At 37.9% G+C, this 144,179-nt stretch overlaps 9 protein-coding genes across 10 annotated transcripts in view; 4 read left to right on the top strand and 5 right to left on the bottom strand.

Moving 5' to 3' along the window:
- Positions 1 to 7,947, bottom strand: part of LOC128507861 (tripartite motif-containing protein 16-like protein) — a 20,045-nt gene extending 12,098 nt beyond the window's left edge. The window contains exons 1-2 of the mRNA XM_053478998.1: positions 7,748 to 7,947; positions 4,279 to 4,356 (exon numbers count right to left, since the gene is read on the bottom strand). The gene's annotated coding sequence lies outside the window, so the exon portion shown is untranslated. The remainder of the gene's footprint in view (positions 1 to 4,278; positions 4,357 to 7,747) is intronic.
- Positions 7,948 to 25,573: 17,626 nt separating this feature from the next.
- On the bottom strand, positions 25,574 to 32,215 carry LOC128518101 (tripartite motif-containing protein 16-like). The gene is made up of 7 exons (XM_053491245.1): positions 32,054 to 32,215; positions 30,658 to 30,742; positions 30,392 to 30,530; positions 29,998 to 30,054; positions 29,756 to 29,836; positions 29,058 to 29,114; positions 25,574 to 28,904 (listed from the first exon to the last, which is right to left on the bottom strand). The coding sequence occupies exons 2-7, from the start codon at positions 30,736 to 30,738 to the stop codon at positions 28,315 to 28,317; spliced, it is 1,005 nt and encodes a 334-aa protein (XP_053347220.1). The 5' UTR covers positions 30,739 to 30,742; positions 32,054 to 32,215; the 3' UTR covers positions 25,574 to 28,314.
- Positions 32,216 to 38,987: 6,772 nt separating this feature from the next.
- LOC128506349 (E3 ubiquitin-protein ligase TRIM16-like) lies at positions 38,988 to 43,168 on the bottom strand. Its single transcript, XM_053476771.1, has 5 exons — positions 42,512 to 43,168; positions 41,982 to 42,062; positions 40,729 to 40,867; positions 40,457 to 40,513; positions 38,988 to 40,306 (listed from the first exon to the last, which is right to left on the bottom strand). The coding sequence occupies exons 1-5, from the start codon at positions 43,097 to 43,099 to the stop codon at positions 39,756 to 39,758; spliced, it is 1,416 nt and encodes a 471-aa protein (XP_053332746.1). The 5' UTR covers positions 43,100 to 43,168; the 3' UTR covers positions 38,988 to 39,755.
- Positions 43,169 to 45,903: 2,735 nt separating this feature from the next.
- LOC128506358 (E3 ubiquitin/ISG15 ligase TRIM25-like) lies at positions 45,904 to 52,847 on the bottom strand. Its single transcript, XM_053476782.1, has 5 exons — positions 52,199 to 52,847; positions 48,432 to 48,512; positions 48,156 to 48,294; positions 47,850 to 47,906; positions 45,904 to 47,680 (listed from the first exon to the last, which is right to left on the bottom strand). Exons 1-5 carry the CDS (start codon positions 52,784 to 52,786, stop codon positions 47,130 to 47,132), a joined length of 1,416 nt encoding a protein of 471 aa, XP_053332757.1. The 5' UTR covers positions 52,787 to 52,847; the 3' UTR covers positions 45,904 to 47,129.
- A 2,966-nt stretch (positions 52,848 to 55,813) lies between these two features.
- LOC128506341 (tripartite motif-containing protein 16-like) lies at positions 55,814 to 60,447 on the bottom strand. Its single transcript, XM_053476765.1, has 5 exons — positions 59,797 to 60,447; positions 59,406 to 59,486; positions 57,465 to 57,603; positions 57,153 to 57,209; positions 55,814 to 56,987 (listed from the first exon to the last, which is right to left on the bottom strand). Exons 1-5 carry the CDS (start codon positions 60,382 to 60,384, stop codon positions 56,428 to 56,430), a joined length of 1,425 nt encoding a protein of 474 aa, XP_053332740.1. The 5' UTR covers positions 60,385 to 60,447; the 3' UTR covers positions 55,814 to 56,427.
- Positions 60,448 to 68,209: 7,762 nt separating this feature from the next.
- arhgap18 (Rho GTPase activating protein 18) lies at positions 68,210 to 89,104 on the top strand. Its single transcript, XM_053476506.1, has 15 exons — positions 68,210 to 68,436; positions 77,268 to 77,461; positions 78,783 to 78,997; positions 79,294 to 79,357; positions 81,129 to 81,277; positions 82,518 to 82,683; positions 82,840 to 82,931; positions 83,542 to 83,619; positions 84,733 to 84,892; positions 85,332 to 85,414; positions 85,504 to 85,710; positions 85,801 to 85,941; positions 86,593 to 86,711; positions 87,882 to 87,937; positions 88,727 to 89,104. Exons 1-15 carry the CDS (start codon positions 68,333 to 68,335, stop codon positions 88,816 to 88,818), a joined length of 1,920 nt encoding a protein of 639 aa, XP_053332481.1. The 5' UTR covers positions 68,210 to 68,332; the 3' UTR covers positions 88,819 to 89,104.
- Positions 89,105 to 95,257: 6,153 nt separating this feature from the next.
- On the top strand, positions 95,258 to 100,048 carry LOC128506294 (tripartite motif-containing protein 16-like). 2 transcript variants are annotated; one of them, XM_053476684.1, is made up of 6 exons: positions 95,258 to 95,843; positions 96,636 to 96,731; positions 96,846 to 97,067; positions 98,488 to 98,659; positions 98,956 to 99,000; positions 99,194 to 100,048. In XM_053476684.1, exons 1-6 carry the CDS (start codon positions 95,262 to 95,264, stop codon positions 99,745 to 99,747), a joined length of 1,671 nt encoding a protein of 556 aa, XP_053332659.1. In that variant the 5' UTR covers positions 95,258 to 95,261; the 3' UTR covers positions 99,748 to 100,048. The 2 variants fall into 2 exon arrangements, with proteins under 2 accessions (XP_053332659.1, XP_053332651.1); XM_053476676.1 differs by having other exon boundaries at positions 96,834 to 97,067.
- Positions 100,049 to 104,279: 4,231 nt separating this feature from the next.
- On the top strand, positions 104,280 to 110,461 carry LOC128506331 (tripartite motif-containing protein 16-like). Its single transcript, XM_053476757.1, has 6 exons — positions 104,280 to 104,884; positions 105,509 to 105,604; positions 105,763 to 105,996; positions 109,354 to 109,519; positions 109,745 to 109,789; positions 109,917 to 110,461. The coding sequence occupies exons 1-6, from the start codon at positions 104,309 to 104,311 to the stop codon at positions 110,444 to 110,446; spliced, it is 1,647 nt and encodes a 548-aa protein (XP_053332732.1). The 5' UTR covers positions 104,280 to 104,308; the 3' UTR covers positions 110,447 to 110,461.
- Positions 110,462 to 112,779: 2,318 nt separating this feature from the next.
- LOC128506305 (E3 ubiquitin/ISG15 ligase TRIM25-like) lies at positions 112,780 to 127,308 on the top strand. The gene is made up of 6 exons (XM_053476695.1): positions 112,780 to 113,413; positions 123,139 to 123,234; positions 123,600 to 123,833; positions 125,871 to 126,042; positions 126,245 to 126,307; positions 126,414 to 127,308. Exons 1-6 carry the CDS (start codon positions 112,820 to 112,822, stop codon positions 126,935 to 126,937), a joined length of 1,683 nt encoding a protein of 560 aa, XP_053332670.1. The 5' UTR covers positions 112,780 to 112,819; the 3' UTR covers positions 126,938 to 127,308.
- The last annotated feature ends 16,871 nt before the right edge of the window (positions 127,309 to 144,179 follow it).

Below are 144,179 nucleotides of genomic sequence, written 5' to 3'. Positions count from 1 at the left end.
TTGTAATAAAAACTTTGAGTTGGCTATTTAAAAAGTTTTATTTTTATGTTAAATTATGTAAAGGATAATGTATAGCGAGGTGGTTGTAACGTTAGCTAATACAACACCAACAGGCTGATTAGGACCCCGACGCGAAGCAACGGTGTGTTATAGTTAGCAGCGGTCTGTTATCAAGAAATAAAATAGTGTGTGCGTAGAAAGAATTCGTCCACACGCCGCGCAAGTCCACCGTCTAGGCAGGCTTTTTGTGTTAAATTATATTTCCTGTCGCTGCGCAGGCTCTTTTATTGTACATGACGTCCCGATGACAGGTCCGTTGCATTACGATTAAAAGCAGTAAAAGCAGTATCAATAAAGTAAAAAATGTGATGAGCACTACAGTCAAGCTCCAGTGCGCTGTTTAAACGATGTTCTCACTGATACTTTTGTGATTTGCGGAGTTTTGACAAGTTTTCTAGCCTTGATATTGTTTCTTATTCAAAAGTGGTGACAGAAAACACTCAGCACCCCCAACCTGAAACCTCTTCCCACGCCCTGTCACAATCACATCATAATCAAAATTAATGTAATTAGGCTTAGGAGCAAATGTATATGTATATGCATTCAGTTGGTAATTTACATACATATATATATATATATATATATATATATATATATATATATATATATATATATACACCTACAGTTTCGATCTTAGGCTTTTCATTAAGTTATTTTTTTCATTAAGTTACTTATTTCCACTATAACACTTGTGTTCCTGATATTATTTCATTTAATGAGGCCTCATTGTATTTACTCTTACAATAGATTCCAGATGTGGTCAAGCAACCAGCCAGGCAAGAGGAGAGGCCATCTATGTCAGGTGCATTCTTTTCTCACATCAAGTACAAGCCAGACTCCCAGGAACAACGCATTAAAGAGGAGGCTATAGCTAAATGGGTAGCTCGGACAGCCCACCCTCCACGGACAGTAGAAGATGAGGAATTCATCAACATGATGGAGAAAATAGATAAAAGACTGACTGTGCCAAAAAAGACCAAAATTACAAATCTAGTGGACCAAATGTACCTAGCTGAAAAGGTAAAATTCAAAAACAGACTGGCTATGGCCCGCAAAGTTACCATCGGCATTGACATATGGACTAAAAAGGGGCTTACCGCCTCCTTCCTGGCTGTCAGTGCTTGCTATTTCAATGTTCAGGACAGTAAAGCTGAACACATACTACTGAACCTAAAGCAAATGGTTCACCCACACACTGCTAATTCTATTGTCACTCTTGTGGAGGAATGCACAGAAGAATGGGGGATCCCAAAGGAAAAGATTATCATGATAATAACTGATAATAGAAGCAACATGGTTTCTGCATTTCGCGTTGAAGAAGAGGACACCAGTTCTGATGAGAACGATTCCAAGGATAGCGATGAAGAGGAAGAGGCAGACGAAAGGACAGTCTGTGAATGTTGTTTGTTATTACAGAGAGCTTGTTCACTGTAATAGATATTTGATATTGAATCTAAAAAGAATATGAAATAAATATGTTTAATTAACTTTTTGTAGTGATAAAGTGCTATTATATAGATTAATAGTTATTGTAGGATTTAATGAAAATAATTGTTGTTTTGTGTTAAACTTTCTATCAGATATGGAACCTTGGAGAGGACCCCATGTGTGGTCCATACCCTTCAGCTTGTCGTCAACATGGTCAAAAAGGAACAAGCAATCAAACGTCTACTGGACAAGGTCCGGCATCTGGTGAGACAGTTTCGCAAATCATCTGTTGCCACAGAACGGTTGCTGGAACAATGTGGACTCATTCTCATCAAAGACTGTGAAACCAGATGGTCCAGTTCTTTTTTGATGTTGTCTCGTTTACTTAAAGTAAAGGACCACGTGACATCGGTGGCTGACACCATGGGCTGGGACTGCCTGCTGCCTAGTGAATGGCAGAAGGTGGCCATCCTCAAAGATTTGCTCCTTCCATTTGCAGAACACACAAAGGTGCTTGAAAGTGACACGTGTTGTTTCTCCCTGGTTGTCCCTGCAATACTGGATTTGAGGATCCACCTTTCAGACTTCTCCCTTGCTCATGCCAGGAGCTACAGGAATGTAGCTGTACTGGCACAGAAGATGTCTGCAAACATGGATTTACGCTTCAGCTGTTTTCTGGATGTGTCGGCAAGCAACTTTTCTCCTCTTGCTGCAGCTGCTTGTTTTGTTGACGCTAGTGTGTCAGCAGAGACCCTGATTGACAATGATAATGAAGACATACAGAATCTCCTCAGTAAAGCTGAAGAGTACATCACTCGCAGTGTACCATACCAGGAAGAGGTGACAGATGATGAGGACATTAGAACTGCAGAGGTCTCAGAGGTGCCTCTGCAAAAGAGGCCTAGATTCAGGTTTTTTAGTGCCCATCGGCCATCATCAAAGCCAAAGACCTCCAAGGCCTTCGTCAGACAAGAGGTCCAAAAATTCAAAGAATCTCTGTCCCATGCAAACCCAGAAGAATCCGGCATGGATTTCTGGTCTTCTCAAAGCTCCACCATGTATCCACTGCTGAAACCCCTGGCATTAGACCTTCTGGCAATGCCAGCTTCCGAAGCGTTTGCAGAGCGGGTCTTTAGTTTAACTGGAGACCTTTCAAGTGGCCGCCGCAACAGAGCAAGAATTACATTAGAAAGAAGTGCTTTTCTAAAACTTAAAGTCTAGAGTGATAACTGCAATTCTGCTCTGGTTAAAGTTTGGTTAGAGTTATTTTTTTATTTATTTTTTTTACTTTAAATAACCCTCAATGGTTTGGATTTTGCATTCTGTTGCAAATCTTGCCTTTGAACTTGATTGTTTCATTCATTCCTAAAGTGGAAGTTTCAGCAGCTGTAGTAACAACAGCACTGTTAATTGTTGATCGTTGTTAAAGCCTTGTTAAATCTTATTTGTTATTTCCCAAGATCAACCTAGACTGTAAATAGGTTGTATTTTAGGCCCACAGTAAAGTAGGCCTATTCTTTTCAGTTTTTCAGAGTATGTTTATTTTATTTCTGATTTGAACATAAGACACAAGGCAACCAAAACAGTTTTAAAAACCTTTGTAACTTAAGTTTTCAGTCGGAGTCTGTTGGGACCCAGCTTTTGAATTGTGTTGGTTAAAATAAAATGCTCTTCAGAACAGGTTAATCATGTGAGAATGTGTCTCCTAAATCAGAAATTGAAAACCAGACCCGTTTAACATTTGCATTCAACAAAAATCATTCAACAAGTGTATTTTGTCAGGTAATTATGACATTTAACCAATGTTTGAGATATGTGAAACACTTTTTTTACTGAAATGTGTATCAGTAATAATGTTATTTTAAAAAAAAAGACTACAATTTTTTGACTAAAACTAGACTAAAATTAAAAGACTTTTACCCCCGGTTTCACAGACAAGGCTTAAGCTAGTCCCAGACTAAATTGCATGTTTGAGCTGTCTCAGATGAAAATATCTTGCTCTGACGATTTTTAAAACGTGTCAGTGTCAATGTTCTGTGTTAAGATGCACACCTGTAATATTTTCTTATAAGGCATTTTTGCAAAAGTTGCTTAAATATCTTAATTTAATTAATGCCTAGTCCTGGCTTAAGCTAAGCTCCGTCTGTGAAACTGGGCCTTAGTCGACTAAAACTTGACTAAGATACCTTGAGTTTTCTTTTGACTAAAACTAGACTTAAATGACGAGACTTTTAGTCGACTAAAACTTGACTAACAAAAAAAGATATGTGAATGACTAAATATGACTAAAACTAACAAGGACATTTGGCACAAGACTAAGACTAAGACTAAATTAAAAATAGGTGACGAAATTAACACTAAGTGGTACGAAAAACTGCTGCACTCTGTATTGTTTGCTGGTGATATAAACCATTTTGTTTGTACAAATCATTCTTTAAATAAAAAAAAAACATATTATAGCCTTCTTGACTTTGCTCAGTGTTTCAGCATTGTAAAGTTAGTTCGTTCATATAATTAAAGTAGCTAGTGGAAGGGGAAACTAGCCAGCTAGCAAGCTGAAGGCCTAATATGAGCTTCCCCGTTTCAAAAGCTAGCAACCGCCACTGAGATATAGATATATAGATTATCATATATATATATATATATATATATAGGACACTGAAATGTAATTCTTCCAGTTCTCCATACACACACACCGCATTTCTGTTTGAGTTTAATGTTTTCCTGTGTTTTGTAAAGGGTGTGCCTGTGAAGAAGTGTGTGTGTAAGAGAGTGTTAAATCGGTCTTACCAGCACTACGAAGTAAAAATCTACACAATCCTGTGAAACTGTAATGAAGGAGAATATAATCCACAGTCGGAACACCCGCTAAGAGAAGAGAGATTACACAGTGATTACCAACAGCGCAAAGAAAGTTGAAGCAAAATGGCGATGGAACTCTTCCCATGAGAGTAGGCGTCTTTCTTTCTTTTCCTTAAGCTCCGCCCTAGGTGAACTTATAAACGTGACTTTGGGCTTCCAATACTTTGGGAAAATTTTGTGATGAGACGTATTGTGCCGATGCTTCGAAGCGTGTGTCGAGAAATCCAGGAACTATTTAGTGAAGCGCGTTTCGAGGCTTGTATAAGTGATGGGTCGTTCATGAACGATTCGTTGTTTTTGAACGAATCTTTAACATGACTCAGATGAATGAGTTGTCTCGGAGAGTGATTCGTTCATTTTCTATTGGGCGCGCATGCGCAAAGCATCGCAAAACCTCCGTATGGTATATAATATAATATAATATAATATAATATATACAGGAAACAGAATTGAGTAATTACCTTTGAGTCTTTTCGGTCCTGAGTCGTTCGTTCTTTTGTCACGTGACTCCCATAGACGCTATGCAGTTATATTTACGTATATAAAATAAACATCAAAGAAAGTATTATACTGTTGCCTTTATTTTTTGTAAAATTTAATAATTTAAATAAAAAATAAAAATAAATAGTAAAGTTTAAATAAACAAGTGAGAGTTTTCACCCTATACACTACAGTATGAGCCGCAACAATAACATATAGTTATCAATATATTACAATATAAAGCCTAACATCAATATTGTTTAAAAAAAATAAACACACAAAACACACAGACACACTGTGATCTGGTTCAGAGCAAGTTTGCATTGAGAAAAACAAGCTCCTGGACTTTGGATGGGCTCAGTCTGTTTCTTCTGTCAGAGATAATCTGCCCTGTCTTAGAAAAAACTCTCTCAGATGGCACAGATGTAGCCACAATACAAAGTCTAGCCTTCATTTCTTCAAAGAGGCTTTTGTAAACAGGGGAACTCTTCCTCCACCATGCCAGAGGGTCTGATGTGCGGGGTAAAAGTGGGTCTGCAAGATAGGCCCGCATCTCCATCATTGTATCTGCAGTATGGGACGTGGTGGCAGAAATTGGCCTCATGCTTGCTACCCTTTCGTCAAAGTCCTCCCAAAACATGGCTGTTGCAGTGACGATTGCAGCACAATCTGGAGCAGTCTCCTCTTCACCCTGAGTTGGGTTAACATGTGCTGCAGCTGTAGTGATCCTCTTTACTGTCTCATCTGCAGCCTGCTGGTTGACAAAGGCTTGCTTTTTAAACCTTGGGTCCAAGCAAGTAGCATCAGCAAGTTTCTCAATAAATTCAACTTTGCCAAACCTTCTGTTCATTTCAGCCATGAGGGTGTCCACTAATTTGTTAACAGGTTCTAGACAGGATGGATTTCTCTGAAACCTGACAACAATCTTCTGAAGACCTCTTGTCATCAAAATGACTTCGAAGACAAAGACAAACCTATAAAGATGAACAATTATATAAAATATAATTTCTTATAACTTGTAATAATTATTTTATATAAAAAAAGAGTTATTTCTACTCTCCTGCTCATAAATCTGATATAACGTAGAAAATCTTCCCTGCTGCTATCTTCTTGTCTCCTCTTTCATCTGTTCTTAAACCTTCTCCTCACCTCACCTTCTCATTCTCTGTTCATGTCTCTCTCTCTCTCTCTCTCTCTCTATCTCTCTCTGTCCCCCCCCCCCCCCCAACTCAAGCCATCATCTTGTGATTCGTCTCTGGATGGACACCTCTCTATCTTCCTCTCTTTTAATTCTACAGGATCTCACCAGAACATTTACAATGGTTCATGTTCTTTGCAGTAACATAAGTCGATGGCACAGGCGTTTGTTCAAACATATAAAAACCCCATCTTTTGCTATTAATAAACATAGACCTTTCTGACAGACAACGTGTGTGTGTGTGTGTTTGACTGAGTCTCTCCTTGCACCAGAAAAGCTTACCGAAGCACAGCAGACAGACCGAGCAATTGGCTTTTTCTACTACGCAACTTTACATAACTAAATCAACATCTATATTATACATAGGATTAGCTTAATGTAAGTATAAAAATATATATCATCTTGTATAAAAATAGAGAGTTTAAAATTTTGTTTTTTTTTAAATGATAAGCAAAAAATGTTAAACTACTTACTTTTCTCCGCTCACTTCAGTGCTGACCTCCTAAAATGGCTTAATGATATCAGCAATTTCTTTGCCAATTTCCCATTCCTCTGGTCTTAATGTTGGCAAAGAAGCATTGGTGAGTGCCAGGGTGGAGATGATTGGATCTTTCAGATCAGTGAACCTTTTCAACATGTAATAAGTTGAATTCCACCTTGTGGAAACTTCCTGTTTTAGACGCAGCAGCTCCTGTCCCATCTGTTTCTGTGTGGCCTTGAGTCTGTCTGAAGCAGCTGTGCTTCTGTGGAAGTATTCAACAATAGATTCCACCTTTTGCAGTACATTTTGGACCTCCTTCAGTGCAACTTTGACAATGAGGTTTAACATATGAGCAAAGCATGGAATGTGGTCCCAGTGGAGGTGTTCTCTCAGAGCTGAAACAATATCGCGGGCATTGTCAGTTATACAAGCTACAATTTTGTTATCCACATCCCATTCATTAGTAACTCTGGACAGCTCTCTTGCCAGGTGAGAGGCAGTGTGTCTTTCTGTCAAAACAAAGCAGTCTAAAAGATAGGATGTCATCTGATGAATCCTCTATGAAATGACAAGTCACAGCCATATAACTTGTGGCATTCACAGAAGTCCAGCAGTCTGTTGTGAGACATACAGCAGAGGCACCCTTGATTTTATCCTTTATTTCTGCCTTTAGCTTGTCATACAACCTAGGCAGTATGTTTTTCTACTTGGTAGAATGTAAGATGGGTCCAGGAGATTTGAAAATTCTTTAAAGCCCTTATCCTCAACAACTGAAAATGGTTGAACGTCACGAGCAATCATTTTGACCAAGGCCTCATCAAGTTTGCTCTGTTTTAATGGGTCCATCAGTCTTGTTATGAAACTGCCCATTGCGGTTTGATGATGTGGTAATTACTGTTTGCACCTAATATTAAAACCAAGCACATGTTTACACATTTTCCAAAATAAATAAATAAATAATAAATACACAAAAAATTTCTAAGTACATTATATTTGTATAATATTTTTTATTAAATGCAAAAGTATACATCATTGACAAGAACATACACTCGATACATTTACTGTCAATTTTTTTTGCATGCTTTTATTAGATCATGATAAACAATAATATCAATATTCGGACAAAACCTGAGGTCCGTTCTTCGTACGTCGCTTGACACATCCGAGATGAATTGACACATCTAAGATGAGATCATCGTGCTAATTACGATCCGGCTAAGTCGGTTCTTCGAGCTCACCTGTTGTTGATGATTAGTATATCTGGATTGAGTTGTCTAGGATTATTGCGCGCTCGTGCGTTGGTTTAAAAGGCGATATGCATCGACAGTAGAAACACTGATCACAAGCCCTCCGATTGGTTGACGAAATGGAAAAAGACCGGCTCAACTTTTTTTTGTAACACGTGTTATGCGCTGAAATGCCCCCCTGCCATGGATTGCCCCCCCCTACATAATCGCTATCAAATATTATATTAGAACATAAATTCATAGGTTAATGGTTTGCAAATTACAAATTACATGAGACAATAAAATAAAATAAGCAATATGAAAATAAATATGTTGTATATGAAAAAATAGAAATATTATGTATACTTTTATATTGTTTATTTTATAATGAAATTTGTTTCGTCCAATTTATCATTATAAAATATTAATTTTTAATATATATAAATATTTATTAGCATATTTTTATGACAAACCCCTGAAAAATAAATGTTACAAAATAAACATTATACAAGAGTTTGTAATAATGGTCTCGGCTGTCTCATGCCTAGGGTTTATTATAAAAGTAATATCATATTTGATAATACTAAACCTATGAATTTATGTTCATATATAATATTTGATAGCGATTGTGTGTGTGTGTGTGTGTGTGTGTGTGTGTGTGTGTGTGTGTGAGTGGGGGGGAGTCCATGGCAGGGGGCATATACTTTTCTTTTTCCACGTGAGTCAGTCATGCTCTTTAACCAATCAGATGTGACCTCGCCATTTCAACCAATCATAACCTGGCAGGAGCGCAGGCTAAATCCTGTTTACATGAAATAAATCCAGGTTCAAGCTTACGGATATGTTGCTATGACAACAAATGCTAGAAGCGCATCGAAGAACGAAACAATCCAAGATCAGGACAAATCCACAACAATTAAATCCAGCTAACTGAGTTAGCGACGTACGAAGAACGGACCCCTGGGGTCCGTTCTTCGTACGTCGCTTGACACATCCGAGATGAATTGACACATCTAAGATGAGATCATCGTGCTAATTACGATCTGGCTAAGTTGGTTCTTCGAGCTCACCTGTTGTTGATGATTAGTATAGCTGGATTGAGTTGTCTATGATTATTGTTCGTGCGTTGGTTTAAAAGGCGATCGATATGCATCGACAGTAGAAACACTGATCACAAGCCCTGCGATTGGTTGACGAAATGGAAAAAATGCAGCTAATTTTTTTTGTAACACGTGTTATGTGCTAAAATGCCCCCCTGCCATGGATTGCACCCCGTACATAATCGCTATTAAATATTATATTAGAACATAAATGTATAGGTTAATGGTTTACAAATTACATGAGACAATAAAATAAAATAAGCAATATGAAAATAAATATGTTGTACATGGAAAAAATTTAAATATTAATATTTTTTCAAATACATGTATACTTTTATATTGTTTGTTATAATAAAATTAGTTTCATTTATATAATTTATCATTATAAAAATATTTATTTTTTATTATATATAATTATTTATTTGCATATTCATGACAAACCCCTGAAAAATAATTGTGTCACAAAATAAACATTATACAAGAATTTGTATTAATGGTCTTGACGACTGTCTCGTGCCTAGGGTTTATTATAATAATAATATAATATTTGATAATAAACCTATGAATTTATCTTCTAATATAATATTTGATAGCGATTATATATATATATATATATATATATATATATATATATATATATAGCAAGATATATGCAAGATACTTTTCTTTTCCCACGTGAGTCAGTCCGCGTCAGTCGTGCTCTTTAACCAATCAGATGTGACCTCACCATTTCAACCAATCATAACCCAGCAGGAGCCTAAATCCTGTTTACATGAAATAAACCTGCTCCCGAGCAGGTTCAAGCTTACGGATATGTTGCTATGACAACAAATGCTAGAAGCGCATCGAAGAACGAAACAATCCAAAATCAGGACAAATCCACAACAATCAAATCCAGCTAACTGAGTTAGCGACGTACGAAGAACGGACCCCAGGAAACAGTATTGAACGATTCTCAGCAATGAGTCTTCAAGTCTCGAGTCGTTCATTCTTTTAACACGTGACTCCCATAGACGCTATGAAGTGCAATAGATTCAAAAGAACGAATGACTCAGATAAAAAGATATGATGGTGAGCTACTCATTCTGTTTATTATAATATGTCATTAGCTGCATTGAAATATTTTCATTACTAGAACTAAATTTGTGTATGTAGACGTGTTGAGGGTCTGTTTATTGATAATCTAACATTCTATTTTATTTCTGATCAAAAGAATGAAATGAACTAAATAACTCAAAAAAGATTCGTTCATTTTGATGAACAAGATTCAAAGAACCGAATCACTAAAATGATTTAAACTTTTCATCACTAGCTTGTATTGTTTACGACGAATGACGTCATGAATGACGTTTAAAGCCTCGCTAGTATTGGTAGTTCAGTTCTTAGTACGTGTGTGAATGGTTGTGCATGAAAATCCCAGTAACTGAGCAGATTGTGAAATACTCAGACCGGCCCGTCTGGCACCAACTACCATGCCACGCTCAAAATTGCTTAAATCACCTTTCTTTCCCATTCTGACATTCAGTTTGGAGTTCAGGAGATTGTCTTGATCAGGACCACACCCCTAAATACATTAAAGCAACTGCCATGTGATTGGTTGATTACAGTAGATAATTGTAATAATGAGAAATTGAACAGGTGTTTCTAATAATTTTTTAGGTATATATATATATATATATATATATCTTTCAATTGTCTTTCAATTAAAGTATGGGAAACTTATTTTCCTGGGCATCAGGAAAATCGGCTTCCCTCCTCCTACCTGATGTGGAAGTATCTGAGATGTCTGAAATTGCCTCAGAGACATGTGTGCTTAGGTAATACAGTGAGGTGATGTTTTTTTTAAAAAACACTATTTTTAACAAGAGACTCAATTCACCCAGTTAACATTTGTAATAAACTTCAAGCTTTCATACTTTGTGAAATTAAAGAAAAAGAACCAATTCAGATACATTATTTAATGTAAAAATGCTATTATAATAAGTGCTGTGCCAATTCTGTATGTCTGTTTTATCATGGACATCCAAACAGTATATCATGGACTTCAGGATATCATGTTTCCCCATCATATGTGGGTGCTAAGGTAGGCAGGTAGGTAGGTAGGTAGGTGTGAATAAAATGAATAACTATGTGGTGTCCTATAATTCCTGTACCTGTGTGTTTGATATGTAACCAGATGGTTTGATATGTAACCAGATGGTTTAATAAAACTGGATGTTTGAGTGGGTAAAAAAGAGTATCCGAGTATGCACTCTACCCTTGAGTTACATGCTATGATAAAATACAAAGTATAACCTTAAATATATGTAAAATAAATCAGTATCACATCTATCATCACACAGCTAATGTACGTGTAATAAAAGTAATCGTGATGTCAGTACTCGCCCAGCAAACCAGTCTTTCGCAGCGGCCTAAAACATCTGAATCATCTTCAAATATACAAAAAAAGCGAAAAGACACTCGACTATTTTGCATAGGTTATTTGTTTAATTCACAAAGTTCGTAAAAACACTTAAAAACGGGAGAACAACTGTTTAAATCCTCGTTCGCCTTCTCAGCGTTAGGTAGCGAGTGACGTTATGATTTGAATCTGCACACGCACTGCGCGTGACCGGGGAAACATAGGGAAACTGAATTTCCCGAAACACAGATGCTCGGAATGTTGTCATAATTATTTGTGAATGGTGTGTGTGTTATGCTAATCTCTCTATGTGTATTGTTTCGTCCCAACTGCACCCTGCAAGAGTAGCTGGACGTTTCTCCATTTGCTGTGTCATGTCCGGGTTAGTATACCCTAGGGTGTACATTAACAGCATGTACAGTAGAGTTAAAATTTATTTAGACACACTAGATAGGAGCGAGAGCTACTTGTTGTACTTATGTAGGCTAGTTAGTGTAGTTAGTGGGCATCCCACGCCCTGATTTTGTTTTCATTTTGTTTATAGGTTAGATTGACTGCAGCGCATAAGTTAGAAGGTGTTTTGTTTTATTTATTTATTTGATTTAAGCTCTGCTCGTGGCTCCCACCGTTGAATGTGTATTTAATATTTTGTATGTATTTTCTATAAATATTATTTCTTTCACTACTTATACTATTGGTTTCCACTGTGTGTTTTGGTGCTTTAAAATTACTAAAGTTTGCTAAAACTCAGCGCTACTCTTGAGTTGGTCTCATTCTTGTTCATAAGTGACTTCTCAAATAGTAATCAGTGACGGTCTTCAATATTTTAACCTTCTTTTTTTTTTTTTATGTCGGCTTCCTATCTCCCTTAGACAAAAGCAAACATAACAACTAAATAGGAAACCGTAACAATAGTATGACTACATATTAAATATGCGTAATATATTTTACTGTTCAAACATGTGTAAAAAGTGTTTAAGTGCCAGACATACAGTACGAACAGCTCTACACACAGTTGCCTTGCCCACATGCTCTGCATCGCCCACATTGTACAGAAAATGCCCTGACACAAAAAACCGAAGTGCTATGCACAGAATGTTTTCTGTGCTAAGAGCAGACCCGCAAGATCAAAAGATGTGTTAAGTAAATTAACGTTTCCCCTGAAAACTAATAACGCTCTTTCAAATAATCATTAGGAAATGAAAAGACATCAATACGCAAGCTTATAACTCTCTCCCGTAAAAAAAAAACTCATATAATTTGTGACTCCACGTCCACAGCATCATCATCAAAAGGGCGCGCTATGCTCAATAACCTTCTGAAACAAACTGAGCCTGAAACATAACTTGCTACCGAGCAGGTTGTCTTCAGAGAGTAGGTTGATATGGTTACATAAATACCCAGACAGTTACCTCCGTTTTTGGAAACGAAAGTTGAGATTATCCACTATGTAGTGAATAACAGGGCTTCCATAGAGAGAACAGTCAATGGATCACATTCCTGAACCCCCTCTCCCAGCATGCATGGCACCATCCTGATAACCTTATCTGGTTCGCTATCTTAAGGGGGACGTCTTTAAAACTAGGAAACTCCACAGGGCCAGATGCTTTGAAGTAGACCCCAAAACCGAGGGTGTAAATCTGCGATAAACAAAGAAGACAGTTTTACAGATTCAGCCTGAGCTGGGGGAAGAAACCTATCACAACTGGACACTCTCTTGACCTTTGGAGGACATGCCTTTCCATGAACAAAAAGCAATGGCATGGACACTATTTTAAACATCTTTAAAGTGTGCCAGTAGGGCAAAACATTCACATATATTAACTCAGTTCTTTTTATTCCTGTGTATATGTTTGATTATTCTGCATAACTTTAAAGGTGTAATCAGAATTTACAAACCCTTTTATTAGATAAAGGAAGGAATGAGAGGGTAAGATATGTAATGTTTGGTGTCAATCTCAAGCTGGCTTTATTCCAAGGATGTTGGTGAACACGGGAAATTGGTAGCATGAACCGAGCTCATAAAAAATACTTTTTAAAAGGTATTAAAAACTCCAACTGGATGGGCCGCACAGGGCAGGCGAAACACCGGGCTAATGTATGCACAAAGGGGGAACCACGTAAGGTGTGACTAAGCCCCGCAACCACATCTAATTGGACCAATCACCTGTGAGACGGACTGACTTCGAAGGGTCAAAACCAGCAAGCTTAAGCAGAATTGACCAACAACCTCTTTCAAGCAGCTTGGGCTTCTGCCCTTGCGGGCGCTACACCGCCTCTGCTGGCGTTATCTGCTCTTTAAGAACGCTTAATGAGACTTCGTGCCAGAACTCCAAGGTCCCACTATGAAGAAACTCTCAGGAGGAGTTCCAGAGCACCACCATTGGTAACCAAGCAACCAATGCCTCATTGAATGGCTTTTCTGAAAGATGTCATCTCTACAAAAGTGCACCAACCAATTAGCAACGCTGTGATTTCCATTGCTGGAGGCAAACCACTGGATGAGAATGAAACATAACGCAAGTAAACAAACAAAGCTTCATACCTTGCTGAAATTGGTGCTCGTTTCATAACTAAACCGGAAGAATTAACCCAAGACTCTGCTCTTGTGACTTTCTTTTATCTAGTAAATAGTACTAGAAAAATTTCCTTAACTTTCACCCTCCAAACTGTTTGCATGTGTGCATGCATGTGTTTAAGTAGCGTAGTTTCATGTAGCATAGATTATTCAAATAAATTCTTGTTTCTTTATAAAGAACTGTTGTCTTGGTCATGTATTTTAAAGTCTAAACATTTGCCCAGATCTTACGTTACCTTGCTCATAATTGATAAATACCAGATTTTGTATTATCCTCGTTGGCCACGTGATCAACAGAACTGGTAAGATACGCTCAATTGTGCTATACAGTGGACAGATAGTATATAAAGTGTATGCTATAAATTGTAAATCAGTTAGTAAAATTAGCCTGAATTGTCAAAGAGTCGATTCACCTCTGACCCAGTGCTAAAACACTACATATTAATGGTGAAAAATTGCGACATTAGTATTATGAAACCCTACACGATAGGTCCGCCATTTAAGTACCCAGTTATTTAGCTATATTTTCAATAATGTAATCTGTTATTCAGACAATTTATGTAATCCGTGAGCCAGACAGCAGTAATTCAGTTAGTGTGTGTGTGTGTGTGTGTGTGAGAAAGTCGTCCTACAAGCCCCGTCCCCACCCCCAATAACTCGCCCCCCTCTGTTATTCCTGCTGTAGTTAACAGATTATGGGCCAAACTTCGCTGAGTGATGATGGTAGAATAATTATAAAAGTCTTGACTAAAACAACATGCATGAAGAATCACAAAGGAGTTTTCAGTTTCTGCATTTTCTACAGTAGTTACTTCTAACAGAAAGTAACGCTGTAATGTAACTGATTACTTTTTAATGACAGTAATTTTGTAATGTAATTAGTTACTTTAAAAATTAACGGCCCCCCAACACTGGTACTAATGTACATACCTGACAGTAATTAATGAAGGTAAAGTATATAGTTAATGTATTATAAGTACATTACAGCATTTTTTTTTACTGTTACAAAAACATGATTAATATACCATCTATCCATCCATATTCAACCGCTTATTCAAAGTCGGGTTGTGGGGGAAGAAGTTCCAGCAAAGAACCCCAAACTTCCCTTTCCCCAACTACCTCAGCTAACTCTGACTGGGGAATCCCAAGGCGTTTCCTGGCCAGTGTGGAGATATAATCTCTCCATCCAGTCTTTGGTCTGCCCCGTGGTCTCCTTCCAGCTGGACGTGCCAAGAACACCTCTCTAGGGAGGCGTCCTGGTGACATCTTTACTAGATGCCCGAACCACCTCAACTGACTTCTTTCCACGTAAAGAAGTAGCAGCTCTACTGAGTTTCTCATGGATGACTGAGCTTCTCATCTTATGTCTAAGCGAAAAGCCAGCTACCCTTCTGAGAAAACTAATTTCAGCTGCTTGTATTCACAATCTTGTCCTTTCGGGCATGACCCAACGCTCATGACTATAGGTGTGGGTTGGAACAAAGATCGACCGGTAGATTGAGAGCTTTGCCTTTTGGCTCAACTCTCTTTTCGTCACAACAGTGGGGTAAAGCGACTGCAATACCGCCCCCGCTGCTCCAATTCTCTGGCCAACCACACATTCCAATATTCCATCACTCGTAAACAAGACCCCGAGATACTTAAACTCCTTCACTTGGGGTAACAACTCGCTCCCTACATGGAGTACACAATCCATCGATTTCCTGCTGAGAACCATGGCCGGAGATTTCAAGGTTCTGATCCTCATCCCTGCCATTTCACACTCAGCTGCAAACTGATCCAGCAAGCGCTGCAGGTCACAGACTGATGATGACATCAGGACCACATCATCTGCAAAAAGCAGCGATGCAATCCTTAGCCCACCAAACTGGAAACCCTCTCCTCCATGGCTGCGCCTTGATATCCTGTCCATGAAAATCACAAACAGGATTGGTGACAGGGCACAGCCCTGGCAGAGGCCAACACCCAATGGAAACAAGTCTGACTTACTGCTAAGAATCTGAACACAGCTCTCACTTTGGGCATAAAGGGATGATTGGATGGCCCTGAGAAGTGACCCCCTCACCCCATCCTCCCACAGTACCTCCCACAAAAAATCCAGAGAGACCCGATCGTATGCCTTCTCCAAATCTACAAAACACATGTAGACTGGATGTAGACATGTAGACAGCATTTCCGGACGGATCTCGTCAATTCAGTCAGACAGCTTCCGTAACCACAGGTGTTCACCACGCTGTTTGAGGGTTGCCGCCCCTCGAGGCACCCAGTACCTCAAGACCACAGCTCACAGCTGCAGCTTCAGCAATAGAAGCTTTGAACATTGACCACTCTGATTCAATGTCCCCAGCTCCTACAAGGATGCTGGAAAAACGCTGCTGGATGTGGGAGTTGAAGGCCTCTTGGACAGGGGCCTCCCCTAGACGTTCCCAATTTACACACACTACACGTTTGGGCTTACCAGATCTGTCCAGTGGCCTCCCCTGCCACCTGACCCAACTCCCCACCAGATGGTGATTAGTTGTCAGCTCTGCCGCTCTCTTTACCTAAGTGTCCAAGACATATGGCCTCAGGTCAGATGATACGATCACGAAATCGATCAATGACCTTCGCCCTAAGGTGCTCTGGTACCAAGTACACTTATGAGCATCCCTATGTTCGAACATGGTATTTGTTATGGACAATCCATGACTAGCACAGAAATCCAATAACAAAACACCGCTCGGGTTTAGACCAGGGAGGCCGTTCCTCCCAATCACGACCCTCCAATAAGAATATACTATTAGTATATTCTTATTGCAGCAGTAGCATGCTGTTATATTTCTGGCCAATTCCAAATACTTAAAAAGTCACTTTTTGTTTAATAAAAACATACTTTTATTATATCATACAGTACACACGGTCTTGGGATAATTTAAAAATATTGAATCCATTTTTTACGTTATAACATGTTTTTGGTAATACATCAGTTGTTATGAGGCTGATTTGCACAAGGTTACGAAAAAAACAGTACTATATTTTATTTGTGTGCAACAAAACATCAGATTGTCTCAGTAACACAAACAAAAATATAAACCATTGTCTGAACAAAGACAGACATTAGTCTTAGAATATACAGGAAGATTATTAAAACTTTAAACCTGGTTTGTTGATTCTAGCTGTTACACAGAGACTAAAAACAGGCCAAGGGCTACAGTACGGAGCATTATACTAGAACAAAGTACATAAGCTTTAGCAACAACACATTAGACAATACAGTCTATAGTTTACATTATGTACTTAATTACAAACTACATAAAAAAAACATGAAATTTATCTTATGCAGATGAACATAAAATAATAATGATATGAAATAACGCACTGATGCAGCTTTAAGCCGTGTATTCAAACTAGGAGAGGAGGACTGGGCAGTGTTGCCAACTTCTCAGTAAGGAAAGTAAGCCATTGGCTGTCCTAGAAGTCGCTAAATGACGTCATCGCGTAATTAACATAATGTTATGACAAAAAGTATGCATGAACACCTTTTATACGTTTAGAACTATACAAATAACATGTCAAATATCCAGCCTATATATATATATATATATATATATATATATATATATATATATATACACAGTACAGGCCAAAAGTTTGGACACACCTTCTCATCTATCTGTCTATATTTTCATGACCATTTACATTGGTAGATTCTCACTAAGGGCATCGAAACTATGAATGAACACATGTGGAGTTATGTACCATGAGATTACGTGAGATTGTGCCAGCTTCAGTAGAGGACAACCCTGCGAGGATCCTGAGGCATCCAGAGAAGGACCAGCTCCAGCTGGATTCTGCTTCATGATGGTTTGGAGCTACACATACTGCTCCTGAGCTCCCAGTAATCCAGACCCCATCTGCCCTCTGCATCCTTCTGACTCATCCCTGTGCTTGCTCAACAGGGACATCTACTGTAATTATTATTTAGACACATTTTTCTCACACATACACATTTCAATAAAATTTTCTTTTCCTTTTTTTAAAGCTGCTTTGAAACATTGACCATTGTTAAAAGCACTATATAAATAAAATTAAAAATAAATTGAATTTTATTTATCTATTTATTTATTCTTAATTAGGGCACTCAAAAAAAAGAGCAATGATATGCAAGTGCTATAACAAGTCTTAGTTAGCTTAACACAGTGAATGTAGCAAGGTTTATTATTATTATTATTATTATTATTATTAATAATAATAATATTATAATATTAAGAAAAAGAATAGAACAAGCTAGTGTTAGAGGCCTATTTTGCTTTTGTTAATTGTATTATAAAGAAAAAGAAAATAAAATACACTCAACAAAGGTATAAAAGCAATACCTTTGTTTCTGCTCCGATTTTTCATGAGATGGACTTAAACAAAGGTGTTGCGTTTATATTTTTGTTGAGTGTAGATAGAATACAAAAGGAACATAGAAGCTAGTGTTAATTAGTTAATTTTTATTTTTTAAAAGCTCTGTGACTGCAGCTGGGAGGGACTGCTGGGAGAGGACTGGGCCGCCTGGGAAAGCCTTGGGACAGGGAGGGGGCCAGGGGCAGCAGCTGCTGTGACAAGTTAATAAGTCTAAGAACGGTATGGTACGGACACATCAAAGTCTCCAAAAGTCTATAGTAACACCAGAAAAAGTCGCTAGATTTGTCGCTAGTTGCTAAGTTGGGAACGCTGGGGAGCCAATCAGAAAACAGACAGTCTGAATCTTCCCGCCTCCAGTTATTGATTGGCTGGTATTGCCCCTCCTTTAGTCTCTGGTTGGCTGGAATAGTTGCAGATTTATAACGCTGCTGCAGGTCTTCCAAGTGTACAGCAGCATTATAATATTAGAGTTTAAACACACAAATTATCTTGAACAAGCAAAAGTGAGTTTTAGAAAGTAAAAATAAGTTTTGCACAAACAAGAAAGAAGTGCACTAAATATAATCATAAATAAGTACATATAAATAAGTACATTCAAATTTTACTAAAAATATACTGAAACTACATTGTATTCTAACACATACGTCCTGTACATTGCTACAAAGATTATTTCAAGCATATTTAAAAAAAAAAAAAATATGCCAAAAATAAATTTAAAAACAAAGTGTACATTGATCTTTTACTTCAAGTATATTTTCCTATAATACATTTTTGAAAAGTGTACTATAATACAATTATTTTAAAATATGATTAAAGTTTAATTCCAAAAATTAATAAAAGCATAATGTTAGTATACTTTTTACAGTAGAGCTGCACGAACAATCATCAATATCGAGTAATTCGAATGTATGGTTCATGTCGATGTAGAAAAATGAAAATCGATTTTACAGTTTCACTTTGGTAAGGCACCGCGAGCTTCTGTAGTTCTGCGACGCCCCCTCTGTGACTCACACGTGGGAAATACGAGATACATGGCAGCACGCTCTGATGATACCAAAGAGCTTGTTTCTAACAGAGGCGCAGTTTTTTCAGTCCTATGGAAATTGTTCGGGTTCGCAATTTTACACATTGAACAAGCCAAAGCCAGGTGTAAGATTTGTCTGAAGTTTGTGGCAACCATAGGAAACAGCACGACTAATTTACTCGAGCACCTTCGAACAGAGACACACTGATGAATCAGCGTCGTATCGTAATCGCCAAGCTAAACAAGACAAGCGGCACCGCGGAAACAGCGACCACATTTCCCCACTGTATAAGAGAGGCCTCGATGGAAAGACATTAATGATGTTGTGTCGTGTTATATCGCTAAAAACATAACGCTCATATACATAGTTAAAAAAACATGTAAAGTCCTGTCAGGCACCTGTTTGATTTTATTCAGCATGTAAGTTGCATGTGGTTTACAAAATTGTTTAAGTGATTTTATATATATACTGTATATATATATATATATATATATATATATATATATATATATATAATTTTTAAATTATTTATTTTATAAAAAGTAATTTACAGTAGGTCTTTAGCTTATACTTTACTAAAATCCCTCATATTTTGTTAGAATAACCAGAACATAAAGACTGTTCAAAGTTTACACTTAATTAACCCCAAAAAAGAGGTATGTATGTTATACTGATTCCTGTTGTCCTAAAATAACAAGAAAACCTGTTCGTGAAAGCAAGTTTGCACTTTTAGTCCAAATAAGCAGTTCATGTTCGGTTATATCGTTTTGCTTAAATAATAATAATAAAAAAAACTATACTCTGTTTTTTTCCCCATTTTTATTCATTTTAGGGAAAATAATCGTTTTAAAATTGAAAATCGAATTTGGTCAAAAAAATTTGAGGTTCAACTTATAGGGCATATCGCCCAGGTCTGTTTTATATTTTAACTGATGGTACCTTTTTTATTAAAATATTTGCAATGTAGAAGATTTTAATATATTTGTAATACATTAAAGTGTATTTTCCCCCCCCACTAGGGTTTATTTGTGTCTTCAACAAAACTTTAGGTTGTCTGACAAACACTCACACATACACACACAGAACAAAAATATAAACTTTGAAGTACACAAGATTTAGCAATAACAACATTATAGAATGTATTGTCTAGTCTTAAATATTTACTTAATTTTAAACTACCTAACAAAAACCATGAATTTTACTCGATAAAATAATAATAATAATATTATAACCGTTTATATATATAATATTATAACCGTTTAATAATATAATATAAAACCGGAGGACAATTGAGCCAATCAGAAACAGGCAATAGGAATGTACCTCATTGGTAGGTATTGACTCTGCTACTCAGCTTTCTGGTTGGCTGGAATTCTGGCAGACTTTTACCGCTGCCATAATTTGAGAAAGTGTAACTTAGCGACATTAAGTCCATGCAAGAGACAGAGTTCAAACACACAAATAATGAGCATAAATGGACGCGAGTGTCAAAAAAAAACAAAAAAACTTTAGATTCAGCATTTAAAAACTAAGCATGGGTAAGATAGTAGTAAACTAAGATATAAGCATGAATAAGTTTATCCAAATTTTACTGAAAATATACTAAGACTACCATATATTAAAATTTACATTCTCTCCTATATTTTCTGTACATTGGGTATTTCACTGTGGCGACCCCCTGCCGGGAGCAGCCGAAAGATCAACATTGTTACAATGATTATTTAAAAAAAATAATAATAATATATATATATATATATATATATATATATATATATACACAACAAAAATAGATTGAAAAGGTCAAATCAGTGTTCTTTAAAAATTATACTGAACTTTCACTTGAAGAATTTTTTTCTATAACTTATTTTTGTAAAGTGTTTTATAATATAATAATTTTAAAGTTATATTTAAAGTTTAAATCCAAAAATTGGTAAAAGCATGATGTTGATACAGTTATTATATATTAACTGATAGTATAACTTTTTTCTTTAGTATACTGTATTTGCAATGTACTATAGAAGATTTAAATATAGTGTTAATCTGGAAACGTGCTTGTAATCCAAAACACCTGTATATCAAAGCTAATTTCCCCATAAGTAATAACAGAAACATATGTACCACAACCCAAAAATATCCATATAAAAATTATTAATGCAAAACAAAACATAAAAATAAAACATGTTAACCTGCACTTTTAATATATAGTGTACGGGGTATTGTATAGGACGATCCCACTTTAAAGCTCAGGTGTTGTCTCATACACAAATTAGATTCATCAAGAGTACCTGATTTAGAACATATCAAATACATGGACTTTCTAGAGCAGGGGTCGCCAACTGGCGAGACTGGCGCCAGCGAGATGCGTCTATCCGGACCACAAAGCCTTTTGACTTAATGAAAAAAAATATAATAATATATATATATATATATATATATATATATATATATATATATATATATATATATATATATACACACTCACCTAAAGGATTATTAGGAACACCATTACTAATACGGTGTTTGACCCCCTTTCGCCTTCAGAACTGCCTTAATTCTACGTGATTCAACAAGGTGCTGAAAGCATTCTTTAGAAATGTTGGCCCATATTGATAGAATAGCATCTTGCAGTTGCTCAAAGATGCTCAATTGGGTTGAGATCTGGTGACTGTGGGGGCCATTTTAGTACAGTGAACTTATTGTCATGTTCAAGAAACCAATTTGAAATGATTGGAGCTTTGTGACATGGTGCATTATCCTGCTGGAAGTAGCCATCAGAGGATGGGTACATGGTGGTCATACAGGGATGGACATGGTCAGAAACAATGCTCAGGTAGCCCATGGCATTTAAACGATGCCCAATTGGCTCTAAGGGGCTTAAAGTTTGCCAAGAAAACATCCCTCACACCATTACACCACCACCACCAGCCTGCACAGTGGTAACAAGGCATGATGGATCCATGTTCTCATTCTGTTTACGCCAAATTCTGACTCTACCATTTGAATGTCTCAACAGAAATCGGGCTCATCAGACCAGGCAACATTTTTCCAGTCTTCAACTGTCCAATTTTGATGAGCTCGTGCAAATTGCAGCCTCTTTTTATTATTTGTAGTGGAGATGAGTGGTACCCGTCATGCGTGCATTAAAGAGAGCAGAAAGCGAGAGCAGCGCACAGACAGATTAGCGCAAAAAAAAAAATAAATAAATAAATGTCACGTTCAAAAATGAGAAAAATTGATTCGGAAAACCAAGTTTTGCGAGATGAATGGGTGGAAAAATATGCATTTATTCTTCCTGCATCAAGCTCTACGAGGCCTGTGTGTCTTATTTGCTCGGACTCTGTTGCGGTTGTCAAAAGTGGAAACATTAAACGCCATTACGTATGGAACTCCAAAGTGTTCAAAATTAAATAAATAAATAGGACATGATGAAATAAATAACTCTATGAATAAATAAGACACATACATGTAATATGAGAATGATATTGTGAAATAATGGAACATATTCTGAAAAAAACCTTATTATTGTGAAATATATTGCACTCTGCAAATTATTTTTCCCAATAACAGAGGCATTTTATTTCATGCTGTTTTTATTTCAAAATGTCATTTTTTCAAAATCCCGTTTTAAAAATGACGGAAACTATAATATTGCATTTCTTTTTTATGCAGATAGATAAGTGCGTTAATCGTACGGGGGCCGCCGATAAAGAGCGTGTGTTTTGTAACGGCCACCACTATGTTGTATATCACATCATGTATGTACAGTATGTTGCCCTTTATGAGCTGTGCTGCTCCCCACGGAAACGCTCTATTGTTTTACCCTTTTCTTTACTTTTACTGTATGTTTTGTATTGTACCTTTGTGACGCTGATGATGATGACCAACACCTCTCCCCTTCTGTACCCGAGCCAAGTGAAAATCAACTGAACAGATAAACTGGAATAAAATCAGAGGCAGCATTAGCTCTGGCTTGTAAACTTACTCATTTTAATTAATATTTTAAAATAATATTGACTACAATAATAGTAACTGGCATGAGCTGATGCTGCTACTGATTTTATTCCAGCTTACCTGTTCAGTTTGATTGGCATCATTTTCACTCTGGTAGATTGGGGGAGAGGTGTTGGTCATCATCAGCAGGCACTGGTTCATCATCACTGACCTGCTGCACTTGCAGCTTACACTGATTGGTGTATAATTGCTTGCTGATACACTGAGTGGTGTATCTTACACTGACTGCATCAAGATGATCCTCCCTGACCTGCTAAAATATTGTCTTTATAGTTTTATATGTTGTTTGTCTTAATGTTCTTTCCTTTGTTTTATAAATATGACCCAATATACACTACCGTTCAAAAGTTTGGGGTCACTTGCAGATTTCTTTGTTTTTGTTTAGTGATTTATTTTCTACATTCTGCAACAATACTGGGGATTTCAAAACTATAAAATAACACATATGGGATTAGGTAATTACGTAACAACAAGAAAAAAATCAGTTAGTTGTTATTTTAAGACACAGAGGTCGGCCTTTCTGTATTAGTTCTTACAAGAACAGTATTGTCAAGTGCATTTGCAAAATCCGTCAAGCACCATAATGAAACTGGCTCTCATGAAGGCCGTCCCAGGAGGGCGAGACCAAAACCTACCTCTACCGCAGACGAGACGTTCATTTAGAGTTATCAGCCTGAAAAATGACCAATTAACAGCTCCTCAGATTAGAGGCGTTATGAAGTCTTTACAGAGCAGAAGTAGCAGAAACATCTCACTATTAACTGTTCAAAAGATCATGGATTTAGAAAGAGACCCCCTAACTTTTGAACAGTAGTGTATGTTCAGTGATACTTTAAATAATATACTTAAAAAGCATTTATTTCTGTATTGAGTTATATTTTTATACTAGTAAGTTGTTTGCTAAGTCAAAGGTCAGGTCAGATGGCGGACTGGTGTGAACTTCAGCCAGTTCTGCTCATTTTAGCTGATCAGATAGAGATAGATAATTTACCAGTAGACACTGTACTGCCACCTACTGCATAGAATACGAATTGCACCAATAGACCTAACCTGATACTTCATGCGCTATCACTTACGCCTGAATAAAGGAGCAACCAATCACACAGCTGGCTCCGCCCTATCGCTATTGATTGACAGAACGACTCATTCTACTGAAAAGTCGCATTATGAAATAAATAGGCCATCGTGAAAAACGAGACTTTAAAATAAAAACTAACTTTGAAAAAATGACAGTTTGAAATAAAAACAGCATGAGTTAAATAAAATGCCTCTGCAATAATCTCTGTTATTGGGAAAAATAATTTGCAGAGTGCAATATATTTCACAATAATAAGCTTTTTTTTTCAAAATATGTTCACATGATTCACAATATCATTCTCATATTACATGTATGTGTCTTATTTATTCATAGAGTTATTTATTTCATCATGTCCTATTTATTTATTTAATTTTGAACACTTTGGAGTTCCATAATTACGAAGCTAAACATAGACACTTTGAAGAAACTTACCCCCAACAGTCTGAGGTAAGGGCGAGGAAAATAAATGAGCTTAAAGTGCAGAATGAGCGATCTACACAGGTCCTCTTTCACTCACTAACCCCTCAACATTTTATGAATATAAAATGCAATATAAGATTTATGATTTTTTTTTAACAAGGTAAATAAGGTGATAATTTGTAATCTCAGTTCAGCAGGAAAAAAGCACTTTAGTTTCCCTTTTAAATTGTTAATGTTGAAATTAATTTATGTTCTGTGCAGATTTAGAGATAAAGGCATTTTGCACTGTTTCCTTCATCATATTTTTGTCAGACATTGTTACTGGTTTAGTTAAATTATTTTGTACCAAAGCAACATAAAGGACAGAACCGAACAGCATTAAAATGAGATCCAATTTGTGAAGGATGTAAATTTATGTCTGTTTATACATACGAAAAGACATGTTTATCCATATGAGAACATATTATATTTTGTTTAATAAAAAATGTTATCTACACCTAAACCATCAGTGCCTGTTTTGGGTTGTCCGGACCTTAGCTGGTGAGGAGTGTTCATTTACCTGACCTTAAGCAATTTTAGTTGATGACCCCTGTTCTAGAGAATTGTTGATGGAGAGCCAAGTGGAAAAAAAAGTATGCTAAGTATATTAAATCCAAGCATATTTAAGTATGCTTGTAGCAGACTAATTGTTAGGTTTTAAATGAATATGAAGTGTGTCCGAGCTAAGTTTTAAGCTAAGAGAAGAAGAGTTTTAGCTTGTTGTGTCCGCTGCACCTTGATACACTTACCGGTCCAGGCCCGATCGACCGGGAGAGACAAACACACACACGCAGGCATGATGTCTGAAGATCTCTGTTTATTCTCAGCAAAGAGAGCACATTTAAACGGTGCTACGTCCCGAACATCAAAAGAACCATCATTAACATGTCAGTCATAGAGGAACCCGGAGACAGACAGGTGAGAGGAGATACATTTGCATTCTCCTGATTAAACAAAAGGATTCTAGCAGACACGAGCCATTTGGATGTATCCTCGTCTGGATACAGGATATAGAAGGTGTTACCACAGAAGACATGAGGAAACACAGTGAGGGGTCTGTTCTCAGAGCACAGGAATCTTACTACATTATAAAACCTTACACTAATACTTGAAGTTTGCTATTTTGGAACAACTAATTTTGTTCTAAGTGTATTTAAGTTGTAATTAAATTTGTACTGTATGTGTATTACGTATACTTTTGTGTGCTAAAGTGGAACAACTTTAAGTATACTTAGTACACTTAAAGTATATGGCTGTGTGTGTACCAACGTACATACCTGATATTAATTAATACAATTTAAATATATATTCAATGTATTATAAGTACATTACAGCTGTTACAAATACATGATTAATATACTATGAGTATATATTTTTATTGCAGCAGTAGCTGTTATACTTCTGGTCAACCTTCTATATTACAGTATTGCAAATGTATTACCAGTACACTAAAGGTGTTTAGGATAATTTACAAATGCTAAATGCATTTTCTACACTATGACATGTTTTTGAAACACATTACATCAGTAATTATGAGGCAGATTTTATTCATGAGTTCAACAGATTTAATTTGCACAAGGTTACAAAAAAGCCAATCAAGAAACAGACAGTCCGAATCAATCTGCCTTCAGTTTCTGATTGGCTGGTGTCGCACCGATTCTAGTCTCTGGTTGGCTGGAATAGTTGCAGAGATCTAACACCGCTGCAGTTTGTGCAAGTGTCGCTTTATGACATTGAGCGAACAGAAGAGTGAGAGGGTGCAGACATACATTATCTTAAACGGGCAAAAGTGATTTTCAGCGCACAACAACGAGTTTGAGAGCACACGCGCGGGAGAGAGGGATTCAGCAGGTAAAAACGAGTCTAAAAGCGTGCACGCACGAGAGAGTAGTAAATATAAATACTAAATATAAGTACATTTAAATTTAACTGATAATATACTGAGACTACAGAATTTTAAAAAAAATTTTATTCTAATGTATACTTTCTGTACATTTGTACAATGATTATTTTGAGCATATTTTTTTTAAATATACCAAAAATACACTGAAAAACAAGTTTAAATAATTATACTTTCGAAATTAAACCAACCTTTCACTTAAGGTATGTTTTCAAATAATATATTTTTGGAAAGTGTACCATAATACAATTATTTTGAAGTATATTTAAAGTTTAATTCCAAAAAATGGTAGAAGCATGATGTTGGTATACTTTTATATATTAACTGATTGTACATTGCAAATATACTTACAAAAAAATGTACTATCAAAGACTTCAATATATTTGTAATACACTAAAGTGTATTTTTTGGCTGCATGTCAGAAATGTCTAATTCAAGAGAGCTGTCTATAAAGTTAAGAGAACATATCAAACTTCAGTGTGGTTGGACATTCCAACAGGACAATGATCTCAAGCATACTTTGAAATATATAAAGGCTTGTTTTCAGATGAAGTCCTAAAGGGTTCTAAAGAGGCCATCACAGTTACCTGACTTGAATCCAATAGAAAATTTTGATAAAAGCAGTTGCAGCATGCAAAATCAAAGAATCTTAATGAACTACAGGTGATTGCACATGAGGAATGAGACAAGTTCTCTGAGAAACACCAGGTCATAATAGCTAAAGGTGGCTCTATTAACCTACAATATAGGAAAAAAAAAGTATGCTAAGTACATTAAATCCGAGCATGCAAAAGCATACTTAAGTGTACTTGCTCCAGACTAATGACTAGTATACTTAAAGTTTGCTATTTTGGATTAACTAATTTAGTACTTAGCACATTTAGGTTGCATTAAAATTATTGAAAAATACAATTATACATGTATTAAGGGTACCTTCATGTGAAAGCACTATAAGTATATTTAGTATTAGGCTGTGTATGAACATTTGTACATACCTGACACAGCGATTAATGAAATTAAAATATATTTAATGCATTACAAGTCCATTACAGGAATTTTTACTGTATAACAAAGGCATGAGTAATATACCAAAAATAAAAAAGAGAGTAAATTTTGTGGTTAATTAAAAAATATATATATATATAAATAAATTACTTTGGCTGCTCTGACCAAGTGGTCCATCCAATCGTGGTACAGGTTTTATACCGGATGCTCTTCCTGACGCAACCCTCTCATCTGTCTATCGGGTGTAGGGGTACTGTAGCAAGTACTCAAACCCAGATACTCAGTCCCCCAAATACACAACCTAGAGCATTTTCACTAGGAAAGTACTGAAGAGGGGTTGAATAATTTAGTAATCATTTAAAATTGTCTTAAAGTTGTCACTTGTTATATTAGTTGTGTTGAGCTGTTTAAATTGCTCTCATTTCACTTTCAATATATTACAAACAGCTTCAAGTTAGTAATTTTGGGCAAAAAAAAAAAACTTTTTTTTTTTATGTGGGTTGAATAATTTGAGTGCAATTGTATGTTGTCTTAATACTTAACAACCTCTGTACAATTTTCTAACTGAGACACGCATAAAACAATTTTGCTGTGCTGTAAGCTACATGTGACAAATAATTGAATATTAAAGGTTTAACAATGTAAGTTTACCAAAGAATAACAACGAATTATATTACGGTCATCAGGCAGCCTCATAATTCGTCCTGACTTAGACCCACCACACCTATAGAACCCAAACCCAGCGTACAGGGGCTGAGTGAATGTGGTGCGGACTCTGTGGAGGAGCTCCATCGTGTCAGAGACGCTGTAGAAGGACAGAGTTCCTGCACTGTGATCCACATACACTCCTATTCTGGAGGATGATGGAGCTCTGAGATCAGTCTTATTGTTGTTGTGATAGAAACAGCAAGAAGACGCAGAGGGAAACTCCAGACTCCAGGACTGATTGGTACGTGCAAACATACACTCCTCACCCTCTCCTTTCCTTCTGATCTTCTTATATACAACTGCTATGGCCACACCTATGTCACTTTCCCACTCCACCTCCCAGTAACAGCGTCCACACACACTCTCCTTACACAACACCTGAGGCCAGTAATCAAATCTCTCTGGATGATCAGAGTACTGCTGCTCTCTCTCACTGTATCTCACCGCTCTGTTCTCCTCAGACAGAATGAATTCTTGATGTGCCGTGTTGGGATCCAAAGTCAGATGACAGAAATCTAAAATAAAATCAACAAATCAAAAATGTATTAATGTTTTAATTCACAGCAATAATGTGAATGTTCATTGATTTCATGTTTTAGATGGAGTTATTTTCTGTTCTGCTCTATTTAACAAATGGTTACTAGAATAAAACCAGATGTGTGACGTACATTTCAGAAACTCTTCTCTGGTCTGCGGCTCTGAGTGTAAACTCTGAACACCCATTACTATGGAAAAAGAAATAAAAAGGTCAGATGATAAACCCGTTAGAAACATACAGTCTTTACCCCATCCTTTCCTGCCGATCCCCCTATATACGACTGCTATGGCTACACCTATGTCACTTGTCCACTCCACCTCCCAGTAACAGCGTCCCTACACACTTTCCTTACTCAAGGCATGAATATAGGAGTCAAATCTCTCCTGATGATCAAGTTCAAGTAGGCTTTATTGTCACTTCAACCATATACAGTTAGTACACAGTGAAACGAAACAACGATCCTCCAGGACCAAGGTCCTACATGCAACATAAACTTACAACAAAAATTAACAGAGAAGCTAAACTAGCTAACTACTGTAAGAGGTCTAGTTAGCTGGCTAGCAGAGACAAGACAGATAGTCCTAACATAAATTACAACATAAATTAACTAAAACTAACTAACTAAGGAAGACTATTTACAGGTTTTACAGACAACAAAGTGCACGTGCAAATGTGCAAACGAGCAACAACAAGTGACAGTGCAACAACAACGACATAACAGAACATAAAACACAACTTAAAATATGGTGTTGAGGTAGTAAACACAGCAGCAAGAATTGAGGAATTAGTGCAAAAAGTAATGATCAGGGTACCCCTGATCTCTCTCACTGTATCTCATCACTCTGTTGTTCTTAGACAGAACGAGTTCTCGATGTGCCGTGTTGGGATCCAGAGTCAGATGATGGAAATCTAAAATGAAATCAATAAATAAAAAAATTATGATGATATTGATAGTTTAATTCACAGCAATAATGTGAATGTTCATTGATTTCATGTTTTAGATGGTGTTATTTTCTGTTTTGCTTTATTTAACAAATAGTTACTCAAATAAAACCAGTTGTGTGACGTACATTTCAGAAACTCTTCTCTGGTCTGCGGCTCTGTGGGGAAACTCTGAACGCCCTCCACTGTGGAAACAGAAATAAAAAGGTCAGATGGTAAAACCCTTAAAAACAGACATTTATGTAAATCATCAGAAATGTTTTAGGTCACATGACTTCAGTCCTGAAGCACCAGAGTGAAGAGTTTCTCATCTCTAACATAAACTCATTTACATCAGCAGTTCATCATCATGACTCGACTCAGAAGTGTTAAAACTCTAAACTGTGCAGAGCTTTAAAGTTCAGCAATGAAGACTGACACCTCGACCTGATACAGAGCGAGTAAAGACGTCCATCATTGTGTTTCTCCAGCAGGAACAGCTCCTCTTACCATGTGGAGGGATTTTGTTTAATTCATACTTACAGCATTCTCCGAATTTCTTCTTCAGATCTGAGAAAGAATTCCTCACTTCATTTAATGGGGGATGTAGATTTACATTAGTGGCACCTCTCCTAAAATCTGGTCTTACAAATGGAGGAGATCGATACCGAAAAGCTAAAGCCTATAAAAAGCAGATGACATTTAGGACACATTTGTCACAGGGACATTTATTGTTGTCTTAATGAAAGGTTTTTTTTAGTGTGTGTGTGATGGACAGCTGTATGTGTAGATCAGACAGTGAGTGTTACCCTATCAAGTTTAGTAAGCTCCTCCCCCAGAAGGTCCATGAGTACTTCAGCTCGTTGTGTTGAAACACTGCCCTCAGCCATGTTCCTGATTTCACAGAGAGAGAGATAGAGTTCAAGTTTTTAACCATTTACATTTTCACATATACACATATATATATATATATATATATATATATATATATATTACACACACACATATACACACACACACATTTTTTTTTAAATAAGAAAACCCTTGTGACCGTCCACCCCATCAATTTCCCCAACATCTTTTCAAGTCCTAGTTAATTCATCCTATTCCAGTTCGCAGTCCTGTTCAGAGTCTCACACTCTGTGGTCATGAGTTTGTACAGTAGGTGTGTTTATAGCGTTGCTCTGATCCAGGCTACTGTTCGTCTCCATGGCTTGTGTTCTCCTTAGAAGGAGCAGGTTTCAGTTTTTTGCTACCAGATGCGAGGGTTGTGTTTTGTATTTACTTATATTTATGTATCCTTTAAATTTGTAATAAATTATTGTTATTATTACTTTTAATAAAAAAAACACCAATTCAGGCATTGTTTAGGTAACGTTACTGTTTTAAAAGTACAGATTTGGCACCGGTCTCGTAAAAAAAAAAAAAAAAAAATCAATGTCCTGATGTTTGTTGAATTAAAAAAAAAACTATTAAAGCCATTAGAGTCTCAAAAGTGAAACAAAATAAAAATATACAGCTGTTTCCTTGTTATATTATTATGTACTTGTTAGGATAACATGTGACTCTAACTTGGCCTTGGTGTATCATTAGCTTACAGAACACTGGGTATAATTTTACACCCAGTCATTCGTGCCATAATGTTAACAAAGTCAAGGCAACTTATTATTATTATTATTATTATTTAAAAAAAAAATACATTTATAGTTCTACATACACACTACAGCGCTTGCCTGAGGGGTAGGATCAGGTGGCACAGTGCCAGAGCAAACATTACAGCAGAAGACAAAACAGATCAGAACTTATACACTGCGTAATCAGAGAGAGATCACTCTGTAATAAGTACACTAAATATAAACTAACATTATTTTTACTACTAAACTTAATGTAAAACAACTGATTAGCAAATAATATCTATATAACTTATATCTAATTATTATTGCATACAGAGAGAATAATATATAAGGGGTGTTCAAGTCTAACTGCTAATTGTGGTGAACTTTCTCAAGAATAAAGGCATTAACACCGTGATCGTCCCTATCCCCGCACCCCCAACATCACACACACACACACACACACACACACCGCATTTCTGTTTGAGTTCAATGTTTTCCTGTGTTTTGTAAAGGGTGTGCCTGTGAAGAAGTGTGTGTGTGAGAGAGAGGGAGAGAGAGAGAGATAAAAAGATTGTTAAATAGGTCTTACCAGCAGTACGAAGTAAAAATCTACACAATCCTGTGAAACTGTAATGAAGGAGAATATAATCCACAGTCGGAACACCCGCTAAGAGAAGAGAGATTACACAGTGTTTACCAACAGCGCAAAGAAAGTTGAAGCGAAATGGCGATGGAACTCTTTCCATGAGAGTAGGCGTCTTTCTTTCTTTTCCTTAAGCTCCGCCCTCTTCAGCCTATTCCACCTCCTCACAAATGCGGTTGCCAGTTCCACTTATAAAACGTGACTTTGTTTGTTTGGGTTTTTTTTTGCTTTGAAGCCGCTTGAAAATATTACTGGTTGTGAGTCACGTTTTTTGGGCTTGTTTCTAAAAATATGATTGCTTTGATAGAAAAATCTGACAAACAACCGTTTTTTTTTTTTTTTTAATTCATCTTTACATGTGCTTTCCACCAAATTTATTGTTTGTTGCTGTCTACACAGGTTGTGCAAAACTCATTAAGCGCCATGATGAAACTGGTTCTCATGAAGACCTACCAAGGAAAGCAAGACCAAAAAGGTTTGGATTTTTTTTCTCCCTAAATAATAAAAAACCATCATTTAAAAACTGCATTTTGTGTTTACTTGTGTTATCTTTGACTAATAGTTAAATGTGTTTGATGATCAGAAACATTTTGTGTGACAAACATGCAAAAGAATAAGAAATCAGGAAGGGGGCAAATAGTTTTTCACACCACTGTATATATATATATATTTATATATATATATATACTGAACAAAAATATAAATGCAACACTTTTGTTTTTGCTCCCATTTTTAATGAGATGAACTCAAAGATCTGAAACATTTTCTACATAAACAAAATAACCATATCTCTCAAATATTGTTCACAAATCTGTCAAAATCCGTTACGATGAAGAACTGGAGTCAAGTCGAGACCCCAATAAGGACGACGAGCATGCAGTTGAGCTTCCCTGAGACTGTTTGTGCAGAAATCCTTTGGTTATGCACTCCGATTGTTTCAGCAGCTGTCCGAGTGGCTGGTCTCAGACGATCATGGAGGTGAACATGCTGGATGTGGAGGTCCTGGGCTGGTGTGGTTACACGTCGTTTGCGGTTGTGAGGCTGGTTGGATGTACTGCCAAATCCTCTGAAACACCTTTGGAGACGGCTTATAGTAGAAAAATGAACATTCAATGCACGAGCAACAGCTCTGGTGGACATTCCTGCTGTCAGCATGCCAATTGCACGCTCCCTCAAAACCTGCGGCATCTGTGGCATTGTGCTGTGTGATTCAACTGAACCTTTCAAAGTGGCATTTTACAGGTGGCCAGTCTAAGGCACACCTGTGCAATAATCATGCTGTCTAATCAGCATCTTGATATGGCACACCTGTGAGGTGGGATGGATTATCTCGGCAAAGGAGAAGTGCTCACTATCACAGATTTTGACAGATTTGTGAACAATATTTGAAAGATATGGTTATTTTGTGTATGTAGAAAATGTTTCAGATCTTTGAGTTCATCTCATAAAAAATGGGAGCAAAAACAAAAATGTTGCGTTTATATTATTGTTCAGTATATATATATATATATATATATATATATATATAACTTTACAGCAGTGATTCCATTGGTATGTGCTCACACGATTGTCATTAGTGATGTTCCTAATAACGTTCCGTTAATGTGTGTGTGTGTGCACGGACATTACACACACACATACACAGCGCCTGCACACATAAACGTAAACACCTATCTGTCGGGATTTATTTTTCTTTTTTTAAGGATAAAGTGCAGGTTAATTTGTATTATTTTTACTTTATATATTGTATTAATTATTTTTATGTATAAATTTTTTTGGCCTGTTGAATGAATAATTTAAGTTTCCATTATTTCTTATGGGAAATTATTGATTTGATTTAGGAGTGTTTTGGAATACAAGCCCACTTCCAGAACGAATTATGCTCGTAATCCAAGATTCCACTGTGTATATGTATATATATATATATATATATATATATATATATATATATATGGAGCTGAAGATGTTGAATGTTGAGGTTCTCTTTGAGAGTGACAAGGATGGATAGGATCAAGAATGAGTCCAACAGAGGGACAACTCATGTTAGATGTTTTGGAGATAAAGTGCTGGTTTGGACATGTTCAGAGAAAAAATTGTTAATATATCGGTAGAAGGATGCTGAGGTTGGAACTGGCTGGCAGGAGGTCTAGAGAAAGACCAAAGACGAGATTTATGGATGCAGTAAGACATGAAGGTAGTTGGTGTGAGAGATAAAAATACAGAGGATTGGTTTAGATGGAGACAGATGTTTCACTGTGGTGACCCCTAAAAGGGAACAGCCAAAATACAAAAAAAAAAAGATTGTCCTGACTCTAGTGTGTGACAATGCAGGAAACTGACTAAGAACCTTTCTCACTAAGGGGCATGAGATGGGGAGGAAGGGGGTAGTGGAAATTTCCTCAGGTCACCTGCAGGGGAGCTGGATAAAAAGCACACATCAGTATAATGTCCTGATACTCGTTAAATTAAAAAGAAAAGAAAACAAAAGAGTCAAAGCAATAAAAAAAGAATGGAGGAAAAAAAGGTATGTAGCTGTTATCACTCACTCACTCACTCATAGCCTATACCACTTTATCCTGTATTTAGAGTCACGGCAGGCTTGGAGCCTACATCAGGAGACTTACAGTAGGACACGAGGGGGGTATACCTTGGATTAGGAGCCAGTCTATCACTGGGCACACACACACTACAGGCAATTTGGAAATGACAATTAGCCTAATCTGCTTGTCTTTGGACTGTGGGAGGAAACTGGAGTACCTAGAGGAAACCCACCAAGAATGGGGAAAACATGCAAACTCCATGCACACAGACCTCAAATTCAAATTCAAATGTTATTTGTCACATACAGAGTACTACACAGTACGAAATGTAGTGAAATGCTTACACGACCGCCAGTGACCTTAAAAAGAGAATTAAAGCTTATAATAAGTAATAAATATGAATAAAAGAAATACGATAAAATTTAAATAAAAAAATAAAAATAAAATTTAACTAGGAAAAATAGAACTAAAAATAGAAATATACTGTACAAATAGAAATATAATGGTGTGCAAATATGCATAGAAAAAGTGACTTTGTGCAATGGTTATTAAAGTGTCTTTGTGCAATGGTCCAGAATGTAAACATAAACATGTAGTGTAGATGTGATGTGCGTGAGACTTAAATCAAATCCAGACCCTGAAGATGCAAGGCGACAGTGCTAACCACTACACCACCGTGCTCCTTAGTAGCTGTTATGTCTTTATAATATTAAGTACTGGTTAAAATAGGTAATTAACACTTATTTTTGTTAACACTGCTTATTTTATGTTTGTTAGCCTTCAAATTTACTGTTTTATGTCATTACGCAAAGTTTTGTCTTTTTTTTGCTGGACACTGAAGTGGAGTTCTCCCAGTGCACCATATACACTACAGCCCCTGCTCAAGGAGTAAGATCAGGTGGCAGAGCACCGTAGCACAAGTTACAGCAAAAGACAAAACACAAACAGAAGTTACCGCTGTGTAATCAGGTAAATCAGCCTGTAATAAATGTGAGGTACATTGTGATTATTTTTACTACAAAACTTAATGTAAACTAACTGAGCAGTAACTAATATTACTATACTATAATAGTACTATTGTACTTAAAATAATACATACATGACATATACAACTGTTACACATAACTCACTTGTTTACATGTTCAAACAGCTTACAGTATATACTATAGGTATACTATAGAATGAGAAATTATCCAAGTACTGTTCAGGTCAAACCACTACATGTAGTGAAATTTCTCATGAATAAAGTCCAATTATCACTCAAGAACACCCTTATTGTCACCCCACCCCATTGCCTGCCATATTTCTACATGTTTCACAGAGTTGGCTGCCCGAACTGGGACAAACCATAAAATACAAATCCTATTAATAAAATCTTCCTTAATGTTAGAAAATTGGGAACAATTTTACAGTAGAACAGTACAGTAGTAACAGTAGTAAAGTACAGTAGTGATTGTGTATTTCTAATGAAATTATACACAAATACACAATCATGGGAACAATTTACTAAAAAAATGTATACATACAGTGACAGCACATACGACAGGCAGAAGTGAATGCTGTCAAAATATTGGAGCAGCAGGAGGTGCAGTTTTACACATACAAAAGATACATTTTATTATAAACATGTATGCAGCACTGAACACTTTGGAATAAATTTTCACATCTTCAAAACAATTGAATGTAAAGCTTTAGCACTGAACTCTTTTTGATTAGCATTGTCATCTTGCACCTCTAGTGTTCGTGTTCGATCACCACCTTGGGTCTGTGTGCATGGAGTTTGCAAGTGCTTCCCGTTCTTCCTTAGTTTCCTCTGGGTAGTCCCACTATCTAAAGACATGCAGATGTGGCATTCCTAAATTGCCCGTAGTGTGTGTGTGTGTGTGTGTGTGTGTGTGTGTGTGTTTGTGTGCATGTGTCCTGCGATGGATTGGCACCTCATCCAGGGTGTACCCCGCCTCAAGCCCTAAGCCTTGAGATGGCCTTAAGATAAAGCAGCATAGTGTGTGTATGAGTGGATGGTGATTTAAGACCTTCATGCAGAATCAAAATAGAACCACTGAATTTCATGCATACTTTGTAAAACCCATGATGTAAATGATTGCTTCAACATTACAACGCAATGTACTCCTGTAACTGTTAATTTTAAGGGGAAAAATTACTAAAAAAAAGAGGCCAAAATCAATCAAAATCAATAAACAAGGATAACACAATAGAACATAGTGGTTGTAAGGTCCATTACATTTGCCTTTAATTACCATGTTATTCCATCTATTCCTCTTCTTTCTCAAGAATACATTCCTCTTTTCAGGGTCTCTATAAATCTTCCCACTTCTTTTTCTTTGATACTCCATATTCCTTCACTTTCAATCTTCCACCATAATTGCCCGTAATTAATTTGATGATTCCTACAGTATATATATATATATATATATATATATATATATATATATATATATATATACTGTAGGAATCATCAAATTAATTACGGGCAATTATGGTGGAAGATTGAAAGTGAAGGAATATTTGCCTCAAACATCCTCAATAAGCTTTTCATTAAACACCATCTAACTTTATTGTAATTCTTTTTAAATAATATCCTACAGGTGATAAATAACTGAACAGTTTTAAGTAATGCAAAATAAAAACTCATTTATGACAAATAAATAAATACAGTTTGCACAATAATGAGATATAGGTTACCTATAAACATCAGTAGTAAACATTAGCAGGTTGTGTACTACTGAGAAATAAACAATAATAAATGGTAAGGGCATATCTAAAATAGGACTTTTTTGATCAAACGTGAGCAGTTTAAAGAAAGTGGAATCTATGTATACGAATACTATGTTCATTACGGCACACCAGTTCTCCCAGTAGGCACCAGTGTTATGCAAATTAGTATGTGGTGTTTCTGTGTATGTTTCAAATCTTTTATGCTTTTATTTATACTGTTGTTTTGTATTTATTATTGTTTTCAACAACTTGTCATGTGTTATGGCGGGTGATTTTTTTGCCTCACTATCATTGTGAATTGTATCATGTTTAATAGGTCCATGTGTTGCGAGCATAACAATATGTTTATGTGTTCACATTCTATTGTGTAGAAAATAAATACTTTTAATAACATGGGCGGGGCCCTAGGCAATCTCCCGTATTGCCCGTTGGACGGGCCAACACTAGTTCTTGTTGAAGTAGGTGAAGGATAGTGATACATGTGAGGACATCTATGAAGAGGATGAAGAGTTTAAAGGCAGTTGGTCCAGATATCCCAGTGGAGGGATGGAGGTGTTTAGGTGAGATGGCAATGGAGTTGCTTACAATGATGCCTTATAAGTGGAGAAGAAGTGTTTTAGTTCCAAGGGAGGAGTGCAGAGCTGAGCAACTACAGAGGCATAAAACTGATGAGCGCATTAAGTTATGGGCAAGAGTAGGGTTACATTTACAGCAATTGGCAGATGCCCTTAAAACATTATATTTTTATATATATTTTATATTCCTGAGAATGTGTATGACAGGGTCCCCAGAGATTAACTGTGGTATTGCATAAGGACATTAAGACTGGCAGAGAAGTATGTAAGGTGGTGCAAAATATGTACATGAACAGTGTTAAAGTGGTGAGGTGTGCTGTAGGTACGACCGACTGGTTTGAGATGGAGGTGAAACTACACCAAGGATCAGCTCTTAGCCCCTTACTGTTTTCCTTGGAGATGGACTATTTGACGGATGAGGTTAGACAATAGTCCTCATGGACTATTTATGTTTGAGGATGATATTGTGAACAGCAGCAATGTAAAGAGCGGGTGGAGATGAGTACAGAGAGGTGGAAAGATGCACTGGAGAGAAGAGGCATAAAGATGAGAGCCAAACGAAGCACATGCGTGTACAGTGGAACCTTGGTATATATATGGAATTATGTTTTTGCAAAAAGGACAAATTTTGTATCAGTGTGATTTTTAAAAAAATAAACTGTAGTTTATTACTGTAGTACTGTAGAACCAAACACAAGTACTGGCAGCAGGTTAGATCAGTGAAATCAGGTGTTACAAATTACAAAGATCGTAAGAGATCATAACACTATTATAAACAAAAAAAAAATTATGTTTAAATGTAAAGTTACTTTATGAGAAGGCAAAATCCAAAGTTTATGATCATAAAGGCTGTGAGGGTAATTGGGAATGTGTGCATGATTGGCATTCGGTGAAGTGCTGCTCTGGGGATTTTAATCCATGGCAGTCAAGTTTGTATAATTATAGTGTGTTACAGTAGATACAATGACAGTCAATTGATCAGTAAGAATAATTTGTTATTTTATGAAATTAGTATGCTGTACAAAAATCAATATTTAATATATAGACCTTTATTCTTCAAAAATGGCTGGGCATAATGTCTAAAAGCCATCTACAGTACAGTACTCTGGGGTCACTTTCTCCATCCATGCATGCTTAAATTCTTCCTGAAATCATGTACAGAAAGTAATTTCTTTTTCACTACTGTCTTCTTCACCATTTTCAAACAGTTCTCTATTGGGTTTAGATCTGGAGATTTGCCTCCAGAACCTGAATACCAGTTTTTCACAGATTTTATTATGTGGCAAGAAGTCATAAATCATGGTAAATTTGTGAGAACTAAAACATGGTATATGCTGTATTAATATTATGGCAACCACTGTACATTTTCAGAAGATCACAATTTAAACATTATATAATAATATAATTAGTATTAATTGATAAAGAAAAACATATGATTATTTTATGTTCTGCTGAACCATGTAAGTGTAAGCCCAACAGACATATAATGATCTTTTTAGATTTGACTCAGATTCTATGTGGAAATAAAAGATAATAAATAAAGACAGTTTCATATTAAGACATCCTTCATACATACTGCATATACATCAGTTTCCTAAATGGAACATGCAAAAAAATAATAATAATAATAATAATTTATATGCTTTGAGCAATGTAAATGATCGGCCAAACCTAAGTCTAAACTCATGATGTAGTGTTTTAATGATTTAACTTTAAAAATTTGTCACAGTTGGGATCGATAAGGAAATGTGCTTTCATTTATCAGTACACTACAGATTATAAAACAGCACAGCTTAATTACTTTGGATCACACATCCTGATAACTGCTTCAGATTCAGACCAACCACCCCTGTAGAACCCGAACCCAGCGCACAGAGGCTGAGTGAATGTGGTGTGGACTCTGTGGAGGAGCTTCATCGTGTCAGAGACGCTGTAGAAGGACAGAGTTCCTGCACTGTGATCTACATACACTCCTATTCTGGAGGACAATGGAGCTCTGAGATCAGTCTGAATGTTGTTGTGATAGAAACAGCCAGAAGTTTCAGAGGGAAACTCCAGACTCCAGGCCTGATTGGTAAGTGCAAAAGCACACTCCTCACCCTCTCCTTTCCTGTCGATCGCCTTACATACGACTGCTATGGCCACACCTATGTCACTTTCCCACTCCACCTCCCAGTAACAGCGTCCACTTATGCTCTCCTTACTCAACACTTGATACCAGGACTCAAATCTCTCTGGATGATCAGGGTACTGCTGCTCGTTCTCACTGTATTTCACGGCTCTGTTGTTCTCAGACAGAATGACTTTACAATGTGCCGTGTTGGGATCCAGAGTCAGAGAAGAGAAATCTGGAATAAAATCATTAAATTCAAAGTGAATATAATATATTCATGTAAACATTTCATGTTTAAGATCAAGTTATTTTCTGTACTTGCGAGAGTGTGTGAGAAAAAATCACTATTATTAAAACAAAACAGTACAGCAGGCGTGTGACATACGTTTTAGAAACTCATCTCTGCTCTGAGGCTCTGTGAGTAAACTCTGAGCGTCCTCCACTGTGGAGACAGAAATAAAAACGGTCAGATGGTGAAATCTTAAAATTCAGACATGAAGACTAGACTGAAGTTTCTCAGGTCTAACACAAACTCATTCACATCAGCAGTTCATCATTAAGAGTGTTCAGAGCTTTGATGCTTTGGGATGAAGACTAACCTCGAAATCGGTCTGTTACAGAGAGAAAAGACCCCCAACATGGATTAGCTCGTCTTACCATATTCCTTAAGTCTCTTCTTTAGATCTGAGAAAGAATTCATCACTCCATCAAACGAGAGATATTGTTGGACACTGATGCTGGATATTCGAGAATCTGGTCTTTCAGGTGTGAGCGATTGATGTCCAGAAGCCAAAGCCTACGGAAAACAAATTAAAGTTAGGACCCATTTATGATGTCAGACATGGACATTAAATGTTGTTCTAATGAGTACAGACTCAGCGAGCACTGTCTGGCCCTAGAGACGGGGTAACAGACAGACCTGGCTGCTCCGAGAGAAAAGACTTTGCCAGTGGACAGAGCTACACTTCCTCACTGAATGCCCTGAATATCATCACATTCACACTAAATTCTTCAACAAATTCATCCCCAACTTCAACTGCCTCCCTGATCCCGACAAACTGAAACACATTAGCAGCACAAAACACACACACCTGCCAAAAAGTGAGGGGGCACACCATACTATATCACACACACACACATACACAATTACGCACTGGGGTCGGTTCTTCGTACGTTGCTAACTCAGTTAGCTGGATTTGATTGTTGTGGATTTGTCCTGATCTTGGATTGTTTCGTTCTTTGATGCGCTTCTCGCATTTGTTGTCATAGCAACATATCCGTAAGCTTGAACCTGCTCGGGAGGTTCAAGCATGATTGGTTGAAATGGCGAGGTCACATCTGATTGGTTAAAGAGCACGACTGACTCACGTGGAAAAAAAAAAATTATATGCCTCCCTGCCACTGGATTAATGTTCTAATATTGTATTTGATAGCGATTATGTGTGTGTGGGGGGGCGCATTTCAGCGCATAACACGTGTTACAAAAAAAGTTGAGCCACTCTTTTTCCATTTCGTCAACCAATCGGAGGGCTTGTGATCAGTGTTTCTACTGTCGATGCATATCGCCTTTTAAACCAACTTAGCCAGATCACAATTAGCACGATGATCTCATCTTAGATGTGTCAGTTTATCTCGGATGTGTCAAGCGACGTACGAAGAACGGACCCCTGATCACTATTATTATTATTATTATTATTATTTACTATTATTATATTTGACTAAATATCTGTACTCTGTATATATTTTTTAATTGTTGCTCCTTTTATACTGTTTTTTATCTCTAAGCTTTGGCAATACAAATGTAAATATTTGTCATGCCAATGAAGCACTTTTTAGTCTTAAATCTTGGGAGGTGTTTCAGAGAGTGAGGGAGAAACAGCTGTGTCTGTAGATCAGACAGTGAGATCTACCTTCGGAAGATTAAAGAGCTCATCTTCCAGTTGCTCCATGAGTCGTTCAGCTCGAATTTCCACTGCTGTCTGTGCACTCAACTGTTAGAACACACACACACACACACACACACACACACACACACAGGATTTAAAGCTCATCTATCATTCCCTTACTGCGACTCTAAATGACTCCATGTTGTCCATGTTGTGTGTGTTTCTAGGAGCAGCTCTGTCTCTGCTCACTGCTCACCTTTATAGTGTTCACAGTCTGTTTCAGCAATTATAAATTATAAAAGGATGAATATTAATGCCAGATAAGGAGTTAAAAGTTCAGGTTTTCTCTTTTGCATGGACTAGTTAAGTTTAAGTCGTAAAATGGGCGTTGGCAGAGTAAACATTAACTCAACTGATCTGATTATAAAGGGAATAAAGCAGGAATACAGGTACTTAAAACATGATAAATTTTACTTTTTAATCATCATTTAAACCTTATAACTGACTAAAATTGCTTCTTAGAAATGAAAAATATCATTAGGACAAGTTCTCACCTGCTTTTTAGCTCTTTCCGCTACAACAGCGTCATGGCCTTTATGTTTATCCAACATGCACAATGAGCAAATCCCACTTTGATCAGTACGGCAGTAGATCTCAATCAGCTTGTGATGTTCAGAGCAGATCTCCTCTTCGAGTTTTTTTGAGGCTTCAACTAATCTGTGTTTTTTCAAAGCAGGAACTTCTAGATGAGGTTTCAGATGAGTTTCACAAAGAGAAGCCAGACACGTCAGACAGGACTTGGGGGCTTTCCGTTTTCTCCCTACGCAGAAATCACACTCCACATCTCCAGGTTCAGCGTAACAGTGAGCAGGAGAAGCAACTTGGACTTCAGTCTTCTTCTTCAGTTTCTCCACCACTTCAGCCAGCATGTTGTTTCTGCGTAGAACAGGCCTTGTAGTGAAAATGTCTCTGCACTGAGGACATCTGGAAGCACTAATATGATCCTCCTGATCCCAGCAGCCATTAATACACACCTTACAGAAACTGTGACCACAGTGGAGAGTCACTGGATCCTTCAGGAGATCCAGACACACTGGACAGACGAACTGCCTCTGATCCACAGAAATAATGGTTTCAGCCATTTTCTTAAACTCTTAAACACACTGAGAGAGAGAGATTTGTTTTGTTTTCCCTGTAATGACGGTTACTTCCTGGTTCTTTATGTGAGTAAGTGAGAGAGGCGGGAGCACAATGACGGAGAGGTTATGAACACTCCTTTGTTAACTGTTTCATCTCCCTCCAGCACATAACTATAACTCATGTAGATAACTGTAGGGACTAGCACTACTGTGAAACGCAGGCACCTTTTACCTTCCAGCAAACGGTGCTATGCTGACAACATTATCTCTCTCTGTGGTACAAAGCAGCTGGAAACGTGGCCTGCTGGTCAAAAGAGAAAACCCAGGGCCTCCGAGTGCTCGCCCTATCATCCGGAGATCGCTGGTTTGATCCCCGGGTGATGCTGTAACCTCTCACAGCCGGAGGTCTAGAGAGAGCTGATTGGCCGAGCTCTCTCAGGGTGGAGGGATGAGAGGTACTTAGCGCTCCCACATTAACCACGGCTCTACAGCCAATCAGGGGCGTCTGTGAGCTCGCGCACGCGAAAGGAGCGGCTAATTTTAATTTATTCATAGTGACATTTTTTAAATGCTCTTCATTCCGAAAGAATGTTGGGAAGTGAAGAGGATCCATCAGTCCAAAGTTAATTCACACCCCCGCTCTGAAACCCCATGTCACACCCGTACCACCACAGTCCTGGGGAATAAGATCTGGTTCTCCGGACTACTGAGCCGCCGCTTTGTCTCCCCTAAGTGTGTCTACGTTGGTATGTCTCCCAATAACAGACTGCTTTCACCCGTGTCTCTCCCCTGTGTGTCTCTACTTAAATCAGCCGAACCCGTAGTGTTTTGTCCGTTCACTGTTGTCATCACGTTTGTCTATGTGTCTCCTTGTCTCCTCCTCAGGACTGAGCAGAGTCTGCAGGGTCGGGGTAAGGCCTGTTAGGACAGGCTCACTTAGGTCAAGGTCGATGCTGAGACGCCAGCCGCGTTCAGTGTGAAACTCTCGTGACGTCTGTTGTGTTCTGCGACTCATCTCCTGTGTTTGTTTTGTGCCTGCCTGCAGACCCAGCCTGAGGAGGACACGTTAGGTGGTTGTTTGTTTTCCTGTTTCTTTTATTTCAGTTTTTTGTTGTCTGGATTCCTGCTGGAGTGACTTAAAATTAAGAAAGAAAACTAAATAAAGAAAAGGAAGAGTGTTTCACAAAATACCTGCGTTTACGTCTGCTTACTCCACCATGAGCATAACACCCCAATACCTTGCAAAGACAAAACCTAATTTTCTAACTTTTTTTTTTTTGCATGCATGTTGTGCTGATCTCAGGCATGATTGATTAGGAGTCTTTTCCAGTAGAATTGGTTAAATATTTATCTAAGGTTAGATCACTAAGACAGGGTAATGTGTACGAGATGCAAGCAATCAGTCGATAAAAGAAAAAACCCTCCTCTCCCTCAGCCTGTCTGTCATGGTCTCTACCAACACAGAGAACAGAGACTGGTCTTCTTATTGGTCTTCTCATTGGTGGACTCATGACTGAATGTACTGGGAAAATTAAAGTAAAGTTGAGAGTGATGATAACATCTGCATGATTAGTTTACTTGTCAGTTTTACAGTTACCACGTGGGGTAATTAACCTCATTATTGCCCTGATTCTACTGTCAGAGGGAACAGCACTGAACAAACCACAGATCATTCATAACACAATAAATATACACTGTACCGTACAGGAATATCTCATTCTTCTGTTCTGGATGAAATCATTAAGAATAACATCTATAGCATTTAAAATATATTTATTTCCTTGACAACATAGGTTTTTTTCTAATAACCATACAGTAAGTTTTGTTGTAACTGTCCTATAATTATTAAAAAATTTAATGCAACGGCTTTTTTTTTATTTAATTATAATAAAAACTGGCTTCCTTAAAGTTATTATGAAGAAAAAATCCTTGCTTGTTACCTAAAAACAGTAAAGTAGTATTGCTATTAATAAAATTCTCCTTAATCTTAAGAAATGTTATATTTAATTAGAAATACACTATTACCATTAGAAATAGAGAACAAATCACTAAAAATAAATACGTAAAAACACTAAAAATACCTAACTGATGGTGTTGACATTTATATATAAAACAGAAATTGTTTGTTTGGGCACCGGACGGCGGGCAGTACATAGCCGGTGGGTGGTGTACTAAATGTACCAGTAGGAAGTGTCATCTGCAGCGAATGTGGATATGTCAGGCTGAGCTCAGGGCTACTAAAACCCAAGATCAGACTGAAGAGCGTCTAGAGTGACAGCAAATACGACAGGCAGAAGTAAATGCTGTGGAAACACTGGAGCAGCGTGAGGAGCAGTTTTACAGATACAAAACCATTTAATTGTATTGTAAACATTAACGCAGCACTTAACTTTAGAATAACACTTTACATGTAAACACATTTTTAATTTTTTATGTAAACAAGTTTAAAATTTTTAATGTAAGCAAGTTTTAGCAGGAAACTATTTTTGAATTCTGCTTTCACCTTTTTAAATCCACTGAATTGGGATTTAGTTGTTCAGAACTTGTTGTGTTAAAAGTGCCTGCATGTAATGTGCCAACAGTAGCTCTGGCATCAGAATTCAACAAAAATTGGCTTATTTCTTGGAGAGCTGAGCTGGGATGCCATTTATTCAAATTTTCACATTAAAGAAGTCAAATGGGTGTAGGCACTGTAATTTCTTTAAAATAGTCAGTCATACTACTTACCAGAAAAAAAAAAACATACTAAATTATTATTAATGTATACATTTTTAATAATGTAATATAAATTTTATTGTATAATAGTGTACAGCACATTGAGTTTACTTTTATGTAGCATGCTATATCAAGTAAATGGATTTCCCTATCTATTTCAACGTCTCCTGCTGAACACGAGCAAAGACTAACCCCTCCTAAGTTCTCTCTGAGTGCGGCCACAGGGGAGAGTCTCTTCTGGACATCCGTCGGTGGCGGCTGTCCTCTCGTGGAGATCAAAAGGCGGCATTCTAGTCTCCTGTTTAAAGTCTCTGGGGTGTGTAACATCTCCCCACTTGCATGCCACTCTCTTTAATAAATCCACCGCGAGGCTCTTGGCCCTGCTGCTGGACCCCGGACTACCCTATGTGCTTCGCTTTTATAATTCCTCTATCCATGAATGCTTTAATTCTTCCTGAAATCAAGTACAGGTGGCGATTTTTTCTTTGGCTACTGTCTTCTTCACCACTTTTAAATAGTTTCCTATTGGGTTTAGGTCTGAAGATCATCCCAGGTCATGTCTCCAGAACCTGAATACCAGTTTTACACAGATTTTACTTTGTGGCTCAGAGTTTAATTTTGGTCAAAAATATTAGCTCAATTGAAATTTCATGTTTTGTACACAGAGAACAGACATTGTACAATTTCAAAAATATTACAATTTAAACATTATGAATATAATAAGAATGAACTGATCCCCCCCAAAATATGGTTATGTTATGTCTCTCAGGTCGTTCTGCTGAACCAGTACATGTGAGTGAGGATCAATAGAAATCTAATATTCTTTATAGATTTGACTCAATTTCTATGTGAAAATAAAAGATAGAATATGAAGACAGTTCCATATTCTTAAGAAGACATCCTTCATACATACATACATACAGTACATATGTTTCCTAACTGGAATATGCAAAGAATTATGACTGTGCTGTAAGGTACATTTGACAAATAACTGAATCTTAGTCATAAAGGTTTAATAATGTATGATTTCCACAAAGAACCATATTACAGTCAGTTTATTAAAACAGATTTTAAAGATATCATTGCAATAAAAATTGTATAATTCAATAACACGTATTAAAGGCACACCTGGAGTAAACTTGCTAAGATGTTCATTTGATTTCTTTTTTATAAATTTAATTAATATGTTTATACCGCAATGTAAATGATCGGCCGAACCTATGTCTAAACTCGATAACTTTTTGTCACAGTTGGGATCAATAAAAAAATGTGCTTTAACTGATCTGTATACTTCAGATTATAAAACAGCACATCTTCATTAATTTGGATCACACAGCCTGATAATTCGCCCTGACTCAGACCCACCATCCCTGTAGAACCCAAACGCAGCATACAGAGGCTGAGTGAATGTGGTGCGAACTCTGTGGAGGAGCTTCATCGTGTCAGAGACGCTGTAGAAGGACAGAGTTCCTGCACTGTGATCCACATACACTCCTATTTTGGAGGATGATGGAACTCCGAGATTAGTACCAATGTAGTTGTGATAGAAAGAGACAGAATACGTAGAGAAACACTCCAGACTCCAGGACTGACTGGTACATGCAAACTTACACTCGTCACCCGCTCCTTGTCTTCCGATTCCCTTATATACGACTGCTATGGCCACACCTATGTCACTTTCCCACTCCACCTCCCAGTAACAGCGTCCACACACACTCTCCTTACTCAACACCTGAGGCCAGTAATCAAATCTCTCTGGATGATCAGGGTACTGCTGCTCTCTCTCACTGTATTTCACCGCTCTGTTGTTCTCAGACAGAATGAGGTCACGATGTGCCGTGTTGGGATCCAGAGTCAGAGAACAGAAATCTAAAATAAAATCAACAAATTCAAAAATCTTTACTTTTATTTTGCAGAATATAATATAAATATACTGTAATTTCATGTTTTAGATGGTGATATTTCCTGTACTTGCGCGGATGTGTAAGAGAAAATCACAATTATTAAAACAAAACATTACAGCAGGTGTGTGACGTACATTTTAGAAACTCGTCTCTGCTCTGTGGCTCTGAGAGTAAACTCTGAGCGTCCTCCACTGTGGAGACAGAAAGAAAAAGGTCAGTTCTTTAATCTTTAAAGTTAGACATTTATGTAAATTATCAAAAATGTGTGTAGGTCGTCAGTCCTGAACCACCAGAGTGAAGAGTTTCTCAACTCATTCACATCAGCAGTTCATCATCAAGACTCGAACAAGACGAGTATTAAAAACTCAAGGAACGAAGACACCTCGACATCACTCTGATACAGAGAGTAAAGACCTCTAACATGGAGCAGCATCTCTCACCATATTTCTCGAGTCTCTTCTTCAAATCTGAGAACGAATTCATCACTCCATCAAATGAGAGATATTGATGGACACTGATGCTGGATATACGAGAATCTGGTCTTTCAGATGTGAAAGAACGTTGTCCAGAAGCAAAAGCCTACAGAAAGCAGATTAAAGTTAGGACCCACTTGTGATGTCAGACATTACACTCGATGTTGGTGTTTTCTTAATGAGAGGTGTTTGAGAGAGTGAGTGAGAAACGTCTGTGTCTGTAGATCAGACAGTGAGATTTACCTTCGGAAGATTAAAGAGCTCATCCTCCAGTTCCTCCACGAGTCGTCCAGCTCGACTCGCCACTGCTGTCTGTGCACTCAGCTGTTAGGACACACACACACACACACACACACACACACACACAGGATTTAAAGCTCATCTATCATTCCCTCTCTTACTGCGACTCTAAATGTCTCCATGTTGTCCATGTTGTGTGTGTTTCTAGGAGCAGCTCTGTCAGGTTCAGGTATTCTCTGTGGCATGGACTAGTTTAGTTTAGGTTGTTGGCCGAATAAACATTAACTCAACTAAAATGACATTGTGATTTTTAAAAATATGTTTCACATAAATAGCACTATTAAGAAATCAAAATCACTTTACACTAAATTCATTCTTGATTGACTCCACCTTTACACATCCGTTGTGTTAATAAGCAGTGTAGAATGTATTAGAATATTTTACAGTGTATTAGAACATCTTTGCAACTGCGCATCACGGCATCATCGTTTACACCAAGTTTTTTTTTCTCTTGGATTTAACCTCAATCACAGGTCGTCTTCAGTTACTTCGGTGAGAAAATTTTCTAAATTGGTTTATTTATGAACAGTATTGTGTTGCAGACAGCGGAGGCGCAAAGTTATGTTAGCTTTAGCTCCAGGTCTAGCACTAACGTTAGCCATTTCAGACTAAAAACAGCCTTCTAAGGCTAGTAGTGGATGTTTTAGAGACCTGTGGATTAATGTAGGCATTAGTTAACCTTACACCTGTGTTCTATGGAATATGTATTCTTGCTGCATATGTGGAGAATCAGTTCATTCCATGAAAGCATTGCTGGAGACAACCTGGGCTCTCGTTGTATTGGGGAATTTCAGTTCATCAGTGTATTTATGCAGATATTGTCTGTTAACTCAAACTGAATTTCAGGGTGCTGATCCAGCAGTCTGTGGACCTTAGAGGACTCCAGAAGCCTATAGATCTGCCACAAACCGATTGAAATGAGAAGACATGGGGATAAAGTTTAGGCCTGTGTTTAATTCTTTACAAAACTTGTTTTGTTGATGTTTGATGTTTCATGACATTTTTAAAGGTGTCCTCTCATATGACCTTGCTCTTTACCTCAAATATTTTGTCTGCACAAATAAATGGTTCACTTACACAGTTCTGAACAGGCGCCTCAAGCAATTTAAATACAATGGAACAGATACATTATCCAAGCCTTGTGAGGTCAGCCCAAAAACATTGAAACTTAGTGGACAAGCTGTTCCAAATTAAAACTTCTTGAGACTTTAACCTCACGCAGTTAACGTTATCGTTGACTTTAGTTTGTGCTCAGGTTACTTATCTGGATGCTCTCATTTAAGAATATTTGGAAACCAGAAAGGCATTGTTTCCTAATACCAACTTAAAACCTAAACACCACTACTTACAACATTGTCCAGGGCTAATCAGCTTATCAGGCTTTGGACTATGCGCTTTGAGAGCAAACACAGTTTCTTCAAAAGATGCACAAGGCATCTGAAAATTTTTAAAAACCTGTGCTTGACTTTTTCAGAAAGACATCAAATGTTCCAGGCCTTCCTTTCCTCCTGGGTCAGTCAGTCCTCCAGCATTGCAAATAAAAGATGGCTCACCATTTTACTTTACAGTGAGCAAGTTAAAGACGCAGTCCGACATTTTGGTTTTACTGAAAGGAATACAAAGATTCCAATTGATGTTCAGTACAATGGCCTTGCTTACAGGAAGGGCCAGTTTTTTGTCATAAAGTATGATGAGTCAGTGGAGTTTGGTGAACTTCTGCTGATTTTTCTTAAGGATAATTCCGCGCTTAATTTTCTCATGAGAGTTATGCTGAATTTATTTCTTACTACCACATGCCCTTAGTAAAAAAAAAGACACCGGCAGATTAGAGTGCAGACTTATTGTATCAGTGAACTGATTGACTTGTGGCCATTGTCATCTTATGTGAAAAACGGTTACCAGATTATTCCACTGAAGCACAGCATCTTGGCAGACTGAATGCCTTAATTTCATTGGACCAGAGACCAAACTCTTTGTTTTATTTGTGATATGCTGCAAAATTAGCACTATTGTTTAATTTTTCCTTTTATTTCCAATCTTATTGTTTAATAATTACTTTCCTTTTTATGCAATATTTTCATTTGGCACATTAATTACTCTATCAAGCCATTTTTTATTTGTTTACTACCAATATTGGCAGGGTCCATCCTCCAATTTGTTTCAAGTATCTGCCATACAGTATATATTTGACATTAAAGCCTCTGTTATGAAACGTTTTAAATAATAAATCCTTTTTTAAATTATCATTCCCAGGTTCCTCCTGCTTCCCTGCTGAGACATTCGACAAGAAGATTGTCAACGACCACATCACAACCTTCACCTCCGCCATTTGCCTGATGTTTGACAGTTATTACTGCTTTAACACACACTACCCAGTGGAACTACGGTCAACACTGGTGTTCCTCTAACTGTAAAATTTGTTTTTATGGACACTTTTTGAGATTTATCAAACATATCAATTTGATCTCCCATCTCAGGTTGTTAATTTTCTTAATCTTTCTCTTACTCTTTTTTTTCCGCATAGGTGTTTCTTTTCCATGAATTCTGAGAGAGGCACCAAGGTTGAATCCAAGAAGAAAAAAGTGTTCTCCCAGAGTCCTCACTCTCATTTCAGACATTGCTGACCATGAGTGGATCTAGTACTACCCCTCTTGTTGTGGACAGTGTGATAAAGGTGTGTTACAGATGTTTTTGTTGTTGAAACAGTTGTTACACTTCTGAATGTCAGTGAAAAGTTTTTAACATTTTGGAGTTTTACTAAACAAGATTTGTTAAAGTACCTGTGAATTTTTTTTTTGCTTGTTCGATTCAGGAGTTTCTTACATTATATTTTTTTCTACAGTAATTGTCCGTTCTAATAATGTAAAAAGGTGGCTGCATGTACATCACTAGCTAACATTTTGTAAATCAAAAACTTGTGTAAAGTTTTTTTTCCTTTTTTTTATTACATAATGCAGTTTGAAGATGTACCGTTTCAGATTTATTGCACAGTTCTGTGTGTAAAATAAGTCAAAGTTATTTATTTTCCAGTAATTTCATGAATTCAGATGTTATTGAAATAGAAAAATAGTTTATTTTCCTATAACTGCATTTGCATACTTTAAAATAATGAACATTTAACAGCACCAATAACACTTAAAGTGCTCAAAGATATGATGTGAAATGTTTAATATTTGATCTTCACAAATTCATAGATGGTAAATAAAACACTTTATTTGAAATATAAGGGGGACATTTATGTTGCATTTATAAATTTTAATATATTAATGTATTGTGTGTTAAGCTTACAGAATAGATCGATTAAAAGAACTCCTTCTGAAAAAGGTAACTACTAAGCAGGCTTAATAATTTAATTGGAATTTTTACAGAATAAAATTTTATTGTATTTTATCATTTTTAAAAGGAATAGATGTTTTTTTTGTGGCACAAACGTAATTTTATAGGTTGTTTTCTTGTTTATTTTGAGGGAAAAAATTAGTTTTTTTTTTTTTTACAGTGTGATTTGATTATAAAGAACACAGAGTAGGAATACAGGTACTTGAAATGTGATCAATTTTATTCTTTAATCATAATTAAACCTTGTAATTATTACAAGTAATTATTATAATTATGTAAAATAATAATAATAATAATAATTATTATTATTATTATTATTATTATTAACTGACTAAACCTACTATTTAAAAAATATCATTAGGACAAGTTCTCACCTGCTTCTTAGCTCTTTTCGCTACAACAGCGTCATGGCCTTTATGTTTTTCCAACAGGCACAATGAGCAAATCCCACTTTGATCAGTACGGCAGTAGATCTCAATCGGGTTGTGATGTTCAGAGCAGATCTCCTCTTCGAGTTTTTCTGAGGCTTCAACTAATCTGTGTTTTTTTAAAGCAGGAACTTCTAGATGAGGTTTCAGATGAGTTTCACAAAGAGAAGCCAGACACGTCAGACAGGACTTGGGGGCTTTACGTTTTCTTCCTACACAGAAATCACACTCCACATCTCCAGGTCCAGCGTAACAGTGAGCAGGAGAAGCAGCTTGGACTTCAGTCTTCTCCTTCAGTTTCTCCACCACTTCAGCCAGCATGTTGTTTCTGCGTAGAACAGGCCTTGGAGTGAAAATGTCTCTGCACTGAGGACATCTGGAAGCACTAATATGATCCTCCTGATCCCAGCAGCCATTAATACACACCTTACAGAAACTGTGACCACAGGGGATAGTCACCGGATCCTTCAGGAGATCCAGACACACTGGACAGTTGAACTGGCTGTAATCTACAGAAATACTCGCTTCAGCCATTTTCCTGAACTCACACACTGAGAGAGAGTGAGAGAGAGAGAGAGAGAGAGAGAGATCAGTTTAGTTTCCTCTGTAATGACAGTTACTTCCTGGTCCTTTATGTGAGTGAGTAAGGGAGGCGGGACCAGAATGACAGAAAGGTCATAAACACTCCTCTGTTAACTGTTTCCTCTCCCTTCAGTGCAGAACTATAACCCATACAGTTACACTTACAAGGATTAAGATTGGGTCTTGATGTTTTTTGTTTTATTTTCCCACTGACACATCAATCAAAACTTTCAGCCCTGTTGATTACAATAGTTACAGTTATTTATAATTTATTAATGTATTAATTTATAACTAATGTACACTAAATGATCTTCATCCCAAAAGAATGTTTGCAGATATTTAGAAGTGAATGGTAGGCAGCGGTCAGGAGTTAAATCACCTTCCTGGCACTGACACCTCACTGCCGCCAGAGACACACTCACACCTCTACACTAACTCTTACAGGGATCACACTTACACCAGGGTGTTTTTATATTCAGACATTTGTGCTTGTCCATCACAGGCACTGCTCATGTGGTCATTGTAGATTTACATTTTTGTCTCTGTGACTGTGTCCACTAAACATTTGAAGTGTAAATTGGATGTCCCAAAAGTAATAACTAATACATTTTTATGTATGCATCGTGTCCTAATATTGGCCATGGTAAATCTGGAGTCTTTTCCAGCAGAACTGGGCACAAGGTGAGAGAATTAACCATGCATGGAGCACCAGCCAAGCTCAGGGCTCCGTTTACACACATTTACTCACACATTCACACTCACTGTAGGGACTATCTCATCGGCCTATCTGCATGTTTTTAGACAGGGGGAGTGACAGAGAAGCTGATACAAAGCTACACGAATACAACATGTGAAACACCACACAGATGTAAGCTCAGGACCAAAGTCAGGAGCCTGATGCTGCAAGACAGGGACCGATTTTATGAAGGTTGAAAAGTGAAGCATCGGCTCAAACCCTGAGTCCTGGAACTGTGAAACACCAACACAGTGCTGCTCGATATATAAAAATGATATATTTCACATAATAGTCACTCTTAATATGCTTAGCATTTGATGGGTTTTAAAGTAAAATGAGATAAATCCATTTTGGCAGTGTTTGAAAAGGATTTATTACAAACTGATAGAGAATATAAAACTCAAACTGAATATCATGTGAATTTTGTATGATTTTAATTTTGACTGATCCTATGATGGGTGCGATAAATGAAAGTTTTGTGCTTTCATTTAATGAATTCATTTCTTGCATGATGGTGAACCTTCTGTAAGCTACTGTATGTTGCCACCGCTACCTAACCACTTCTCCCGGTGCCCCTCAGGGCCTTGTTAACTTCACATGCCTCTATAGAGCATCTCCTAGAACCAGAGCTCTTTTAGGCTTTTCAGCGGGTGCTCCACTAGGGACAGCAAACCTATTGGATACATAAAATGCAGAGGAGGTGTCCAGCGGTGGGCTAGCCTTAGCATTAGCTTTCTCTGAGCTAGAATGCCACCCGTTATCACCTTCTCGCCCTGCTGTGAGGGCTCAAATGAGCCCAAGTGAGGGCTATCTCTCTAGTTAGTGTAGACTGGCTACGCTCCTCTAATGCTACATTGTTACATTTTGTTTACTATACATGGCTTGTTGCATTGGATGAAACTGGAAGTATTCCCAAGACTAGTTTATGCTAATTTCTTCCTCAATAGTCATACACAAATTGTGAGTGCATAACATTTTTGACAAAAAAGACAAACCAAATCAATGACAAAATCAACTCTCAAAATTATTTTTAAACCTGCTGTTCTGTTTGAACCCAACATCGAACCCAATTTGTAATTAAAGTTTCCAGTTGCTCCATAAAAATACAGGATAGTCCTATTGATAAATAATGGAAATAAATGTAGCATCAAAAAGCTCATTATGTGCAGTACACCCCCAAATAGTTTTCGAATAGGCCTAGCAGAAGTCAAAGTGCAGAGCATGTGCTGTCTTGCAGTATGACTATTTTAATGAGCTGCTCGAGTATGTCAGTGTTGTGAAGTGCAGGTCTGTCTGAAAAACCAAAAAGGCTTTCAGAGTATAGGGTAGAACAGAATAAAGAATGGGTCAATGCTGTCTGGATCAAGACAATCAAGAACAAACATGCAGTGTACATCCTAAAGTCAAATGGCCTAGTTTCTAATAACACAAAGTTCACCCGACACGCATATGATAGGTGATGTTATATTTTTATGCTGTGAATAGTTTGAGTGATCTCACCTGATTAAGTATTCCATTTAGGGCGGACCTTAACACAATCATTGCACCATGGTCAGGATTAATAGGATGGCTATTTTTAAATGTGAGATGGTACTGCCATCTGGTGGAAGTATGATGGAGAAGCATAAGCTATTCAACAAGGGTCTACTACATGGTGCATTTTGTTTACGTTGCTTTTTCATTTTTTATTTTCATCAATATGACAATTCACAATATAGTTTTAATTTGTAATTAATTAGCCTTTAAAAAAATTCTATAAAGCATACTACAATCTCATTTAGTCTACACTATACACCAACGACTGCACCTATAAAAGCTTCTGAATGTCTATGTCAAGCTACTGAAATTTGCAGAGGACACTACAGTCATTGGCCTCATCCAGGACGGTGACGAGTCTGCATACAGAAGCAGTGACAACAACCAGAAGCTGAACACGCTCAAAACAGTGGAGATGATTGTAGACTTCAGGAGAAACCCCCTGCACTTCCCCCACTCACCAGCATGAACAGCGCTGTGACAGTAGTGGAGTCAGTCCAGTTTCTGGGCATCAATATCTCTCACTGTCTTCAGCTGCTCTCAACAAGGGGTCGTCAAAAGGGGACCATCCAATCCACACACAACTTGGCACAGGTTTTACACCAGATGCCCTTCCTGACACAACCCTCCCATTAATCTAACCAGGCTTGGGACTGGCACTACTTGCAGTGGCTGGGTAGTATAGGCTGGGTAGTGTGGCAACTACTGATGGTGGGGCTTAAACCCGGATACTCATTTCCTCAAATCCACAAACTGGAGCCTTAGCCACCTGAGCCACCACTCCCTTTCTTTGTGGTTAATAAAAACTACTTGGTTATATAATGTAGTACACACAGAATTATATACCACTGTATTGCAAATGTATATATTTATAATACATGAAACTTTTTTCACTAGAAAAGTACTGGAGTTGTTTTTTATCAGGGGGTTGAATAATTTCATACTGTCGTAATTATTTAAAGTAGCATTTTTGTGTTGAATTTGAAGAAAACACTTGTTATATTAGTTGTGTTGTAGTATTTAAATTGCTCTCAATTCACTTATTTATTACAACCAGCTGCAAGTCAAAAAACAAATTTTTAATGGAAGTTGAATAATTTTGATTGCAACTGTATGTTGTCTTAACACTTTTGGTAACCATTGTACAATTTAAAAACAATAACAATTTAAATATAGTATCGTATCATATCATATCATATCATATCATATCATATCATATCATAATAACTGAATCTTAAAGGTTTTACAATGTATGTACGATGTATATAGTTATCATCTTAATGAGGCAGATTTTAAAGCATTGCCATATAAACATTATAAATCAGGTTGACCATTGTTGATCACATAGCCTTATAATTCGTCCTGACTCAGACCCACCACAATTGTAGAATGCAAACCCAGCGTACAGAGGCTGAGTGAATGTGGTGCGGACTCTGTGGAGGAGCGTCATCGTGTCAGAGACGCTGTAGAAGGACAGAGTTCCTGCACTGTGATCCACATACACTCCTATTCTGGAGGATGATGGAGCGCTGAGATCAGTCTTAATGCTGTTGTGATAGAAACAGGAAGAAGACGCAGAGGGAAACTCCAGACTCCAGGACTGATTGTTACTTGAAAACTTATACTCCTCAGCCGGTCCTTTTCTGCCGATCCCCTTATATACAACTGCTATTGCCACACCTATGTCACTTTCCCACTCCACCTCCCAGTAACAGCGTCCACTCACACTTTCCTTACTCAACACATGAGGCCAGAAATCGAATCTATCTGGATGATCAGGGTACTGCTGCTCTCTCTCACTGTATTTCACCACTCTGTTGTTCTCAGAAAGAATGAATTCTTGATGTGTCGTGTTGGGATCCAGAGTCAGATAACAGAAATCTAAAATAGAATCAATAAATTAAAAAAATATTACTTTTAATTTGCAGAATTTAATGTGAATATTCAGTAATTTTATGTTTTAGATGGTGATTTTTTTGGTACTTGTGTGCGCGAGAGAAAATCAAAGTTATTTAAACAAAACAGTACAGTAGGTGTGTGTCGTACATTTCAGAAACTCATCTCTGCTCCGTGGCTCTGAGAGAAAAATCTGAACTTCTTCCACTGTCGAGACAGAAATAAAAAGATCAGATGGTACAGTCGTCAAATCATCCGAAATGTGTGTAGGTCACATGACTTTAGATTTTCTCAGCTCTAACACAAACTCATTCACATCAGCAGTTCATCATCAAGACTCAAACAAGTCGAGTGTTAAAAAACTCTAAAATGTTCAGAGCTTTGGTGCTCAGGAACGAAGACACCTCGACATCACTCTGATACAGAGAGTAAAGACCTCCAACATGAAGCAGCATCTCTCACCATATTTCTCGAGTCTCTTCTTCAGATCTGAGAATGAATTCACCACTCCATCAAATGAGAGATATTGATGGACACTGATGCTGGATATACGAGAATCTGGTCTTTCAGATGTGAGAGAACGTTGCTCAGAAGCAAAAGCCTACAGAAAGCAGATTAAAGTTAGGACCCACTTGTGATGTCAGACATGGACATTTAGTGTTTTCATAATGAGAGGTGTTTTAGAGAGTGAGTGAGAAACATCCCGGGTTACTTTGCTGTAACCCATGTTCCCTAAAAAAAGCGGAATGAGATGCTACGTGAAAACGCTATTGTTAAAGCATGTGTTTTAAACACGCCAAAAATTTTGGCATATATATAACCTCGGTCAGGTGATGTCATTTGATGAGGTGCACCTGGAGGTTATAAATATGCATGAACCTAAAACATCCTCAGGTCAATTTCGTCTGAAAGAACGTCCAGTCACGTCAAGTGCAGCATTGGAGCACAGCATCTTGTTCTCGCTTTTTCAGGGAACAGGGTTACAGCAAAATAACCCGAGACATTCCCTTTAAAAAGCTACACTCGATGCTGCGTGAAAACGCTATGGGAATGGGAATACCAACGCTATCGCACTGCAAGTGTCTGGACTCCAAGGGTTGTGTAGTGTGCGCACAATCCCCCAAAGGGGTCTCAGACATCATTCCTTGATGCTGGAATTGACAATGGACATCCAACTATAAAATCTGACAAATGTGTGAAGAAGACCAACCTGCTGCATCACACTCTTGCTGCAAGGGGACGCTTCTTGCCAGAGCAATTGATGAGGCAAGTTCCCTGGTCGAATGGGCCCTAATGGCGAAGTCTGCCGAAAGGCGAGATGGGGGCATCAAGGAGGAAATACCTGTCCTTGATGTATGTGTTGTTAAGCCACAGCTGTCTCTTCGTGGCGACCATGGCAGCAAAAGAACGGCCGATAGCACGGGCCGTCTGCTTGGTGGCATGGAAAAATAAATCTGTGGTTCGGCGTAGGTCCGCCAACACCGCCTCATCAATAGACCCGCCAGTGCTCAGATCTCTTAGTAGGTCAGCCTGGTATGCCTAAAAAAAAAACAGCCATGGTGTGCAGGACAGCACCAGCCTGACCCACTGCCTGGAAGGCTTTTCCCACCAACGAAGACGTTAGTCTACACGGCTTGGTGGGAAGTGTGGGTTTTTCAGGGAGAATGAGCTCCCAGGAGAGAGATAGCCCGCAAGCGTTTCTTCAATCTGGGGCATCATCATATAAAACCGCGCTTTCACATCAACGACATTCGAATTTTAATCAATGTTAATACAAAAACACGGGATGAATACGGCTTATTTCATGAATTAATGAACTCGTCATGGAGGTCGCCACAGAAGGGGAGGGACCATCTTTGAGGCCCCTTCTCCGGCCACCCGACAGAAACCTGTCGTCCAACTTTGAGCGCTTGGGGGATTTCATTTATTTTTTGTTGCCACTTCTAATAACTCCTGATACGTTCGCTCATCACTAGAGGAGCACTCTACAGTGATAGTATCCATCACCAGCGTGGAGATCGCCGTCAGCGAGATATCTTTTACACGGAGGCACAGCACTCCTGTTTACCTCTGCCATCTTTCTGGTAAGTAATAAGACACTTTCTATTTTCGCTTTCTTTTTGCTTTAAAAAAGTGCTTGCACACACGCATATACACAATACGGTCCTTGAAGACAAAAAGACCTGAGGATGTTTCCGGTTCATGCTTAATTATAACCTCCAGGTGCACCTAATCAAATGACGTCACCTGACTGAGTTTATATATGCCAAAATTTTTGGCGTGTTTGACACACATGCTTTAACAACCGGTCGTGCAAAGAGTGTTCCCATAGCGTTTTCACGCAGCATCGAATGTAGCTTTTGAAAGGGAACAGCTGTCTTTAGATCAGACAGTGAGATTTACCTGCGGAAGATGAAAAAGTTCATCCTCTAGTTGTTCCATGAGTCGTCCAGCTCGACTTGCCACTGCTGTCTGTGCACTCAGCTGTTAGGGAACACACACACACACACACACACACACACACACACACACTTTTAAAAGGATGAATATTAATGGCATATAAATAGTTAAAAGTTCACTCATGTTATTTTCTCTTGTGTGGATGATTTTAGTTTTTGGTGGAAAATGGGCATTGTTCTCAACAATTACCTCATCTGATCTTATGAACACAGAGCAGAAATACAGTTGATCAAGATGTGATAAATTTTACTCTTTAATCATAATTAAAACTTGACTTGTAACTGACTAAACTTGCTACTTAGAAATGAGAAATATCATTAGGACAAGTTTTTACCTGCTTCTTAGCTCTTTCCGCTACAACAGCGTCATGGCCTTTATGTTTATCCAACATGCACAATGAGCAAATCCCACTTTGATCAGTACGGCAGTATATCTCAATAAGCTTGTGATGTTCAGAGCAGATCTCCTCTTCGAGTTTTTCTGAGGCTTCAACTAATCTGTGTTTTTTTAAAGCAGGAACTTCTAGGTGAGGTTTCAGATGAGTTTCACAAAGAGAAGCCAGACACGTCAGACAGGACTTGGGGGCTTTCCGTTTTCTCCCTACGCAGAAATCACACTCCACATCTCCAGGTTCAGCGTAACAGTGAGCAGGAGAAGCAGCTTGGACTTTAGTCTTCTTCTTCAGTTTCTCCACCACTTCAGCCAGCATGTTGTTTCTGCGTAGATCAGGCCTTGTAGTGAAAATGTCTCTGCACTGAGGACATCTGGAAGCACTAATATGATCCTCCTGATCCCAGCAGCCATTAATACACACCTTACAGAAACTGTGACCACAGGGGAGAGTCACCGGATCCTTCAGGAGATCCAGACACACAGCACAGATGAACTGATCCTGATCTACTGAAATACTGGCCTCAGCCATTTTCCTGCACTCACACACTGAGAGAGACGGATTTGTTTAGTTTTTTTCTCTGAAATGACGACTACTTCCTGGTTCTTTAGGAGAGTGAGTGAGAGAGGCGGGACCAGAATACTCCCGGTTATAAACGCTTCTCAGTTAACTGTTTCATCTCCCTTCAGTGCATAACTATAACCCATATATAAGGATAAAGGTTATGAAACAAACATGGGTGTTAATGTTTTTGTTTTATTTTCCCACTGACACATCAATCAAAACTTTCAGCCTTGTTGATTACAATAGTTACACGGTAATTATTTATTAAATGTATGTACATTAAATGATCTTCATCCCAAAAGAATGTTTGAGGCATTTCAGAAGTGAATAGTAGGCAGCAGGCAGTGGGGTGTCAGTGCCTGGAGTGTGATTTAACTCCTGACTGCTGCCTACTATTCACTGACACCCCACTGCCTGCAGAGACACACTTACACCTCTACACTACGTTAAGTTTAAGTTAAGTTAAGCCTTTATTTGTCACATATACCTTAAAGCACAGCGAAATTCCTTTTTCGCATAACTGGGGTCAGAGCACAGAGTCCGTTAGGGTTAAGGGCCTTGCTCAAGGGCCCAACAGTGGCAACCTGGTGGAGCTGGGGATCAAACCGCCGATCTTCCGATCAGTAACTCAGTGACTTAGCCCTCTGAGCCACCACTGCCCCACTACACTAACTCTTACAGGGATCACACTTACACCAGGGTGTTTTTATATTCAGACATTTGTGCTTGTCCATCACAGGCACTGCCCATGTGCTTATTGTAAATTTAAACCTTTCTCTCTGTGACTGTGTCCACTAAACATTTGAAGTGTAAACTGGAAGCCCCAAATGCTTATATTATATATTATACAGTGGTGTGAAAAACTATTTGCCCCCTTCCTGATTTCTTATTCTTTTGCCTGTTTGTCACACAAAATGTTTCTGATCATCAAACACATTTAACTATTAGTCAAAGATAACACAAGTAAACACAAAATGCAGTTTTTAGATGATGCTTTTTATTATTTAGGGAGAAAAAAAATCCAAACCTACATGGCCCTGTGTGAAAAAGTAATTGCCCCTGAACCTAATAACTGGTTGGGCCACCCTTAGCAGCAATAACTGCAATCAAGCGTTTGCGATAACTTGCAACGAGTCTTTTACAGCGCTCTGGAGGAATTTTGGCCCACTCATCTTTGCAGAATTGTTGTAATTCAGCTTTATTTGAGGGTTTTCTAGCATGAACCGCCTTTTTAAGGTCATGCCACAACATCTCAATAGGATTCAGGTCAGGACTTTGACTAGGCCACTTCAAAGTCTTCATTTTGTTTTTCTTCAGCCATTCAGAGGTGGATTTGCTGGTGTGTTTTGGCTCATTGTCCTGCTGCAGCACCCAAGATCGCTTCAGCTTGAGTTGACGAACAGATGGCCGGACATTCTCCTTCAGGATTTTTTGGTAGACAGTAGAATTCATGGTTCCATCCATCACAGCAAGCCTTCCAGGTCCTGAAGCAGCAAAACAACCCCAGACCATCACACTACCACCACCATATTTTACTGTTGGTATGATGTTCTTTTTCTGAAATGCTGTGTTACTTTTACGCCAGATGTAACGGGACACGCACCTTCCAAAAAGTTAAACTTTTGTCTCGTCGGTCCACAAGGTATTTTCCCAAAAGTCTTGGCAATCATTGAGATGTTTTTTAGCAAAATTGAGATGGGCCTTAATGTTCTTTTTGCTTAAAAGTGGTTTGCGCCTTGGAAATCTGCCATGCATGCTTTTTTTGCCCAGTCTCTTTCTTATGGTCGAGTCGTGAACACTAACTTTAATTGAGGCAAGTGAGGCCCTCAGTTCTTTAGATGTTGTCCTGGGGTCTTTTGTGGCCTCTCGGATGAGTTGTCTCTGCGCTCTTGGGGTAAATTTTTGTCGGCCGGCCACTCCTGGGAAGGTTCACCACTGTTCCATGTTTTTGCCATTTGTGGTTAATGGGTCTTACTGTGGTTCGCTGGAGTCCCAAAGCTTAAGAAATGGCTTTATAACCTTTACCAGACTGATGGATCTCAATTACTTTTGTTCTCATTTGTTTCTGAATTTCTTTGGATCTTGGCATGATGTCTAGTTTTTGAGGTGCTTTTGGTCTACTTCTCTGTGTCAGGTAGCTCCTATTTAAGTGATTTCTTGATTGAAACAGGTGTGGCAGTAATCAGGCCTGGGGGTGACTACAGAAATTGAACTCAGGTGTGATAAACCACAGTTAAGTTATTTTTTAACAAGGGGGCAATCACTTTTTCACACAGGGCTATGTAGATTTGGAGTTTTTTTTTTCTCCCTTAATAATGTAACCTTCATTTAAAAACTGCATTTTGTGTTCAATTATGTTATCTTTGACTAATAGTTAACGGTTTTTGATGAGCAGAAACATTTAAGTGTGACAAACATGCAAAAGAATAAGCTATCAGGTAGGGGCAGATAGTTTTTCACACCACTGTATATACAAACTAATAATTTCTTTTTTTTTACGTAATCATCTTGTACTGATCTCGGGCATGGTAAAATCTGAAGACTTTTCCAGCAGAACTGGGCACAAGGTCAGAGAATTCACCCTGGATGAATTCCGAGAAAACAGAGAAGGCGACACAAACACAAGGAGAACGTGTGAAACACCACACAGGGATGCAAGCTCAGGACCGAACTCAGGACCCTGAGAAGGCTGAAATGTTAGGCATGCGCTTGATCCCTAAGTCCTGGAACTGTGAACCACTAACAGAGCTTAAAAATAAAATAAAAAAACAAATCACATAATAGTTACACCTCTTAGCATTCGATGGGTTTCAAAGTAAAATGAGCTCTTTCAGGTTTCTCAGAGGGGGCTTCACTGGGGACAGCAAACCTGTTGGACACATGAACTGCAGAGGAGGTGTCCTCAGGTGGGCTAGCCTTAGCATTAGCTTTGGCTGAGCAAATATGCCACCAAGTTGTCAACCAGTCGGGCTACACTCCTCTAATGCTACGATGTTACGTTTTGTTCATGAACTATAAATGGCTTCTTGCATTGGCTGAAATTGGGCATATTGCCTAAGAATAATTTATGCTTATTTCTTCCTCAAATATTTTAAAGAGCCGTAGTCATACGCAAATGGGAAGTGCATAAAAAGTGTTGACAAAAAATGCAAACCAAATCAATGACAAAATTAACTCTCAAAATTAATGTTCAATCTGCTGTTCTGTTTGAACCCATTATTGATTAAAAAAATATTGTGCTCCATTTTATATACTTTTTTTTTCCTTTTTATTGCTTTGTTTAGTCTTCCTCAAATATTATGATAAACCTTAGTTAATGTATGTATACGTACACCTTCCATGATAGGTCTAGAAATGCTTGGGAATATTTTTCATAGTAAAATACTTAATTTGGAAAGTATTTGTAATTAAAGTTTCCAGTTGTTCCATGTAATACAGGGTATTTAGTAAATAAATGTAGCATCAAAAAGCTCATTATGTACAGTAATTATTTTGGATGGATTAATAAGATGGCCATTTTTAATGTAAGATGGTACTACCATCTAGTGGAAGTATGGCAGAGGAGCATGATCTGTAACACAGGTGCACCTTGTTTATGTAGCCTATAAATTTGTATACTTACTCACAGTCTATACCGCTTTATCCTGTATACAGGGTCGCCAGGGTCCTGGACCCTATCCCAGGTGAATTAGGGCACTAGGACAGGGTGCACACTATGGGCAATTTGGGAACATCACTCACTCACTCACTCACTCACTCACTCATCGTCTATACCACTTTCTCCTTTATTCACGGTCACGGGAGGCCTGGAGCCTATCCCAGGAGACTTAGGGCATGAGGCAGGGTACACCCTGGACAGGGTGCCAATCCATCGCAGGGCACACACACACATACACACACGCACACAATCATTTACACACATATGATGAGATGATTGTGGACTTCAGGAGAAACCCACCAGCACTTCCCCCACTCACCATCATGGACAGCACTCTGGTAGCAGCGGAGTCATTCTGGTTCCTGGGCACCAGCATCTCTTAGGACCTGAAGTGGGACATTCACATTGACTCCATTGTTAAAAATGCCCAGCATAGGCTGTATTTCCTTCAGCAGCTGAAGAAGTTCAACCTGCCACAGGAGCTGCTCACACAGTTCTACTTGGCCATCATTCAATCTGTCCTGTGCACTTCAATAACTGTCAGTTAAAAAATCAGACATCAGAGGACTACAAAGGAGGATTTGGAATTCTGAAAGGTTTATTAGGTCTATTATCTATGCTGCAAGAACTGTGAAGAAAAGGCTTTAGAAAATCACTTTGGACCCATCACATCCAAGCCATGTTCTCTTTGACTTTTTGCCATCTGGCTGGTGCTACAGAGCACCGAACACGAGGGCAATGAGTCATAAGAATAGTTTTGTCTCCGCAGGCAATTCACTGCATGAACAGTTAATGTTCTCCTCCTCTGTGCAATAACAATATGTTAATAGTGCAATACTGTTCAGCACTGTCGCCTTGCATCTCTAGGGTCCGGGTTCGATTCCCGGCCAGTCTTGATTGCTGTCCCTGTGTGCATGGAGGTTGCATGTTCTCCCCGTGCTTGGTGGGTTTCCTCCCACAGTCCAAAGACCTGCATATTGGGCTAATTGGTGGTCCCAAATTGCCCGTAGTGTGTGTGCATGTGTATGTGAGTGTGCCCTGCAATGGATTGGCACCCTGTTCAGTGCGTACACAACCTCGTGCCCTAAGCTACCTGGGATAGGCTCCAGGTCTCCGGCGACACTGAATACAGAATAAATTGGTAAAGATGACAATAAGTAAGTGAGAGAGTTTCGTTTTGTGATGTTGACGTCTTTGGAAGCTTCTGTCAGCAAAAAAGAAAAGAAAAAAAACCTGTATGTGCAAACTTACTTGGCAATAATTTTTTGGCATATGTACATTACAACTTCTTTTAAAAGACCCAAACATACACAACATAAAATGATAATATTAAATAATATTAAATATTAATGTATCACTGTGCTTCAGGAAACAGCTGCAGAGCTGGCATGTGTGCCACACTTAGGCTCAGTCTGAGTCATAACAATGCTGATAGTGCAAAGGATCATTTTAACCTTAGCAAACATCCTTGCCATGTCTCCGCGATGTCTCCTGCCATATCTCATGTGATGCAGGTGAGGCAGTAGGAGATTTCACAGCCTTCATCATTTCCATCTGAAAACTGGTTTGGCTTTTCCACCCGTAACTGGCTGTACTGGATTCAGCCCCTGTTATGTAAATATGCCAAGGTTGCTTTTGGTCTCATTAACAGGCTGGATATGGATCACCTGTATGAGTGCACCACAAATGCCAGCCTTCTAGAGAAGATGAACAAAAATGTAGATTAGGTGGTAGAGACTTATCTCTCAAATATGCCACAGATCATCTCATAAATCTGTCATCTTTAAATCTCCTCTATAAAGATGTATATCTCTAATATAATGATTGATAAGGGATGGACTCTTGATGTGACTCGAGTTGGATTCAGTGATGTTCTCACAAGTGCTTTACAGAATATCTGTCTAGCATGTCTATGTGCAGCACAGGATGACAAGACAGATGAAAGAGATCTGAAGGAGGGAAATATTTCTGTTTTCTCGCTTAGACAAAAGCTACATTATACCTTAAGATTTTCTTTCAAATCAGAAATCAGAAGACAAGGAGTAATAGAATAATTTGCCTGTAAGTGCTGTATTTATGTTTCAATATTTATATGTATTTAATTTTGCTTTTAATCATCTTGTGACACTGTTACGAGACATGATCTTTGAGTTAAGGAACTAAAGCATATTATATTGTATTTCTATTGTATGTGTGTTATTTTCCCTTTAAAGTTTATTTATACACTTCTTACTTTTTTACATTCTTATATTTTTATATATTTTACATATTTCTACTTTATTTCATTGTAACAAAATTGTAGATTTAATATGTTATTCTGTCCTATTAGCATTTTGTCTCCTTATTTCCTTTTTCCTTTTCAACATCACAAACAGTCATGTAAGCATTTCTCTTCATGTCATACTGTGTATGTGTATGTGACAAATAAAAATTGGATTTTAGTTTTTTGGACTGGAGGTACAATGGACTTAGTCATTGATGGTTGGGGTGGAGGGTTAGACAAATGATGGCAGCAGTCTTATTTAATAAATTTATATTCTATTAACCTATTAAACATTCAGCCATTAAAATAATTTGAACCTTTATTGTAATTCTTTAAACCAAGCTCCAGGTCTGAGTCGAAGCTTGCGGTACTCGATTCACTTCAAGGCGTAGTTCAAAGGAGTCGGCTCAGTGAAATGAATCATAAGTTGTCTCAGCAACCAGAGCCGACTCCTTACGGATCTCCATTGAGTTAGTCCTACTTCTGCACTCATTCAGCCAAACTTAGAAATGTTTTGACCTACAGTATGATTGCAGTGTGTGTGTGTGTGTGTGTGCACTTACAGTATATTACTTAAATTATTTAGTGTGATTATACTAAAGCTTATTTAACAATTTTATATTATGTTAATGTAACCCTAACCCTAGGTAGAAAATTATTTATTTACAAACATGCAACACTATTATACAGATGTAATGAATGGCTCGTTTATATACTGAATTTTGTAATTTAGTGTTTTGTTTCAAAACAAACAGATATCTAAGGCACAAAAAAATAAATAAAATCAAAGTGAAAATAACACCCAGAACAAAACACAGTGTGGCTTATACTAAAACAATAATAATAATAATAATAATAATAATAATAATAATAATACACCACCATCACCACCACCAACAACAACAACATAATAATAATGATAATAATATAAATAATAATAATAATAATACACCACCATCACCACCAACAACAACAACATAATAATAATAATAATAATAATAATAATAATACACCATTACCACCACTACCACCACCACCAACAACAACATAATAATAATAATAATAATACACCATCACCACCACCACCACCACCACCAACAACAACAACATAATAATAATAATAATAATAATAATAATAATAATAATAATAATAATAATAATACACCATTACCACCACTACCACCACCACCACCACCAACAACAACAACAACAACATAATAATAATAATAATAATACACCATCACCACCACCACCACCAACAACAACAACAAAATAATAATAATAATATTAATAATAATTATCTACAAAAACAACAACATTACCAACAATAATAAGGCTAACAACAGCCAACAACAATTAAAATGAAAATACTGACAACAATAACTACAACAATAATTATAACAACAACAACAAATAACAACACCAACCACCAATACACAACAATGACTGTAACACTTTTACACCTTTATGGTGTAAAACTTGTTTTATTTATTTATTTATTTTAAACAAGTAAAATAGAAATGTAGTTTTAAAGTTCTTAAAAAAGTAATTTTAAGCATATTATCTCGCCATGAACGCAGCCACAGAGGATGTCAGGGCGGTAAAGACAATAACGATAATATTAACTACAAGCTCAACAATAACAACAATAACAACAATAATAATAACAACGTGTTGTTGACACGAGTCGGCTCATCACGCTTCAGACCACAGAGCCGACACACACACACACACACACACACAGAGAGGCCCGCGAGCGCGCGCATGACCGGAGCCGTGACGCGGCGCTGACGGAGGGTCGGAGCGGAGAGACTTTGTCCCTCCCTGTGCGGAGGGGGCGGGGTTTCAGCTTGTTCCCGTTGTTAGGGAAGAGTCCAGTCGTTAGGGAAGAGTGTGTCCTGTCCGTCTCCGTGGCGTGAGAGTGTGTGAGTGTGTGTGTGTGTAATGTTGTTTCAGTTCTAAGCTGTAGTAGTAATAATAATGCGGCACGCGCCATGAATCGGCACCAGGACGCGCAGGGAGTCGTTCTGACCGGATACAGCAGTAACACCGAGGCTTTCTCCGCTCCGAGCTCCGGGGACGAGCCTCCGGCACTGAGGTGAGCTTCTCCTCCGGAATTAACCTTATTTATGGGCGAACAAAGTCCGACTCCTCCGCAGCTCCGTCCGTCTGTCCCGGGGAGGAGAGGAGAGGAGAGGAGACAGGGCCCGGCTATACACGGACTAATGAATAGGAACAATGGGATTATATCATCATCATCATCAGGGTCTGTCGGGTGCCTCGTCTGGTCCCTGCACCATTAAAAACCTCACACCAGGAGCAGGTCCATACAGACAAGAAGCCGAGCTCAGGGTGTGCTTAGCACTCACACCTCCAGGGTCTGGGTTCGATTCCCAGCTCGGGTCTGTGTGCATGGAGTGTACATGTTCTCTCTGTGCTCGGTGGGTTTCCTCCCACAGTCCAAAGACATGCAGGTTAATCTTAATGGTGTTGAATGTTGACCCGGAGGTCAGTCCACAGAATGGGAATAAATACAATAGTAATAAGCGTTGCCCTCCACCGTCCCTAGTTAGACTATAGATGGATGGTGGTCTTTATTGTGGTGCTGGTAAAGTAGTTTAGTGTAGTGTTTTTAATGCAGTGGTGTCAGAGTGTTTTAGTCTAGTGTAGTATTATTAATTAAGTGGAGTTGAAGTGTTTTAGTGTAGAGCAGTATTTAGTATAGCAGTGTTGAAGAGTAGTATTTAATTCAGCAATGTTTAGGTGTTTTAAAATAGTGTAGTGTTTAATTCAGTGGTGTTGAAGTGTTTTAGTACAGTGTAGTATTATATATAGCAGTGTTGACGTGATTTAGTGTAGTGTATTATCTTTAATTCAGTGGTGTTGTAGTGTTTTAGTATAGTGTAGTATTTAATATAGCAGCATTTAAGTATTTTAGTGTACTATTTTTAATTCAGTGGTGCTAGTGTTTTCAAGCAGTGTAGTATTGAATTCACTGGTGTCTGAGTGTTTTAGTACTGTGTAGTGTAGTGTTTAATTCAATGGTGTTGAAGTGTTTTAGTATAGTGTAGTATTTAATATAGCAGTGTTGAAGTGATTTAGTGTAGTGCATTTTTTAAATTCGGTAGTGTTGAAATGGTATAATGTATTATTTTTAATTCACTAGTGTCTGAGTGTTTTAGTACTGTATAGTGTAGTATTTAATTCAGTGGAGTTGAAGTGTTTTAAAATAGAGTAGTATTTAGTATAGCGGTGTTGAAGAGTATTTAATACTTAAGTAATCAATGTTTAAGTGTTTTAAAATAGAGTAGTATTTAATATAGCAGTGTTGAAGTGATTTAGTGTATTATTTTTAATTCAGTGATGTTAAAGTGTTGTAGAGTAGTGTTTTATTTTAACAAAGTGGTGTTGAAATGGTAGGCTATAATTTATTGTTTTTAATTCAGTGTTGTTAAAGTGTTTTAGTGTAATGTAGTATTTTTAATTCAGTGGTGTTGAAGTGTTTTAGTGTAGTAGTGTGGTATTTAACGCAAGATTTTTAGTGTAGTGTAGTATTAAATTCAGTGGTGTTGAAGTTTTATTGTGTAGTATTTAATTCAATATTGAAGCATTTCAGTGTAGTGTATAATTAATTAAAGTGTTTTAGTGTATTGTATTGTTTAATTAAGTGGTTTGGTGTAGTGTAGCATTTGATAAAGTGCTTTTGAAGTATTTTTGTGCAGTATATTTATACATATGTATAAATATAAGAGGTAGAGAATATAAGTGTATCATATCAGCAAAAAGCAAACAGACATTTTAGCGATTGGTGCGTGTTAGTTTGCACCAAGGGACAAATATAGGATGTGGTTTGTGTGATGATGATGCCATAAGTGTGTGAGGTACAGCTGTGTTATTGTTGTGTTGGTTTAAACCACACCTTAGTGTTTGATTGTGATATAATCCCAAAACCAAAATACTGTGTAATAGCCAGTGGCAGTCATGTGGTATGGCAGGACCTGCCCCTGATGAAACTGATGAAGGGTTTAGGATAATAAGAATAGCTTTAGGACACCCACTAAGTGCACTAAGTGTTGAAAACCTGGTCCGAATCCACAGGGCATGGAGCAGCAGATGGGATCTGGTCAGTAACTGTACACCTACACTCCCAGAAATACAGGCACTAAAGTGGGCTCTTCCTTCTTGCTGGGGTAGTTTCACTAAGAGACATGTTTACTTACTGGGAAATTTTAAATATTAAAAAATCTACAGACTTAGTGTAGAAGATGTCACTTGGTTTCGTTCCTGGTTTCTCTGAGAGTATAGACTGACTTCAAGCATTTATTATGTATTTCATTACAACTCAGCTCGACTTGTGCAGGATATGGTAAATAAGCCAAGCCAGGGTGGTGTGTTGGATTGCTTTTCTAATCCAGCACATTCCGGGTTTTATTCCTCTTATACCAGAGCATTGTTAACCACAACAATAGGTTTTGTCCGGTATTAAACAATTTCTTATGTGTGTTACAGCAGCTGTGAACACACTCACCCTCTCTCTCACACACACACACACACAAGTTACTGTGTTAAAGTTACTGACACTGGAGACTCCTTCCATGTTCTTCTTGTAGAGAATGTATTCCACATATCCGTGATTATGCATGTTTTTTTTTTTATATAAATGATACGTGTCAGGGTTGCCCCCTAGTGGGCCCCTAGTAGCTGCGTCCACTTCATGCATTGAGGATCTTTGCACTTTGTCCTTCCTTGCCTAGCACTTCACGCCTAATTTCTCGTTTGTTATGTAATCCCCTGAGTTTCCTGGGTTCTAGTTATGCGTCGTCATGGAGAGGTCCTGTTCTGTGTTTAGATCATGTTTGTGCTAATTGCGAGAGCCTCAGGGCTCTGTCTTTGGCGACAGTTCTAAGTTTGTGCTGTTAAAATGTATTGTAATAAATCTATCGCCTGTATACGGTACATCAGGTATACTTTATTAGATTATATGGATCGTCCGCCGGGCGCATACCCGAGAAGGTGCTGTTACTATGAAAACGATAACATTCTTCTTAGTATAAGGGGACTAATATAATCCGGAACTATTGTAAGTTCCGGATGTAAGTATGTATCCAATGTAATCTAATATAATCCGGAACTATTGTAAGTTCCCAGTGTAAGTATGTATCCAATGTTGTAAACATTAAAGCACTTTTTGTAAGTCGCTCTGGATAAGAGCGTCTGCCAAATGCCTAAATGTAAATGTAAATGTAAACTATTGTCAGAGACAGAAAACTAATTAATGCCTTTTGACCAGTCAGAATGCAGAACTCGGCAGCTATGAGGTATATATGGCATTAATACATCCAGCATGGCATTTTTATCGTGGAGATGTCAAACTGATTCCATGCTCACACATTCTGTGTGAGAGCAGATTGCCAGGCAGTCATGGGCCTTGGAAAGCGGCACATAAGAGTCTTCTGCGGTCCCTGACTTTGGACACGAAAATCTCCTGACTCTGATGATCATGAAGAGGAATAACAGGCTTTGACCATTTCACGGTTGTCACGTTGCTATGAATGCAAATACGTTGATGAGCCGCAGGCCCGAGTTATTTACACACACCCTGTTGTTGTTTTTATATCAGCGACGGGACACAATGCGGCCTTTCTCCTCTCGGAGAGCAGGGCGAAACTCTACCGCGGATTGCCGGCAGCCTTTTGAAATCGGACGCTCCTGCCATTGTGCGCGTCTTCCTCCTGGAGCAGCAGCCGCCCGGCCGACCCTGATGTGGAGTCCGAGCGTGATGTCGTCCAGGGGCCGATTTAGAGGGAAGCCCAGCTGAGGCTCTGTTCATTAGGAGTGTGTGACGCTGTTTCCCCAGGTCAGCTGGGAGTGTTATTATACACAGTTAAAGAGAATACGCTTCATTTAGCGCACATGCTCCTCCTGCCATTAATCCGTCCTGAAACACACTGTGTGTGTGTGTGTGTGTGTGTGTAAGGTGATGATTGGGTATTAAGCCTGTTGAGACACAACTGCTCATTAACATCACACACTTGATCTGTTAAATCATTTATACAATCCTGCTGTCATTCACACTCTGATTACTATCATAAATCACAGTAATAAATTCTGAAATGTGATTGCTCAGGCAGTTTATATTAAACACGCTCCATCTGATACGTTATCAATCATTCACAGGGGGCGTTCGAGTCAAACCGGGACTGATGAATAACTTGTAGCAGGGGGTTATATAGAGAAATAAAGAGAGTTTTTACCACTTTGACTTCAACACCCTTTTGTAGTAACGTCTCGCACCGTGGCTGCAAACACCCACTCTAATGTCTCTTTAAATGTCTTATTAACATAACAAGGTGTTTGTTTATCATTCATGGATGTTGTTTCATTGGTAAACTTCTCTGCGGATCTTCAGGGTTCCTCAAAAACATGACGAGCTGTTTTTTTTTTATTTTTTATCCTTAATCATTTTAAAACCGAGAAAAACAAGAAGCTGATAAGGGAAGAGCTGTGTAGAGCTGCTGTAAAGTAGAAATGGATAAAAATTATAACAAGTTACGTTTTTTTGCACAAGTAATAATTGTCACATGAATGTGGTTTAAGATGAGCATGACAGTTATAGGAAATACACGATATGAAGTCATAGGAAAATGATCAACTTCAGGGTGGTAGGAGTGAGCCCGCTAAAAATGGCAGTAGATTTAGGAATGTGCTTAATTGCTTGTGTTTTTTTTATCGTATTATTATACAGTATGCTATCGCTGCATGAGCGGTAATAATAGTAATAATAGTTGAATATTAATTAGAAACTTTATTTAAAGAGGTGACGGCATTGCATTGACGATGCCTGGAATGAGATGGGATTATCCACCACTAAAAAAAAAAAAAAGAAGAGGCAGAAAAGACTTACTGAAGTGCTCCACTCTGTCTGGGTGCCAAAACTTTTCAGCCAGGCTCAGACCCGCGTGTTCAGCCTGACAGATTCTCCAGTGTGTAATCAGAGCTTAAATCAGAACACCAAGGGGTTTAGCTGTACAGAAGATTGTTTTGGATGGAAAAAGTGCGACGGGGAAATTCTTTCCGATGTAAACAGACGCACAGTCTGCGCGGGAGCGTGTCCAGACAAGTAAAACTACATCTGCACACACACACACACACACACACACACTCGCACGCGCACATATACATACGCACACGGGGGACATTTGAAAGATGCCATAAAACTCCTCCAGCATCACGTCTTGTTCTTTAACTGCTCCATAAACTGCTGTGGACGTCTGATTCTTTTCCTTCTTCTTGCCAATCCTGCTTTAGTTTAATAGTTAAACTTAAGGAACTGCCAGTGAAATACTGTGTGTGTGTGTGTGTGTGTGTGTGTGTGTAGCTCATGTATGCATGCATGTAAATTATTTGGCTTTGTGGAGTCGGTCAGTGTCTCAGACAGTGTCTCCTGACACTCACACACACACACACACACACACACACACACACACACACGTAGCTTTAAACATAGATTAAAGAACCGAGTCGTAAACACGGTCATAGGTTTGTGTTGTAGTGACCTATAGAAATATAGTTTTAAAGTATCTATTAAAAATTCTGACTCGCGATTCAAAGCATCAGTGAGAAGTTGAGAAGTAGCACTCAGGGAACTGTTATGGAAAAACCGACTGTTATTCCTGTTATTATCATGTTTAAAATGTGTAGAAAAATCTTATTACATCATCTCTATCTGTTATCACCCAGATGAGGATGGGTTCCCTGTAGAGTCTGGTTCCTCTCAAGGTTTCTCAGGGAGTTTTTCCTCGCCACTTTCGTCGTCACCCTTGGCTTGCTCATCAGAGACATTTCATTCATCAATCATTCGTTTATCTCATTATCATCTAGACACATTTTTCTCACACTTCCATAAATTTTCTTTTCAAATTTTTCTTTCATTTTCGTGAAGCTGCTTTGAGGCGACGAACATTGTTAAAAGTTATAGAAATAAAATTGAATTGAATTAGTGATCGCTACAGTTAATAGGTATCAGTAATTGAATAAACGTGGATCAGCTATTAGTTGTTAGAAATAAATGCTGGTCAGTGATTTGTTATGAGGAATAAATGCTGATTGTTGATTGGTTGTCAGGGTTCATGATGTCAGTGTTTGATTGACAGGAATAAACGCTGATCAGGTTAAACAGTGCTGCCCATGTAGGGAGCCTCGAAGCAAATTGCCAACTGGGATCATAGTGATACTGTGGCCTATTTCTGAATATAACATCAGGGTTGTAAATATAGACACACACACACATACACTCACACACACACACACACTCACACACACTGTACATGAACAATGGCTGGGCATTTTGCTGCACAAACAGTGGGAGACTGTGGGGAGAGCAAAGAGCATTCCATTCTCACTCTTCAGGTGAATGTGTGTGTGTGTGTGTGTGTGTGTGTGTGCTTGTGTAATCAGAAATGTCGTGTGTGTTACCGATACCTTGCAGGTCTGCTGTGAGGACAACGCAGACTCATTTTACATGAGAGACCTGGCAATCACCCTCATTGCTCTCTTCCTGTGTGTGTGCGAGTGTGTGTGTGTGTATCAATGTACACCTGAACACACACACACACACACAAACACACACACACACACACAGAGACACACAAACAAACACGCTTCCTAGCTAAAGAAGTCAGAACAATGCAGGGGAAACAAAAGAAGCTGAAGCTTTTACGTCAGATGGAAGTGACTCAAGTGGCTTGTTTTTGTTTTTGTTGTTGCCATTAAAATGTAATAATAATAATAATAATAATAATAATGATAATAATAATGATAAGGAAAATAATAACTTGTTAAAGAATAACACTGACTCTTCTCTATAAAACCTTCCTCTGTTATCATGAACAGCGACGAACACACAGCATATAAAGTGTTACACAATGTGTCCAGTTAAAGAACATAATACCTTTTACATTATTATCACCAGCCACCTCCCGATACAATATTATAATACCTCGATTTGATTAAAATTGGGATTCTATTACATTTTACAACATTTTGTTACTATTTTAAATCTTAAAAAAAAAAAAAAACGGTTTAACAGGTAATTAAATGTCGCCCGTTCCTTATAAATTGTTTTTTTTCTCACTTTAGAACGAAGCGCAGGATTTAAACACTACAAACTAACTTCAAATACAGCAGTTTAACATTTAACTTCTAATTAAATTCAATAAAAAAGTATCTGTCTTCCGTATATCCGTCATCCGCTGTAATTATTATTATAATCACGTTTATGAGATAATTCACTATACAGGATGAAAATGTGTCCAGATGTGCGCCAAAGTCTCAAATTTCAACTTGAACGTAAAAGAGATTTTTAAAAAGTTGATTTTAAAGTCAGTGTGGCCGTATGTGAATCACCACAAAAAAGAATCGTGATTCATAACTGAAGATATATATTTTTTTCCCATCTCTACTGTTAATGTTCCTATAAATAACATTTTTGGACCAAAATAACACAAGCACGTTCTCTTTAGACCCAGAAAAACTGACAGAGGCGAGGCTAGTAGAAACCGAGTATACTTTTTGCTAAGTTAAAATTATTAGCCAGTTAAGGCACTAGCGAGAAGCACCATGTTACACTAGCGATCAAAATGTAACCACTGAAGCAAAACATGTTAGCTGGTACGTGCTGTTAGATGCATTTCACAGATAGGAAAATCATGTTCCCTTCTTTCTTTTCCAGCGAATTTGTCGGCTCTTTTCATTCCTAAATCCTTTCATCCTTTTTCTTTATTTCTTTATTCGTATTACTCTTGCCATAGTAACAGTGACGGTGATTACAATATATTACACTGTTAAATGTTTTAAAACAAATCAGTCACATGATCCATAATCCACCAATCTTAAGAGTGGAAAAACTCGCCGATTGTTAATAAGGTAAGTTGCATATGTTCATGAAAGCAGCATACGAGCGCTTTCTGTGGTTTGACTGATTATCAAGTTGAAAGGCGTCAATACGGATATTTGATCAAGTCTCGAAGGTAGCTGGTCATAACATGGAAGATAATAAAAATCACAGTGTGAGGACCAGGACCAGCATACTGTAAGCGAGACGTCACTCCCAATCCAATGCAGTGCGTGCGAGCACAATGTACTTCACTAACCTCATACCTTCTGCCCCCATAAATGGCACGTCTTTCAGTTCTGGTAAACTCTTTATAACAAAAAGTATCACTTCCAGCACACTTTAATCAGTGATCTTCTGTTTATACCATTCTCTGGAACTATCGTCCAAACTAGAACAATACCATCTCGTCAATACTGTTTTTCACTTCCTGCCCCCCGGAGGGATATCGCACATTATAATAGTCACGTGATTGCAAACAACCTTTTCACCTGATATTTTTAACAGCTGTGTGAAAGAGCAAGCTGGAAGAAATCAAAATGTATTGTTTTGTTAATGTTAGAAATGATGTCAGAAATCTTCACAAACAGAGTTATCGTTTTCATTCAGATTGCCACACAGTATCATGGAATATGTTGAAGGTGTACACGGATTAGCCATAACATCGACATCATATAAGATTAACACTTAGTTATATACCAGCAAACTGGTGACATACTGTACACCCAAGGCTCACCCATGCACACGGGGACCAAAGGCCAGCTTGTCCGGGTCCAATCCTACAGAAAAGCCAATGTAGCACAGGTCACTATAAAAAAAGTCAATGCTGGCAACAATATCAAGGCACCAGAACAGCCAGTGCACCACAACCTGCCGCACATGACGCCCAGCAGACAAATATCCTAAGGTCTCCAAACTCAGCCTCCACGACTCCTTTGTCCTCACTCAGTTGCATTTTTATTCCTCCCCCTCCTTAATTTTAAATTTCTTTGTGACAGCTCTGCTGCAATGCTTATGTCCTCTCTGTCCTCTCGCAGTCGAAAGCCGGCTCAGTATAATGCACACCGGACGCGAGCAGCAACAGTGGGCAGCAAGCCGTCGCACCAGCGTTGCAGCTCTCAGGACTCGCTGGACGACTTGGCCATGGACGACTACTGGAAGGAGATGGAGATCATCCAGCACAGCGGAGACGCCGAGCCTCACGATGAGGTGCAGCTTAAAGTAGCTGACGGTGAGAACGTGTTTCTTTAAGATCTGATCGTATGTGCACAAAAGAATAAATTTTTTTGATCCTATAAAAAGATTTTTAGATTATTGACATATCTCTTGTTTCTAAGGTTTTTTTTTTGCTAACACATTCAGAAGGATGCTTTCAACTGAATACAGTCATTCCATATCATAAAATGTATATAATAAATTATTAATAATAATAAATGGATAAAAAGTCTATATACATATATTATTCCATGTATATTTTTGTACGTTAGGCAATAATAGCTAAAAGCTAATTTATTAAAATAGCTTTGCGTAATAAAGTGCATCCTGTCACAAGCATATTGAAATTCATTTAAATAATAACACTTTAATGATTTTGTTGCTTTATTGTTTCAGCACCAGTGCTTTTGTTCTCTGAGTGCGGGAACCTAATTTATTGTTTTATTTTGGTATATATTATGGGATTAAGCATGCCGACCCAAGCCTTAATGAGGAATTGTTTTTGCTGGGACTAAAAATACTAGTCATAAAGCACAGGAAGTAGCCATATAACTGCCTCACGGGAGCGGGAATGTAAAATAAACCCACTCCAGGAAGTGGAAGCTGTGACTTCCTTACAGCAGGAAACGAGAGAAAGATCTGTATTTTAACACCCTTGTGATGAGATTCAGTGTAAAAACCTTGTCGCATGTCCAAGTGTTGCTAAGGAACAGTTAATTTTTCACGTTTATTAAGCCCAAATCCTGCTGACTCAATGTAGTTAAAGGTGCATTAAGCAGGATTAGTTGAGATTAGTGAGCTAGCGGTAGAGTAAGATTCTTAAACTTGTGTTTTCCATCTCCAGTTCCCGGTCTTGTACACAAAGCCACACCTTGAGAATATACGCCAATACGTCAGTTAGGAACGTGGTGGTGATGGCCATTCAGCTACTCAGTACCTGGGTTAACACTATAAACACCCCCCCTCCCTCCGTCGTCATTCTCACTGTAAAGATCTAACATGGTAAAGGTTGTTCATACAATACCAAGCTTTATACAGACTTGTGTTTTGACACTGTAGTGGAGGAACGTCACTTATTCTAATTCAAACTTATTACACAACTTTAGAATTAAACACTACTCTTGTTTTATGGCATGTTAGTTTGCATAGCTAAAAGTATGAAGCATGTTTGGGGGGCTTAGCAGACTTAGCCATTCTGAAAGGGGGCAGAGTGACGAGGCTTTGGGGGTGTCTATAAAAAGATGGACACAAAGAACCCTTCAGACCTAGACTGCATTGTATTTATGATACTTTACTTTGCATTGTATTTATGATACTTTACCTTGTTTTTCTGTTAGAGGGTGAGCAGGAAGAGGCGTGGCTAATGGAGGCCGGTCTTGCCACGCTGTTTGACGAGTCCGCGTCAGACGACGACGATGGCAAGGTCCTACTGTCCACCCTCACGCGCACACAAGCCGCTGCTGTCCACAAGCGACTGGAGACGCTGCGCAAACGTACCAAACCCCACAGCGTCCCCGACGTCAGGGACATCTTCAAACCCCAGGACGCCAAGGTCAGGGTCGAGCAGGTCAAAGGTCATCATCCTGAGATGTTCAAGGATAATTTGATAATCGTAGAGTGCAACAGATATGTTGGCTATAAAGACACATAAGGAAGAATGGACAATAAATACAAAAAGCAAAGGAAATAATTCTTTTAGCAAAAGTTATCTTTTTGTTTTCTTTGTTGTACCATTGAGTACCCTTTAACACACTCCCGTTTAAGAGACATATAATTAAACATCTATTATCTCTAAACTTTTTTTTCCTTATTTCATTTTGTGAAATTTCTCATCTTTTTTTTTGTTAGGATGACGAGGCGAAGTCCAGAGGAGGAAGTGAGAACACAAAAAAGGAAGAAGAAAGCTCATCTGGTACGTTGCTGAGCCTCAAAAGTTCAATACTGACCTTTTATATACCACACACACACACACACACACACACACTGGGTGAATGTGCTAATTATCTCCATTCAGCTACATGATCGAGGAATGCCCAACCAGCTTAGCAGCCTTTTAGTTAAAGTAACCACAATCGATAAAATAGCACATACTCTAGCAGGGTTTAAAATATTAGTGTGCTAACCTAGCTAACTTGCCAGCAAAAATAAAGTAACAAAGGCTATTTAACATGCATGTAGCAAATATGTCTTAAAACTTATTGTGCTCATTAGCTAAACATCTTACTAGCTAATGAAATAAAGTTGTATAAAGAAAAAGATATATACTTATTTACTTATATATATACATCTTTTTTCTGTTGGAGGACGTTACTTTTTAAAGTAACTAATTACATCACAAAATTACTGTCATAAAAAAGTAATCAGTTACATTACAGCATTACTTTCTGACAAAAGTAACTAGTTCGAGTACTTTTCCACTGCAGGAAATGAAAACTTTGTGATTCCTCATGCATGTTGTTTTAGTCAAGACATTTATAATTATTCTACCATCATCACTCAGCCAAGTTTGGCCCATAATCTGTTAACTACTAATACCTTTATCTCACCTACGCGGTTTCGCGCGGTGGCCGGAAGTACGGTTCATCATGATTCACCGCAAGTTTTGGCACTGTGATTAGGTTTCCATATGTCCGTATGTCGTTCTTCACATAGTCAAACCGCATAGGTGAGACAGGGGTATAACAGCAGGGGGGCGGGTTACCGGGGGCGGGGCTTGTAGGATGACTTACACGCACACACGCACACACACACGCACTAACAGATTGGGAATGACTGCTGTCTGGCTCATGGATTACATAAATTGTTTGAATAACGAATTACATTTTTGAAAAAGTAACTAAATAACTGAGGACTTAAATGGCGACCTAATGCGTTAGATTACTCATTACATCAAAAAAGTAACTTTGTAATGTGTTTACCCAACACTGCTTGGGAGGCAGATTAGCTAATCAGCTTAGCTAGCAATGTTATTTAATATAATATGACAACAAATAAAAAAAAAAATGTGTTCTAACACCTTCTGTATTAGTTAGCAAAGAAGCCAAACAAGCCATTAAAATACACATAGCAAATGAACTATTTTTTTAAGTTATTTCCATTCATATTCATGTCTCTATTCATCAGGCAAAACATGACTGGATAGATTAGATACATTTTTATAATTTCTCTCTCTTTTATTTTTTCCTTCTTCAATTCTCTTTTTCTTTTTGTTTACAAATTAGCTAGTGAGGAAATTAGCTAATAAGTTTAACGCATATGGAGCTACTTCAGATTTCACACTAACAACCTTTCCTTTCTTTCTTACCTTCTTTTTCTTTCCATTCTCTTATCTCTCCTGTCTATACTTTTATTCTTAATTTTTATTTCCTCTCATGCTTTCTCTCTCTCTCTCTCTCTCTCTCTCTCTCTGCTTATTTATCTCTATATATCATGTTAGATATTTCTTTCTCTACTTCCCTCTCTTCCCTTTATTCTCTCGTTATTTTTTTCTTTTCACTGTCCACCGTTCCTTTTTCCTTATTTACTAGCACTTCTTTGCTAATACAATTTAAATAATTAGACACCCCCTATTTATAAAACTAGTGACACTAGGACACTAATCCCAGGCTGTTCTGATCAAATACAGAGTGGCTAAACAGGATCGGGACTGCGGTTCTGATCAGGTTTTCTGATCTTGTCTGCAGGTGTGAACGTGGCTGTAGGAAACGGTGAGGGCTTGGTCGACATGGAGACCGACATCAACCAAGAGGTGTCGTTCTCTGAGCAGGCACTGAGCTGCAAGGATGGGTCAAAGGTCAAGCCACCTATTGATGAAGCCGATGACAAGCTACCTGTGAGTGTCAAACATTAACACCTACACTGATTTATTGTGTGTGTGTGTGTATGTGTGTGTGTGTGTGTGTGGGCATGTGTGTGCACAAGAGCAAAGTTTACAGAGTGTGTGGTTCTGATTGGTCGTTATATAATAAAGGAATGTGTTATGCTGTGGAGATCTTTGCCCTTGCAGAATGAGGTTATTAAATAAACACTTTATGAGTGTGTTTGTTAAACACAGCAGCAGTACTTCAGTCGTAGTGAGACTGCTTTAGAGAAGCGACAGTAATAAATATTAAAGTTCAGCAGCTGAGAGAGTTCATGAGAGCCTGGCATGAGGATAAGCATGATGAACCGCTCAGAGCGGGGAACACTTTGGAACTTATAGGGTTAGGATTTCTATATTAAACTGATTGTGTGGTTTAGAATGATTTTTGCTGACACCTGCTGGCCAGCCTGCGCCAATGCAACAAATTAAGCAATGCCCTGAACAAACTCTCTCTCTCTCTCTTTTGATCTAGCTATATATCTTATGTTGTTTTAAATTGCCTCTCAAATATGTTATTATTTTATATGAGGACTATATATAAAAAATGTATAATAGTCTTTTTTATTTCCCCTAATTTACTCCCCTTCTCCTTCACCTCTTGTTCTCTATTAATTAGCCTTATATCTCTCTTTCTTTATTGTTCTTTCATTCTTTTTTTGCTGTCTCTGCCTCCCCAAATAAACAAAGCTATATTGGTGTTTTTGACCAAGATTAAAAAGGCGCTAATTATACACTGGCACTGAGTGAACATAGCTGCAGCATAACTCCTCAACGCTAATGTCCCCTATAATTATAACTAATGGGCTGGCCTGCTTTGGAAATTTCGCCGCTTCTGTTAAAAAGATTCCGCTTGAATGAAAAAAAAAAACCATGGAGACAGCAGTTCCACTGTCTACGCCAATGCTGGCAGGATGAAGTGTTTTGACTGTAAGATATGGATTATTAAATACCTTGAGCTCCCACACCGAACTGTGCGGTCATGGAGCTCAAAAGTTTAGCAGCTGTAGTGGTGTGGAGAGGACCGAAGCCAGAGGGAGAGAAGGACAGGATCAAAACCATGAGCATTGCTAAGGCAGTCTCTGTGCCCAGTGCCAAATGCCAGTACTAACAGTACTCGTGCCAGTACTGAATAGGACTGAAAATAACACCACTGATTGTGTTAGGTCTAGTGCTAGTAGTGATACAAGTCTAAATGTCCGTCTCTCTGTAGAATTTCAGGGTAGCAAGAGATAAGACTGGAATGACTAAAGTGGGCGATCTCTCCCCGGCCGACATGAAGAAAGTCCACCGGCTCGTCCTGATCGAGGTGAGCGCTCTGTTCGACACGGCCGGCATTGACCTCAAGACTCACAAACCTCTGAAGATTAAAGTCAAAGGTCAGTCCTGGGCGGAAAGCCTTCTTTCGCCTTGAAAGGGAAATGTAATATTTTAAGCATCTGTGTTGTTTAATAGAGCGAAGAAAAAAAGGATTTAATAGGGTTAATGAACATTTTCTTATTTCAGTGTAATTTTTGAGAATGTTGTTTTTACAGAGTCTGGATTGTTCGGGGTTCCTCTCACAACGCTGCTAGAGCAGGACCAGAAGATATTATCTGGTACCCGAGTGCCAATCATACTGCAGCGGGTACGTTCTAGTCCTGAAAGCCATCACTTTTTGTATCACATATTGCATTCACATATATGTAGACGTTTCAATTTCTATACCCTCATGAACTCATCTGGAGTCTTACATTATGTGGTTAATTAACTTCTATTATGTGGTTAATTAATTAAATTGAATAGAGACATCAGTGTGTGTTGAATATAACTTATTGGCGTAATGCAAAGGGGTGTTTACTAATTCCTTCCATTTTCTTCATTTTAATGTTCCCTGGCGCCTCCTCTAACTGCGGCATTTCAGTGTCTGTGTAAATGATTTAATGACAGAGAACACCATGGCTAAGCACAGTTGAGTGAAGCTGAACAACTCTAGCTAAGAGAGGAGCTTTCTTTAAATGACAGCTGGGGGGAAATCTAACTGGCTCTTTTCAACTCTGGGCCAATACAAAATGGAAAAAATGTTAAAAATCAGGGATTTTTTTTTTCCTTTACTTTTTTTTAAATACATTCACACTGGAGAACGAGTGGACGATCTAAAATGAGTAAAAATTTAATTTTCCAAACTTGGACTCCTTTAAGTAGGAAAATTAATAGATAAAAATGTTTTGGTTTTGTTTGTTTGTTTTATGTTATAGCTTATTTCCCACATAGAAGAGGAGGGGCTTGACACCGAGGGGATTCTGCGAGTACCTGGAGCAGCCACCAGAGTGAAGGTAAAAGAGAAATAAGGAATAATTTCTAATAGTTTCATGTTCCATAAATAGATAGATAGATAGATAGATAGATAGATAGATAGATAGATAGATTTGGATTATTTTTGAGTCAATGAAAAAAATGTTGATGTGGATTATTTTTAGTGTGAACTGTAAAAGATGAATGTGGATTATTTTGAGTGTGAACAGAAAAGAGTAAATGTGGATTACTTTAAGTGTAAACAGTAAAGGGAGAATGTGGACTTTTTATGTGTGAAAAGTAATGGGAAAACATGGATTACTTTGTGTGTGAACAGTAAAGACTAAATGTGTATTATTTTGAGTGTGAACAGTAAATGGAGAACGTAAATTATTTTAATTGTGAAAAGTAAACAGTTAATGTGGATGATTTTGAGAGTGAGCAGTAAAAAGAGAATATGGATTATTTTCAGTATGAACAGTAAAGGGAGAATGAGGATTATTTTAAGTGTGAACAATGAAATGGGTAGCTGCATTGAGATTCTTTTCAGTGGAATGGATAAGGTAATGTGAATGTTTTGAGTGTGAATGGTAAAGGGCATAAATAGATATGGATTATTCTTCATTGGGTGAAAGAATGAAAGAGTATGTGAGCATGTGTTACAGAAAAAGGGCGTAAGTAAAGTGAAATGTTTTTAGTAATTTAAATATTGAGGATTTATTATTTACATTTAACATTGAAATTATTGTGTTAAATGTAAATAGTAAACATTTTAAACTGAACTATTTTAAAATGATATGAGTGTATATGGATCAGTGTAGAAGTGAACTCTGACGGAGTATTCATCTTTTTATTCTAAATGGCACCAAGTGAAACATCAGCAGCCAAAGCACTGGTTTATTTATCGTCTTAACTGTAATTGGGTTTGTACTATTTTCCTCTCACTGTCCTGTATTTACAGTAAGTTAACGGTAATCATTTTTAAAAAGGAAAAGTTCCTTGAAAAGCTTGACAGTACAGATGAAGATGATCTCAAAATTTCCTGAGAGCTGCTAAATGCAAATGCTGTCAGCAGAGACCTGGGAGTGGTTGATTTGTTTATTGCACATGCTAATGTGTGTGTGTGTGTGTGTGTTTGTGTGTTGTTGTTTCAGGCTGTGTGTCAGGAGCTGGAACTAAAGTTCTACGATGGCATGTTTCCCTGGGAGTCTCTTAAGCAGCATGACACGGCGAGCGTGCTCAAGCTCTTCATCAGAGAGCTTCCTTATCCTCTCCTGACTGTAGAGTACTTCAGTGCTTTCCTCTCTGTGCTTAGTGAGTTTTTGTTCACAAGCGTGTATGCACGGTCATCGATTTGTATTTTTCAAAGGGTTGAAACAAGGTATACTTGGAAGCCCACTTATAAAAAGCATGGTGTTTTTGAACTAAGTTGAGAAGCGAGCAAGTCAAAGTTCATGTAAGGTTAAAATCCTGTGGGAACAGCCAAAGGTAAACAGGTACAGTAGCTATGATATGGTGATAACATTGTAACCGGGGATAAAAATGCAGACAGTGATTATGATACGACAAACGGAACATCTGTACATGCCTACTTTTAGAGCACAACTCAGGGAACACATCCTTATGTGCTATGCATTAGTGCTTTTAGCCAAGAACACTATATTGAAAAATCTTATGTGTAAAATATTGATTGTAATTGGACCTAAATTATTTTACAAAATGCATAATTTTGACTTGATACATATATATGTAGAGCTCCCGACAAAGAAGCAACAGCTGCAGGCTCTCAATCTACTCGTGCTCCTTCTGCCCCCATCCAGCAGAGACACCCTCAAGGTAATTCACTTTATATAAGCTCTTTAACCGTTCACATTCGCAAAAAATACACATTCAGTGAATTAAATTCCCGAACCGTAACCCTTTAGGCGCTGTTGGAGTTCCTCCAGAGAGTCATCGACCACAAGGAACGCAACAAAATGACGCTGAATAACGTCGCCATGGTCATGGCGCCAAACATCTTCATGTTTAAAGGCTTTCGGAGCAAAATCACCGGGCAGCAGGAAATCTCCATGGCGACCGGCATGTCTATCATCGTCAGGCTGCTCATACGCTACCAGGACCTGCTCTGGACCGTACGCATGAGATTCTCTACCCGTGTCTAATTCATGGATAAATGAATCAGTAGTGTGTAGTTTTATGTCAGGTTTCGGTTTCTTATGCAGATCCCGAAGTTTGTGATAACCCAGGTGCGAAAACAGAACATGGAGCGAAAGATGAACCGAGAGAGGGCGGTAAAAAAGCTGCTGAAGAAAATGGCCTACGATCGTGAGAAGAACAGCGAAAAAGTGGAGAAAAGCCCAGAGGTGTTTTTTTTTTCTTCTTCATATTTTACCCCTGTACCTCAGGGTCAGGCCTGTCCAGTACCTTTTTCTTTTGCGTGTTTCTGACATCTAGTGACCATTTAGGGGTAGTGCACGCAATAAGAGCCAGTTTTGAAAAGATAATAATCTACAGTATGTCCCAGAAGTCTCCCTAAATTACTGAACTGGACAAAAGAGGATATGAGACTGGATATGGAGTCTCGTACCCTCTGGACCTTTGGATCTGTTTTCTTCGAGATAAAGCTTAATGCTGATGATTATCTAAATATGCTGGAAGACATCATGCTGTGTTTGCTAAGAGAGAATGGCAAGATAATTTGCCCTGTGTAGGGAGACCTTTGGGATACCCTGTGTGTGTCAGGCTTGAGAATAACGGTAGTTAAAAAAACAAAAAAAACATTATTTAAGCAATTTATGCTAAACAACAACACCATTTTGAGCTCCTATTGTGGGTAGTTGTTTAAAACCTAAATAAAGCTGTGTATGATTGTAAGCTTCTGGAGCTCTTATTTATGATCTGAAGTTAGCTCAGTGGCCATGTGTGTGAGAGAAAATGCGTTTTGTGTGTCTTATTCCACATTTTTTCTTCGATAATGGTGAGAGGGTTTCTAAAACTGTGTGTGTGTGTTTAAGGTGGACAGTGGTTTCATCAGAGTCCAGGCTCCTCAATTCCTAAAGGTCTCTATGGCAGTGGAGCTTACTGAAGAGCTCCGTGCATCAGACATCCTCACACGCTTTCTCAGCCAGGAAAGGTGAGCACACACACACACACACACACACACACCATGATGCATCATATTAAGTACACTTAATGGACTCGATGTAGAGAAACCTTAAGACAGAGAGTTATAAAAAGGAAAAAAAAACAACAACTACACTCTATGGACAAAAGTATTTGGTCAAACCTCCAACGACATTGTATCCAAACACATACACTTCAATATGGAGTTGGTCCCCCTTTGTCGGCTATAATAGCTTTCACTTTTCTTGGAAGGCCACCCACAAGATTTTGGAGAGTTTCTGTGGGAATTCATTCTGTAGAGCATTTATGAGATCAGGCACTGATGCTGGACGAGAAGCAATCTCTGTTCCAGTTCATCCCAAAGGTGCTCGATGGGGATGATCTCATCAACTCATCAAACTCATCATAGTCCTTGCTTTGTGCACACGGACACAGTCATGCTGGAGTAAAAAGGGCCTTCCCCAAAACTGTTACCACAAAGTTGCATAAAAGCCTAGAGTTGTCCAAGATGTCTTGGTATGCTGAAGCATTTAGATTTCCTTTCACTGGGGGTAAGGGGCCTGAAACACCAGAATCTATAAATTAACATGTTTGAACAACTATTGTATGCTTTAAAATATACAGTAGTGAAATGAAAAGAAAAACAATATCACCTTGTTTTCATCTGTGAGTTTATTTCTCCTGAAAGAAGCAGGCATACACACTATTAGTGTGTTGGTTTACCATGGTATGCATAATGTAAGTGTGTGTGTGTGTGTGTGTGAGTGTGGAGACGAAAAAGGAGACGAAAAAGGAGACGATTTGCTCGCGAAATGCAGGCAAAGTTCTAGGCGGATCCCCCCCTGATGGAGAATGTTAAAGGGCGGGTATGGGAAGGGATTGTTCTGCCACCTCTTTTAAACTCGTCCCCGTTCACGACTGCTTGCATATTAGCGGAAATATTACTTAACTATAGATATTTTTTCCTCCGTCGCGTGACCTCTTTTCAACAACAACTGCACAACAGAACTTTGTTTTCATTACTGGGAACACGTTTGTCTGGAGTTATGCCCTGTCGACAAACATAAATGCGCGTCCTAGATGCGCAGGTTTCAGTACTGTATATACGGAGCATCTTGTACTTTTGTCCTGATGGTGAAGGATTTGTCTGTAAAGTGTGTGTGTGTGTGTCTTGTTTCAGCTCGGTGCTGGTAAAGAGAGAGGAATTGTTTCTGTACGAGATCGGAGGGAACATCAGTGAGTTACACACACACACACACACACATCATAGAAATGTCTCATATTTCATTTGATCCCTGACTCTCGTCCCTTTGTTCTTCTGCACAAAGTATTTTCATCTTTTCTGGATTTACTGTAATAATTTTCAGATCATTATAAATCATGTACACATGCATCGCTTATCGAGCCTAAATCAGAAAATTCTCAACTTCCTTAATGAAATAAAACCATTTACAGCACAAACTAAACAGAACTCCAGGTATAGGTATACAATTGTCTTTTGTAGTTTTAATTTCTGCTTATTAGTGAAACAGATAAACAAAAACATAATAGAAACTCAGTATTTAAATGTATCCCTTTGTAATTATTGTGATTGATGATTAATGACTTAACAGGCAATGAGTCTATAAATAAAAGAAAATAAATAGTATTTAAATAAAAAAAATAAAGCTTGGTAGCATCAAGTGCAGACTCCGAGCAATACTTAAGAGAGCGTTTGTTTGTGTGTTCAATAGATGTGTGTGTGGATACAAAAAACTGTGTAAAATAAAGTCCAGCTGTGTCGGATATATATTTGTATGTGGAAATGGCAATGCTTTCTGGGAACTGTAGTGTGACGCATGACATAAGGCTTTACAAAAATGTACAAAAATATTTTTTATGAAGTGACGTACATTTTCTAATTATGCCATGTTTAATTAGCAAGTCTCACTGTGATGTCATCAGAATTGTGTACTTGTAGTTTATCATGCATCTATTGCGTGCGTGTGTGTGTGTGTGTGTGTGTGTGTGTGTGTGTGTGTGTAGAGGAGCGCTGCCTGGATGAGGAGACGTACATGAAGGCCCTCCTGGAGCTCAACCCTGCAGCCGAGTGGGTCATCAGGTCGGTCCAGCGCTAACAAAACCCGCCAGTCAAGGAACCGACCAATCACGTGATGAGCACGAGATTAAACGTGAAGTTTGTGCTTCTTCTTCCACTCTCGACCTTTCTGATCATCTTAACGCAGACCGAACATGACCGAGTCTGCTTTGCACTTTGAAGCTGAGTGGAGATATAATGTCGCATTGGAACTTAATTAAATTTTCTAATGAGGAATTTGTGCTTTAATACAAACGGATTAGCGAAGGCCAAGTGTGTAGCAGCGGAGCGAAGACGCTGACGGGAGTTTTTTTTTTTTTTTTTTTTTTACACATGACTGAGTGCTTTTTATGTTTTTTTTTTTTTTTTGCATGTGTATAGATCTTCAGCAGTACGATACTAAAGAAAGAAAAATGCCAAAATGGTATATATCTTTTAAGCGCTAATGTTTTTTTTAAATTGAAAATAGGCGTTTCTCAATATTGTTTTTAACTGCAATAGAAAAGATTGATTAGACAGACCAGATTTATGATGATGCAACAACATAAAACTCATTATCATCATCATCATCATCATCATCCTGGTCAAATGTACTATTTAAATGAATTACAAATGATATTAAAATGAATTGCTAGTGAAATTCGAAGTGTTTGATCTGTATAGTTCTGATCAGTTTTAGGTGTATGATATTAGCATGATGAGTACGCCATACATCAGTTTATGTATATATATATGAGGAAACCATCAAACAGTTTAACTGGTTATGTTAGTTAGAGAAAGTGGTGTTTCCACATTGTGATGAACTACTGATGTTGACTTTAAAGACGTTCCCGCGTTCTGATGATGGAAGCTGTTGATTAATTTTCTACAATGGCAACTCTGACAGTAGTGCAGGTTTAGTATCACGCAGTATCGTGTCCATTTGAACAGCTCGTGTCTTCTTCTAATAAGAGGCTTATTTATGATATAAGGAAGGAGTCTCCAGTGTCAGAAGTAAAGCTGTACATGTGAGTTTTCTGAAATCTTTACGACAGACGATTTGGCGCTTCATTTGAAGTTTCTTTTAAGTGAGAGGATAAAGGATGATGAGGGAACGGATGTGCGCACCGAATATAAATGATTTTTCGTTTTTTTTTAAATCAGTTAACCATGGCAGTATGCTGTGGTGGGAGAGGAATAAACTACTTTGAGACAAGCTAATTAGGGAAACGAATGAACTTGACATTGATGAGGTATGTTAAGATGAACTAGAAAAAAATTGTAATGTAGGATGAAACTGATGCGCTGCACATCGACACTCAGATGAAGCAGAATCAGTTAGCACGGTAGATTACTCAAAGACCCAATGTTGATTTAGCACTTTTTATTCCTTATGTGATATTATTCAAAGCTCTGAATGATTATAAAACTAATGTAATTGTAGGATTGTGTTTTAAATAAATAAATGTAGCTACGATTCTTTGAAAGAAAAAGTCCATGAAAGAGAACTACACGCTTACAGCTAGACTCATTAGTGTGGACTGATTTCACTATTCAGACTGGAAGTCCTAAATGTTAATATTGAACTGTTTTTTTTTTATTTTGGAGGCAATGGGAGCAACACAAGTTTTCACATGGTTCCCTGCATAACACTGATGTAAAAACGTGCAAAAGGATAGAAATATTCATCCTAAATCAAACCTGAAAATGAGCCTGGGAGTTTGGTCTTCCTGCCTGAGGAGTTGAAAATCTAGGTGATCATGATGTCCAGCTGTGCTGAGCATGCACCTGAGCAGGTTTGCAGATTCCTGATGGTCATTTGTTCTAATGAGAAACTAGAGAGAAATTTGGTTTACTAAACAGCATGATGATACCAAGTTAGTGTTTTTAACTCTTCTAAATAAATTCCTGGCAAGAGAAAAAAAAAAATCAAAACATCTCTTTATGATCAACAATGAGGTAAAGCTAAAAGCCATTGCCAAGATCCACTCTCATCTCATGCTGCAAGTGGACAGAAATTAAACAGCAAATGGAATGGTCATGCAACTCTTAAGCAGAAAGTCAAAAAATCAGAGATTTCCCTTTGTCTCAGATTAGTAATATTTATTACATAACTTACAGTTTAAGTTTGGATTAATAATGTACTTTCCTTGAGTGCCGTAAGATAAGTATAGTGCATGTAACATCCTCAAAATCCACTAATGAACATACCTGTAATATCATACAGTTATTCATTTGTCTGAAGCTTTAACTGAAATAGAATCCAATCCCCCTTTGGGGTCCAATCACTTTCCTCTGGGTTGTCCCAGCGTAACAACCAACATCCATGGCTCACACCCTGATCTCATTAAAAACCTAAACACTCAATAGATAAAACCATGTGAGAATTAATCCAAACAAACCAAGTCACATTCCAGTCTGCAGCTCTGTACTGCTACTTTTGCAAACGGGACGAGATCATATGCATGTAAATTCCTGGAACTAACCTGTGGAAATGGGATATTTTACAGTTTTTTATTGTTAAATAATGTAAAGCTTACATTTCAAACAAATCAGGTAATTTTTTTTTTTTTTTTACTATTGTTGTGACTTTTATACTGTGAATATGATAAAAGTGACTGCTGTTGTTCATAAATAATGTAACCACTAAGCAACATTTTGTAAATAAATGTAATTGTAATTGCACATTTCACACCATGTACTGTTTGCTTACTCAGTATGAGTGGAGTGTGTATCATCTTTCATGATGCTACACATAGTCCATTTATCCAGCCTGAATCAAAGTGAACCTGATTCTTTTGGTTCTTTTGATATTTTGCATAGTTTTTACACTATGCAAATGTTGTGATCTTTCCATTTGTAATGCAGTATATTGTTTAGAGGGTGGCACAATGATGTAGAAATTAGCACTGTAACCTTAGGGATTCGGATCCCATCTTAATTCAGTGTACATGGAGCTTGCATGTTCTCCCTATGGTGAGTTTGGTGGGTTTCCTCCAGGTACTCCAGTTTCCTCCATCAGTTTGAAAACATGCAGATCAGGCTAACTGGCAATTGGCTTTTCCAAATTGCCCATACCAAGTAAGTGAATGCCTGTGCCTGTGCCCGTGATGGACTGGCATTCTGTCCAAGGTGTACTTTGTCTTGAATCTGCTGAGATAGGCTCCGCCCCTACCCAATTCAAATCCACACCTCTGCTTTGTTTGTAGAAATGTCGGCTTTGTCTTGTAATATAATATAATTAAAACCAAACCCTGTGGAACTCCACGCGAGAACAAGGAAGAATAATAACCATTTAAATCATCAAACTGCTAATGATCAGGCAAATATAATCTGAGCCAGGAGAGGGTGGTTCGCTTAATTGCCACAACATTTTCTAATCTATGAATCAGAATACAACTAGAGCTTAGACAGAATTCAATTTTGGATTTCAAAATGATAATTTTTCTTAAAATGAATAAAAATTATTAAAACACAATAGGCTATAGGATTGTTTTTATTTAAGCAAAAACAATATAACCAAACATGAACTGCAAACTTACTTTCACTAACAAGTTTTCTTGTTATTTTCTACTGTACTATAATCAGTATACAACAACATACATACTTCTTTTTAAGATAAATAGAGTGCAAACTTTCACCAGCCTTTGCATGTTCGGGTTATTCTAGCAAATTATGAGGGATTGATAAAGTGCAAGCTGCGGAATTATTTTAATAAAATAAACAGTTGTACAAATAGAACAATTTTTAAAAAAAAAATTTATATCACTGCCGAAGATTGTAAACCACATGCAACATACATGCTAAATAAAATCAAGCATAGGTGTATCAAAATCAATTCTGTACATAGGTGCCTGACAGCATTTCACATGTTTTTAGCAAGGAACATCATGTTTTGCTTAAACATGATAATGCGCAAAATAATTGCATGTGCAAAGACTGGCAGTGAAAAAGACAGCAAAAATGCAGAATCATCCCATAATTGTGGAAATTCTAAATGTAACTTACGTAATGAAGCTCCTTCAGAAAGTCTAGTTTGTGTTTTCCAGCATAACTAGTCTGGGGAATCTTATGAATATTTCCTTGTTAACCCTGAATTATCTTTCCCATTACCACTCCATTTAAGATGAGACTACAGTGTTCAAAAACATACATTTCCCAATGCATCAAAAGTTCTGTTTTAAAGAAATGTCACTGTACCAGTTGAAAGTATGTCAAGTGATCTTGTATAGAAGCGCTTACAATTTCAGCAATATGACTCTTAAATTAAAAAAAAAATTAGTTGCTTATTATGCAATTTTTTATTTGTAATTAATACTACTTCCATTGTTTAATTTCTTAAAATTACAATCATGCGGCCAAGTGGCACAGTGATAAAGTGCTCGCCTTATCATCTGGAGATTGCTAGTTTGATTCCCGGGTGATGCTGTAACCTCTCGCAGCCGGAGGTCTAGAGAGAGTTGAATGGCCGAGGTCTCTCAGAGGGAAGGGATGAAAGGTACTTAGGGCTCCCACATTAATCACGGCTCTACAGCCAATCAGGGGCGTCTGTGAGCTTATGCAAGCAAACGGAGCGGATAGTGCTGTCCTCCAAGTGTGTTATGCCGCTCCCAATGGTGCATGAGCGAGCAGTTAGAAAAGATGCAGTCGGCTGGCATCACGTGGTTCGGAGGGAACATGTGATAGTGCCCTCTCGACTGAGTGGTAGTAGTAGCCTTAATGTGGGAGCCCCCTAGAAGTGATGGGAAGTTTGAATCATTTTAGTGACCCGTTCATCAAAATAAACAAATCTTTTTTTTTGAGTCATTTAGTTCATTTCATTCTTTTGATCAAAAATGAAATAAAATGTTGCATTTTCAATAAACAGACCCTCAAGACGTCTACATAAACAAATTTTGGCTATAGTTTCAGTAATGAAAAAAATTACAATGCAGCTCTTATATCTTCTAGTCTAAGTCATTCGTTCTTTTGAATTTATTGCACTGCATAGCGTCCATGGGAGTCACGTGACAAAAGAACGAATGACTCTGGAATTAAAGATTCGTTGAGAACCCTTCAATTCTGTTTCCTGTGTACTGCATTTCATAGCATCTATGGGAGTCACGTGACAAAAGAATGATAAATAAAATTCTTTCATTTTTTGTGAAGCTGCTTTGAGACAATGGCCATTGTTAAAAGCGCTTTATAAATAAAATTGAATTGAATTGAATTGAATTGAATTGCTCTAGAGGAGATCTGCATGGAAGAATAGAACAACGTACCAGCAACAGTGTGTGAAAACCTTGTGAAGACTTGCAGAAAATGTTTATATAACAAAGTATTGAGATAAAATGTTATTGACCAAATACTTATTTTCCACCATAATTTGCAAATAAGTTCTATAAAAAAACCTACAATGTGATTTTCTGGATTTCTTTCCTTGTAATTCCATTACAACAACAACAACAAAAAAAAACATTATTCATATAGCTAGGCAAACTCTTTAGCAATAGTATTGGCTGCTTTTTATTGATATTATATATAAATGGTATTTTGGTATTTCTTGTAATGAAGCAATAGACCTGATATTACATCAATATTTCTTGTCTAAGATGATTGACATAATGAGGACAGACTTTTTGAGTGGGTGTGTCATGTTAATGGAATGCCATCCTTCTTCATACCAGTGATCAAGCTCTTTCCAAAATTCTCAATTTTCACAGTGATGGCCAAATTGCACTCTCATGAACCTTGATCGAGCTGAAGGGAAGAAATACAAAAATGCTCAAAGTTAATTTAACCAGGTGTAAGGGTTAACCACCAGAGGGCGCCAAAACGCCCACTGATGTGGATTGTTATGTTTCAGTTTGTTTTCAGTTAAACTTCTATTCCCATAGGGCGCCTCGGTCAGGTGACGGAAGCAATCACCTAAACCGAGGCAAGTAATTAAGTTAATCCTTATAAATAGCCTGACTGAACCTCAGTCAGGCGTCTAGCTTTTGTTGTGCATGTTATAAGTTGAGTGAATCTGTTTATGTTTGTGATTTCCGTTAAATAAAGACGAGTTTCTGGAAACAACATCTTGCCTCCTGCAGTTATGCCACGCTCACACAAACGACAGCAGAGGAATTATGACACCAGGAACAGGAATGATCTGCCTTTGTTTACATAACCGTGACAGTGAATTTCAGAGTTCCAGACTGATTTAGTACCAGCCTAGTTTTATTTCTACCAAGCCTCTTTCTTCAACAAAACAGAAGTTTAATCTGTTCTTTTCATTTTCCAAAAAGGCAAGCAAAACCTCTACCTATTAGCAACTTTAAAATTAATTACATTGCATATGACAGTATGCTGTATAACAAAAGCTCATTAATATTTACTCCACCCACAGCCTTGAATGGCTGCATACACTCAACTCTTTAAGCTCCACCCAATATCTCTGTCTCTATAAACTCTATAAACGGAGAAGGAAAGAAAGTTATTATTTAAGTCTTTCTCTACCTCAGTGTGTGTTCATGCAGGAAGATGGCTGAAGCCAATATTTCAGTCGATCAGGACCAGTTCATCTGTGCTGTGTGTCTGGATCTCCTGAAGGATCCGGTGACTATCCCCTGTGGTCACAGTTTCTGTAAGGTGTGTATTAATGGCTGCTGGAATCAGGAGGATCATAAAGGCATCTACAGCTGTCCTCAGTGCAAAGCCACTTTTACTACAAGGCCTGTTCTACGCAGCAACAAGATGCTGGCTGAAGTGGTGGAGAAACTAAGGGAGACTGGAATCTTCCCTCCTTTTCCACCTTCTGAATTTGCAGATGTGGAGTGTGACTATTGTGATAGGATAAAGCATGAAGCCATCAAATCCTGTCTGACGTGTCGGGCCTCTTTTTGTGAAATTCATCTTAAACCTCATCTTGAAAGACAAACATTTAAGACACACACAATAATCAATGCCACAAAAAATTTGCAAGAAAAGATCTGCACCCAACACAACAAACCGATGGAGATCTATTGCCGTACTGATCAAACCTGCATCTGTTTTTTGTGCACAATGGACAGACACAAAGGTCATGATCTTGTCACAGCTGCAGCAGAAAGAGTTGAAAAACAGGTAAGGACTAGAAATCTTAAAATGTTACATGTTTTGGTTATAGGAATGCTAACATTAATATAAGTTAATTGTTAGACATGTCTGGTGAACATAGCATGCAACATGCATCTGTGACAAGATAAGGCAGAAGAGCAGATAAATAGAGAGTGTCTGTGTATGTGTGTGTGTAAGAGAAAGGGAGATATCTGAAGTCAATTTACACAAATTGTCTTTAAATGAATACAATTAACACAAATGATTTAATAAAGCAAACATTTTAGGTAAGTTATAGTACCTACATCGAAAGTTACACCTACATTACATTTCACCAAGAATTAGTGTTAGAGGTTAGGGGTTAGGGTTAGGGTACTAGTAGATAGGTACTAATAAAAATCCTGTACCTTTTGCTTGATGAAGATATAATTGTTATTATACAATATAATTATATATATATAATATTATATATAATTGTATATATATATATATATATATATATATATATATATCCACATGTGGAATTGAAAGGCCATTTGCACAATTACATAGTCCGAAAGCTTACTTCTAGCTCTAGGAGGAATATATTCAACACCCTTACAGACCTGCTTTTTTTCAAACCATTCTTCAAACCATCTTTGACATATGATGTACAAACAAATAAATTAACAACTCATGGTAAACACACACACACTGTACACATTACCTTATAAACACAGATGTGTACAAGACAAATAGGTGTTTTTTTTAAATTATTTTAATACTTACCCATATAGCTTATATTTAATTAACCACTGAATGCAATACATTTGTTCTTAGAGTAAGTTAAAGGAGGAACAGATAAAATCCCAGCAGAGAATCCAGGAGAAGCAGAAGAAGGTGCAGGAGCTGAAACAGGCTGTGAACACCATAAAGGTGAGCAGTGAGCAGAGACAGAGCTGCTCCTAGAAACACACACAACATGGAGTCATTTAGAGTTAAATCATAACAGCATGGTCTAAATTCATATCCTAACAGATTATATTCCAGACAGCAGTGAAGGACAGTGAGAAGATCTATGCTGAGATGATCAGCACCATCAAAAAACAGCGCTCAGAGGTGATGGAGCTGATCAGAGCTCGAGAGAAGGCTGAACTGAGTAAAGCTGAACAACTCCTGAAGCAACTGGAGCAGGAGATAGAAGATCTTCAGAGAAGTGACATTGAATTGAAGCAGCTTTTACAGACAAATGATGACGTCAGTTTCTTGAAGGTACAGTAACACTCACTGTCTGATCTACAGAGCATGCTGTACTTATATAATCTTCTAAGTGCTTCTTAGTTGTGTTGTGAATTAAATCAAAGTACTGTACATCTTGGTCAAGTTTTATATAATGTTAATTTGTGTGTTCATTACTGTTTAATACCTTTTAAGCTTTTCTTTAGCCCAAATTTACCATAAGAATTACAGCTATTTTTTTACACAGTTGCTACTTTTTTATAGACTTAAGAGGAAATTTTAAATATCCTTGAAATTGAGTCAATAAAAAAAATGTAAAAAAGACATCAATGTCCGAATATGTATGGACCTGACTGTATGTCTGTCATTCAATGAATGTTAATCTTCCTAATGTCATAACTTACAAGCCAGGAACTCATGGGGGGATGAACAGGGAAATGCCTACACTTGCATGAGACTTTCTACCAAGGATTGTACATTGGACAGTATGCATGATTGGTGCATCGCTTCATACCTTCTTACTCTGACACACCCATGGCTAATAAGCTCAATCTACTGTAGACTCATCAGGCCAGCCAAAATTTTTCCATTGTTCCAAAGTCCAATCTTTATGCTCGCTATCAAACTGAAGCCTTTTTTTCCCATGAGTCTAATGGACACACAGCTGTTAAGTCCATATCCCGTGAGCTCTCATCACATTGTGTGTATGAAAATACTCTTACTTAAAAACCAGAACATTGCCATATGTTCCATAAAATCATTTAAGATCAACCACAGTAAAAAACCTCCACAGTTTAAAGTCTTAATGATTTCATGTCTGTCTAAGACCTGTTGTCCTGGGATCTTTGAAACAGGTTGCCCACTATGACTTCAGCTTTCACTATAGGGATCCAGCCTATGCTGTGAGGGTATTCTCTGAAATCCTGTCACCTCAGGAGAAGCTCCTTAAGGGGAGCTTCCATAGCAGACCTTCTTTATCTCATGATATACCCCCAGCAGAGCAAACACAGCTATCTATCTGGCCAAATTATTAACAGAAATGATCCTTGTGTACTTCTTGTTATCAATACCCTTTAAAAATCTCTTATTTAGAATCTAATTGCATCTCCTAATTGTTCTCATTATGCAACATAATGGTCAAATACAAAATGCATTTTTTGTTTTCCTAGCTATTGTCTCATTGCTTGTTCTTGATGCTTCTAGTCTGCTGCATGTTCTGAATGTTTTTGTTTTCTTTCACTTTTTGTAGTAAGCAGGTGCTTCCTGTCTTCTTTCATACTTTAAATGCTTGTACAGTATGTGTTTATGTTACAGTTGTCAACTGGTCTCCCAGTAACACTATTTACTCCCAGTAACATCATCTCTAACTGCCATTCCCATTTTTTGATGATTAAATACAATAATAAACACTTTCATAGGGAGAGCTGCTTAAATCTTTAATGTCTTTCGGTAGGTTTTAGCTTCCAGAAGTCGGCCTTCCACAGGAGGCACAACAAACACTCAGGCATCCAGCATCCCTGTTAATCAGCATCTTTCATTTGATGAATTGAGAAAATGTCTCTCTAATGTAAAGAAGAGACTCGCGGAATTCTGTGAGGGGGAATTCAACAAAATCCGTCTACACGGTAAGAGGAGCTGCTGGTCTTTTTATTAGGTGAAAGGGAGATTTTGAGGTGTGAGTGTTTCTTGAGCTGATTCATGAGCACCATAGTTCTTCACAGTTTAGAGGTTTTAACACTCATCTGATGTTACACTAAATGATGAATTGCTGATATGAAGGAGTTTGTATTAGTGCTGAAAAACTTCAAATTAAGTCTAAAATGTGACCTACGCACATTTGTGATCTACACATGAATGGTGTTAAAAACAACAATATCTTTTTGAAATTCATTATTGGATAATTGTATTTCTCTCTCCACAGTTGAAGATGAACCAGAACTAACAAAGAGGGAAGAGTTTCTTAAATGTATGTTTAAAAACATTTACATTGTGCTATTTCAGCCTTAGGAACAAATCTTAGTTTAATTTGATTAACTGTACATTCAGTCTCATTCTTCTTATGAATACAGGATGATCAATGTGATCCTATTTATTCTTCTTCTTATTATTATTATTATTCTTGTTCTTATTATTAACAATGCATTAATTTATTTATTTAGATTTCTGTTCTCTGACTCTGGATCTTAACACGGCACATAGTAACCTCAGTCTGTCTGAGAGGAAAAGAGCGGTGACATACAGTAAAAAAGTGAATTCGTACTCTGATCATCCAGAGCGATTTGATTACTGGCCTCAGGTGCTGTGTAAGGAAAGCATTTCGGAACGCTGTTACTGGGAGGTGGAGTGGAGCAAATGGGGAGGTATGGACTTTGTAGTCTCTTATAAAGACATCAACAGGAAAGGATGGGGTAATGAAAGCGGGTTTGGCCGCAACAGCAAGTCCTGGAGTCTGGAGTTTTCTTCTCATTCTTCTTCTGTCTCATTATATCATAACAGCATTGAGACTGTTCTGGGACATCCAATAACATCCAAAATAGGAGTGTATGTGGATCACAGTGCAGGAACTCTGTCCTTCTACAACGTCTCTGACACGATGAAGCTCCTCCACAGAGTCCACACCACATTCACTCAGCCTCTGTACGCTGGGTTTGGGTTCTACAAATCTGTTTTGCATAAAACTGGACCAACTGTGAGGTTGTGCAATCAAAAATAACCAATCCTGGGGCAGTGCATTAAATATGAAAAAATAATTAAAATTAATCTAACACCATTTTTTGAACTATTGACTTCACTTCATTGCAATGTTGTATAGAGTGAATAATTTTTTTTTAAGGTAACATCATGTTTATAAAAAAATGCTGTCATGGAATTAACACTGGTGAATATTGGTTAATTTTATAATATTACTGATTTAAAAAAAATATAAAGTATAACTGTAATAATGAAAGTATTTAATCATTGGGCTCAAATAAAGTACATTATTTCTTGATTATTAATAATAACAACAACGACAACAACAACAACAACAATAATAATAATAATAATATATATGAATAAGTATGATTTAACTTAATTAACATAATACTTAATTAACTTAATTAACTTAATTTAACTTAATTAAGTGTAATTACACTTCAAATCTATTCAACAAGAAGGTATTTTGGACTCTCATATACTGTAAATGTAGAACTGCAAGGGGCATTCAACGCAACATGCGACTTTAAAATGTGCAGGGTAACAGAACACAGTCATGAGAGTTAAAACTCTATTTATTTCTCTATATAATCCCCTGCTACACTTATGCACTGATCCCAGTGTTTCACTAGTGCTTGGACCCCATCAAGAAAGAAAGTACACCAGAGCCATGATCGGACTGCCTGCTTCATGTCTGAAAAGCTGGCCTCCCAGGAACTCCTTTAATGTAGAAATGGCTTGGAGTGGGGTCAGGACTGTACTGGGGATGTGGCAATAACTCCCAGCTAAGTTCCTGTAATGTACAAATTGTGTTGGTGAATTATTTTGTGTACATTTTCCACAGGCAGATGCGTCTCCTCTCCACGTTGGCAACAAGTTATCCCTTGATTTTCAAGGGTGATGCATTCCACTCACTGAATGTTTAAATGTTCTACTGCAGAGTCACATCATTGTACTGTCTCTGTAAACATCTATTTTTTTTTTTTTTTTGCCTTAATTCACCAGAAATTTTATTTAAATTCCCAGTTTGAATTGAACTCTGCTTGTACTTTTGATGGTCCAGGGTGTATCATGTCTGGAGCCCCATGTTCCCTGGGAAGGGCTCCAGGTCCCGTGTGACCCTGTACAGGCTAAGCACTATGGAGAGTGAGTAAGAGAGTTTGAGGAAATGATTAAACATTTTATTTTACTTTTATGTAAACAGATTGAGGAAGAATAATAGTCTTTGCACAAAAAATATTGATGGGTTGTTATGCGTATGAATGAAGATGGATAATAAATAAAGTTAAGACACACTAAACCAAATGAGTTGCCTTGTATTAAGTATTTTGAAAATGCTAAAAAATAAAACATGAATAAAAGTTTGGGGTATTGTGAAGCTTCATTGTGTTCACTGAAGTTGATGAATGAATACATTAATTTATAACAATAACTATTTTGTTTATTTTTTTCCTATCTACTCTCTCTTTTGTTTATGTTTAGTACAGGTAAATCATCAGTAAAATTTTGACCCTAAAAATTTACTACAGGTCATTTTACATCACTACACTGCTCAAATAGGATGAGCAGTTACCATTTAGAATATCAACACCGAAAAAACACTTAAATGTCACAAAAACATCCATAACATCAGTTGATGGCAACATTGGTTGATGGATAATGTGCTCCTTGATGTACTCCATGGTCTGATTTTAGTTCTCAAATTCTCAAATCTGTATTTTTTGTATATAATTTACTTTAAAAGTATTATTAATAATTAATTAAAGGAAAAACAAGTTATTCAACACCAACTGATCCACAGGAGGAGCGGGTCTGTTTGTGTACAAATCACCAGCCTTAAAGGGCACCTGTCATGTAAAAGCTTTTTGGTTTTAAACATTCAGATGGTTTCCAGTATGCATGAAAACGTAAAAAAAACGACCGATACTTAAACAAGTAAATTAGATTTTCCCCCTTATGCAATATACTAAGAGTCACACCCAAGGCTTGTTGCTCAGCTTGGCTGTTCTCCAAAAGAGCATGGTTTAGCAGTAGAACATTTACTTAAACACTGAAATAGTAAATTAGGAGGAGTGCAAGTTTGATATATATATATATATATATATATATATATATATATGGACTGGGCCTTGAGAATTGCAATTGAAAACTGATGATTGATGAATCACCGATTAAGGATGTTTGAAACTTTCACCTTCTTTAGAGTATTGCTTCAAATTTTGTTTACAAATATACAATTGCTTGTTGCTTCGCCACCAGGTACACTCTCAGACACCCCCCCTCCCCAAACCAAAAAAATTAAACATAAATAAACCTTAATCACTGCCCGCTGTTCTTCTTTTGTACAAATCACAAATAGGATGCAAATCAAAAATCTTTCTATGACACTGTAATTCTCAGAAAACATATCTTTGTTCATAATTAAGTATTTGTTCATTGCACATTTCCAATCATGAGTAACTATGAGTAAGCATTTTCTCATCAAGTTTGTCTTGATAAAGGAATGCTGTTCAACTTTTTGTAAGACACTTTGCTCTGGAATTTCGAACTTCTGCTAAACACGTACTCCACTGAGATTTCCAAAATTTTACAAGACTGACAGTGTTAAAAATGTCCTAAAATTCCAAATCTATTTGTTCATGCTGATGAGAAGAGTTACTTGCATTACCAAATCAATTTAACCGGATAGGCACAATTAGGTCCTTTTTCAGAACTTTAAAGACAGAATTTTCATAATATGCAATGTATATATTATGTGAAGTAGCTGCCTTGTAGCTAATGATGTAGCATGAACACAAATACTCTCACAGCCAACGCCTATCTAGTACCAGATAGGTTTTTATTCATACAAAATTAAGTGAAGGTGAAAGTCTAGTAAGAGGTGATGTTCACTGCTCAAGATGATCCACTGAAAATGTGCATTATGTCCCACAGCTTTACTAATTTAATAAATCAGGCCTTAATTTCCAATTATTTATCAAAATGGCAATTGGCATTTGTGGATGCATTCATTTGAGTTTAAATAATCATTTTCCTCAAGTAATCATCAATTGACAGAAAAAAACAGTGGATATAATAGGAGTGATGTGCTCATATATTCTGGATCAAGTAAAAACTTCTGCTGCTACATTCGGGCATAACTGGAGCTTGTTTATGCATAGGAGAAACTAGGTGATAGAAATATTCATTTTTTTTTCTGCATCATGTAGTGACATTATATTTCTCAACTTGTTAATATTTATAAGTTAAAAGCATCCTACCCTAGTAATATCATCATAACCTGATCTTTGCATGAAAGATTTACACAAAAACCTGCACTATGTTAAATCATGAATGATAGATTTGACAAATATAATTCTTATGTATGAGATAAAACAAAATAAAATATGGGGCATAATTAAGTTGCAGGTGAGACATGATAATGAAGGAAAATTCTGGACTTTTTAAAAGACATATTTAGACCTCCAGCATTTATTTGCAGTAAAATTCTGTTTACACAATTCTCTTAAGTAAAATGAAATAGATTGATATAGAAAAAATCGGATGAAATGCATCACAGCTTTATTCCCATAAATAAAAACGTTATATTTTACAAAGCACCTATGAAGTTTCTATTCATTAAAATAAAGCTGTGATGTGATTTCAAAGCCTGACTCTGTTTTAAATCTGGTTTGAAGGTTGTCATGTGCTGATTTGTGTAAGGCATATTTCAAGAATGAGGAACGAAAACCACTTGCTTACCGACACCATCAAATATGTGGACTTCCCCGAATATGGATCATCATTTGACAGCCACCTGGTTTTATTGAACACGCCTTGCTCCAAAATTCAGATTCCCCACTGAACACTATTCAATTACATATGTAATAGTAAAAGTAAGGACCAAACCACTTAGGTGAATGTCAAATGAGAAATCAGATACAGTAAGACAACCAGAGCAAAGTCCCATAATGCTGTTCAGGTCAATTGGCCCTTCATGTTCATTTTATTTAATATTCATTCAACAATAAATCACAGAGATGCCACATATCAGTTTGATGCTGGACAAGACTACCAATGAATACAGAAAAAATACTGAGCAAAGTGTGCATAATATGAAACAGTAGACAACTGACATGCAGCATGAATACAAGCATTTAGACAGCCTCTTCGGATTTAGTTTCAAAGGTTTTTTTATTCATACAAATTAAGTGGAGGTTGAGGTAATAAATAGAGTCAGCTTGGTGAATTAATTGGTGAGGCCCACTGTCCTGGAATATAATAATAATAATAATAATAATAATAATAATAATAATAATAATAATGCAACTGCTGGATAAGGTTTTAATCTCTTCTTTTTATTTGACCCTGCAGCAAAATATGTGCAAAAACTCTTCTTATTAACTTTCTTACTAATTCATAATGATACTTTATCAATTACATTAATAATAGTCAGAGAGATTAGTGACACTCTCCTCCTTTAAAGAAGGTTTCATGCCCTCGAACCTTTAAGCTCCACCTCCTCTCTCTGACTATAAGCTGAAAATTTATGCAGAGGAAAGAAAGTGCAGTTTTCTCTCCCAGTGTGTAAGTAGAGAAAAATGGCCAGTATTTCAGTAAGCAAGAAGCAGTTCAGCTGTCCAGAGTGTAAACTTCTTCTGAAGGATCCAGTGTCTATCCCATGTGGTCACAGTTTCTGTAAGGTGTGTATTAATGGCTGCTGGGATCAGGAGGATCATAATGGTGTCTACAGCTGTCCTCAGTGCGGAGACACTTTCACTCCAAGGCCTGTTCTACACAGCAACAAGATGCTTGCTGAAGTGGTGGAGAAACTGAAAAAGATTGATGTCCGACCTCCACTTCCACCTCCTCGACTTGGATATGTTGAATGTGATTACTGTGATGAAAGAAAATGCAAAGCTATCAAGTCTTGCCTGACGTGTCGGACTTCTTTTTGTGAAATTCACCTTAAACCACATCTTGAGCGACCTGCTTTGCAAACACACTCGATAATCAAAGCCACAAAAATACTCCAAGAGAAGATCTGCTCCCAACATAACAAGCCGATGGAGATCTACTGCTGTACTGATCAAACCTGCATCTGTTATTTGTGCACAATGGACATACACAAAGGTCACAATACAGTCACAGCTGCAGCGGAAAGAGCTGAGAAACAGGTGAGAATGAGAAATTCTTCTAATTCTATTTCATAAAGGTGATTACATAAATCATTCAATTTACATTCTGCTTATTAAAATGTACGATAAGGTATTGTAAAATGTCTGTCTATCAGTGTTAATTGTCTGGTCACACCAGTTTGGAAAATTTCCTCCAGCGTGTATTTGTTATAAATAAATACAGAAAATGGGCAATATAGAGAGAAAGATAAGAAAGGAGAAAAATAGCACAATGAGTTCTGCATTAAATGCATTCACCTATTAACTAATAAACCAAACTCTTAAGAGTTACTACTGTTAATGGAGACCGTGACTGAAAAGTGAGACAAGTGTAAACCAGTATGTAAATAGACAGGTGGTGTTCAACAAAGAGACTGAGGATTATTAGATATTCAGTCTAGACTTGCAGAGTTTATTTATAGAAGGTGATTGTTGCTTGTAACATCTGATGATAGGGCAAATTAACTCTTGTGCCAAGTCATGTTGATGTACGTAGCAACAAATATAAAATGGCATGTGGCCAAAGCTACTGTAGGTGTGACGTGACTGAATGAAATAGAAATAAACTTTTCCTGCTTTAACTATTTGATTTATAATTATTAAATGGAATTCATCTGTCCTCAGAGTATGTTGAAGGAGGTGCAGATAAAAAACAATCAGAGAATCCAGGAGAATGAGAAGAAGGTGCAGGAGCTGAAACACACTATAAACACTATAAAGGTGAGCAGTGAGCAGAGACAGAGCTGCTCCTAGAAACACACACAACATGGACAACATGGAGTCATTTAGAGTCGCAGTAAGAGAGGAAATGATAGATGATTAAGCAATGATAGAGGGAATGATAGAGATCCTGTCTCTGTGTGTGTGTGTCCTAACAGCTGAGTGCACAGACAGCAGTGGAGGACAGTGAGAGGATCTTTACTGAGCTGATCAGCTCCATGGAGAAAAAGCGCTCGGAGGTGACGGAGCTGATCAGAGCTCAGGAGAAGACTGAACTGAGTCGAGCTGAACGACTCCTGGAGCAACTGGAGCAGGAGATTGCTGATCTTCAGAGGAGACTCACTGAGCTGGAGCAGCTTTCATACACACACGATCATGTCCATTTCCTCCAGGTAACACTTGCTGTCTGTAAATAAGGATTTTTGAGCTGATTAAAATTTGGTAACATGCTTGGTCTATTTCCTACAAGTTCTCCAGTTTCTTCCCACAGTCCAAAGCAGCCTACTCCAGTATAATCACCAAGAAAACCCAAGGGACAGGATCCGGGAAGGCCTGGTGGGCTATAGTTCATGAGGTCATGGAGAGTTGCACATGACTTAATAATCAAACAGAAACAAGAAAAAGGAACAAATATGGAAAATGAGTACAGTTGCAACAATATTGGGAAACCTAAATAAGAGAAACAACAAAACAAAAAGACTATGGACAAATACAAAGCAAATAGTAATAGCAAGCCAGAAAAAAAGGACAATCTGAATATAGACTCATCAGGAAAGACAATAATGCCAAGTAAGAAAGTGAAAAAAAAATGTTGAGAAAGACTTAAATAATTAAGCTAATTGCCAAACACCACATACATGTGAACAGAGAAGGAAGAGGGTAAACAGAAATAGAGAATCAAATACAACAAAATATATATTCATACCAGTGCCATCTGGTGGTCTGGTAAAGGAACTGTTCATGGTTAACATAGCCCCGTGGTTTTCAATGTGTGGGGCGTGCCCCACTAGTTGGGAATACAGACATGACAGGTGGGGCGCAATGAACGGGAGGGAATTAGTGGAAAATAATAGGAAAGTACCTATTCTAATTCATGCTTTTCTTGACAATAAAGATCAGATACTTGAAGCTAAACAATCACACACAAAGAAATGGATTATTAATACAAGTAAATTAAAATAACATCAAATAAAAAGTGGAACCATAGTGCAACAATAACGGTTTAACATTGGCATGTTAATTCCAGAGGAACAATATATAAGGAAACATTTGGTATTATGTATGTAATTTCATTTATTCCAATGTGTATGCTGATGTTTCTGTATTTTTGTAAAAAATTACTATTTTATCAGGCAGTACTAGTCTGGCATTTCTAGTTTCCAGTGTGGCAACAAAGTTGCTTTTTGATTCTTCAGGTGCTGAACAGAAGTGAAGATCAATATCGTTCTACGCTTTTTGTTGGTGTGCGGCATTTTTAGATGATCCCTAAATCATTTGTTGCGCCGTAGAGAATAATGGTGTTTATTCAATTTAATTAAATTCAATTTCATTTGTATAGCGCTTTTAACAATTGGCATTGTCCCAAAGCAGCTTTACACAATTAAAAGAATTATTTAAGTTTGTATGGAATTTGAATGTGTATGAATCAAAATGGTCAGATAGTCCCTGGTGAGCAAGCCGAGGGCGACAGTGGCAAGGAAAAACTCCCTGAGATGGTAATAGGAATTGATCTGCATTCATACTGTGTGTTAGTCCAGTTAGTTATTGAAGACCCAGGTAGACTTGTATAAAGTTCCAGTCCTGAACTATTGAACAGTCAAGTCCTTAGAGAAACAGCTGCCAACACCAGTCGAGGCCAGAACCGTCTTCTAGGTAGAAAGAACCATCCCCAGACCTAAGACGCATCCCAAAGAGACACACGAGGCATCCATGTGACGAGATCTCCAACCAGAAGCGGGGCACCAGGATGGGACAGACAGGTCCGGAAAGCAGAGGAAGTCTGGATCACTGGCAGCTCAGGAACAACATGTGTAGCTCGACAGAAAGAGAGGGAAGGGGAGAGAGGAAAGAGAAAGAGGAGAAGAGAGAGCAGAAGAGAAGAGATAACAGTTAGGTCTGGTCACAGTCATATAATGTATAATCTAAATGTATATTTACTGTAGCGTGCAAGCAGAGACTCCGGCAGGACTAACTATGACATCATAACTAAAAGGGAGAGCCGGAAGGAAACACAAACATGAGGGGGAACTGAGATGTAAAGCAAACAATCACCTCACCGTCAGCAAACCTGAGTGATCAATGAGAGTGAGGAAGACAGCATCTAAACATACCAGTTCACCATAATACTCTACGTCCATGAGTCCCCCAGATCTCCTCCTTTACCTATGGCTAATCTATTTATAAAAATGCTTGATTAAAAAAAATAGGGTTTTAGCCTGGACTTAAACACTGAGACTGTGTCTGAGTCCCGAACACTATTTGAAAGACTATTCCATAATTTTGGGGCTTTGTAAGAAAAAGCTCTGCCCCCAGCTGTAGTTTTCATAATACGCGGTACTGACAAGCAGCCTGCATCCTTTGATCGAAGTAGGCGTGGCGGATCAAAAGACACTAGCAGTTCGCTCAGGTACTGCGGCGCGAGACCATTTAATGCTTTATATGTCAAGAGTAGTATTTTAAAATCAATGTGAAATTTCACAGGGAGCCAATAAAGTGAAGATAAGATAGGGGTGATGTGCTCATATCTTCTGGTTCTAGTGAGGACTCTCGCTGCTGCATTCTGGACTAGCTGAAGCTTATTTATGCACCTAGTTGAACAACCAGACAGTAAGGCATTACAATAGTCCAACCTAGAGGTGATAAAAGCATGAACTAGTTTTTCTGCATTGTTTACCGACAATATATTACTTTTCTTGGCAATATTTCTGAGGTGAAAGAATGCTATCATGTTAATATTATCTACATGAGCTTCAAATGAAAGGCTGGAATCTATAATCACACCGAGGTCTTTTACTGTTGCACTTGATGGAACAGAAAGGCCATCTAAAGTTATGGTGTGATCTAGAATCTTACTTCTAGCTGTATGCGGTCCTATGACTAGAACTTCTGTCTTAGCTGGATTAAGCAAAAGGAAGGTAATTAGCATCCAATTTCTTATGTCCTGCACACATTGCTCAACTTTAGTAACCTGTTTTATCTCATCAGGTTTTGCTGAGACATTTAACTGTGTCGTTAGCATAACAGTGAAAACTAAAAAAAGCAGGTGATTCAGCACTATCAGTCTAATCAACCAAAAATCCAGCCGGAAGGAAAACAAGATGAAGCCTATGTTGCGCTTGGATTCATGGTGGGGATGGTGGGGGTGGGGGAGAGACCCGTGTGTGTTTTGTGTCTAAAACCGCTGGCAGCAGACAGCATGAGACCCAACAAAGTAGGAAGTTATTTGATTTTATTGGTTTAGAAATTGATTTTTTAATAAAAAGTAAACTTGGCCGATTTCGTTATCATTTTGTTGACAAGTGGGGCTTGAAAATTTGCCCACCCCCTTGAGTGGGGAATGACAGAAAATGTTTGAGAACCACTGACAGATAATAGTAAATTGTAGTAAATTTTTGTGTAGCAATTGTTGGGTGATTATAGTGACCAAATAATTGTAGGATGTACACAAGACAACTTTGCATAAGCATGAAACATTAAAACCGATATACTCGATGCTTTTGAATCTTCTTTACTTTATTGCTTTATTGTAGACTGTAGATTCCGCACTTCAGTCTTCCCCATCAGGAAGCAGAAACATTTCCAGAACCAGCATCACTCACATTATCTCATTTGATGGACTTAAACATTCTCTCTCAGCTATGCAGAAAAGACACGAGGAATTCTGTGAGAAAGAATTCAACAAAATCTCTCCACATGGTAAGAGGAGCTGTTCCTGCTAGAGAAAGGCTTCATTCCTGAGCACTACAGCTCTGCAGAGTTTAGAGTTTTTAACACTCACCTGGTTTGAGTATAAATGGTGAGCTGATAAAGTGAATGAGTTTGTGTTAGAACTGAGAAACTCTGGTGCTTCAAGACTGACATGTGACCTAAGCACATTTCTGAGCTAAAGAATGAGACACATTTGTATTTTTGTCTCCCCAGCTGATATTGTACCTGAGCTCAAGAACCGAGACGAATTTCTACAATGTAAATCCAAAACATTATATAACCATAAACACATTTTCCTTCATGACAATTTTTCAGTTTTCTTTAAAACTATGTATACACACAGACAACTTTCTCAGTCTTTGCTTTCTTTTCAATTTTCGTTTAGATTTCTGTTTTCTGACTCTGGATCCCAACACGGCACATCGTAGCCTCATTCTGTCTGAGAAGAACAGAGTTCTGACACGCGGTGAAAGAGAGCAGCAGACCTCTGATCATACAGGGAGATTTGATTACTGGCCTCAGGTGTTGTGTAAGGAGAGTGTGTGTGGACGCTGTTACTGGGAGGTGGAGCGGAGCAGATGGGGGGGTATGGACATTTCAGTCTCTTATAAAGGAATCAGCAGGAAAGGACAGGGTAATGAGTGCAGGTTTGGGCATAATGATCAGTCCTGGAGTCTGTGGTCTTCTTCTGCTTCTCTTTATTTTTATCACAACAACATCAAAACTACATTCAACCTTCCATCACCCTCCAGAATAGGAGTGTATGTGGATCACAGTGCAGGAACTCTGTCCTTCTACAGCGTCTCTGACACGATGAAGCTCCTCCACAGAGTCCACACCACATTCACTCAGCCTCTGTACGCTGGGTTTGGGCTTTGCTTCCCATCAACTATAAAACTGTGCATTCCAAAATAGGAAGTTATTTTCATATATATATATATATATATATATATATATATATATATATATATATATATATATATATATAGATAGATATATATACATATACATATATATATAATTGTTACAGATTTTAAATTCTAGATCCATGTTATTGTGCACAAACATTCAAAATGGAACCCAGTAAAATGGTCCAAAATAAAAGTATTGCTAGTGTGATATCGAGTTTTAAAAAAATGTCTATGTTTATAATCATGTATTTCTTAAAAGAATAAAAAAATACTTTTTTCTATATACGTACTGAAGTCTATACTTTTCTATAGTCTTATATGACTGTTTACTTTTATACTTTTCTAGAACACTTTATATAAAATCTGTCATTTCTTTGTAATAAACATTTTCACATACATACAAAACCTGTGTAATTTAATTTTATGCCTTATTATCAGTATGTTAAAGATTTTCTTGAGTAAAATAAGAATTGCGGATAAATATTACATTACCTACTTTAGTAATGCATGTATTTTATGAATAAAAATTCATCAAAAATACTTAACATTAAGTGATACCCATCTTTATGAGTAGGTGAATCAATTTTATGTAAATTTATTAAATTAAATATATTTTTATAAAACTAGTTGCATTCATTACATTTATGTGAATACAAAAAAATTGATACAGAAATAAAATTCTACACTGTTGCTATTGCAAAAAAATGTGTTAGTGTGATTTGTTTTGTAGCAATTGTTTGTGCAAAAATATAGTAATGAAATCACCTAACAAGCAAACCGAACAAAAAGAAAGAGTGAAATGAATACCAATATATAGAAAAGGTTAAAAAAGAAGGAAAAGAGCAACATGCTAAAAAAGCCTCAATAAAATCAGAGCGCTCCGCCCTGAAACTACTGAAAGTAAGGTTTTTACATGTTAGTTGTTTCAGACAAAAACTGTTAATTAAGACAAACAAAAGGGGCTATGAATTATAATTATTTATCTAAGATTTATTACAACTATTATTATCTTTTTTTTTTTTTTTTTTACTTGAAAAGTACCTTTATATACCCGAATAACCTATCACATAGCACTTTAAATTACTTATAGTCATTGGGGTCAGCAAAAAAGTTCCTTCAGGCATAAGTGTCTTTTTTGCATACTTATCACTTAATGTCTGAGAAAAATGGCTGAGGCCAGTATTTCATCAGATCAGGATCAGTTTATCTGTCCAGTATGTTTGGATCACAGCTGCAGCAGAACGTGCTGAGAAACAGGTTAGAAATCAATTCACTCACTAATCATCTATTAAACTTTATCCTGTATTCTGGGTCGCAAGGGGGATTGGAGCCTATCCCAGGAGGCTTAGGGTATGAGGCGAAGGAAACCTTGCACAGGGTGCCACTCTCTCACAGGACACACACACACACACACACACACACACACACACACACACACACACACACACACTCACATACAGTACTATGGGCAATTTGGGCATGCCAATTAGCCCAATCTGCAGGTCTTTGGACTGTGGAAGGTAACCAGTGTACCTAGTGGAAACCCACCAAGCTTGGGGAGAACAACCGGACTCTGGAGGTCCAAGATGATGGAACTAACAACTATAGCACTGTGCTGCCTTGAATTCAGTTCAATCAAATTAATTTCAATTCGATTTTGGTATTATAATCGTTTTATAGTAGAATTCAATTTAATTAGAATTAAATCACCAAAAGTATTCCTTGATATTTCAATATTAGTGTGTTTATCAGTCAGAAGATTGTTTTCAGAGTGAACTGTAATCTGGTCAGACCAGTTAGGGAACATTTAAATGAGTCTTCACACTGTTTGCATGCACATTAAACACACTTTTTTCCCTTCAGTTCCTGAAGTCTCTCTACCAACATAAAGTTCATAACCTATTTTCTAAAGGATTTAATCAAATATATTTAACAAAATTGCCAGTTTACATGGAAAATATACTATATACTGTATAATTTTTATTCATAGAAATCCCTGATAGATTTCCTGAATACAGTGTGCTACATTTGCTACATTTACATGTAAGACTAGTAATGTGCTATGTATATACACAGTAAGTGATACTCACTGCAACAAGTGGAAATAAATAAACAAAGACGTAATCATAAATTCTTATTATGATAATTATAAGGAAGTCTTATTTCAGATCAGTTAGTGGAATGTTGTTGTTCTTCTTTCAAATCAGCAAAAATTCTTGAACCTTATAGCTCCACCCACTCTTTCTCTTTCTCTGTCTCTCTCTCTCTCTCTCTTTCTCACACACAGTATAAACGCAAAAACCGAAAATATATTCAAAGAGAAATAAACTAGTTTTCACATACCTGTCTCTTATCTCTTACTTACTGTCTGAGAAAAATGGCTGACGCTAGTATTTCAGTGGATCAGGATCAGTTCAGCTGTTCAGTCTGTCTGGATCTCCTGAAGGATCCGGTGGCTATCCCCTGTGGTCACAGTTTCTGTAAGGTGTGTATTAATGACTGCTGGGACCAGGAGGATCAGAAGGACGTCTACAGCTGTCCTCAGTGCAGAGACACTTTCACTCCAAGGCCTGTTCTACGCAGAAACAACATGCTGGCTGAAGTGGTGGAGAAACTGAAGAAGAAGACTGAAGTCCAAGCTGCTTCTTCTGCTCACTGTTATGCTGGACCTGGAGATGTGGAGTGTGATTTCTGCATTGGGAGAAAACACAAAGCTGTTAAGTCCTGTCTGATGTGTTTAGCTTCATTTTGTGAAACTCATCTGAAACCTCACCTGGAAGTTCCTGCTTTGAAAAAGCACACATTAATTGAAGCTTCAGCAAAACTTCAAGAGAAGATCTGCTCTGAACATAACAAGCTGATTGAGATCTACTGCCGTACTGATCAAACCTGCATCTGTTATTTGTGTACGATGGATAATCACAAAGGACACGACACCGTCACAGCTGCAGCAGAAAGAGCTGAGAAACAGGTGAGAATTAAATTGTTTTAATTTTAATTTCATCATACAAATTGTATTTACTAATATTTTAAAAATAATGTTTTTATTAGATAAATGAATGTTATAAAAGCAGTCTTAATGTTAGTAAAAGCTTGTAAAAAATAATTGACTTTAATCTGGTCAGGCCAGTTATAGAATATTTAAGCAAATCTTTACGTTTTAAGCATGCTTATCAAATGTAATTTCCTTTTGTGGCACACACAAGGTAATAGCTTATCTTAAATCCTGGAAGCATCACAAGGGGCGTAAAACATTTGCCAAATTAATGATGCGAATCACAAATATAATTCCCATATCGGTCCTGGCCCAGGTTAACAACAACGCCACTGGAGAGAAATATTTCAGAGTAGTGCAGGACATGTACTGTATGAGAGCGCTAAGACAGTGGTAAGATGTGTTGTAGGTGTGACAGAAGAGTTCAAAGTGGTGGTGGGTCTGCATCAAGGATCGGCTCTAAGCCCCTTTTTGTTTGCTGGAGGTGGAAGTATGCTCTGGAAAGCAGAGGAATGAAGGTTAGCCACAGCAAGACAGAATACATGTGTGTGAATGAGAGGGGCTGAAGAGGAACAGTGAGGCTACAGGGAGCAGAGGTAAAGAAGGTGCAGGATTTTAAGTACTTAGGGTCAACGGTCAAGAGCAACAGAGAGTGTTCAAAGGAGGTGAAGAGGCGGGTACAGGCAGGTTGGATTGGGTGGAGAAAAGTGTCAGGTGTGTAGTGCGATAAAAGAGTATCATCGAGAATAAAAGGAAAGGTGTACAGGACAGTGGTAAGACCAGCGATGTTCTATGGCTTAGAGACAGTGGCCCTGAAGAAAAGACAAGAGGCAGAGTTAGAGGTAGCAGAGCTGAAGATGTTGAGGTTCTCTTTGGCAGTGACAAGGATGGATAGAATCAAGAATGAGTTCATCAGAGGGACAACCCATGTTAGATGTTTTGGAGATAAACTCAGAGAGTCCAGATTAAGGTGGTTTGGACATGTTCAGAGAGACTGTATATATATATGAGTAGAAGGATGCTAAGGTTTAGTGATGCGTGGGTCGGGGTTTTTTTACAACCCGCCCCGCACCCGCGACCATTAAATAGACATACTAGGCATTGTAATTCAACTGAAAACAGCCTTTATTTCAGCCTAAAAGTGCTTGGAAACATCGCCCCGTAAACTGGCAACAAAATATGATTATGAATATGAACGATAAATCAGGTCATATTAATAACAAGGTAATGATACACATTTTAAACATTTACAAATCAGCGTTTGTAATCTAGGCTAAACTATTTTTTATTTTAGATTTATATAGGGCAGGCCTACAGTTTACATTCCTTTTAATTATGTAATTTCCCGACCTCAATTTCTCCCGCTTCACTTTTATTTCTTTGTTTTTGTTGTGACTGGCAGCGGTAGCTGCTTGGTGCTTTCAAGACTGGTCACATTTAGGTCACGTGACGTAACCTTATCAAAGAACTTAATAAAATATGAAAATATATATTCCCAAATATTTAATATAGGCTATAAGGAATTGCACGCAACATATATGGATTTTTTATTTAATTTTGTTTTTAATTACCCGCCCCAACCCGACCCGCGGGCTACCCGCGGGGTCCGCGGGTTACCAGACGACTCGAGCATCACTACTGAGGTTGGAACTGCCAGGCAGGAGATCTAGAGGAACACCAAAGAGGAGATTTATGAATGCAGTGAGAGAGGACATAAGGTTAGTTGGTGTAAGAGAAGAGGATGCAGAGGATAGGGTTAGATGGAGGCAGATGATTCGCTATGGCCACCCCTGAAAGGGAACAGATCGACAGACAAAGAAGAAGATTATTATTATTATTATTATTATTATTATCTCAGTTCCCACTGTATACATGTAAATGCTGACACTACAGTACTGGACAATAAAAATGCACCCCACTTTGCACCCCAAGCATTGTTCCTTTTCAAGGGCTACACTCGATGCTGCGTGAAAAACGCTATGAGAACATCTTTTCGTGTTGCCGGTTGTGAAGCATGTGTGTATCAAACACGCCAAATTTTGGCTTATATAACCTCGGTCAGGTGACATCATCTGATGAGACGCAGGTTATAAATAGGAGTAAATCAGAAACATTCTTTTCGTCTTCAGATCGCATTAAAAAGCAAAGAAAAGTGTTTAACTCACCGATATAATGGAAGAGTTTAAAGTGAGATGTCCCCCCCTTTTTCGACGACCTCCACAACGAATTAACTTATTCTTGGAATGAGCCTTATTCAGCCCGTATTTTTGTACCATCGACTTTGTTTTATGCAAATATAGTTGATGCAAAAGCACAAGGTTATATGGTGATAACCCAGATAGAAGAGACGCTCGCGGGCTATCTCTCTTATGAGACATCATCCTCACTAAAGAAGCCAACACTTCCCTCCAAGCCGTGTAGAACTTCTACTACCCTGGTAGGAAAGGCATTCCAAGCAGCAGGTCCAGCCGGCGCTTCTTTGCACACCAGGGCAGTCTTGCAGGCGTACCAGGCTGATCTGCTGAAGGATTTAAGCACGAGCGGCACCGTGAATGAGAAAGCATTCGCAGAATTACGCCGGGCTACTGACTTGTCCCTTTGTGCAACCAAACAGACAGCCCATGCTATCGGCCGTTTTATGACCTCCTTGGTGTCTGTTCAGCGACGCTGTTAATTCCGTCACCACTAGGTTTTGGGAGGCTAAGCTATACGAACAGGCTTTTGGGAAATTTCACTTTGCGCCAGGGGCTTCGTACCCTTTCTATGTGGTTCAGACCCCGTTTTTTGACTCTGGGTCCCACTCTAAGTCCATCTTGTCATCGCAAGATGCTAACGACAGATGCTTCCCTCACGGGCTGGGGTGCGGTCTTTGATGATCGTCCAGCCCAAGGTAGCTGAAGAGGTCATCTTCTCGCACGGCACATCAATTGCCTTGAAATAATGGCTCTATTTCTGGCGCTAAAACATTTCCTCCAGCAGTTAGAGGCTAGCATGTCCTAGTGCGAGTAGACAACACTACGGCAGTCTCATATATTAATCGCCAGGGCGGACTGCGCTCGCGCCACTAAAAAAGCTAGCGCACCAGTTTCTGCTTTGGGTACAGGACAAGGTTCTGTCCCTTAGGGCGATTTACTGTACATTCCAGGGCAAATGTGAGAGCAGTTGTGCTGTTCGGTCAAGCTCTGACACACGGGGAATGGAAACCCCACCCCGAAGTAGTCAGTTAATCTGGGAGAGATTTCATGTAGCAGAAGTTGACCTCTTTGCCCCCCAAGAACAGCAAATGTCCCTTTTACTACTCTCCAACTCTCCTGGTTCCTCCAGCTCCCCTGGGTCTGGACGCCTTGGCTCGTATGTGGCCCAGATTATGCCTTTATGCGGCCGCCACTACACTGGGTAAGAGATGCTATTGCCCACTCCTATGAGGCGTGTGGGCTCACTTCGCATCTAGGAATTAGGGCTCATTTAACCAGGGGGATCGCCTCATCTATTGCGCTGCCAAGAGGTATTCCCCTGCAGCAAGTGTGTAATTCGGCAGGTTGATCCTCTCCACACACATTTGTTAGATTTTATAGTCTGAATGTTCATGCTACTCCGGACTCACGGATCCTCGAGTCAGCCTTCCAAATATAGTTCTAAGTCCTCTTTGGCATTTGTGCGCACACGCTACACAACCTTGGGGTCCAGACACTTGCAGTGCGGCGGTGTTGGTATTCTTGTTCCCATAGCGTTTTCATGCAGCATCGAGTGTAGCCTTTGAAAGGAAACGTCTCGGGTTACTTTGCTATAACCCTGTTCCCTGAAAAGGAGGGAACAAGATGCTGCGCTCCAATGCCGCACTGCCTGCGTGACTGGACGTCCCTTCAGACAAAATCGATCTGAGGAATGTTTCCGGTTTACTCCTATTTATAACCTGCAGTTGCGTCTCATCAGATGACGTCACCTGAACGAGGTTATATAAGCCAAAATTTGCCGTGTTTGATACACACATGCTTCACAACCGGCAACATGAAAAGATGTTCCCATAGCGTTTTTTACACAGCATCTCGTTCCTGCCTTTTCAGGGAACAGGGTTACAGCAAAGTAACCCGAGACGTTCTCATCCCTACCTCACCTGCTCACACATATACCAGTGTTACCAGATCATGTACACTGAAAAAAATGACACTTTGGATTAACTTTAAAAAATTGCTTCAATTTGTTACAAGCAATTTTTTTACTTTCTCTCAAATCAAATGTCATAATGTTATTTAAGGTTAAATTTTTATTTGATATTAATTTTTTTTAAGTTTCCCCAAAACAAAAATAAATTCATCCATCCAAATCAAAAACAAAAGTTTTTAAAATAATACTTTGGATTAACTTAAAAAAAAAAATTCAAGTTGCTACATTCTCTCAAATCAAACGTCAAAATATTATTTAAGGTTTAATTTTGATTAAATATAAATAGATTTTTAAGTTTTCCCAAAGCAAAAGAAATTCATCCATCCAAATCAGAAACAAAAGTTATTACAATGCTTTGGGCCAGTCAAACTTATTTTTCTACTTTCTAACAACTTGATTATATCACTTTAGAAAAACCTAAAATTTAACATTGTATTTAAGTTTAGTGTTTACCTTGAAAACAACTTACATTCATGTAGTATAAAGTAATAGGAGTAAATTATAGTAGTTATCTTTTTCATTATTCTCAAATTAAAAGTATGATTACATACAAACTTAATTTTATGAATTATACAATATATAGTCTTTTTCTGAAATAAAAAAATTAAATTATCTTTAAACCAAAAAAGTTCATTTATGTAGAGAAGTTACATGTATAAATGAAGTAAGCAACCTTTAAAAAATAAATAAGATAATGAACACACAATTTCTCCTCCAAAAACATTTATTTCCTTGAAACGATACATTACCTTTTCTTTTTGTTGTACTATTATTTCTCCAATTAAAAGACAAAAAACAAAAATAAAATAAATAAAACAATGCATTTTAATAACTTAATCTTAAGAACTGTATAAACCTATTTGCCAACCATGTGAAATCTGACAATTGTTTGACAAATGAAGTGACCAAAATTTTATACTTTACTGTCAATAAGCTATACGTTCCCTAAATATTTTCTACAGGGCCACAAAAGTGTGTTTGCGTTTATCAAGATAGCTCAAGTTTAGCACATAGATGAGGCCAAACAACATGGAACATTGGTGTGCGACTGATGGAGACTCAATAAGTCACAATCCTGATTTCATGTGGTGGCTGAAGACAGTCTTCTACCTCCCTGAGGACAAACAGGGTTATTTCTGCCTGAGCGTTATCTTTCTGAACAACCTAATAAAAGAAAGGACATTTGTTAAACAAGTTGCTCTACTTGGCAAAACAGTGTCTGATGTATGAAAATAAATTAATGCTTCATATAAGTGCAAAAAAAAACAAAAAACAAAAAAAACACCTAGGATTATGGTGCATCAAGTTAAATGTAATTATGTCAATGAATAGGCCAAAACAACTGGTATACATATAACACACACACACACACACACACACACACACACACACACACACATTATATATTACATTATATTGCCAAAAGTATTGGCTCGCCTGCCTTCACATGCATACAGTATAAACCTAAATAACATCCACTTCTTAATCCATAGGGTTTAATATGATGTTGGCCTTTTGCAGTTATAACAGCTTCAGCTCTTTCGTGAAGTCTTTCCACAAGGTTTAGGAGCATGTATGTAACTAATGTTAAAACATACTATGATTTAAAAAAATAATAATGGCCCTGTGTAAAGGTTGTGCTGCAGCTGATAATGCCACTGACCTCATATTTGTCAATATGAAGGGGCAGAGGTAGTTGTGTGGTTTTTGGATGTTGGTATACTGATTGGAAGCTCACAGGTTCAAACCCCAGCACCACCAAGCTGTCACCTGGACCTTAGAGCAAAGCTAATTTATCAATTCAGTAATATTTTTCAGTTCTAAGGTTGAAATGCTTCATGAACAAATGCTTACTAGTGCTTAATCAGTTGGTCCACATCTTCCACTAAATACACCATAAGACATTTCAGGAGATACTCTCTTCATACATTCACCTCCAGGCTCTAGGCATGTAAAAACAAACATAGTATTGTTGGTTATGTTAGGCTTGTAAAGCGTGATAAAATGAACATGGCAGACATTGAAACCTGTATTCAGACAGCATTCACTAACCTGTAAACAAGTTAAACTAAAATGTTTTATTCTGCTAGTATTTAGTGTGTCACAGCCAACTTGATTTGGATGCCTTGCCCAGCTCCTGTGGCTTCCATTCACAATATATATATATATATATATATATATATATATATATATATATATATATATATATATATATATAATTTGACACCAAGCTAATTTCTGCTTTTTTGAGCAAGTACATACCAGATCAAGAACTTGAAGATGAAGATTATATCTCTGGTCTTCTCTCTGACAATTCCTTCCTTGTTTCTGATGATCTCAATGAGTTTGTAGTGTTGCTTGTTCAAGGAAACCAGCAATCTTGCTTGAAGTGGAGCAGTTATAATTCTCAGAAACTCATTACTGATCTAAAAAAAATAAAATAAAAAAGAAATTCCTAGCAAATCTTAATTACAGTGTGTATAGAAAGAATCACCCCCCACACACCTTTAAAATAACTGCATTCTGTTGCTTTGTGCTCACTACTGATAATACAAGAACCCCATGAACATAATTCAGTTTCGCAATTGAAATTATTGTCTGATATTATCAGATAATTCAACTACTAATTTTCAGTGCTTCGTCATTTTCAGGGAGTTTATTTTAGGATATTTAGATTACACTGACATTTACTAAATTCACGGCAATTCTATTGTATCATTTCCATTTCAAAATTTATCCACATAATGTTTTTATTTGTGCATTTTAGGACTTGATTTCTGCAGTATGGGTAAAGTAATGCCCTTTCAGAAAAGCTAACAGACCTGTAAACACAAAAGTTAATAAAGATTTCATGTTTACTTTTAAACTTCATGACACAGTAATGTCTAACCTCAGCTTGTTGGTCTGTGTAAACACTAGTGGACAGTGGGACAGTGCTCTAGCCATTAATCCAACCTAATACTACCAAGCAAGTTGGAAGTTTTTATATACTTGCATATGTAAATAATTAACTGTTTTGAGTTTTATTTCACATTTAATTTACATGGTTAGTTTAATCGGTTGGCCTGTTGTACTTGTAGTAACGTTAAATCAACGTGTCAAAAATTGCTGCCAGTGTTTATATAGTAATAACATTAAAAACGTGCCATAAAGTGTTACCAGTATGTCAGGAACATGTGCTATTGCCCCGTTTCATACGAGGGAATATAGTTTTAGTAATTACATTACTTACACTTTAGCCTAGAAGATGGTGATAAAAAAGCACAAGCATCTCTCTTATATGAATTTTGTTTTCTAGATAGGAGAATTTGGCATCCATTCCTGGTCTCGGCAGGTCCGAGGACATGCTTCCATCACACACCAGACCGCTCTTGAACCCAGTTGATCCTGGGGGAACAGAAAATACATGATTAGATATTTACTATTTATTATATGTATCTATGCTATTCGTTGAACTTTATTATAACAGCCATTATATTTATTTGTAGCATTTCTTGCACATTCTCTGTTTACATCTGTGATTAATAAAGTGTACGTAAACACTTTATATTTGCGATGAAAAAGGAAATATTTACAGAACCTCATTACTGCGTGCACTCATTTCACCCTCTGAGCCGTGCGATATATAGTGTCAGTAGGCATGTTGTTTAGGGCGCCATTGTTTTAGTCACAAAATAAAAACATAGACACAGAGCATTAACAGGTGTCCCAAGCTAGTGTTTCTTCTTCTTTCTTAGATTTTTTCCTATAAAAAACATACCAATTATGTCTCTACTGCCACCTACTGTTTCCGGTTGTGCCCGGGATCAGAACCGATGTTACAGTGTGCACGCAGACCTGCAGGGGGATTGAGGAGGGGGAAAAATTGTGCTCAGGAACACCAATGTGCAATTGTGCAATGGGCCACCAATTAGCAAATAGACTCCAAGACTGCCGTCATTCTACGTTTAAGGCTGCTTCGTAAAAAACTGCTGCAATATCATTCCAGATGCTGTGTTTGTGTGGCAGAAATGCAATTTCACTGGTCCGCCCTACCTCATACCTGGCAGGATAATGAAAAGCTCAACAAGCTGTCATGCACCCTGACTCTGAAAGCTGAAAGTGGCCTGGCAGCAGACAATTAAAAATGATGTCTAGAGTTACATTCATTTGTGTCTGACCTGCCAACCTGGAAAGGAATAGGCTGAGAATAGGTCCATGGAAGACATGTAGATTGATGGTTGGATCAGGACGTAATGAGAAAGCTTCAAAAAACTGTTACAGCCTTGCCCACCTTTAAAGTGGAAAAAAGATAAAAAATGTGGGAAGTTTCAACATAGAACATGCAAAGGCAGTTCAGATGTGAATAGCCATACCTTTTGCCCAAAAGTTGCTAAGCATCAACTACAGGCTTATTTCCTATAGTACAGAAAGGTTCTGCAAAATTTTTCAACCTGTAGGTGAATTGCTTCTAGATCAGCAATGAAAAGCAGAATAAATGTTGTCAAGATGTTTTCCTCTCTGCTAAATCGGTGGGACAAGGTAACAGGTTCGTATTATAGGAGAAAGTAAAATTAAATCAGAAATTAAGTCCAACAAATCTGTCTGGAGTTAGGACTCTTTGTGCAGACAATCCAGATTTTTTTTTTCATTAGCTGATTATTATTATTATTATTATTATTATTATTATTATTATTATTATTATTCATTTTATTACCACATAACATTGCCAAGCCTAGACCTGACCAACTGAAACAACCCCAGATCATAACACTGCTTCCTGACATTTGTGCAGTAGGCACGATGCATGATTTGTGCATTGCTTGATGTGCTTGCCTTCTTTCACTGATCACTCTGGTATAGGTAGTCTTGTCAGACTACAAGACCTTTTTCCATTGCTCCAAAGTCTAATCTTCATGCTCCATAACATTTTTTTTCCTAATGTCTCAAACAAACAAGTTTTCTCACGGAGACAACTGTTTAGCCCCAGTCTTGCATCCCAATAACTGACTGTTCTTTAATAGTGAGAATTTTAAACAATAGGTCAAGACCTCTTTATGGGTCCACCAGGAAAGCCATGAGGGACTTCCCTTATTCTCTCTGGTCATTACACCTTAATGACTTTCCGCAATATCTCTTTATTGCTGATTCTTCTAAACAGCTCTTTTGTTTATGGTTGATAGTGGACATAATAATGGGATAAGCCATCGGACTTATTTGGAATAGGTGATCATTCAGGGCTCAAACTTCTAATGGGTCGCACAGGGTTCTGAAAAATAGACCAAGTCGTCTAGCCATTGTCTTACCATGGTAAATATCTACTCATGGTAAACATAGAGGAGAATTTATACAAAGTAAATCACATGCTATAGTGAATTGTTTGTTATTGTCTCTAACTTGAATAAATAATTGAAAGATAATTTAATATAAATATATGTTAAATAAGGAACAAAAAAATAAAATCAAGCTGCAGCCCAAATTTTATTAAATCACAGAGAAGTCATTTTTTTTTTTCAAATGCAAAATGTTCATTTGCATTTGAAAATGTCTTCTGTCAGAGTGAGTTAAAGGAGGAGCAGATGAAATCCCAGCAGAGAATCCAGGAGAAGCAGAAGAAGGTGCAGGAGCTGAAACAGGCTGTGAACACTATAAAGGTGAGCAGTGAGCAGAGACAGAGCTGCTCCTAGAAACACACACAACATGGACAACATGGAGACATTTGGTGTATTTTCACACTGGGGTCTCAGGCTGTTTTCTAAGTACACCTGACCCCAAAGTTTGGTTGATTTTAAGCAGTGTGAACACAAGGTGGTCTTCAGCATGTTATGGTGTACTTGGGCACAGATCAAATCAGATATGAAAGCCAATAAGACCTGGGAGTAGGGAGGGGAGAGCAGTGGTTTCTGGGCATGGTACAAATGAATCGTCTCTAATGTGAAAGCTAACTTAAATTCCCTATTCTAAAGGGGATGAGCTTTAAATTCTGTATGTGTGTGCATGTGTGTATGTATTCTAACAGCTGCATGCACAGACAGCAGTGGAGCACAATGAGATAATCTTTACTGAGCTGATCAGCTCCATGGAGAAAAAGCGCTCGGAGGTGACGGAGCTGATCAGAGCTCAGGAGAAGACTGAACTGAGTCGAGCTGAACGACTCCTGGAGCAACTGAAGCAGGAGATTGCTGATCATCAGAGGAGACTCACTGAGCTGGAGCAGCTTATACACACACATGATCACATCTATGTCTTGCAGGTAGCACTGACACAGCAGTTTCTTACACACTCTTTAGAATGACACTTATTTTACTGTGTACTGTTCAATATTTGTATTTAGTTTCCTTTTAGATCAGTTGTAATTATTAAACTTTATAAACTTATTAAAGGTATATACTGTATATGTGAAGTTTATTGTGAAATTGGACTTCCCTCTTTTAGATTGTATATAGAATTTAATTGTCTTAAGATTGATTCTTTGCAATGTGGTGAATTACTGTAGCATGACATTAGTAAACTTTCCAGGACAACGATGTAATAGTCCAGGTCTGAATAAGCACCTGAGGCGCAGAGGTCAATAGAAATAGCAAACCCAATCCTAAAACATTTTTAAAGAAAACATCTAGATCACAGTGTCTGGTTGGTCATGTAAGACAAGAAGCCGAGAAATACCACAAATTTATGTAAAATGCCAGACTTTAAAATCAAGGGAGATCACAAGGTATGTACATGGGAATGCATTTCAGGCAGTGGACAGCAGCTGGGTTTTTGAAACAGCAGTGAGTTAATTTTCATTTGTTATTGAACTATGGAGTTAATTATGTGCCAAAATTTAACTAACAAACACAATCTACTTTGCAAAGAAAACTTTTTCACAAATGTGCCAACCTATTTTCTTACAAATGCAAGGGAGCAACTTCATCTTCCAAAACAGGAGATGGCGCTATCGGTCAATTTATTCTATTCTCCTGAGACCTCAAACAACGTGTTTATATGGTTTACCCTTATGTCCCAGAGGAATATGAGCGGGGAACAGTTTTGAGGTGTCTATTATATATCCAGACAGCCAGACATATTAACAATCCACTATCTTTAGAATAGAGCCCTGTAGGGGAATACAATTATATCAAACCACAGTTGCATTTTAATTAACTATTGAAGGCTGGAAGAACTGCCATCATGTTTGGCTTTTTATATCCATAACGGACGTATGCGACATGATGCATTAAAATCTTTTATAATTAGTGATCATATCTACATTTAAATAATCTTATTCCATAATAAAAAGTTATAAGGGGGAAAAAAAGCTATAAATAAACAGTAAACATACTGATATACAGACAGAATTCTATTACAAACCTGCTTGTAAAAAGTTTAATAAATTTCATGCAGTCTAATACAATGATTCTTGTATCTTACTGTATCTACACCTCGCGCTGCAACAGCTGTCTACAATGTAGTAATGCACTACAGACACAGATTATTTAAATGTAGATATGACCAATAATTATAAAAGATTTTGATGCATCATGTTGCATACGTCCATTATGGATATAAAAAGCCAAATATGAAAAAGCAACTGTGGTTTGATATAACTGTATTCCCCTACAGGGCTCTATCCTAAAGATAGTGGATTATTAATATGTCTGGCTGTCTGGATATATAATAGACACCTCAAAACTGTTCCCCACTCATATTCCTCTGGGACATAAACACGTTGTTTGAGGTCTCGGCAGAATAGAGTAAATTGACCGATAGCACCATCTGCTGTTTTGGAAGAAGAAGTTGCTCCCTTGCATTTGTAAGAAAATACGTTGGGTGCGTTTGTGAGAAAATACGTTGGACGCATTTGTGAGAAAGTCTATTTTTTTTCTTTGCAAAGCAGATTGTGTTTGTTTGCAAAACGCTGCATTTGTGAGAAAGTCGATTTTTTTCTTTGCAAAGCAGATTGTGTTTGTTTGTTACATTTTGGCACATAATTAACTCCACATTATTATTGAACTGCTAAGCTATATAGCATGGAGCCATAGTAGACAGTTCTGTGGTCTCACACCTCCAATGTCAAGGTTTTGATTCCCACCATGTGAGTGGAGTTTGCATGTTCTCCTCGTGTTTGGTGGTTGTTACAGTATCATTTTACTGAAAGTCTTTTTTAACTTTTTATGTTAAACCCCATTCAATATCTTAGTCAACATCCCAGTCAGTGTACAATAACTGTAATGTTGTAAGTAAGTACAGTACAGTAAGTTCTTTTTTATTCATGCTATTCATTTTAAGTTTTACTTGCATTTTCTAGACATTAGCTTCTGGACTCCAATCTTCTCAAATAGTCAGATCAGATTTACAGTCATTCAGCATCAGTGTCCATCAACATTTTTCATTTGATGGAGTAAGGACTTCTCTCTCAGATCTGAAAAAGAGATTTGAGGAATTCTGTGAAAAGGAATTCAACAAAATCCCTCCACGTGGTAAGAGAAGCTGTTCCTAACATAATGATGGATGTCTTTGCTCACTCAAAAATCATGTGTCTTAATGTCCTGTCCATAAAATAAACCTTAAATTAGCATGATAACTAGTTCAGATTTATTCCTGATTAATTTTTATTTGCTCACTGAATACCAATTAATTGTATTACCTTGTGAAATCTTTTGTTTCTTTCTCTCTTCCCAGCTGTGGCATTTAATCAGTCGTTTTCACCATTTGACCCAGAAAGTAGAGAAGATTTTTTTAAATGTATGCCCAAACAAAAACACGCAAACACACACATACACACAAATGACAGAAGACAAAATCTAAATATCTACACATTGTTCAGTTTATTTTTCTCTTCTATTTTTAGATTTCCATTATTTGACTCTGGATCCTGACACGGCATATTGTAACCTCATTCTGTCTAAGAAGAACAGAGCGTTGACATTCACTGAGAGAAAGCAGCCGTACTCTGATCATCCAGAGAGATTTGATTACTGGTGTCAGGTGTTTTGTAAGGAGAGTGTGTGTGGACGCTGTTACTGGGAGGTGGAGTGGAGTGGTAGTGTGTCCATAGCAATCTCATATAAAGACATGAGTAGGAAAGGACAGGGTGATGAGTGTGTGTTTGGACGGAACGACCAATCCTGGAGTTTGTTGTGTTCTTCTTCTTCTCTGTCTTTCTGGCACAACAATATAAAGATTGATCTTAAAGCTCCATCATCCTCTAGAATAGGAGTGTATGTGGATCACAGTGCAGGAACTCTGTCCTTCTACAGTGTCTGTGAAAAGATAAGGCCCTTCCACAGAGTCCGCACTACATTCACTCAGCCTCTGTATGCTGGATTCTGGGTTGGTGTTTCATCAGTTTTGAGGTTGTGTCGTCCAAAATAACATGTCAGTGGAGTTTAATGGTCAGAAAAAGAATGATAAAACTGATGCACAGTTTGTAACTGTGGCAAAATTTAAATATCAAATCATTATTCTAAGATCATACTATATACAATCGTATAAAATAAACCAAACAGTTTCTGTTTTTTAAGTGCTCCAAATAAAAATAAATAATTAAATAAAATTTATTAATTAATTACAAAAATCATTCACAAATTGCCTGTAGTGTGTGAATGAGTGTGTTTGTGAGTGTATGTGTGGCTGCGATGTATAGGCAACCTGTCTAATTGTCCTAAGATGCAATAGGTTTTAAACAATAATATCTGTAATTACTAGGGCAGGGCTATTTTTAGTGACCAAGAAAGGGAAAAAGTAAGAGGGGGAGAGAGAACAGGGGAGGGGAGGGCAGAAGAGGAGAGAAAACAGTTAGGGCAGGAGTCACATAATGTATAATGTGAATGTATATTTAGTATAGACTGCAAGCAGAGACTCTGGTAGGACTAACTATAACAGCATAACTAAAAGGGAGAGCCAGCAGGAAACACAGACATAAGGGCTCCCTGAGATGTAAAGCCACTAATCATTTCACCGACAACAAACCTGAGTGATCAATGAGAGTGAGGAAGACAGCATCCATACCAGTTCACCATAATACTCTACATCCATGAGTCCCCAGATCTGCACGTTTACCTGAGGCTAATCTATTTACAAAAATGCTTGACTAAATAAATAGGTTTTTACCCTAGACTGAGACTGTGTCCGAGTCCAGAACACTATTTGGAAGGCTATTCTATACCTTTGGCATTTTGTAAGAAAAAACTCCCCTTGCCCTCTGCTGTAGTTTTCATAATATGTAATACTGACAAGCAGTCTGCATCCTTTGATCGAAGTAGGCTTGGAGGATCATAAGACACTAGCAGTTTACTCAGATACTGTGGCGTGAGACCATTTAATGCTATATATGTCAAAATTAGTATTTTAAAATCAATGCGGAATTTCACAGGGAGCCAATTAAGTGAAGATAAGATAGGTGTGATGTGCTCGTATCTTCTGGTTCTAGTGAGGACTCTCGCTGCTGCATTCTGAACTAATTAAAGCTTGTTTATGCACCTAGTCGAACAACCAGACAGTAAGGCATTACAATAGTTCAATCTAGAGGTGATAAAGCATGAACTAGTTTTTTTGCATCATTTAGTGACAATATATTCCTTAACTTGGCAATATTTCTGATGTGAAAGAATGCAATCCTAGTGATATTGTCTACATGAGCATTAAATGAAAGACTAGAATTTATAATCACACCGAAGTCTTTCACTGTTGCACTTGATGGAACAGAAAGGCCATCTAAAGTTACAATGTGATCTAAAATCTTGCTGTATGCGATCCTATGACTACTAATTATCAGGATTAAGCAGAAGTAAGTTAATTAGCATCCAGTCTCTTATATAATTTATGCTAGGCTAACATAACTTTAGCAAACAGTTTTTTCTCATCTGGTTTTGCTGAGATGTATAACTGTGTGTCATCAGCATAACAATGAAAACTAATACTATGTTTACGGATTATGTTGCCTAAAGGAAGCATGTAAAGGGCACAAAGCAGTGGCCCTAAAACGGAACCCTGTGGAACACCAAACTCCACTAGAAAACATGCAGAATAATCAACATTTAAATCTACATACTAATAATGATTGGTCAAATAGGATCTCAGCCAGGAGAGGGCTGTTCCCTTAATTTCTACCATGTTTTCTAATCTGTGAAGGACAATACTATGATCAATTGTGTCACAAACTGCACTGAGGTCAATCAGGAGTGATGCAACCCTGGTCGGAGGCCAATAGAAGGACATTTACTACTTTAACGATTGCTGTTTTGGTGCTGTGATGAGGCCTAAATCCTGACTCATACACTTCCTGTATGCTATTTTATGAGCATAGCTGCTCCGCTACTATCTTTTCCAGAATCTTAAAGATAAAATAGATAAAGGAGAGGTTTGATATACTTATATGGACAGCCGACAGGGGTCAAGGTCAGACTTCTTAATTATCGGTTTAATAACTGCTAATTTAAAAGATTTTGGAATATACTGTTATGAAATAAACAAATGTTTTCAGTTGTCATATGTCCCAGTTAACTATAAGAGATGTATTGTGTAAAGCTGAAAATGTTTCACATATATAAGCAGGGCGAGTCGCAGCTCGACAAGAACGATGGAGTCTTAAGAACATGCGCAAGGTTCTGGCGAGAGAAAATGCTGCAAAGACCCTTCTTCCTGACATTGCTGCATCGTCTGTGGAGAAAGAATCGGTTGACATTTGCAAGGCTACAGGCAGCAAGACTGATGTTATCAGCGATGATCTTCACACCTAAGAAGTACTATGTGATGTAATGTCCGGCAGTCAGCAAGACACAAGACAAGAATATGTATTCTGTTAATTATGTTAAATCTAGTTAAAAGCAGTAGAGAGCAGCTTAGTTCTTCAGTGTTTGCCTTATAAGGTTATAACCTGCCAAGTGGTTAGTAGAGTAAGGCTGTTAGAACATGAGTCACAGGACCAGGGTATGTTGTACTTCGATAATGTTCTTAAGCAGTGTTACCAGGCATTGTTGATTTAGGTTTACAAGACTTTGTGTTCTTTTATTTTCCTTTGAACCCTATGCTTAGTTATACTTATTTACCATTTATGGCTTTTCTTGGCTAAAGTTGTAGTTGATTGCAATATAAAATAATAAAAGGACTGCCTCCCATTGTGAGTTTAGTACCCCCAGTACTGTATAGTAGCTGTGAGTTCTTTGTCTTCGGGAACAGACAATTCCAGGGACTTTCTAAGGTGAGTCTTGTGCTGACCTTTACAGAATTTGACACCGGTAATGGTTCATGCAGATACAGTAGATATTTCCTATTGGGGTTTGTGATTAGGGAATGTTTATTAAATGCAACGATATAATACCCAATGCTGAGTGAAGAATAATTATTTTCAACAGCGATTCTGTTATTTCCAGCACTATCTGTTTGAGAAAATGTGTCAGTATAGGATCTAATATACAGGTTGATGAACTTGCAGAAAAGATAAGTGAAATTAGTTCATTCTCTTCAGGGGGAGTAAAGTCTTCTAGGTTCCGATCTGACATGGTTAGTTTAAACATCTGCATCAGTTGCACTGTCCGGTTTCAAAGCCTCAATTTTATGCCTAATATTTACAATTTTATTATTAAAAACGTTCATGAAGTCTTCACTATTGCACAATGTTGTTGTGGAGATTTCAGCAGTGGTCTTATTTCTGGTTAATTTGGCTACGGTAATAAATAAAATTTTATTTTACTGTTCCCTTGATGTCTATTGGCTTTGACAACCTGCAGACTGCTAAGGTTTTTATCAAACTTGACCACAAATGCCTTATAGTACCATTTGAAATGGCGAAGGCACCTGCCATAACCTAGTCATTGGTAAACAATTCCCTCAGGAACTTCATTTTGTTCTTCAGAGGATCTTTGTGAACCAGGTATATGATAAAACCAAAAAATGTTAATTTCATCATGAAGCAGTTTCTTTCCTTGGGTTTAACTTCACCCGATTCAAGATACAAATGGACACAGCAATGATGTAACTGACTAGCCAAGACCCTCTATCCAAAAAGGACTTCAGCATTTCCTTAGATTTGTCATTGTGCCAGTACGGCAGTTCTTCTGAAAGTGCAGCTTTGTGGCAGCTTCACTCATCACTATAACTTCTAAGTTTCCATTTCATTTGTTTAATCAGACAGAAAGTTTGGTCAGAAAGATCTATGCATTACTGCTGTTTTTCTTCCTTTTTTCTAGTTTTAACTTTTCTCTGTCTTAGGAACTTGGGACCAACAATACAGATCTGACAGACACTTTTTCTTGTTTATTTCAGTCACAGATGATTCCCCTAAGTCAACCAAGAATTCTCTATTTAGCCCAGAAAATCATCCACTATAACAGACTCACCTCTGTTCTTTAATGCCTTCTCATTCGATTCTTAAATATGATTTATTTTGCCGAATTCAATCAGTTTATTAAAATCTCTAAACTTCTTCTTGCCTCTGAGTCTGCTATTGGGTTGACCTCAGTCATCAGCTTAGTCCTGCCTATGATACAATTTAAACAATTCCAGTGTACAGAGTAACTTACAAACATTCTGCCATCACAAACTCTTTCCTAATAACATGAACTGTAACTGAGTACTCATCACATTCACCAGGGGCCTCATGTACAAAGACTTGCGTTGAATTCATACTAAAACATTGCGTACGGACAAAGATGTAAATGTGCGTACGCATTAAAAAAATCTGATGTATAAAACACTGCGTACGCGGAATCCCACGCATATTCTCTTTGTACATCCAAATTAACGTGAAATTGAGCGCACATGCACGAGCGCAAAACCCCTCCCTGCCTCCTCCCCTGTATAAATATGGTAATGACTCCACTTTGGCAAAACCCAACGAAAAAGCAATGGCAAAAGCAAGCAAGAAGAGAAACTTCACAGAATGTGAATTGGAGGTGCTCCTATCGGAAGTAGACCTTGCTTTTGCAAGTTTGTCCTCCGGAATTAATAAGAAAAAAAATAAAAAATTAGCTGGAATAATATCTTTAAATACATCACTCACCATGAAGGCCACCCATCGCGCACCCTGCCACCTTGAAGCCTCATCCCAACCATGCTGTTTGTGAGGATGAATGAATCATGGGTTGTCCCAGGCCACCTTGCCACAATATTTGTTAGGCGCATTTGAGCATCACATATTATTTGCACATTTATTGAATGGAAATGTTTCCGATTTACGTATGCAAATTCGTCTTCAGATGGCGCCTTTACAGTAATGTGCGTGCAGTCAATTGCTCCGATTACATTAGGAAAACCGGCGATCGCTGCAAATTGCGCTTTAATGTTTGGCTGGTCAACTGCATGGTATGGAAACCTTATATACCTGCTAGACATGCGGATGATCCCATCCCATACAGCTGGCATTGCACGGCTCAAAGACGACTGGCTTAACCCCGAGCGGTCTGCCAGTTCCCTTTGGAAAGAACCAGTTACCAGAAAATCAAGCGTTGTCAGCACCTGTAAGGGAACGGGTAATGCGTGGCTCCTCGCTGTCTCTCTTTCCAAATTTGGACCCAACTCAGCACAGAGCTCAAAAATGATAGCTCTTGGAAATCTGAAATGGCTAATAAGCCAGTCATCATCGTGGGCCAGAAAATCACTGTGATCCCTAAAAACGCGTCCCTTCGGATTCGGCCATTGACAATGTCCTCTAATAGGGCCAACACTGCCATTGCCATAGACTAAGGGTTGTATACATTATATGTTCTAAATCACATAATTGGTAGAAAAATATTGTGTTATTTAACCCATTTTATCAATTTTAAATTAATAGCAATGTTTTTCACATGTGTTGGTGCGATACTTTGTAGTGTGCAATTTAACATAATTGCCTCTAGGAGTCGCCAATAGAAATAAAACAAACACACACAAGAAATTCAAGATTCAAGATTCAAATAACTTTATTAATCCCAGAGGGAAATTGCTTATGCTCAGTTACAGGTGCTCACAGTTGTTAACTAAGAAAGGTAATAAAGAATAAAGGTAATAAATAATAATAATAATCTTAAAAAAAAAAAAAAAAGTTCTTAAAACAGTAAGTACCATAAGAATATGACTCAGGGCCACTTGTAAGTATTGCACAGTAATCTAGTATTGTTTATGTAATATTGTATTATTGTATGTAATCTTGTATTACATATTTTATTGGGGAGTAGTATTGCAGTAATTATATTATTAATATGGTAAGTGATAATGTCCTGTTGTGTAACAGTTAGTGAAAAATCCACATACATGTGTGCATGAGTTACAGGGAAGAGTTGTAAATTTTTATGGCCGTTGGGAGAAAGGATCTTCTGTGGCGCTCTGTGGAACACTTGATAGTAATCAGTCTCTGGCTGAAACTGCTCCTCTGTTCAGCAAAGACACTGTATAGCGGGTGAGAAGGATTGTTCAAAATGGATTGTACAATATATAAAAATATAAAAATATACTTATGCCAGACATAAAGTTGGCGTGGAAGAACACACATTCTCACACTAATTTCACTGTTGGTAAATCCGACCGTTAGCGTGAAAACTGGCGTAAAGCAAAGTTTTTGCGGTAAGCAGCGTTGATACATGAGGCCCCAGGTGAGTGGGAGATGTGTGGAGGAGATGAGAGATGACATCATCTGTAGAGCGGTTCGAGCGGTATGCAAACTGTAGTGGGTCCAGTGTGTCGGGTAGTGAAGAAATGATGAAGTCTCTGACCAGCCGTTCAAAGCACTTAATCACTACTGAGGTGAGGGCTACAGGTCGATAGTCATTGAGCGAAGCAGGATGAGATTTCTTTGTAACAGTAACAATAATGGACTCAAAGCATATGGGGATCACCGACTGATATAAGGAGAGGTTGAATATCTCTGTGAACACAGGTGGTCTGTGCAGGCTCTGAGGACTCGATCTGAGATGTCGTCTAGTCCTGCTGATTTCTGGGTGTTCACTCTCCTGAAGGCTCTCCTCACGTCATGCTCGGAGATGATGAACACCGAACAGTTTCCGGTGCTGGCAGTGTCTTTCTGTCTGCAGTCGTTAGCGCTACTAGCATTAGCATTGCTACCATCTTTAGCTGCAGCTTCGAAGTAAGCATAGAATGTGTTCAGCTCGTCTGAAAAGTTTAACATGCACATCCACTGAAAGGTGAGCCTTTCTCTGAAAAAACTTTTATTTGGGTAAAGTGACTGATGTGCCTAACTTTTTTAAGTAGAGCCTCTGTTTCACTGAATAATCCTCAACTTTTTATGAATATATAATTTCTATTGACACTTCTCAGGTGACACCACACACACACACACACACAAAAACACACAGAAAGCAGACCACACATCATCAGCACAGCCCTTTCCCAAACAGCGCAGCAATGAGCATTTACTTACATCTTGCGTCGTGATCCTCCTCCTTAATTTTAACTGCATGCATAAAGTTTTCCAGAGTGCACCGGCAGAAGTAGACTTATGTGTCGTGAAAAACAGCACTGACTCTGTCCATTTTAATAATAAATTGATAAATTAGTGATGTCTTTGGTTTCGGCTATGATGAAGGTAATCATGTCATCTTATCATCTCCACAGCAGTGGACGAGCCTGTAATTCATGTTTCGTTCGACTTACATAATCTAAAATTTCTTTTTCATTAGTTTATATAAAAGAAGAAATTTAGCTTTCTATGAGTATATATTTTTCATGTCTGTGAGGTGAGTATACACAGAGTTTTGGGGTCCTTTTTCTGATGCGCTTAAGTTCACTAAAACCAGAATAGCGCACCCTGTTTACTTTCATTATTTTACAAAATCATAAGGTTTTGTCGTCATTGTAAGTGCACTTAAACAAAAGTAGAGTCTTATAAAGGCTATGTAGCTTATATAATCTTATTATATAATTTTTGCACATTAATCTGCCAATAACACACCCACTTTTTCTGATGCACACCCAGAGTCTGATTTCTGGCTATGAGTGTTACACATGATAAAAACTAAAGGCTTATTTACTTTGCTTAAATTAGATCATAATAAGATTTAATTTTATTTTAGTTCTAAATATTGCTCCAACAGCAACTTCTTCAACAATCCAACAACAGTTTGGTGAAGAACAATGCATTTTCCAGCACAATGGAGCACCGTGTCATAAGGCAAAAGTAACAACTAAGTGGCTCTGGGACCAAAACGTTGAAATTTTTGGTCCATGGCCTGGAAACTTCCCAGATCTTAATCCCATTGAGAACTTGTGGTCAATCCTCAAGAGGTGGGTGGACAAACAAAAACCTAATAATTCTGAAAAACTCCAAGAAGTGATTATGAAAGAATGGGTTGCTATCAGTCAGGATTTGGCCCAGAAGTTGATTGAGAGCATGCCCAGTCGAATTGCAGAGGTCCTGAAAAAGAAGGGCCAACACTGCAAATACTGACTTTTTGCATAAATGTTATGTAATTGTCGATAAAAGCCTTTGAAACATATAAAGTGCTTGTAATTATATTTTAGTACCTTCACAGAAACAACTGAAACAAAGATCTAAAAGCAGTTTAGCAGCAAACTTTGTAAAAACTAATATTTGTGTCATTCTCAAAACTTTTAGCCACGACTGTACATGATATAAGTGTGATATATGAATAAGAATAAATTGCCATCCTCAAGACACGACCCGGGGATCACCTGCCTTCAGTGTAGATGCTTTAACCATTTCACCACATGGAAAGATAAAAAATAGTATCTAACAACCTTTCGTCAAACTGAATCTTGACAGTTTTATTGCCCCTTTTATTGCTTTTTTATGACCTTTGGATGACCTTTAGGATTTTTTATAATCTGGAGTTTTGATAAAAAGGGGGTGTAACGATGCTTATGCGCTAGACATCGTTTCATTCATTTATTTATTTCATTTATTTATTTCATATATTTATTTAACATATTTATTTATATACGTATTTATTAATTCATTTATTATTATAAGAATTTGTTCAGTGTGTTTTTATTTGAAAAATATGCTTGGTGAGGGGACTCGATTTCAAGGTGCTTGTGTTTAACTATTAAGACAGGGTAAATTTTTCATTACCAATGGGTGAACAATGAAATATTTATTAACTTTGGTAAAAACTTGGATAAGTTTTGAATGACTACAGAACTTGCTAGTTTTTAAGTTACTTAAAGAGCAGAAGAAGAATAAACGTTACCAGAGGGCGAGTTCCCCGAGTTGCTGAAGAAGAAGAAAAAAATGGATTCGATGATGCGAATAAAATGTTGTTGCGATCATGCGAGCGAGTCTAAGAAAAGAAAAAATGAGGCAAAAGCGAGGTCTGCACGTAAACGTTTTTACTGCACGAGTATAGCGTCTGAACAGTGAAGTCGCATCTGGTACGGGTGGCGAGCTGAGTTTGGCAAACGAGTGAATAAATCAAAAGGGTTTCTCCTCAGAAGTTGTGATTGAGTGGATATGGTAGTGACGAAATAGTCACGCCTTCTCTTCAGTTTTTAAAATTTAGAAACGTTCATCTAAAAGCGAATGTTTTATACGTATAAAATAAAAAATATATAGGTTTAGAAATGTAGCTAAGTAAAACAGAAAAATACAATTAAAAAAAATTATAACGGAGAAAAAAATGAACCATGGCCCGTGAGTTATCAACGTATGATGTCTTACGACCGAATAGGACGGAAATGTTCAGATTAGCCGTACTTTACTCTAAGGCGAAGGGTTGTAGGCCTAACTGTTTTTATACTTATAAAGTCAAAAGTAGAGTAAAAAATAAAACAGGCTATTTCTTATACCTTTGGGAGATTTTTTTTATACTTTTTCTGCAAGAGTTAACAATCACAGTGTTAGGGGGCCTGTTGGGGGTGTTTATGACCGACTTGTATGTTAAAGAGTTACAAGTCTGAAACTTCTCGACGCTTTTTATGATCGTCTGTATGTATATTTGTGTGTGTGTTTGTTTGTTTTTTGGGGTGTGATAAAGTTGTATAAAAAATACGTACAAGAGGAGCTAAACCGTAAAAACTCTGTCATTTCTTCGCTGGCCTGGAGAACACCTGGTTTTCTCACATCATCGTTATGGCTCCAGGTAGAAACTAGATTCACTTGTTTTTTATATACACGAGTTTTAAGCTGTTTTTTTTTTTTTTTTAAAGAGAAATCGTTCCGACCTTCGCAGTAAACAATCTGACTATCGATCCTCACGACGTTGTAACAGAAGCCGGCTGGCAAGGCGGTGAGTTTTATCTCTTTTGTAAATGTATATATGTATTCAGTTTTATTTCTAACTTCATGACAAATGTTGTAGCTAAACTAAGTTTCAATATTTTTAGATTTAGAAACGTTGATTTTTAAAACGGCTGAGCCGACACGGTCTACGCCTATCGGGCCGCAGCCACAGCTACCAGGACATCAATCTGATCCTAGTTACGGTGGGTTATTATTTTTATTTATTATTATTATTATCATTATTTTCATGATGTTGCATAAAAAAAATAAAAATTAAATAATAATAATAATAACGAACATTGTTTCTTTGGTAGTAGAAGACGCTAAAGTGTTGAGCGTCCTCGACCCTTAACCCTGCGATTTACCTACAGCAGGCCTAGCGGACGCCTCTGAACAAACGCCGAACCTGCCCAAAAGCAGCACCTCAGCGGAACAACCCGGGCGACTGGGAGAGCCTCCTCTTTAAGCACGCCGTGAATGAGAGAGGTCAAACGAGAGATCCCGATCCACTCGTCGCCGACAGAGAACTTCATTGTCGTCCTCTTCATTGGCTCACAATGAGTTTTTTAAGGGTCTAGGCTAAGCCATCTTTCTTTATCATACACGCTGAAAAAAGTTTTTTATCTACGATTATTCCTACACAAAGAGTCGTAGACGTCAAAGAAAAAGAAGCTACAGGAACGCTTCACGATCGTATCATTCCTACCAGCCGCACACGCCGCGGGAACTGCTTCTTATCAAGACAGTCAGTATTGCGTATATGCAACTATGCAGTCGTTTCTTCGTTGATTTTTTTTTCTTTTTTATTCTGCTTGTGTCTTTTATTTTTATTTTTATTGTGTTTACGGGAGTGTTGAAAAACTATGGCCTCATATGTAAATGTTGATGCTGACGTGGATGTTGCTAGGATTGACTTTACGGAAATGTTAGATATGGATAATGAGATAGTAAATAATAATGATGATAATCAAGACTCTTTGCCGTTGTCTTTACATGTGTCTGATTCACGGGGTTCACAACCAGAGATACATATTTAACCATTAAATGATTCCACGGTTCCTAACAACAAATAACAATATTGCTGATCAGCAACAATATCAACTTCTAATAAATCAGATAATGGCCCTTCACCGTCCAGACTCTGTAAAAACTCAACATAAATTCTATAAACAATGAAACACACCATGAACCAGGGACAGATAATGAGTCGCTGGCTTTGCAACTTTCTAAAATAGAAGCTGCGCTACTACAGTTAAGAAATGCTTTACGCAGCTCTGAAGAGGTACTGGTAGATTATGAAGTAACCTCTACAGCGAGTCAGCTGCAATTAAAATATCAGACATTAATAAATCAGGTAAAAGCCCCCTGACAGCCCGAGTCTGTAAACTACGAGGGTGACGTACGTCAACACCATTCGGCACCAGATAATTTACGTCACCAAATATTATCAGATAACGCTTCTAACCCCGAGTCTTTTGCTTCTCGAGTCGCTTAAATAGAAAACACATTACTACAACTATCGAACATAAATAATTTTGTTGAGGGAGCCTCCGCAGATCCTCCCTGCTCTGTCTCGGCCCCTTATCATCCCTTAAGCTTATCCAATATCTGATAACCAAGAGGTCGAAACAGAGCAAGTAGGAAGAGGAGGTGTTGATCTTGACACCTCATTAGTAGAACCCCCCGCTGATCATCCCTGCTCTAATGATCAAAGTAGCGCTAATCCCCCTGCGGAAATCATCTCTAACGAGCCGCGGGTGGTGACGAGGTCCCGATTTAATAATATAGAAATAAGACAATTATTAAACATACCGCAGGACAAGGTAGCAGATTACGGCTCTTTCTATGGAAACGTGATGGGTGGCGTGTATGACATAATCAATAAAGCACTTTCATACGCTCAAGAGGGTAACCTGCTACAATTAGAGTTAAGAGGCAAGAACCTGAGAAGCGGTCTCTCTTCTATGTTACGGGTCTCTAAAGGAGCCGATCTTTCGGTTTTCCAGGATTTACTAGATCGTCTAGTTCAGTCTAACATGTCATGCAAGGGAGTAAAGTGATTTTTTTCACAGAGACTGATTATAAACTTAAATTCATCGATTTAGCGTCTTTTCTCCCATTCCGTCTGTCACAGATTCCAAAAGCGCTGGGTTTCGCCAATAAGGTGAAAGGCTATTTTCCTCATCGTCCTCAGCTCTGAGGCGAATCTGATCTATGTAGGCGTTTATCCAGACCCCGAATATTACGGTGTTGATCAGATGAGCGAGAAACATAGACGTGAGTTTCTGATGTGGTATAGCACTGTGTGCGAGGGCTGTTTGTCTGTTTTTTGCATGCAATTCCTGGAAGAGCACACCATCGCTATACCAAACCCGACAATTATAGGAGGCAATGTAAAAGATATTCAAACGCGGGTATGCAATGGTTATAATGGATCATGTTTAGCGAGAACATCTTTATCCAACACGTGCTGAACAAAGGCGAAAAGGAGTTGGGGCGGTATTTTGTAGACGGCTATGCCCTGGTAAACGGAGTCCAGACAGTTTATGAATTTCAAGGATGTTTCTTTGACAGATGTACACGGTGTTTTTCTTCTCAAAACGTTAATCCTTTAACGGATAAAATGTATGAGTGTATGAACGAGGAAAGTGAGGTGAAACTGAGGCGTTTACAACATGTACACGGGGTAAAAGTGGTAGCTATAAGAGAGCATACGTGGGAAGAGATGAAACAGACCCATCAGGGTCTGCAGAGTTTTCTTAGGAGCTTTAATCCCCCTCAATCGCTCTCCCCCCGCGATGCATTGTACAGTGGCCGGACCTGCCCTGAAAGATTGCGGTACACATCAGGCCCCACTGAAAGCGTGATACGTAAACGTGACCTCACTTTACCCTTACGTGAATTACACATTCCCTTACCCCGTAGGTCATCCTGAAATCGTTTTTAAGGATTTTGGAAACCCTCAAGATTATTTTGGTTTAATAAGAACGAGAGTTTTCCCACCCAGAGGTTTATTTTTCCCGGTTCTACCTTATAGATCGGAGAAAGGGCGTTTGGTTTTCACTCTCTGCCGCATATGCGCAGACGTGAATTTCCAGCGAGGTTCTTGCACACACACTGACGAAGAATGCGCATTGACAGGGGTCTGGATAACGCCTGAGTTTACTCTCGCCTTAGACAAGGGCTATGCGATAGCCGAGATCACAGAGGTATGGCATTTTAATGAGAAGAATGCCGACCTATTCAAGGGCTACATCAAAACTTTTTAAAAGGCAAACAAGAGGCGAGCGGATATCCATTAGAGATTACGGACGATGAGGGTAAACAGCGTTACATAGCCGAGTATAACACTAATCAGGGTATTCTGTTAGACGCCTTTAACCCTGCCAAAAGTGGCTAAACTTTGTCTGAACAGCTTCTGGGGTAAATTCGCTCAGCGCTCCAACATGATTAACACCAAACTCGTAAGTGATCCTGAAATCTTCTTTAATTACATGTTTTCAGGTAATCATAATGTTAACTATTTCAGCTTCCTACTGTAAATGAGAACGTGGCTGTATCGCACCCCCTAGCAAAACAGATAATGTTTTTATTGCAGCCTTTACAACAGGCTATGGCTGAATGACCCTCTTTAGTTATCTGGATCAGCTGCAAGAGAGAGTCTTGTATTATGACACCCCCTATTGAGATGGGAAATTATTTAGGTCAACTAACAGACGAATTTGACGGTGATATGATAAAAGAATTTGTTTCTGCCGGACCTAAAATCTACGCCTATCAGACTAGGGTGTCTAAAGTAGTGCTGCGTGTTAAGGGCATTACACAGACGTACAAGTGTTGTCAACGAATCAACCTCGACACCGTGAAAGACCTCGTCGAGGATTATACGACCCCTTAACATAGCATCGTTCTGGAGAAGCACGGTTTTCGTTTTAAAAAAAACTCCTCGATCGAAAAAAGGTTTCGCGTCGTTTTTGACAAGAGACGTCTATTGGTCATGGGGTGGGAGCTTAACTTTTGGCTGCTAAATAAAAATAAATAATAAAAAATGTCACACCTCGAGGCTGCGGAGGAAACAACTTTTGACCCTAGACTAAAATTACCATTTTCATGTCTGGTTGTGGGACCCAGTGGATCAGGAAAAACTTTCTTCGTAAAGAATGTGTTGGAAAATTGTACAATTGTACACAGCCTGATAATATTGTTTGGATAAACACGTTTTCAACCAATGTACAGTGAAATGCAGAAAATGTTGAATAAAAGGATAACGTTTTTAGAAGGTCTGCCTGATTCGTTTAATGATGAAACTATTTTTCCTAAAGATAAAAATCATCTGCTTATTTTGGACGACGTCGATTTGGAAGCCTCCGACCATCCTGAAGTGATTAAAATTTTTACACAGTATTGCCATCACAGAAATATGTCTGTTATGTTTCTGACTCAGAACATTTTTTATAAAGGTAAATACAGTAGAACCCTGAACTTAAACTGCACTCATCTTATTTTATTTAAAAACCCCAGTGACAAGCTACAGATGTCTATATTAGCAAATAAGATATTCCCAAGGCAGAGGGCCTTCTTTTTGGAGAGTTATGAAGATGCTACAAATAAGCCATATAGCGATTTATTTCTAGACTTGACACCCGCCTGTCCAGACCACTTCAGATTGAAAGCTAGGACAGACAGGGGGAGAGGACGCTGGCGCTCGCTGTTCACCGCTTCTCCTGCTGCTGTTTTTATTTTTCTGCTGCTGTTTTTTATTTTTATACGGACTATTTTAGTAACCCGGAGGCTATTTTTATAAACCTTAGTTTTTTACCATTGTTTTTTTTTGCAGTTTTTTAGCGCTGCTAAGACGTTGTGTGCTTCCTTGGACGTCCACTCTGTGGTCTCGATACACTGGAGTTTTTTTAGCCTGGTTTTCGCTGCTTCTGCAGTTATTTGGCTGCTAGCTTGTCTTGCTAGTTTTCCGGCGACCGGCATGAATCTAAAATACACCATCCCGCAGTTGTTAAGTCATAACAATTATTCCATTCCAACGTGCATTGCAGCCATAAAAGAACTCGGACTTTTCTTTTGCGCCGACCGCGTTATGTCCATAGAAGTTCCCGGCAAAAGTTTGTTTACCATCAGCCTAGCTGTTCTGCTTCATCCATTCCATCAGTGTGGACTGCTGTCGCTCATCAAACACGTCATCAGAGCGATGTTACTCCGGGTGTTTGTAGCATGGGAAACACCACGAGATTTCTGTTGGACAGCTTCGAAAATTTTCCGAGGACGCTATCCACCAAGCAGGACAGAAAACGCGGAGTGGATCTCACTGTGTTACGGCCATTACAGAAATTTACTACACCAAAAATGCTCAAAATAGAACTTTTCAATTTACAATCTCTCACAAATAAATCAGTCCTTATACAAGATCATATTATGGACAAAGGCTTGGATTTTATGTGCCTAACGGAAACATGGCATCAGCCTGAGGTTTCTTTAGCACTAAATGAAGTTTGTCCCTCTGGTTATAGCTACCTGGAGAAAGCCTGCAGTACTGGACATGGTGGTGGCTTAGCTGTATTATATCGACAGCAAATAGATCTGTCTTCCCTCACTGTGCCTACACTGTCTTCATTTGAATGCCTTGCATTTAAGTGTAACGCCCCTCTGCCCATGACATTGCTGCTTATTTATCGACCCCCTAAACCAAACTCAATGTTTATCTCTGAGATGCATGATTTTCTTACATCCATCTGTACCACTTCTCCCAACATTATTATATTCGGTGACTTTAATGTTCATGTAGACACTCCCTCCTGCCATTTGGCAGTTGAGTTTTTACAACTACTGGACTGCCTCAATCTTCAACAGCATGTTGATGTTCCCACAGATTTTAGAGGGCATATCTTGGATCTGGTTATTACAAACTCTGTACCCATTAGCAACCTTTTTGTGTATAATCTGGGGGTGTCTGACCACAAGGTAATTTCGATGGAGCTGTCACTCCTTTGTTCACCCACAAAAGCAAAGCGACAAATATGTTACAGAAATTTGAAAAAGATCCATCCAGATACTCTGAGCAAAGATCTTCAGAATCTCTCCTCTGTTGAATGTTCCTCAGTCACTGAGTCAGTTGACTTCTACAACAAATCCCTCAGCAGTCTCCTTGATTTCCATGCCCCTGTCAGATATACAACTGTCTGCTTCTCACGTTCAGCCCCCGGTATACATGTGAGATGCGGAAGATGAAGACAACTAGGCGTGTTCTTGAGCGAAGTGTACAGGCTTCAGGACTCACTGTTCATAAGCAAGTTTACAGAGAACATCAGAAGGCACATGCAAGAGCATCGTGAGCTGCAAGATCACAGTTTTATTCTAATATTATTAACAATAGCTCTGGAAATTCAAAGCAACTATTCTCTACTATTAATCGCCTATTGAAACCACAATTTTAATCTCATCTGGAAGCTACAGAGGATAAATGCAATAACATCATTACTTTCTTTAGGAAAATGTGGATACCATCCGCTCGTCTCTATCGAGTTCCTCTGCAATACCTGTCTTGATGGATGACCCACAGCCAGGGAATTTGCAACCTTTCAGCTGTTTCTCTAAAGTTACACAGCAAGAGGTTGAGGTCATTGGCAGAAAGATGAAACCATCAAATTGTGCTCTGGACCCTTTTCCTACAGTTTTGGTTAAATCCAACCTTTGTGCTATAAGTCCCCTAATTACCAGGATAATAAATCACTCTCTTCAGACTGGATATGTTCCCGCTACATTGAAATCTACTTTCCATCAGACCACTTTTTAAAAAATCCCCCTAAGATCCAGAAGTACTTGCAAACTACAGGCCCATTTCTAACCTCCCATTCCTTTCAAAAGTACTGGAAAAAGTAATTGCTGCACAGCTTCAGTCTCATCTAAAACAAAATAAGTTGTTTGAAAAATTCCAGTCTGGTTTCCACCCCTGCCACAGCGTGGAAACAGCTCTGGTTAGAGTCATGAATGACCTGCTGATGTCGGCTGATGCTGGTTTTCCATTGCTTCTCATCCTGTTGGACTTGTCTTCAGCCTTTGATACTGTTGATCACAACATTCTGCTTCACAGATTACGTCACACTGATGGACTCTCTGACTCTGCTTACAACTGGTTCTCATCTTATCTTACTGAAAGAACGGAGCATGTTGCCCTGAGAGAGGCTAAATCCGCTATACACAATGTCACCTGTGGTGTTCCTCAGGGCTCTGTGCTCGGTTCGATTTTGTTCATATTGTATATGCTTCCCCTGGGCTATATGATCAGCCAGCATGGTATTTTATTTCAATGCTATGTTTATGATACTCAGCTCTACCTCAGGACAAATTCAACCTCCTCGTCTACTCTGCCATCATCCACTTTTACCATCTGTTTGGAGGAGATAAGGCCATGTAGATTTGGAGGTTTTTTTCTCC

Source organism: Clarias gariepinus, chromosome 2 (assembly GCF_024256425.1).
Source record: "Clarias gariepinus isolate MV-2021 ecotype Netherlands chromosome 2, CGAR_prim_01v2, whole genome shotgun sequence".
In the NCBI taxonomy this organism is placed as follows: domain Eukaryota; kingdom Metazoa; phylum Chordata; class Actinopteri; order Siluriformes; family Clariidae; genus Clarias; species Clarias gariepinus.
The sequence above is the reverse complement of the archived record's forward strand: the minus strand, read 5'-3'. Positions and strand labels throughout refer to the sequence as shown.

Coding starts and splice junctions, on each gene's coding strand:
- LOC128506331 (XM_053476757.1), top strand. CDS start 104,309: ATGGCCAGTATTTCAGTAAGCAAGAAGCAGTTCAGCTGTCCAGAGTGT. Junction 105,605..105,762: donor ACACTATAAACACTATAAAG/GTGAGCAGTGAG, acceptor GTGTCCTAACAG/CTGAGTGCACAGACAGCAGT. Junction 109,790..109,916: donor CCGAGACGAATTTCTACAAT/GTAAATCCAAAA, acceptor ATTTTCGTTTAG/ATTTCTGTTTTCTGACTCTG.
- LOC128506341 (XM_053476765.1), bottom strand. CDS start 60,384: ATGGCTGAGGCCAGTATTTCAGTAGATCAGGATCAGTTCATCTGTGCT. Junction 57,210..57,464: donor GAAGAGACTCGAGAAATATG/GTGAGAGATGCT, acceptor CTGTCTCGACAG/TGGAAGAAGTTCAGATTTTT. Junction 56,988..57,152: donor CAGAGATGAGTTTCTGAAAT/GTACGACACACA, acceptor ATTCTATTTTAG/ATTTCTGTTATCTGACTCTG.
- arhgap18 (XM_053476506.1), top strand. CDS start 68,333: ATGAATCGGCACCAGGACGCGCAGGGAGTCGTTCTGACCGGATACAGC. Junction 68,437..77,267: donor GACGAGCCTCCGGCACTGAG/GTGAGCTTCTCC, acceptor GTCCTCTCGCAG/TCGAAAGCCGGCTCAGTATA. Junction 84,893..85,331: donor TGCTTTCCTCTCTGTGCTTA/GTGAGTTTTTGT, acceptor ATATATATGTAG/AGCTCCCGACAAAGAAGCAA.
- LOC128506305 (XM_053476695.1), top strand. CDS start 112,820: ATGGCTGACGCTAGTATTTCAGTGGATCAGGATCAGTTCAGCTGTTCA. Junction 123,834..125,870: donor ATCACATCTATGTCTTGCAG/GTAGCACTGACA, acceptor TGCATTTTCTAG/ACATTAGCTTCTGGACTCCA. Junction 126,043..126,244: donor CAACAAAATCCCTCCACGTG/GTAAGAGAAGCT, acceptor CTCTCTTCCCAG/CTGTGGCATTTAATCAGTCG.
- LOC128518101 (XM_053491245.1), bottom strand. CDS start 30,738: ATGGCTGAGGGCAGTGTTTCAACACAACGAGCTGAAGTACTCATGGAC. Junction 30,055..30,391: donor GAAGAAATTCGGAGAATGCT/GTAAGTATGAAT, acceptor CTGTTTCCACAG/TGGAGGGCGTTCAGAGTTTC. Junction 29,115..29,755: donor CAACAGAGTGATGAGATACA/GTGAGAGAGATC, acceptor CTTTTTCCATAG/TAATGGGTGTTCAGAGTTTA.
- LOC128506294 (XM_053476676.1), top strand. CDS start 95,262: ATGGCTGAAGCCAATATTTCAGTCGATCAGGACCAGTTCATCTGTGCT. Junction 98,660..98,955: donor CAACAAAATCCGTCTACACG/GTAAGAGGAGCT, acceptor CTCTCTCCACAG/TTGAAGATGAACCAGAACTA. Junction 99,001..99,193: donor GAGGGAAGAGTTTCTTAAAT/GTATGTTTAAAA, acceptor TTATTTATTTAG/ATTTCTGTTCTCTGACTCTG.
- LOC128506358 (XM_053476782.1), bottom strand. CDS start 52,786: ATGGCTGAAGCGAGTATTTCTGTAGATTACAGCCAGTTCAACTGTCCA. Junction 48,513..52,198: donor CGAAAAGAGCTAAGAAGCAG/GTGAGAACTTGT, acceptor GTGTCCTAACAG/CTGAGTGCACAGACAGCAGT. Junction 48,295..48,431: donor AGCTCTTTAATCTTCCGAAG/GTAAATCTCACT, acceptor TGCTTTCTGTAG/GCTTTTGCTTCTGGACAACG.
- LOC128506349 (XM_053476771.1), bottom strand. CDS start 43,099: ATGGCTGAAACCATTATTTCTGTGGATCAGAGGCAGTTCGTCTGTCCA. Junction 40,514..40,728: donor GAAGAGACTTAAGGAATATG/GTAAGACGAGCT, acceptor CTGTCTCCACAG/TGGAGGACGCTCAGAGTTTA. Junction 40,307..40,456: donor CAGAGATGAGTTTCTAAAAC/GTATGTCACACG, acceptor ATTTTATTCCAG/ATTTCTCTTCTCTGACTCTG.